This window comes from Bos javanicus, chromosome 29 (assembly GCF_032452875.1).
Source record: "Bos javanicus breed banteng chromosome 29, ARS-OSU_banteng_1.0, whole genome shotgun sequence".
Taxonomy (NCBI): domain Eukaryota; kingdom Metazoa; phylum Chordata; class Mammalia; order Artiodactyla; family Bovidae; genus Bos; species Bos javanicus.
In genome coordinates, this window is record NC_083896.1 from 44,841,946 (window position 1) to 44,963,841 (window position 121,896).

The 121,896-nt window shown below is 49.6% G+C and overlaps 5 protein-coding genes and 1 non-coding gene across 10 annotated transcripts; 5 read left to right on the forward strand and 1 right to left on the reverse strand.

The window, feature by feature from the left end:
• Positions 1 to 14,534: 14,534 nt before the first annotated feature.
• On the forward strand, positions 14,535 to 20,328 carry NPAS4 (neuronal PAS domain protein 4). Its single transcript, XM_061407056.1, has 8 exons — positions 14,535 to 15,022; positions 15,726 to 15,877; positions 16,058 to 16,160; positions 16,271 to 16,544; positions 16,729 to 16,838; positions 17,188 to 17,323; positions 17,439 to 18,856; positions 19,575 to 20,328. Exons 1-8 carry the CDS (start codon positions 14,848 to 14,850, stop codon positions 19,601 to 19,603), a joined length of 2,397 nt encoding a protein of 798 aa, XP_061263040.1. The 5' UTR covers positions 14,535 to 14,847; the 3' UTR covers positions 19,604 to 20,328.
• An 11,576-nt stretch (positions 20,329 to 31,904) lies between these two features.
• Positions 31,905 to 35,262, reverse strand: MRPL11 (mitochondrial ribosomal protein L11). Its single transcript, XM_061407057.1, has 5 exons — positions 35,051 to 35,262; positions 34,579 to 34,674; positions 33,791 to 33,884; positions 33,546 to 33,705; positions 31,905 to 32,175 (listed from the first exon to the last, which is right to left on the reverse strand). The coding sequence occupies exons 1-5, from the start codon at positions 35,171 to 35,173 to the stop codon at positions 32,070 to 32,072; spliced, it is 579 nt and encodes a 192-aa protein (XP_061263041.1). The 5' UTR covers positions 35,174 to 35,262; the 3' UTR covers positions 31,905 to 32,069.
• Positions 35,263 to 54,728: 19,466 nt separating this feature from the next.
• On the forward strand, positions 54,729 to 54,801 carry TRNAE-CUC (transfer RNA glutamic acid (anticodon CUC)). The gene has a single exon. It is a non-coding gene; the product is annotated as a tRNA-Glu (tRNA).
• Positions 54,802 to 58,351: 3,550 nt separating this feature from the next.
• PELI3 (pellino E3 ubiquitin protein ligase family member 3) lies at positions 58,352 to 69,290 on the forward strand. Of its 3 annotated transcripts, none has more exons than XM_061407064.1 (8): positions 58,352 to 58,434; positions 59,575 to 59,727; positions 60,264 to 60,335; positions 62,719 to 62,848; positions 63,680 to 63,781; positions 64,748 to 64,942; positions 65,261 to 65,449; positions 67,080 to 69,290. In XM_061407064.1, exons 2-8 carry the CDS (start codon positions 59,576 to 59,578, stop codon positions 67,647 to 67,649), a joined length of 1,410 nt encoding a protein of 469 aa, XP_061263048.1. In that variant the 5' UTR covers positions 58,352 to 58,434; position 59,575; the 3' UTR covers positions 67,650 to 69,290. The 3 variants fall into 3 exon arrangements, with proteins under 3 accessions (XP_061263048.1, XP_061263049.1, XP_061263050.1); XM_061407065.1 differs by having other exon boundaries at positions 67,107 to 69,290; XM_061407066.1 differs by lacking the exon at positions 60,264 to 60,335.
• A 2,331-nt stretch (positions 69,291 to 71,621) lies between these two features.
• Positions 71,622 to 103,564, forward strand: DPP3 (dipeptidyl peptidase 3). Its single transcript, XM_061407061.1, has 18 exons — positions 71,622 to 71,729; positions 73,140 to 73,414; positions 81,732 to 81,821; positions 82,421 to 82,558; positions 83,153 to 83,227; positions 84,078 to 84,171; positions 88,027 to 88,157; positions 88,269 to 88,399; positions 88,478 to 88,536; positions 90,800 to 90,994; positions 91,237 to 91,349; positions 91,698 to 91,790; positions 93,413 to 93,475; positions 93,574 to 93,698; positions 93,826 to 93,946; positions 95,328 to 95,507; positions 100,141 to 100,303; positions 103,030 to 103,564. The coding sequence occupies exons 1-18, from the start codon at positions 71,678 to 71,680 to the stop codon at positions 103,179 to 103,181; spliced, it is 2,250 nt and encodes a 749-aa protein (XP_061263045.1). The 5' UTR covers positions 71,622 to 71,677; the 3' UTR covers positions 103,182 to 103,564.
• A 389-nt stretch (positions 103,565 to 103,953) lies between these two features.
• Positions 103,954 to 121,466, forward strand: BBS1 (Bardet-Biedl syndrome 1). Of its 3 annotated transcripts, XR_009734609.1 has the most exons (18): positions 103,954 to 105,409; positions 105,748 to 105,824; positions 105,941 to 105,975; positions 109,081 to 109,353; positions 109,468 to 109,514; positions 109,661 to 109,699; positions 109,825 to 109,897; positions 111,464 to 111,595; positions 112,305 to 112,411; positions 113,959 to 114,079; positions 114,244 to 114,402; positions 115,537 to 115,606; positions 116,178 to 116,336; positions 117,213 to 117,346; positions 118,273 to 118,407; positions 119,177 to 119,263; positions 119,482 to 119,655; positions 121,346 to 121,466. XR_009734609.1 is itself a non-coding variant. In XM_061407062.1 (17 exons), the coding sequence occupies exons 1-17, from the start codon at positions 105,138 to 105,140 to the stop codon at positions 119,566 to 119,568; spliced, it is 2,007 nt and encodes a 668-aa protein (XP_061263046.1). In that variant the 5' UTR covers positions 103,954 to 105,137; the 3' UTR covers positions 119,569 to 121,466. The 3 variants fall into 3 exon arrangements, 2 of the variants coding, with proteins under 2 accessions (XP_061263046.1, XP_061263047.1); XM_061407062.1 differs by having other exon boundaries at positions 119,482 to 121,466; XM_061407063.1 differs by having other exon boundaries at positions 103,955 to 105,409; positions 105,751 to 105,824; positions 119,482 to 121,466.
• The last annotated feature ends 430 nt before the right edge of the window (positions 121,467 to 121,896 follow it).

The window sequence follows — 121,896 nt, forward strand, 5'->3', positions numbered from 1 at the left end:
GATTCAAATACCCATTTGAATGGGTATATCTTTCCTTTTCTCCTTTGCCTTTCGCATCTCTTCTTTTCTTGGCTATTTGTAAGGCCTTCTCAGACAACCATTTTGCCTTTTTTGCATTTCTTTTTCTTGGAGATGGTCTTGATCACTGCCTCCTGTACAATGTCACAAACCTCCCTCCATAGCTCTTCAGGCACTCTGTCTATCAGATCTAATCCCTTGAATCTATTTGTCACTTCCACTGTATAATCATAAGGGATTTGATTTAGGTCATACCTGAATGGTCTAGTGGTTTCCCCTACTTTCTTCAATTTAGGTTCGAATTTCACAATTAGGAGTTCATGATCTGAGCCACAGTCAGCTCCTAGTCTTGTTTTTGCTGACTGTATAGAGCTTCTCCATCTTTGGCTGCAAAGAATGCAATCAATCTGATTTCGGTATTGACCATCTGGTGCTGTTCATGTGTAGAGTCTTCTCTTGTGTTGTTGGAAGACGGTGTTTGCTATGACCAGTGCATTCTCTTGGCAAAATTCTGTTAGCTTTTGCCCTGCTTCATTTTGTACTCCCAAGCCAAACTTGCCTGTTACTCCAGGTATCTCTTGACTTCCTACTTTTGCATTCCAGTCCCCTATAATGAAAAGGACATCTTTTTTGGGTGTTAGTTCTAAAAGGTCTTGTAGGTCTTCGTAGAACCATTCAACTTCAGCTTCTTCAGCATTAGTGGTCGGGGCATAGACTTGGATTACTGTTATATTGAATGGTTTGCCTTGGAAACGAACAGAGATCATTCTGATCATTTTTGAGACTGCATCCAAATACTGCATTTCGGACTCTTTTGTTGACTATTAGGGCTACTCAATTTATTCTAAGGGATTCTTGCCCACAGTAGTAGATATAATGGTCATATGAGTTTAATTCACCCATTCCAGTCCATTTTAGTTTGTTGAATCCTAAAATGTAGATGTTCACTCTTGCCATCTCCTGTTTGAGCACTTCCAATTTGCCTTGATTCATGGACCTAACATTCCAGGTTCCTATGCAATATTGCTCTTTACAGCATCAGACTTTACTTCCATCACCAGTCACATTCACACCTGGACATTGTTTTTGCTTTGACTCTATCTCTTCATTCTTTCTGGAGTTATTTCTCCACTCTTCTCCGGTAGCATATTGGGCACCTACTGACCTGGGGAGTTCATCTTTCAGTGTCCTATCTTTTTGCCTTTTCATACTGTTCATGGGGTTCTCAAGGCAAGAATACTGAAGTGGTTGGCCATTCCCTTCTCCAGTGGATCCTATTTTGTCAGAACTCTCCATCATGACCCGCCCATCTTGGGTGGCCCTACATGGCATGGCTCATAGTTTCATTGAGTTAGACAAGGCTGTGGTCCATGTGATCAGATTGGTTAGTTTTCTGTGATAGTGGTTTCCAGTCTGTCTGCCCTCTGATGGAGAAGGATAAGAGGCTTAAGGAAGCTTCCTGATGGGAGACATTGACTGTGGGGGAAACTGGGTCTTGTTCTGATGGGCGAGGCCATGCTCAGTAACTCTTTAATCCAATTTTCTGTTGATGGGCGGAGCTGTGTTCACTTCCTGTTGTTTGACCTAAGATCAAACTCTGGTGGGGGTGATGAAGATAATGATGAACTCCATTGTTCACTGCGGTCTTATTTTGGGGGGTGTTGAATCTGAGCTTTTATTTCCTTCTGGCTCATCACTCTACCATGCTTTCTTCCATTGTTAATTATTTTTTAATTTATTTTTAACTGGAGGATAATTGCTTTACAGTGTTGTGTTGGTTTCTGCCATCAGCATGAATCGGCCATAGGTATACACATATCCCCACCCTCTTGAACCTCCCTCTCACCTCCCACCTCTCCAGGTTGTCGCAAAGCATGGGTTGAGCTCTCTGTGTCATACTGCGAATTCCCACTGGCTATCCATTTTTGGGCTTCCCTTATGGGCTTTCTGGTAGCTCAGTAAGTAAAGAATCTGCCTGCAGTGTAGGAGACATGGGTCGGTAAGATCCCCTGGAGAAGGAAATGGCTACCCACTCCAGTATCCTTGCCTGGGAAATCCCATGGACAGAGGAGCTTGGTGGGCTGCAATCCACGGGGTCACAAAGAGTCAGGCACGACGGAGCGACTAACACTTCCGCTTTCTTGTGGCTCAGCTGGTAAAGAATCCACCTGCAATGCGGGAGACCTGGGTTCAATCCTGGGTTTGGAAGATCCCCTGGAGAAGCGAAAGGCTACCCACTCCAGTATTATGGCCTGGAGAATCCCATGGGCTATATAGTCCATAGGGTCACAAAGAGTTGGACATGACTGAGTGCCTTTCACTTCACTTCATTTGTTTTACATATAGTATGTTTCAGTGGTACTCTGTCCCACTCTCTCCCTCCCTGGCTGTGTCCATAAGTCTGTTCTCTATGTATGAGTCTCTATTCCTGCCCTGCAAATACGTTCATCAGTACCATTTTTCTAGATTCCACATATATGTGTTAATATACAATATCTATTTTTCTCTTCTGACCTACTTCACTCTGTATAATAGGCTCTAGCTTCATCCACCTCGCTAGAACTGACTCGAATTCATTGCTTTTATGAGCAATATTCCCTCGCATATATGTACTACAACTTCTTTATCCATTCATCCGTTGATGGACATCTAGATCGCTTCCGCGTTCTGGCTATTGTAAATAATGCTGCAATGAACATTGGAATGCATGTGTCTTTCAGAATTGCGATTCTCAGGGTATAGCTCAGTAGTGAGATTTCTGGGTCAGATGGTCATTTTATTCCTAGTTTTTAAAGAAGTTTCCATACTATTCTCCATAGTTACTCCATGCTGTTCTCTGTAGTGGCTTCACTGGGGTCTTGAAGACTGAGATCTTTTATGCTCTTCCCTCTCACAAACGGCAGAGGGCGACATAGACGGCGAGACCCCAGCCACAGCACGCCAGACGCAGCGACATTGCCCGCCACGCGGTGGCGCTAAGCCACACGATGTCCGATTTTCCGCAGAGTTTGGGGCGCAGAAGAGAGGTGACGGGTGAGAGGGTAGATGAGGGTAAAGGGGAACCCTGGGAGCCTAGGGCGTCTGAACAAAAGGATCAGGGGTCCCTGAATGGACTGAGTAGCGCCCGCGTTCCCAAGACATAGTAGAATCAGGAGGGAATGAATGGGTCTTGGAGTCATTTGAATACGAGGGCGCCCCCTTCCTCCCCGCGCCGGGTCTGCAACCCCTTTCCTGGCGCAGTTTCTCCGCCTGGACGCCTGAGAGACCGAGCGCGCGCGCTCCTCCCTTCTTCACTGTAGCTCATTCATCTGCGGCCGCGGCACGCCGTTGCTATGGAGACCTGATGCAGGCGGTGGGGAGGGAGGCCCCGGGTGACGTCTGCGATGCTCGCAGCTCATCTCTCGCGGCCTCCCAGTTCTTGCCTATTTTGGAAGAGAGCCGCAGCCCTTCTGCTGATGCGCGCGCGCTGGCGCCTTTTAAAGGCAACCGGCGGAGTGGCGGCTCAGCCAGAGCCCGAGAGCTGCCCCCGCCCCCGAGCCGCGAGCCCCGGGGCCTGGGCCCGGGAAGCCTCCGGGGCCGTGCCCCACCCCCTCCCCAATCTTAGCGCCCTCAACCCACTTTGGGGACATTCCAACCTTGGAGAAAGGAGGGCCTGCCGTTGCCTCCTCCCTCCAGCCCCGCCCCCCCACTCTCCATCTCCCTCCAACAGGCAGACTCTCCTTCCATAGGAGCCTTGGAAGGAAACAAAACGCCAGGCCTAGAGCGTTTGAAGATCCTCTCTGGACAAGGCCACTGAGTGAAAATGCCAGGTGAGGACTTCGCTGCTGGCTGGGCCACCCTGGGTCTCTGAAGACCCATGCTGCCTCCAGCTGCCTGCCTTAGTCTTTTTCTCCTTGGGGACAGCCTGAGGTCAGGTTAGGATCCTAGCTGGAAGGACCCTCAGCAGTTCCTCCAACCCTCTCACTAGACTGAAAGAGAAATAGGCCCAGAGAAGTGTAGGGACTTGCCCAAGGTCACATGGCGTGTTCCTGGATGACATGGGCCAGAGCCCAGGGATGCTGACTTCCTAGCCAAAGTCGTTCCCCCTGGGGCTTAATGTGGAAAACAGCTGGCACGGTGTGCCAATCTCCAGTTCCTGCCCTGTACCCAGCCGAGGGGACAGACAACTCTCACGGCAGTAGCACCAGCTGCTTTGTTTTCCCAGCAGAGCCCAGGCCTAGGTAGACTTTCTGGATGGATGATTACTTCAGACAGGCTTCTGGATCCTGTGGACTCCATGACCAAACAACCAGGTGGCTGCTTACAAACATCTGCTGCCATCAGAAACTTCTGGCAACCCACCAGCTCTTTGGAACTTTCTGGAGCCAGACCTTCTCCATACTGCTTACAGCTGGCTTCTGGATGGAGGCGTGGCCTGCAAGCTCTGGCTGGGGTCGCCAGAGCCCTGTGGACCCAGCTCTTTGAACTCCTCCCACCCAACGCTGATGATGCCTACATTCTCTCTGCAACACCTGCAGGGGGTGTTTGACCAGGACGCACTGAAGACAGCTGTGAAGTACTTGCCCATGCCCAAGTACGCATGGGACTGCGCAGGTTCCAGACATCTCTGGGTCCCTACTCTGGACCAGGGCTGGGGACCCAAAGGTGGCTATGATCCAGCCCAATGGTGAGCACCAAGTCTGGCAAAGGAGAGAGGTTCATGTTCTGGAGAAGTTAGCCCTGGACTTAAATGGTTATTTGAAGGGGGCATCCATTGTCAGGGCCACACCTTCAATGCACAGAAGGGGAAACTGAGGCAGCCCTCCAAGAGATGTTATTTGCCAAGGTCACACAGCAAGTCAGTGTGCTATTGAGACTAAGACCCAGAACCCTGCCTCCTGGCCCAGGCTCTCTCTCTCCACCTTGATCTGAGAGACCAGCCTTTGAGAGGTGCTCGGAAGGTCATTGTGCTGTGACTCAGGTTCCTGGTTCAGGCTTCCCCTCTACTAAGGATGGGCCGTGTTGCTCCACCTGAGTTGCTCCAGGTGGATGATCTCTGAGGGGCCCCAACTTAAGTTGTGAGTCTGGGATCCTCTGAGCAGGGTCCCTTGCCAGGCTGTGGATGCTTTCTGTGATGGTCTGCAGGACATTTCTAGGGGGACTTTCTTCCTCCCACCAGACTGAAGCTAAACAATACCGGAAGTAGTAGTTACTTCAACCACAGGCTGTGCTGACCACCCAAGGATGACCTGGGGTCTGTTTTATACCCCTTGGAACCTATCGGATCCCCCAACGGTGAGTCCCCTAGTGCTCTTAGCACAGACCTGTGAGAATGGCCCCTGGTGGATTGAGTTTGAAGAAGGAAAACCATACCAGTACTTGGCTCCACCTCCCTTGCCCCCCTATATCCACAGGGGCCAGGTTTGCAGGGCCCAGCATGACCCTGATCATCCAAGGCCAAGGACTCGGTCCTTTGGGAGACATCAGGTCCACCCAGACCCTGGCCCTGGGCACACGGGCTCATCCCCACCTGAAGCTGGGTCTCGGCAGCAGCATTGGACTTGCAAAGCCAGAGAGGCACTGGCCAGCTGGGCCCTGGGCCCAGAGATGCTCCGAGTGCCAGAGATGGGAAGGCCCTTCCAAGCCAAGGGGTTCAACCCACTCACCTGTCATTTTGCAAATAGGGGAACTAATGGGGCTTATATAACACCCCAGTAGGCTGGTGGCGGAGCTAGGACCAGAACCCATGTCTCCAGACCCTCCTGTCCAGGACTCTTTCCCCTGCATCAAACATGATCCACTGACATCTACACTGAGCCCACCTCCAAGTCATCCCAGACCTTCGAATCCTTGGAGAAGGCTCCTCCAGCCCACCCTTGTCTGCACTGGATGAGTCAGGAGCCTTCTCCTCAACAAGGTGGTCCTTTCTCCTAAAGCTTCCTGGTGTCCCCTCCCCATTCATCTAGGGCTCATCTTTTCCTGGTTCCAGAAGCTTCTCTGTCAATAGACCATAACTGCTGCTACCCACTTCTTGCCATGGTTTGACCAACTCCCTGCAGTTCCAGGTTCCCAGGGGGTGGGGGTCATCATTCTTTCTGCTTTGGGGTGGTCTATGGGTTGCTCCTAGGGCTTCTCTTCTGTCACTGGCCTGGGCCCAGACCTACTGCTCTTCCATGGTCACCCCTGCCTTGAATCCCATCAGTCTCTCCTGAGACTTCATGGGACACTTCCTACAGACTTTCTCTCTGCTGAGCCCAGGTTCCAGTGGAAATAACAATAGCCTGGGTGTCACTGGGCCCCTGTGAAGTGTGTGAATGAGCTAATGCATGATTAGGTATATAAGGCATAGGTAAGTGTCGCATCCATAAACTCTCATGTTACAAGATGCATGAGATGATAACAAGGAAACCCTTGAACCTGGAGCCTACAGTGGCCTAGGCATCTGTGGGGAGAAGCAGTGCGAGGCCCAGGAGGACCTTTAGTAACAGGGAGAGATGGCAGCCATGAGGACCTTAAGCTGGGGAAGAACACGGTCAGGTTGACTTCCAGGAAAGTGGCAGGGAGAGCTTGGTCACTGAGCACAGCCAGGGCCTCTGTCCTTGAACTTGCTGAGCTGTTCAGGGGCCAGCCCAGGGAAGGAGTGCACTGGGACCAGCCGGAGCCCCAGGAGGACTTTGTGCGCCTCCCTAGGCTTCTCCAGGCCTCTAGCTGTCATCTCCTCTGCTTGTCTTTGAAGCTGTTGCAGCCCCCAGCCTGCCCCACCCCAGCTGGTGCTCTCAGACCCAGCTGAGCCAAGGCTGTGAAAATCCGGTGGATGTCCAGGCCCTGTCCCCACGCTTGCACTGCCAGGGCATGTGCTACCTCCAGAACCGGCCCTGCTCTCTCTCCAGAACCTTGTTCAAAATCTTATTTTCATGAAGCTAACAGTGACTGAGATTCCATCCTTCAATATTGATTGTGCCCTTTTGTATGCCAGGCATGATTCCAAGTGCTTTAAGGATTTAACTCATTTAATTTTCCCATCATTCTTTGAGGTAGATGCTACTGTTCTCCTTACATCCCCATTTGACAGATAGGTAAACTGAGGCACAAGAGGTTGATTCACTTGCCCAAAGTGGAGGAGCCAGGACTCTGAGTGGGTGTCTCACCCAAGAGCCTGCCTCCTGGCCTCCACCCTCTCCTGCCTCTCTGAGCTTCAGGCTCCCTCCCACTCACCTGCGTTTCCACAGCAAATTTATTGGCCTTTTGCCCACAGACCCCTCTGCTCAAGACTGAGCCATTTCATCTCAGTCCTGCCCTGGGAGTCAAACTTCCTGGTCAAAGTGGGGATCAGCTGCCCTTAACAGCAGCTGGCCCACGGCACCTTCACGCTGTGCATACGCACACATGGCCCCAGGCTTGGGTGGCTTCTTGTTTGGCTTCCTTTGTGGCTCGAGTGGCTGAACGCCACTTGTCCCTCTAAGCGTCCTGTGATGCTGCAGTCTGCCCACCCTACCCACTCAGCACAGCGGAACCTGGTCAGCCAGTCACCCGAGACCTGGCAACTCAGCCTAATCACATCTCCTCTGGGAAGCCACCCCGGGCTCCCAAGCTCAGTCATCCCTCATTTTGCTCTTCCCAAACACCCGGCATGCCTCCTTCACAGCAGTCTCTCCACCTAAATGGCTTGATCGAGTTCTCACTTTCTCACCAGTCTGGATGCTCCATGAGTGAAGACCAAGATTGTGTTTCTAAACCATTGCATCACCAGTGCCTAGAACAGAGCTTAGGCACAAACTCAGCCCTCAGATGTGTGTGCATGAATGACATACCTGAGGCGCTGCTGTGGGCAGGACCCTGTGCTGGATGCTGAGAATACGGAGACCAGGAACAGAGGCTGGTGGGGAAGAGGGTCGTGAGGGGCATTGAGGAGGGGTCCTGTATCCAATCAAAGGACAAGAGGACAAGGAGTTCGCCAGCTGGAGAGTGGTGATGGAGAAGGTCCTGAAACTGGGCTGAACTAATGCATGAATGTGTGGAGGCTCTGTCTTCTCCCCCACAGCTCTAGCTCCATGAGAGCAAGGCAGACATCCTGCACTCCTGTCTCCTCCTTGGTGCTTGGGGGAGCGTTGGGTCCCTTCTCTGCATCCAAAGAGTAGTTCTAGTTGATGGATCTTCCTTCTCAACGTGAACATGGCTGGTCTGCCATGCTCCTCACTGCATTGCTTGTGCTCTCTTTGCTCGGCTCTGCTTTTAGGCCCTTGCCTGGGACAGCTGCATCTTTTCCCACCTGAGCTACACCCTCTGCTTCCCACCCACTCCACGGTTCCCCGCCCCTCACCTTCTCTGCTCAGCCCACTCACCTGGCTCTGACCATCTCAGTGGGTGGGTGCCAGCATGTACCCTCTTCCCATGAGATTTGTTGATTTCATAACCATAAATAGACGAAATGTTCTGAATGCTTCCCTAGGCAAGTAGAATTGGGGGAGTGATAACATAATAAAAGGACCTTAAGAGAAAGAAAACAGCCTGCTAAGAGGCAGCCTTTGCACAAACCAGCCTATACGAGGATTGTTTTCACTGCAGACGGGTGGACTCTAGACCCAGGATGAGGGAGTGGTACTTGGGAAGCTGTTCATCTTCACATGGTTTCAAACTCATGGATTCAAAAGAACAACCTAGTTGAAAGTGGAAATAAGTAGAAATCAGGAAATTTGGGTTTGAATTCTGGATTTATCTCATTCTGTTTCATAGCTGTCTGACTCTGCACAAGTTACTAAATCTCTCTGAGAAAGTGTATAGAGATTCTTCCCCTGGGTTAGGCTGGAGGCTCTACGAGGCCTGAGACTCCACAGGCCTGTCATTTTCCTCCCACCAGCACATCCTGTCTTCCCGTTAATACCTTAATTGCCACCCAAAATGAGGCCCTGAAGCTGTGGTTGGGTTAGGATGAAATGGGTGTCCTGACTCTCCATTGCTAACTCCAACTCATGTTGTCATGGGGATAGGATGTGGAACATCACTCCTGCATGGGAAGGCTACATGTACACAGCTACGGAGGGACTAGAAGCTACTAAGGACCTAGCCCATAGGGCTTCCCAGTCTCTTCACTCTTAAGGAGTATAGGGACGCTACTGCTCTGTAGCATTTAAAAGACTGAAAGGAGATGAAATGACATTTTAGTATGGCCTGGGCCCAGAGAGCTTCTAGGTGAGAGAGAGAGAGAGGCAAGCAAAAATATTCCTAGTATGAATTCATCCTCTACTCCAAAAGAAAGTCTTTTTTCTGTTAAGGGTCAGTTGGTAAATATTTTAGGTTTTCAGGCCATATGGTCTCTGTTGCAACTGTTCAACTCTGCCATTGTAGGGTGAAAACAGCCAAAGACAGTATGTAAACAAGGGATTGAATGTTAATAAAACTTTATTTGCAAAATCACTCAGTGAGTTAGATTTGGCATGCAGGTCAGATAGACCTCAACTCTACCCCAAGGTGTGAGAGAGAGCCTGGACTTGGGGACGAGAGCTGGGGTTAAGACCCAGCTTCCCCAATAACTTGCTGTGTGACTTGAGTAAATCATTGTCTCTGAGGCTCAGTTTCACTATCTATGAAGTAAGTATAGTAATACCAACTGGATTTGTCCTGAGAACAGGTTTAACAGGTCAGAGCAAATCCAAGCAAATCTTTTCATTTCTTTGTTTCACCACGTCAAGTAGAGCTAACCCCCTCCTCAGGCCATGCCCTTGCCTGTTGAGGATGGCGGCAGCTGGCTGGAAGGGAGGAGGTGTTTCTCTCTAGAATCAGATTCTTGGTCTGGCTTTCCAGCCTCCAGCCCCAAGTGACCCCATTTATGCAGCAAGCCAAGGAAGAAGCAAGCACAGGAAGAAGCGAGGAATCCCTTTCCACCATCCAGTCATTTGGCAGGAGGCTACAGTTCACTCAAGACAGTGATGTGGCTGCAGTGGCTGGTGGCCAGGCTTTAGAGGATGCATTTGAGACTCAGGCTGGGACTAGACTTTGAAAAGATGAGCTTCAGTTCTCCCCTATGTTGTTCAGCTATGTCCCAAATTGCCCTGGGGTCCAAGTCAAGTAGGCACACCTGTGGTCTGGTGGTGAGTCGCGGCACCGCCATTTGCCATAATAGATCTCTTTTGAGGCATCTTGTCTACCTGTCTGGCCTGACCACCATTGATAGCTCGTATCTTTTGGCACTTTGTCATCTGTCCTGAAGACCCATCCAGTGACTCATTCATTCACTCATTCATGCATTCATATATTCTCTCTCTCCCCCTGTCTCTCTTTATCCTTCTCTTAGACACATTTGTCCACAGCCAGACAGGATACATTTTGACAGTCCTCTGTCAAGATCCTTGCCCCAAGGCTCCAGAAGAGCAGCTTTAACCGGGAGCCTCCATGCTGTTTTAAAGAAACAGACTCCTCACTCACCCTCCAACTCCCTCCCAGGAGGTCATCCTCCTTGGTATCTCTGGAAAAGCTATACCTTCTCCTCTCTGATAGAGGCTGAGGGGTGATGTCCCCCCACCCAGGTCCCCAATAAAGCCATATAAGACATGGGCAAGGGATCTCACGGCCTGTTCTTGCTATAAAAAGCCCTTTTTCAGAAAAAATAATAAAGAAAAAAATCAACCAATCCCTCCTCGATGCCATCACCTCTTCTTGGTGATTTTTCGGGGAAGGAGTGGGCGGGGTTGCCATGGCAACAGATGCGAGCTTGTCTCAGTAAAGAAGGGACCTTGATATTTTTTTTCTCTCTCATTCTCTCTTTCAGTTGTGTATGTGTGTGCATGCTGCGCATGCCTGTGCCCACACCAGAAATTTTTTTTTTAGAACTAAAGAAAGCCCTTCTCTTCCCTCAGTTCCCCAAATATGGAGTGATGGAAAACCACTTACTCCTGCAGGCCAGGGACGATTCAGGATGGTTCAAGAGAAAAGGGAGAGGTCATATGGGGCTCCTTTCCTCTACCTTTTAGCTAGAGATTGTATGCAACAGAGACCTTCACAAGTGGTTGGGGTCCCAAGGGCTGGAAAGAAGGGAAGGTGCTAGGTGAAGAGAGGTGGTTAAGGCATAAATGGTTCAAGAGCCCAACAAGTGACATCTGAGCAACAGAAGGGGCACTGAGGCTAGGGATGCATGTAAATCCACACACATCATCAGATGCTGAGAGAGAAAGGCATAGCGCCAACTCAGAGGTGGCCACAAACATGGACAAAGAGGCACACAGAAAGCTGCAAACATATAAATACATATAGGCACAAACATAGAACTGCATAGAACCCAGGAAGTCATAGACATTCTTAATAAAGACAGACAAAGATGCAGGCATAAGCAAATGCACAGATTAAAAGGTCTACAGAAACACAGCTACAAAGACACATGCAAACAGGCACACAGAAACCTACAAACACAGTCACAATCAAAAGGACAGACAGACACACATGCACATTCTCACAACCTGGCTCCCTCCCTTCAATTGCCCAAGCATCACTAAGCAGCCGTGCATAGCTGGAAATGTTGCAGGCTCACATAGAGGGTTCAGGTGGGTGGCTCCTGCTCCTTTTATTTCTTCTACAAACTCACCCCAAAGCCCCCTCTCAATTCACTTCCTTGCCCACTTTCCTATAGTCAATGGGCTCTGATACCTCCCCCATCTCAGACTTCCAATTCTTAGCCTGTTCTGTTGCTGCTGCCTGCTGCTTGGGGAGGGAGTGGGGTGACTCAGCCAGGCCAGGATGACTCACACTGCCAGTATTTTTAGCAGCAGCCAGGAGCTCTCTAGCGTGCCAGCCGCCCCCCTCCTCCTGCTTGCTATTTTGGAACCATCACTGGTGATATAAATAGCTCCTCTCCCACGGCCTGAAGCTGCTGCCAAGCTATTTTTGGTTCTTCACAGTTAAAAATAGTTTTACGGAGGTGGGAGGCAAAGGGAGTGGGAGTTGGCCTGGGGAGAGAAGACATTCGGGCATACAGAGCTTCTCAACTTGACTCAGAGTGGGCGAACTAGGATGAGCCCCCTCCCTTGTCCCTTTCTAGGCTCTTCTCTTTCAGAGTTCCTCCCCTGACCCCATCTCCAGTCCATTCTGGAAAAATCCAAGAGCTCTTTTCGAGTTCAGTTCCCTCCCCACTTACTTCATTCCTACAATTCAGAAATCTGCCCCTGCCACCGCCCCACACACAGTCCACTCCCTTATTCATTCTCAGTAGAGACGGAGACAGCCAGTTGGGGCCTCATTGTGAAGTCTGTATGGACTCAAGCTCTAACGTCCCAGACAGACCCATCCATGGTCCATATGACATAGCCGGTGATGATTCAGAACCATGGACAGCGGTGAGTGCGCCATTCTTTCACCGCGGGGCTGCTCTGCTTGTGGAGACCAGCAGCACCAAACAACAGATACCTCTCGGCATGGAGAGGAACAATAAGAATGTCTCTCAGTCAAGGATAGAGGACCAGTGAGTGGAGGAAAACAGGAACCCTGTCCGGGATTCTCATACAAGAACGGGGTCCAAAGATAAATGGTGGTGTGTGTACTCAGTCGGGTCCCACTCTTTGTGACCCCATGGACTGTAGCCCATCAGGCTCCTCTATCCATGGGATTTTCTAGGCAAAAATACTGAGTGGGTTGCCATTTCCTACTTCAGGAGATCTTTAAGGGCTTTTCCAAATAGAAGCTTGATCGAGGGGTATGTGAGTACATCTGGGGTCAGACAGATGGAAGTGGAAGAGACATACTTTCTGAAGGAACCTTTTTTCTGTCACCCAGATAAATAGGGTTAGAGATAGTAGCAGATAGACAGACAGTCATACCCCTTCCCTCCATCTCATTTGTGCCACTGAATACAGGATGGTTGATGTGGATGGCCCCCACCTCTGCCAAAATACACAAGAGGTCAGGATGGGGGCCCCAGAGACCTGCTTCTATGACAGCCTTCTCCTCACCTGGGTCTCCTCCTTCTACTCTACCTCTCATGCCACCACTCTTTTCCATGAAGAGTGAAGACCCCTTGTGTCAAAGTTTATCTCCATGCTTCCTCTGGGACTTTCTACAATCAGGCCAATCCCTTCCCCCAAAATTTTAAGTGGCCTCATCCCCAGCCCCTCAAGTGATTTCGCATACACTCCTATCCCATAGAACTCAATTTCAGATAAAGCGTCCCCTGGCTTATTTCCTTCTCCTTTGGTTGGGGAAACAAAGGCACCCTTCAAACCCCATGCATGCTGAAAAGAGAGAGAGAGGGCAAAAGCAACAGGATGCGGGATACGAAGGCGACAAAGAAGAGAGACTGGAGAGAGCAGAAGGGGAACGTTTGAGGAGTAGAGGGCACACAAAGCCAAGATAGACCACCAAGCAGGCAGTGAGATAAAGAAACTATCTGGAGCGGAGCGAGGGGGTGGAATGTTGAAGGAGAAACAGCGAGGAATCCTACCGCCGATGACTGAGCAGGGGTTGGAGGGGAATGTGGACAGCCTGCCCGAGTTAAGGGGTCTCTGGTATGTGCATGGATCGCGCAGAGGGTCTGGCACGGTCCCTTTGCGTCTCTGCTGCTTCCCCATCCTCCCCGCTGAAGGCAGGGGGGAGCCCTCGGGAGCTGTGCGGAGGCAGTCAGGCCCCGCCCGCCGCCGCCGCCGCGGCTGCCGCCGGAGGATTCCTGTCCTAATATGGAGCTGGGATTCCCCCGGTCCCGCCCCCGCCCCCGGCCCGCGGGGAGACTGAGGATTGCAATCGGGGCGGGGAGAGGGGAGCCGCTGGCTCTGGGGGCTGGCAATGGGGGAAGGGATAAACCCAGATCTTCACCAGGCCCTGGGACCCTGCCTCAGTTTCTCCCATCAGTGGCTGAGGTTAATTAGTTGACAGAGAAACGGAGAGTCACTGCAGACCGCTGCGTTGGTGTAGGTGTTCCTATTCTTGACTGTGGGAAAATAGAACCAAGGCCAAATTCAGCTGGTTCCTACCCCTCAGGACCTTAGGACCCTTTCCCCATCCATTCTAGAGACTTAGACCCCCATGAGACCCGCCTCCCCCCGCCCCCCGTGCGAAATCACCAAGCCTCGGGTTTGGAAAGGAGGGGGAGGAGATTCGCTCTTTGAAAGTGACTAAGGGAATCCCAGACTGAGTCATCCCTAGAGAGAAACCCTGGCTGTGGCCTATCCTACAGAGGCCAAGAAAGATCCTTCCCCGCCCCCACCCCTGCCCCAGACGAACTCGACCTTTGGCAAATAGGAGGGGGAATTTGCGTACCGCTCAGCTCTTCTCCATTCCCTTACCTCCTTAGAAAAATCGTTGTCACACCAGCACACTCCCTCCCAGCCCCCCTGCCCTCTTCAGACTCTCCTGCCAGGGTCTTCAGATAGCCTCAACCCTGGCCCTGACCCTTCAGCAGAATACACTTGGACACCTGGGTCCCTGCACCCCCTTTCAGGCCTTCCTAAAGCAGCGCCTGTCTCTGGGCTGAGCTGCTGCCAGCCGTGGCCCCCCTCCGCAGCCTCCGTTTCCCCCTCCCCCCCCCGGCACCCCTCCCGCTCTCGCTCTACGTCACGGGATGACGTCGGAAGCCTGGGAGGGAGGAGGAGCGCGCTCCCCCCTACCTCAGCCAGCCGCTCCCGCTGCAGCTTGCTTAGCCCAGCCTCCAGCCCCCCCTTTCTCTAAAGCGAGCCCCCCACGCCTGACGGGAGCTATATAAGGCGGAACCAGGCAGGCGAAAGGGGCAGCGCAACCGAGCGGAGCCCAGGAGAGGAGACAGAGAGAGAAAGAGCCTGAGCGAGAGACGGGAAAGCAAGGAGGAAGCCACCGGTGCGTCGGGACAGAAACGCAGGTGTTCGGAGCGCCCGAGCTGGAGCTCCGCAGCCGCTAGTCATGTACCGCTCCACCAAGGGCGCCTCCAAGGCGCGCCGCGACCAGATCAACGCTGAGATCCGGAACCTCAAGGAGCTGCTGCCGCTGGCCGAAGCAGACAAGGTCCGGCTGTCCTACCTGCACATTATGAGTCTTGCCTGCATCTACACTCGCAAGGGAGTCTTCTTCGCTGGAGGTGAGCAAACCGGGGCTGAGACTCAAGCTGGGAAGTCTCAGGGAGAAGGAAGCTGAGGGAACCCGCTGGGACTGCCGCAGGTCTAGGGAAGCGTGTCTGCGAGCTGAGGGTGAGAAGGAACTTGGAGAACTCAAGACTTCCTACTTTGCCTCCTGAGTTCTGTCCAAACCTCACCTTAGTACTGAATAAATGTTAGAGAGCGTGGATAGTGTCCCTAGAGTCAGACTTACGGGAGCAGGAGAGCCAGGACAGAATGGTCCCAGTCCTCACCGGCGCGGAAGCGCTCTGGGAGCCAGGGGAGGGGAGCTTGGGAAGTTGCAGGGACGGAGCCAAAGCCTGGGGAAGCACAGCCGCTGTTCGCTATCGTGGAAGGGCTCATCTGCAGCCGGTGAAGCGCTGTCCACGGTGCTGACAGCATCACCGGGTTGCAAGGCTCTGCCCGCGGTGCTGAACGTTCGGTTGGCATTAGAGCGCTGTCCGTGGTCCTGAAACTCAGATTCTCCAACCCTCAGCCCCGACTTAGAAGTCGAAGGGCTCGCTAGCTGGAGAGATCCAGCAACAGGTTCCCCGGGCAAGAGCTGTGGGCAGTAGGTCAACAGGTGTGTGCAGAAGCAGGTCCATGAGAAACTCGATCCCAAAGTCTCTCACTTCTGTTTTGCTTCCTAGTCTTACTCCTGATTCACTCTATCTTCTCACTCTTCAGGCACTCCTCTGGCGGGCTCCACAGGGCTTCTCTCAGCTCAAGAGCTTGAAGACATAGTGGCGGCACTACCTGGATTTCTGCTTGTGTTCACAGCAGAGGGGAAGCTGCTATATCTGTCTGAGAGTGTGAGCGAGCATCTGGGCCACTCCATGGTGAGTGCTGAGGATCCTTTCAGCTTGGACTGCAGTGCAGATGGGGACACGATGAGTTTCCCCCTTTTGAGAGTCTGAGAATTACTGGGGAGGGGGGGTTATACCCTACAAGATGCTGTATGCCAAAGATTGGCTTTTGTTGCCTTCACCAATGGTCATCTCTCCTTTACCTTTCTCTAGGTGGACCTGGTAGCCCAGGGTGACAGTATCTATGACATCATTGATCCAGCTGACCACCTAACTGTGCGCCAGCAACTCGCCCTGCCCTCTGCCCTGGATACTGGTGAGAACACCCTTCTTTCTCAATTCAATATCCGTCCTGCTGCCTTGCTCCTTCCCATTTTTGTCTCTCAGCCATTCACCTTCTCACTAGCTTTTCTTTCACTCACCCAGATCGCCTCTTCCGCTGTCGCTTCAACACCTCAAAGTCCCTCAGGCGCCAGAGTGCAGGCAACAAACTGGTGCTTATTCGAGGTCGATTCCACGCTCACCCACCTGGGGCCTACTGGGCAGGAAATCCTGTGTTCACAGCTTTCTGCGCTCCACTGGAGACAAGACCCCGCCCCGGCCCTGGCCCTGGCCCTGGTCCTGGCCCAGCCTCACTCTTCCTCGCCATGTTCCAGAGTCGTCATGCTAAGGACCTGGCCCTTCTGGATATCTCAGAGAGGTAAGTCCAGAGTATTCAGACCCCAGAAGAAAAGCAGGTCAGAATGAGGGGACCCTAGCTTCTGGAGTCAGGGGCAGGGAGAATGAAATCTAAGGGTGTAGAAGACCTGGGGGTGGGGGAGGGAGATAACTGGGTATCAAGCAGGGAAAACAGAAAGCTGATCTCATCCTTTTCACCTTCCCAGTGTCCTAATCTACCTGGGCTTTGAGCGCAGTGAGCTGCTCTGTAAATCATGGTATGGATTGCTACACCCTGAGGACCTGGGCCACGCTTCTGCTCAACACTACCGCTTGTGTGAGTGTCCAGAGAGGCTGAGAAAAAGACAGGGAGTGGGGAAGGGCATGGGAAATCTGACCAAGAAGAGCTGTGACCAAGATTGAAGTTGGGGGGATATCAGAGGCTCACAGTTTTGAATTCCATAGGGTGAGCACTAAGATAAGGAGTCAAGGTGAGAATAGAATCAGAACTAGGGGATTCTGCATGGTGAGGTCAAAATAGGGAGTTGAATGGTGCAGGTGAGGGCAGTCAGAAAAGAAGGTGTCATGGATACCCTAATTCAGTGGAGAGGTCAGTTAGCAAGCGGGGAGTCTGGGTGGTGCTGTGTGATGGTTGTTCTAACTCTGCATCTCTTCTTTCCCCTCAGTGGCTGAAAGTGGAGATATTCAGGCAGAGATGGTGGTGAGACTGCTGGCTAAGCCTGGAGGCTGGGCATGGATTTACTGCCTTTTATATTCAGAAGGTCCAGAGGGCCCCATTACTGCCAATAACTACCCAATCAGGTGAGCTGCAAGGCAGGGGCCCGGGAGGCAGCTGAGGTGGAGAAAGAGATACAAACCAGAGAACTCTGGGAATGGACGCCAAACCCTTACCAGCTGCCTCTTCTTTCCCCTCCAGCGACATGGAAGCCTGGAGCCTCCGCCAGCAGTTGAACTCTGAAGAAACCCAGGCAGCCTATGTCCTGGGCACCCCGACCATGTTGCCCTCATTCCCGGAGAACATCCTCTCCCAGGAGCAGTGCTCCAGCCCTAATCCACTCTTCACCATGGGGCCTCCCAGAAGCACCAGTTTCCCCAGTGCTCCTGAGCTAGGTGCTGTCCCAACATCAGAAGAGCTTCCCCAAGCACCCAAGGACCTTGGCTTCAGTTACCTGACATTCCCATCAGGCCCTCAGCCTTCTCTTCAAGCAGACCTGAGCAAGGACCTTGTGTGCACGCCACCCTACACACCCCACCAGCCAGGAGGCTGTGCCTTCCTCTTCAGCCTCCATGAGCCCTTCCAGACCCACATGCCTGCTCCATCCAGCTCTCTACAAGAACAGCTGACTCCAAGCGCCGTGACCTTCTCTGATCAATTGACGCCCAACAGTGCAACTTTCCCAGATCCACTGACTAGCCCACTACAAGGACAACTGACTGAAACCTCAGCCAGAAGCTATGAAGATCCTTGCACCTCCACCTTCCCAGACCAGCTGCTTCCCAGCGCTGCCACCTTCCCAGAGCCTCTGAGCAGCCCTGCCCAGGAGCAGCTAACTTCTCCCAGCACATCATTCCAAGCACACCTGAACAGCCCCAGGCAAACTTTCCCAGAACAACTGAGCCCCAATTCCAGCAAGACTTACTTCGCCCAGGAGGGATGCAGTTTTCTCTATGAGAAGTTGCCCCCAAGTCCTAGCAGCCCTGGTAATGGGGATTGCACACTCTTGGCCCTAGCCCAGCTCCGGGGTCCCCTCTCTGTGGATGTCCCCCTGGTGCCTGAAGGCCTTCTTACACCTGAGGCCTCGCCAGTCAAGCAGAGTTTTTTCCACTATTCTGACAAGGAGCAGAGTGAGATAGACCGTCTCATTCAGCAGATCAGCCAGTTGGCTCAGGGCATGGACCGACCCTTCTCGGCTGAGGCTGGCACCGGTGGGCTGGAACCACTTGGGGGGCTGGAGCCCCTGGACTCTAACCTTTCCCTGTCGGGGGCTGGTCCCCCTGTGCTCAGCCTGGAACTGAAACCCTGGAAATGCCAGGATCTGGATTTCCTGACTGACCCTGATCTGTTCCTGGAAGAGACGCCCGTGGAAGACATCTTCATGGATCTCTCTACCCCAGACCCCAATGGGGAATGGGAGTCTGAGGATCCCGAGGCAGCGGTCCCAGGAGGGGCCCCATCGCCTTGCAACAACCTGTCCCCAGAAGACCGCAGCTTCCTGGAGGACCTGGCCACATATGAAACCGCCTTTGAGACAGGTGTCTCAGCATTCCCCTACGATGGGTTTACTGATGAGTTGCATCAACTCCAGAGCCAAGTTCAAGACAGCTTCCATAAAGGTGAGTCCAGCCAGAATGTTCAAGAACTCAAGTTCCTGTCTTGCCAGCAAGGCGCTGGGTGGAGCTAGACAAGTAAATTCCCCTCTCTGTACCTCAGTTTTATTAGTGAGATATTTATTATTCTAGTTGTTAGGATAACTTCACTTGCGGTGTAGAGCAAGTACTAATGGAAAATAATATGGAGGTTCTGGATAAGTAGGCCTTGAGGGCAGAGGTTAGGGTGTGGGATAAAATACAAAAGAATCTTGAATAATAGTTGGTGCTTCCTAACTCTATGAGGGACCTAGGTCTGCTATCCCAACCCATTTTATAAATGAAGTTAATCAAGGGTCCCAGAGTTAAAGAAACTTGCTTAGGGTTACACAACAAGTTGATGGAAGAAGGATTAGTGCCAGTATTCTTTGTCCCCTAAAGGGAATACAGAGTGAGATTTGACAGGAGTTTGATAAAGACAGTGGGACTCAGCCCTTGGCCCCATGAGAGAGTCCTTGCTATGGCTCCATCCTTTCCAAAACCACAGCCATAGTTTCACTCCATTCATCCAAACTGCTCCTTTATCTGCTGAGCCTCTGGTGATCAGTCATGGGACCAAGATATTTGAAGCCCATCCCATGTGCCAATGGTACATCACACCCTCAGCCTATCTCTCCTAATAAGCCTAACTGACTGTATGTCTCTCTCTCTCTCTCTCTCTCTCTCTCTCTCTATCTCTCTGCAGATGGAAGTGGAGGGGAACCAACGTTTTGAATAAGTCTGTGACTTAACGTCGTCAAGTATGGCATATTGTCATCAAGACGTGGAGCCGTTCTCCACCCCCCCGGGGTTGTTGGGGGGATTCTGGGGGCCAGAGGGGGATAGATCTGATTCCCCAGGCCCTTCAGGATTTGGGGGGGGGGGAGGTGGGAGGACAAGGGAGGGGAGCTTCTTTTTAAAATTTAGAGACATCAAACGATCCCAGTTTCCATTTCAATCTGTATTCACTCGTAGTGAGTTTCCTTGAATGGGATTTCAAGCGGAGAATGGGGGAGTCTCACTTCCCCCACCCCGCGCTGCCCCATGGGCCTGGGCCAGTTCTCCACTCCTGGGGGCCAAGTCACCCCTGGGTCTTGGTGGGGGAAAGGCAGTGCCCATCTGGGCCAGCCTGTGCCCTGAGGGGCTCTTGACACCCACGTAGAATTCTCTACACACCAGTAACGGGATTTCAATTCCGATGGACTCTGCCGCCCTGGCGGCTCTTCTTGTGACTTTTGCGCCCCGCGCCTGGGGTGGGGGGCGCGAAGAGACGCTACGTTCCTTTCCGATGGAGGAAGGCAGACCTGCCGCCGTCACACGTGTGCTTGCACGAGTGCGTGTACCTGGTGCGGGACTCACCCGGCTGCCCGACTGCCTGGGCCTGCCCAGGTGGCCACCTCGTGGTGCTGCGGTGACTTTGTAGCCAACTTTATAATAAAGTCCAGTTTGCCTTTTTGGTACTCCTGGTGTCGAGCTCTTCTGTGAAAAGGGTAGAGTGGGGATTCAAGAAGGTTGAGAGGCCCCGACAGGAGCCTGGGGGTTGGGAGGGAAACTTGAGATGCACTGACAGCCCTGGCATTTCTTTGTTCACTCATGTACTCACTCATTCATTTACTCATTCATTCATTAACGCAACACCTAAGTGTTCTACACGTGGTCCACCCTGTGCTAAGAGCTGGGAGCTGAAACAGATGCTACGTCTTAACTTTAAGATGCTTTGGCGTCCAGTGCTAGAGGGCATTGGAGTCTTGTCTCTGGTCCAGACTTCCAGTCCTCCCAGTGTGGAAGGGGGCAGAAAGGTCTGGGGTGGGTAGGGGATCCAGCTAGGCATTTTCCTGGATGTGAGTGTGAAGTTTCAGGACATGAGTTTCTTTCTTCAGCCTGGCCCTATAGGCAAGCAAATTCCCTGGATTTAAGGCCCCAGATCTTCTCATTGGAGATGGCAACCTCCGCACCTCTCCACAAGCCCTGCATGTAGCTTGCAGCTGACACTTTTATATCACTTATTCAATGCAATAAAGCCTCTGGACAGGTGTATTTCATTGATGGAGAAATTGAGGATCAGAGGTAAAAGGGGATTTGCCCCCACAGGTAGTGAGAGGCACAGGTGGGCGACATCCCCACATCATCTGTGTCCAAGCCCTGGCCTGTCCCCTCTTCCCCGAGAGCCCATGAATCATCATCTCAAATCATCCATCCCAGATTCCCTGAGAAGGGCAGGCTTAGGCGGGAGCAGGGGCCTCTTCCCCTCCAGGTCTGGGAGCTAGAGCAGACCCTGAACTCCTGAGCAGAATATAACTTAGTCAAGAGAAAAGGTTTCCAAAAACACTGTCTTCATCCAAGCTTGAGGGTCAACAACCACAGAGTATGGTGGGGGCAGGAATGAAAATTAGGAGACAGAAAGACCTGGATTCAAATCCCACCTGCACCAACTATTTGCCGAGTGTGACCTGAGCCTCAGCTTCTTTGCAGATGAAATGGAGTTAAAGGAAACATCCCTGACCTCCCAAAGATGGGGCCTCCTATAAGGTGAGGAGCACAGAAAGGTCTAAGTTATTAAAGTGAATCAGAAGTCAATGGTGACTGAAAAGGCTCACAAGTTACTTTCTCAAAGTGGGGAAGGCCCCCACCCCAATCCAGCGAATACACAGGCTGGATTCCAGGAACTGAGAGCTCAACACTGAGAATTCTGCAAACCTCCTCTTACTCCAAACCCTCCAGCTCTGAAGCCATGCACTTCAGAGGTCCTATGGGAAGGAAGACATTCCAGGGATGGTTTTTCCAGTAGTCACATATGGATGTGAGAGTTGGGCTCTAAAGAAAGCTGAGCGCCAAAGAATTGATGCTTTTGAACTGTGGTGTTGGAGAAGACTCTTGAGAGTTCCTTGGACTGCAAGGAGATCCAACCAGTTCATCCTAAAGGAAATCAGTCCTGAATATTCATTGGAAGGACTTATGCTGAAGCTGAAACTCCAATACTTTGGCCACCTGATGCAAAGAACTGACTCATTTGAAAAGACCCTGATGTTGGGAAAGATTGAAGGCAGGAGGAGAAGGGGACGTAGAGGATGAGATGGTTGAATGGCATCACCAACTTAATGGACGTGAGTTTGAGTAAACCCTGGCGATGGACAGGAAGGCCTGGCGTACTGCAGTCCATGGGGTCACAAAGAGTCAGACACGACTGAGCGACTGAACTGAACTGATGACTTTTTTCCACCTTGAACACACCCTTGGGTGAAACAGGAAGGTGCAGTCTTGCCCTTAACTTTCCTGTGCATCTGTTCTCCAAGTTAAAAGAACTGGCCTATAGGCACTTCCCTGGTGGTCCAGTGGTTAAGACTCTGGGCTTCCACTGCAAGGGACACAGGTTCAATCTCTGGCTGGGGGACTAAGACCCCACATGCCGGGCATCACGGCCCAAAGGGGAAAAAGCTCACTCCTGTGAGCCCTAAGAGGACTCTGTGCCTGCTCCGCCCCCAACCAAGTACAGGGTCAGACACATGGCAGACATACTAGAAATATTTTATCGAGAGGACCACTTCTGAAGATCAGCCCAACGATTTGGGTAGAAAGTCAGCAATTTCTACCACAAAATTTTGTTCCTAAGTTATGCAGAGGCCTGAGAGTTGTATCTTTCACCTTGGAATCTTCAGTGATCATAAACTCAAGACTTATACTAGAGTTCCATCTAAAAACCTCTCTGGTTTGTTAACTAAACCTATTGTGGCAATCATTTTGAAATCGGTTCATTTCAGTTCAGTTGCTCAGTTGACTGAACCCTATAAACCTCCCTGGTTGTCCTCAAAATCAAGGGTGAGCAAAATCAGTTCAAGTTTGACAAGTTGCAACAGTCAAGAAGAGCCTAAGGAAACATGAAGACAAAATAAAATATATTCTAGATAGGATCTTGGAACAGCAAAAAGGACATAGGTTAAAAACTAAGGGGCTTCCCTGGCAGTCTAGTGGTTAAGACCCTGGGCTTCCCATGCAGGGGACATGGTTCAATCCCTGATCGGGAAACCAAGGTCTCATATGCCGAATGGCATGGCAAAAAAAAAAAAAAAAAAACCCCACAAAAACTAAGGAAACCTGAATAAAGTGTGGATTTTAGTTAATAATAATGTATTGATGTTTGATCATTAATTGTGATAAATGTACCACATAAGTGTACAGTGTTAATAATACAGTAAATAATAAGTATGGAGTAGATGGAAACTACTATTTTCACGTATCTGTACATCTGAATCTATTCTGAAATTTAAAGTTTCCTTAAAAGGCAAAACTAAATAAAGGGACATTGTAAAAATTAAAAATACGTGAGAATAGAGAAACACCTCTCTGGTGTTTGGTGGTGGTGGCAGTAGGTGATAGCAGAGTGTGTGTTTTGATCTGAAGGCTTCTCAGCATTCATTGAATATGAGAGCCCAGCCACCAAGTCCAGAAGAGCCAATGGCTCCACCTGCTGGACAGAGAAGGATCTGCTTCTGTTTCTCTCCCTGGTGAGGTCCCTGTGACTGAGACCATCAGAGCTTAGAACACATGGATAAACTGAGGCTGGAGAGGAAAGAACGTGCCCAGATGGTACTCCCAGAATTGCTGAAGAAGCCAGATCAAACCCTCGGCCAGTTTCCTTCCCACCAATACCAAACTCTGTCCTGGGAGCAGAATGTAAGAGAAAAGGTTCAAGTTTGGGGGCATAGAGACTGACCTCAAGGGCTGGCTCTGCATCCTTATTTTTTTAATGTGGTAAATATTTACAAAATCTACAGGTGCCAGGGACTGTTCTGGGTGCTTAGGGAAACATCAGTGAACAGACAAAGTGGGGATTCTCTGCTGGTCCAGTGGTTAAGACTCTGCCTTGCAATGCAGGGGACATGGGTTCCATCCCTGGCCCGGGAACTAAGATCCCACACGCCATGGAGCAAGTGAGCCCACATGCCACAACAAGAGGGTCTGTGACCTGCAACAAAAGATCCCACATGCAGCAATGAAGATCCTGCATGCTGCAACTGACCCAAGGCAGCCAAAAGAAAAAAAAAAGGTAAAGATCCCTGGGCCCACAGAGCTTACATTCTAGCTGTGGGTTGTTACTGTTGTTCAGTAGCTAAGTTGGGTCCTGCTCTTTGCAACCCCATGGACTGCAGCACACCAGGCTTCCCTGTCCTTCACTATCTCCCGGAGTTTGCTCAAACTCATGTCCATTGTGCCAATGATGCCATCCAACCATCTCATCCTCTGTCGCTCCCTTCTCCTCCTGCCCTCAATATTTCCCAGCATTAGGGTCTTTTCCAATAAGCTGGCTCTTCACATCAGGTGGCCAAAGTAGTGGAGCTTCAGCTTCAGCATCAAGACTTCTAATGAATATTCAGGGTTGATTTCCTTTAGGATTGACTGGTTTGATCTCCCTGCTGTCCAAGGGACTCTCAAGAATCTTCTCCACCACCACAATTTAACAAGCATCAATTCTTCAGTGCTGTCTTCTTTATGGTCCGACTCTCACATCTGTGCATGACTACTGGAAAAACCATAGCTTTGACTATACAGACTTTTGTCAGCAAAGTGATGTCTCTGCTTTTTAATATGCTCTCTAGGTTGGTCATAGCTTTCCTTCCAAAAAGCAAGTGTCTTTTAATTTCATGGCTGCAGTCACCACCCACAGTGATTTTGGAGCCCAAGAAAACAAAATCTGTCACTGCTTTCACTTTCCCCCATCTATTTGCCATGAGTGACTATAATGGGAATTCCTAATAACGTACTTTCACAACCTTGAGAAATTTCACAGAAATAGCACCTGGAAAAACAGCATATATTAAGAAATTATGTAAATGATTATCTTTCACATTCTCCTTAAGAATAATCTCCTTGTTACAACCCCCAAGGCCAGACCCAGAAGGGAGTATGACTGGGATCATGAAAGCATGGACCTTGGAACACCGAGTCAGCGCCAGGCATGAAGGCTGCTTATGCACTTACTAACTGTTCCTGAGACTAGCCCAGAAGGGGATGACCTAGGGTAAACACAGGAGATCTGGACTGTGTCAGTGTAGTCCACGACACTTAGGAGCAGGTGATTAACACGGCATGTGTCTTGAGAAAGATGAGATCTGAGAAAGTCTTGTAGTCTGCAGTTAGGAATAAAAGCCAGACTCAGAGTGGACTGTGCACCTCAGTCCAGTAGAGGCTGCAGGTCCCCTGACCATTGCACCAGGTTTCGTGTTCTGTCTTCATTCTCATCACTCGCTCCCGGTGAGTTATTAGGGCAACAAGTGATGGGACCAGATGTCGTGATCTTAGTTTTTTGAATGTGAAGTTTTAAGTCAGCTTTTTCACTCTCCTCTTGCACATTCATCAAGAAGCTCTTTAAATTCTCTTCGCTTTCTGACATAAGGGTGGTATCATCTGCATATCTGAGGTTGTTGATATTTCTCCCAGCAATCTTGATTCCAGCTTGTGCTTCATCCAGCCTGGCATTTCGTGTGGTGTACTCTCCATATAAATTAAATAAGCAGGGTGACAATATACAGCCTTGACATACTCCTTTCCCAGTTTCGAACCAATCCTTTTGTTTCATGTCCAGTTCTAACTGTTGCTTCTTGGCCTGCATACAGGTTTCTCAAGAGGCAGGTAAGGTGGAATGATGTTCCCATCTCTTGAAGAATTTTCCAGTTTGTTGTGATCCACAAAGTCAAAGGATTTAGTGTAGTCAATGAAGCAGAAATAGATGTTTTTCTGGAATTCCCCTGCTTTCTCTATGATCTAATGGATGTTAGCAATTTGATCTCTTGCTCCTCTGCCTTTTCTAAATCCAGCTTGTACATCTGGAAGTTCTTGGTTCACATACTGTTGAGAATTTTGAACATTGCTAGCATGTGAAATGAGCACAGTCATATGGTAGTTTGAGCATTCTTTGGCATTGCCCTTCTTTGGAAATGGGATGAAAACTGACCTTTTCCAGTCCTGTGGTCACTGCTGAGTTTTCAAAATTTGCTGACATATTGACTGCAGCACTTTAGCAGCAGCATCTTTTAAGATTTAAATAGCTCAGCTGGAATTCCATCACCTCCACTAGCTTTGCTTGTAGTAATGCTTCCTAAGGTGCACTTGACTTCACACATCAAGATGTCTGGCTCTAGATGAACAACCACACCATCGTGATTATCCAGGTCATTAAGATCTTTTTTTGCATAGTTCTTCTGTGAATTCTTGCCACCTCTTCTTAATATCTTCTGCTTCTGTTAGGTCCATGCTGTTTCTATCCTTTATTGTGCCCATCTTTGCATGAAATGTTCTCTTGGTATCTTCAATTTTCCTGAAGAGATCTTTTTCTTTCTATTGAGAATAGAAAAGAGATCTTCTGTCTGTCTATTCTATTGTTTTCTTCTATTTCTTTGCACTGTTCAGTTCAGAGGCTTTCTTATCTCTCCTTGCGCTTTGTTGGAACTCTGCATTCAGATGGGTATATCTTTCTCTTTCTCCTTGGCCTTTCATTTGCATTCTTCTCTCTGCTCTTTGTAAGGCCTCCTCAGACAACCATTTTGCCTTTCTTGCATTTCTTTTCTTTGGGACGGGTTTGGTCACCACCTCCTGTACAGTGTTACGAACCTCCAGCCATATTCTTCAGGCACTGTATCAGGTCTAATCCCCTGAATCTATTTCTCACTTCCACTGTATAATCATAAGGGATTTGATTTAGGTCATACCTGAATGGTCTAGTGGTTTTCCCTACTTTCTTCAATTTAAGTTTGAATTTTGCAATAAGGAGTTCATGATCTGAGTCACAGTCAGCTCCTGGCCTTGTTTTTGCTGACTGTATAGAGCTTCTCCATCTTCAGCTGCAAAGAATGTTATCAATATGATTTTGATACTGACCATCTGGTGATGTCCATATGCAGAGTCACCTCTTGTGTTGTTGGAAGATGGTCTTTGCTATGACCAGTATGTTCTCTTGACAAAACTCTTAGCCTTTGTCCTGCTTCATTTTGTACTCCAAGACCAAACTTGCCTGTTACTCCAGGTATCTCTTGACTTCCTACTTTTACATTCCAATCTCCTATGCTGAAAAGGACATCTTTTTTGATGTTAGTTTAGAAGGTCCTGTAGGTCTTCATAGAACCATTCAACACCAGCTTCTTCAGCTGAAGAGGCTGAAGCAGCCGTGGGAAGATGCAACAAAAGTGAATAAAATCTCAAAGGCGCATACAGTACATGCAGTCAGGGACAGAGCCGCTGCTTTGGTAGAGAACCACAGCTGCGGTCAGAGTCCTGACTTAGAGTGCGGTGACGGGAAGCCTTTTCCTAGGAGGCAACATTGAGTTAAGACCTCAAAGATGAGAAACAGGAGTAAGAATGTTCCAGGCCAAAGGAAAGCAAGAGGAGATGGGAAAGGCTTTCACCTGCTTAAGGACTAGCAAGGACATCAGTGTGGCTGGATCCAGGCCAGCCAGAGGAAGAGACGTTGGAGAGGAGGGGAAAGATTACTCAGGGCCTAAAACCGTGACAGGAAACAGATTTTATCTCCACATGCAGTAGGGATCCATTGAGGAGATCTAAGCAGGAGAATGACATGATTTGATTCACAGATTAAAGCCAACCCCCTGACAATGTGTGGAGAAAGGATTGGAGGAAGCAAGAGTGGAAGCCGAGAGGCCAGGTAGGCTCCTGCAGTGGTGCAGGCAGGAGGAAATGAGAGCTTTCACCAGGTATGAACGGAAGTAAAGGACTGGATTTGGGCTACTTCGGAGATGTGTGTGTGTGTGTGTTTGTGTGTATGTATGTGTTAGTCATTCAGTCGTATCTGACTCTTTGCAACCCCATGGATTGCACCCCGCTCCTCTGTCCATGGAATTCTCCAGGCAAGAATATTGGAGTGGGTTGCCATTCCCTTCTCCATGGGACCTTCCTGACCCAGGGGTTGAAGCCAGGCCTCCTGCATTATGGGCAGATTCTCTGCCATCTTGGCCACCAGGGAAGCCCACTTTGGACACAGAACTAACATGATTTGCTAAGGCATTTAAAGTGGGGATGAGGAAATGAGAGGCGCCTTGTATCTCTGACTTTAGCAACTGGATGAAGAGTTGATGTTTATTTAGACTGGGATGAGATGAGCATCAGGACTTTTGTAGTATCGTCTGGTGCTGGCAGGACTAATTCCCAACCTCTCTGGATGAGGGCATATCCATCTTAAGCCTCAAGGAGCTCCCAGAAATAATGTGTCACAGGCATTGAGCAGGACACAATCAAAGATAACCAGACACACAAGGAAGCAAGACAATATGAACAAGAATTTGCAGAGCAAACATACACAGTAACATATATTGGAGTAGTCAGTCACGAATTTAAAACAACTATATTTTTTCATGTTTAAAGAAGTAAATTACAAAGTCAAGAACGTCTATGGGGAACATGAAATGGTAACAGTGATAAAGCAGACTTGAAAAAGAGCCAGTAGAACCTCTAACAATAAAATAGATGAAAACTAAAATTAAAAAACAATTGGAGGGCTTCCTTGGTGACTCAGTGGTAAAGAATCCACCTGCCAATGCAGGAGACATGGGTTCAATCCCGGATCCAGAAAGGTCCCACAGGCCTTGGAGCATCTAAACTCGAGTGCCACAATTACTGAACCTGTGCTCTAGAGCCTGGGAGCCGCAACTGCTGAGCCCATGAGCCATAACTACTGAAGCCTGCCCATCCTAAAGCCTGTGCTCCACAATAACAGAAGTCACTGCGATGAGATGCCCGTGCAGCACAACTGGAGGGTGGCCCCTGTTCACTGAAACTAGAGAGAAGCCAACACGGCAGCAAGACCTAGCACAGCCACGGAAAAATAGTGGAAAACTGGAAGAGCCAAAAAGTCGTAGTGCCATATGAAGATGTTTTTTTGTTTGTTTTGGCAAAAAAATTATAAAACAATGTGCTGAGTGGCCCATTTGTACATTTTCTGAAAACGAATTGCCTATGATCTGGGCCTCTTAATGTACCACAGGCTACTATAATCCAGGGCAAGTTTCAGTGAAAGTACACAATCCAAAATATTATTTTCTATTTCAGTTATTTGAACTAAAGGAAATAAAATGACACTATTTATATAATGAACACATGTAATTAAAAATCATTATTTTAAGAAAAAATTAGTGGCATATACTGGGGTTCCCAGATGGCACTGGTGGTAAAGAATCCATCTGCCAAGGCAGGAGACCCACGTTTGGTCCCTGGGTCGGAAAGATCCCCTGGAGAAGGAAATGGCAATCTACTCTAGTATTCTTGCCTGGAAAATCCCATGGACAGAGAAGCCAGGCAGGCCGCAGTCCTTGGGGTCACAAAGAGTGGGACACAGCACACACACACACACACCTTGCCATATACCGCATATAGAGTATAAGTCTGTCATATACAGCGCCAGTTACTTAAGTGTGATAGTTTATTACCCAGTGTTCCATTCTGATAACTAGAAAAGCATTAATAGATTGTAAAACTCTTATTTTACTAGACTGAGGGCCTCAGTTTCTTGCTGGTTGTCAGTCAGAGGCCACCCTCAGTTCCATTCTCCCTAATAAAACTCATGTTGCCAAAGACATCATAGAGCTGTAGAAAAAACAAGAACTAGATGAACTAAAAGTCCAGAGAGGAAAGAGCCCTTCATGTGTGAGCTGATAATCACCAGATGTCTTTCTCCCTGGAGATACCTTCCCATTTTAGGTGCAAGCTGATTGGGTTTAGTCCAGGCAGAGGGAACCCACTGGGAGTAAGCTTTGGGTGGTCTCTCATAAAGATAGAAAAAGGTGGAGAGAATGTTAAAAAAAAAAGATCAGGCTGACTCTAAGCCAATAGAGATTGTTGTAGGTGTATTTAATAATAGACACAAGACTGAGACAAAGAACACTTTAAGCACAGAGTGAATGGGAGATGAAAAGCATAGACAGTCTGTTTAGACGATTCTTTATAAAGTGTTACGGTGAAAAAAAACAGAAATGCAGCAGTGGCTAAAGGAGATGTGCAGGGAGATAATCGCTTGTTCTTGAATAATACTAGAGTTTATGTGTATGCTCAATTTTTTTTTTTTTTGCTATTGAGTCATGGAGTTCTTTATATACTTTGGATATTATCTCATCAGATATATGATTTAAACACTTTTTCTTCCTATTCTGTAGGTTGCATTTTCCCTTTGTTGATGACTTCCTTCGCTGTGCAGAAGTTTTTTAATTTGATATGCCGTTTGTTTATTTTTGCTTTTGTCGCCTTTGCTTTTGAGATTAAATCAAAAAGCTCATTGCCAAATCATTGCCAAAACCAATGTTTTCTTCTAGATTTACGGTTTCAGGTCTTATGCTCAAGTCTTATATTTATTTGACTATGCCAGGTCTTAGTTGCAGCACAGATCTTTGTTGCAGCCTGCAGGACCTTGGATGCAGCATGTGGGATCTTGTTTCCTGACCAGGAATCGAATCTCCGCTCCCTACACTGGAAGTGCAGTCTTAATCACTGGACACCAGGGAAGTTCCTGAATTAATTTCTCAAGTTTCATTCTTTGGCATGTGGTTGTTCACCTTCCCCAGGACCGTTTATTGAAGACCTTTCCCCACTGAATATTCTTGGCTCCTTTGTCATAAATTAATTGACCGTATATGGAGTTATTCCTGCAACCTTTTGAGATAGGCACTATCTTCCCTATCGTATAGATGAGGATCTAAGTCACAGAGTAGATAAGTAACTTGCCTAAGACTATACAGCTTGGCAGAATAGAACCGAGGGTGGCCCCTGACTTGACAACCAGCAAGAAACCGTGGCCCTCAGTCCAGCAGTTCAGAAAGAACTAAATGCTGCCAACAACCCCGTGAGTTTGAAAGCGGATCCTTCCCCAGTCAAGCCTCAGATGAGACCACAGCCTCAGCTGACTCAACTGATTGCAGTTTTAGGAGATCCTGAAGCAGAGGACCAAACGATGTTCATCACAGGGCTGTGGGTTTGTTTGTTGGTTTTTTTATGCAAACAAAAAACTAACCAACAGTTGAGGCCTTGGTAACTAAACAATAGTCTATTCATAAAACACGATGTAGCTATTAAAAACTGTTTTAAGGAAATAATGAAAAAATATTCTAAATAATTGCCAAGCTACAAGTAGAATACAACAGTATATAGAATATGACCCAAATTTGTTTTTCTTAAAGCATTACATATAAAGAAAAACCAAAGTAGAAAAGATAAATGGCAATATATTGGCAGGAGTCTCATCTGGGTGGGAGGGGATTACTCGAGGCTTTTCTTTTCCTGTAGGGTTTTTTCTAAGCTTTCCAAGTCTTCTTGGTGTAAAACCACATGCCTGGGCACATAACAGGTGCTTGGTAAATGTGAATCCCATTTCTCCCCGGACTCCTCCTCTCTTCTCTGTGAGGACAGGAGTCCATTATATTATGACTAACGGAAAAACAAACGGCCAGGTTCCAAGAACTTCTCCCACTGTGGGCAGGAACCTACTGATGCTTTGCTTCTTCTGCAGGTCTGTAGCCATAAACCCCACAGTATTCACATTTTGGTATCACCTGACTCTGAGTCAGGGTCAGTTTAATGGACAGGTCTGAGGCAGCCCTTGGGATCCAGGGTACTCTGTGTAGCAACTCTGCTTGGGGCTGTGATCTGAAGTCTTCAAAAGGGTCTGTTTCTGTGGAGGCTGCGAGTCCACCAGAGACAGGAGGCCTTTCTGATGGAAGCAAGCCCAACATCCACAGCCCCTGCCCACCCTGTCCGTTCTCTCACCCCTGCTGCTGCTGCTAAGTTGCTTCAGTCGTGTCCAACTCTTAGCGACCCATGGACTGCAGCCTACCAGGCTTCTCCGTCCATGGGATTTTCCTCTCTCACCCCTAGGAAGGCAGAAAAGACAAGATTTTCTCCTTCCTCTGTCTGGTCAGACCTTGGGCAAGTTGCTCTACCTGGCTGAACCTCAGACTACACATCTGAGAAACTCCTACTTCCCAGGGCAGCTGATGTCTGTCCATGGTGGCTACTGTCAGCACCGTCCCAAAGCAGAAACTGCAAGTGGATGACAAAACATGTTTACTCAGGCTTGACGCTCTAATATACAGAATTTAAAAATAATAAAGTCAGAAAAATATAATCAGCTTGATGTGACCTCCCTTCCTCCCCTTGGGCACAGCTTTCTCAACTGGCCCCCTTCAAAATCCCAGAGGCTGGGGGACAGGAATCACTTCTTGGCAGCTTCTGCCTGGGCTGCCAAATCTGCCTCTTTCTGAGCAGCCAGGAACAGGGCTCGCTCCTTCTGGAAAGCTGCCAGCTCTTCTGAACTGAGGCTGCAAGTACAGAGAAACACAGTGAGTGAGGGGCCGGTCACGGGTGGGAGCTCACAGCAGCCACGTCACTGTCTCAGAGCCCCTCTCCGCTCCTGGACGTCCCAGCCCCATAGGTGTGTGTTAGTCGCTTAGTCATGTCTGACTCTTTGTGACCCCATGGACTGGAGCCCACCAGGCTTCTCTGTCCATGGGATTCTGCAGGCAAGAATACTGGAGTGGGTTGCCACTGCCTTCTCCAGGGGATCTTCCAAACCCAGGTCTCCTGAATTGCAGGCAGATTCTTTACTGTCTGAGCTATAGGGAAAGACCCTCCCAGCCCCCACACGTTTGCTCATCTCTCTTCTCTGCCAGGAGTGCCACTCTGCCATCACCTCTACCTTTTACTATTTTCTTAAATCCCTCCTTATCCTTGGAGGATTAGAACAGCTAAACCCCAATCCAGATTAACCTGCCCGCTCTCTGAGCCCAAAACCATTTTGTACAAAGAAGTCATCAGGTGGTACATGGACGTCTCTCAGAGCAGGGATCAGATTCGCTCACTGCTGTATTCCCAGAACAAGTAAAGATCGGAGCAAAGTAAATCCCACCCCTGCTCCATGCTTACCCCCGCTCCTCTTGGGAAATAACCAACCATCAGCCTTCGCATGGGATGTGACACCAGCAGCAAGAGGCCAGGGAAGGGCTGAGTGCTACCCCGCTGTCATCTGGGCCACACGCTCTCCCACTCAACATCTCACCTTCCTGAGGTCTCCGAAGCCCCATGAGGAGCCCTCTGTTGGCCTCAGGATCAGGTCTGGATTTGAGAACCAACTAGACCCTTTTGCCTCACCTCCTACTATGTCCCACTCTGTCTCTAGTATGATGCACCCAGATCACACTGAACTTCTCTGGTTCACTCTTCACCTGACATTCTTCACAGGGATTTTTCCACTTCTTGGAATGCTTGTCCCTAGTCCCTGACCTCCTTTCCCAGGGCTTTGTTTGGATGTCAACTGCTCTGCAAAGCCTTCATTGACACACAGGCAAATTCAGGAACCTTACTCCCTGTTCTCAAGACATTTGTGGTTTCTTTGATCAGGGCTGACCATCCGGCAGTATAATGCTCCAATATGGATCTGCCTCCATCTCTGGACTGGGAGCTCCTTAAAAGCAAGGCCAAGCATGGCTACCTCCTTCCGGACTGTATCCAGTGTCCAGGACAGTCTAATACACATTGGGTGCATAACAATTATATTCCAAATGAATGAATGAGAATCTAAGATCCTTTAACACAGACGCTGACTCTCCCACTCAGTGGGACCTCAGCTTTGTCCCAGAGTCAAGAACATTCCAGGCCCTTCTCTCACACTGAGCTTCCCCCAGATACTCACTCCTTCACCACACGAATACCCAGGGAACGGGCAGAGCCAATGATGGAGCGGACAACAGAGGACAGGGGCACATCTTGGAGGGCAAAGGCGTCATCCTGAGCTTTGACGCGGGCGATCTCATACACGTGCTTCAGTGTCACCAGGCCGGCCACCTCTTTCCCTGGGACAAAGCACAAGCAGCCCTTCAGGAGTCACTGCTTCCTTCCAGAGCCCCCAGAAGCCCAGATGCCCACCATGCCCCTTACCTGTGTTCCGGGCCCCCTTCTCAATCCCAGCGGCGGCCTTCAGGAAGTAGGAAACAGTGGGTTGGCCAATTTTTATTTCAAATGTTCTGTCAGGCTGAAGGGAAAAAAAGAGTTATGAGAATCCTCCTACCTGTCCCAAGCCCTGCTGCCCCAGCCCAAGGAGCTACTAACTTCCTGCCCACCTCTGCTCACCTTCCTAGGGTGCTCCTTTAACTGACCATAAAGCCACAGGAAAAATAAACTTCTAACAAATGTCCCTGTCACCTCTATTCCAGCTCCAACTCTGCTCTGGAAGCCCTGGAAAGTTGGAGGGACAAAAAAAAAATCTGCAACACGGTAGGGCGCGCTCAGGAAAGATATGGTCTAGTCTCCACTGTGTAAAAGGGGAAAGGGTGGCCCGGCATCGAGAAGAGATTCTGGACTTCCTTGGTGGTGTCCAGTGCTTAAGAATCTGCCTGTCAATGCAGGGGACACGGGTTCGATCCCTGGTCAGGGAAGATCCCACATGCCAACCTAAGCTTGTGCACCACAACTACAGAGCCTGTGCTCCACAACAGCAGAAACCCGAGCACCGCAACTGGAGACAGCCTGCAGGCAGCAACCAAGACCCAGCACAGCCAAAAATGGCCTCAACTACGACCCGGTGCAGCCAAGTAAACAAAAATAAAATATTTTTTTTTTAAAAAAGAGATTTGCCCCAAGCGGGGAGCCAAGTAGCAACCCCAGGTGACCAGCTCCAGGCCTTGGGGAGAATAAGGAAATTGGGGATCAGAGTCCCGACTCCGCACCTTCACAAAAATCTTGGTAGGCAGAGGAATGCCTTCTTTGATGTCCTTGGTCTTCTCGTTGAACTCCTTACAAAACTGGTTGATGGAGACGCCTCGCTATGAGGGAGGCAAAGAGGTAAGCGTGGGGAGGAAGGGCCGGGTTCCTTCCACCCAGGAAGCTCTATCCCTTCTCTCCTCCGTCTTCACGTCTCTAAGGATACCCATCCTTTTCTCTCTACCCACATTCAACTACCATTTTATGTGCCAGATGATTCGTGTGCTCCATACCTCTCTGTCCTTTCAACAGCCCGCTGACGAAGGACGGAGGAGGCTGAGCCTCCAAGAGGTTGTATAACTAACCCAAGGCCATAAAGTGTTCGGGCAGCAGCCCCGGTTTGAAACGAGGCCGCCCTGGCCCAGTCCGCACCCCTCACCCGCGTACTAGATCCAACCCTCCCGCCCCTCCCACGCCTGGTTTCTGCCGCGGCTGCACCTGACCCAGGATGGGGCCTAGAGGGGGCCCGGGCATGGCCTGGCCTGCCCGCAAGATGGTCCGGATCACGCCTTCGGCCTCGGGCTTCCTGAGAGCCCGAGTGGCCCGGCTTAGCTTCGACATGATTCGGAGCTCCCGGGGTTAGTTAACCTCAGATCTACACCAAGAGCGGGGCTCTGGGCGCCGCCATATTGGGTTAAAGGTCAAGGGTCCTCACGTTAGGGTAAGACAAATAAAGCTGACAAATAGCAGCATTGACTCAATCCTTCCGCCCTCCAACTGGTAAGACAAGGATGAGATGAAGCGGAAAAAAACTTTTAACGTGCTATCTTAAGACTGGGGAAGGACTCGAATAGCTCAGATACACATATTCCTCCTGGAGAGCACACAGGCAAGACCTCAGACGGCCAAGCTGGGAAGGGGACTTTAATGCCCGCACTGCATTGTGGGTATGGTAGTTTTGACCTGGGATGCCAATCCCACAGATTGCGGTGTTTTGGGGCGCCCTCTGCTGGATTTGGTAGTAATCCCTGGGTTTTAAAATAGCCTGGAGTCCTCCTTAGGAAATCTCTTCACTTTCTGAGCCTGTTTTCCTCACTTGTTGCTGAAAGGGAATATGGTTAAGAGCACGGACCTTGGAAACAAATCGCCTGCTTGCTTCTCTTGCTGGCTATGAACTTGATCAAGTTATTTAACGTATGTTCAGTATCCCCCTCTGTACGATGGGGATTATAATATGTAGCACCTACACCTGGGATTGTTGTGAAGTACACCTAGTCAGCAGGTGCACTTCACTGTACAATAAGGACAAAACCTTCAGAGAGCTGTTGTGAGGCTTAAGAGGCCCAGAACACATTTGATACATCACCTGTGTCCAGTAAAATAAGCCATCACATCATCTTATTCTTTTTCTTTCTTTCTTTTTTTTTTTTTTTTTAGCATTTGCCATGTGCCAGGCATGGTGTTAACTGCTTTAGGTCACTACTTACTACGTCCTCAGTCGTGTCTGACTCTTTGCAACCCCATGGACCATAGCCCATGGGGTTCCTCTGTCCAGGGTATTTTCCAGCCAAGAATACTGGAGTGGGTTGCCATTTCCTCCTCCAGGGGATCTTCCCCACCCAGGGCTCGAACCTGTATCTTCTGTAGCTCCTACATTGGCAGGCAGATTTTTTACCCCTGAGATACCTGGAAAGCCTGTTAACTGCTTTAAGGGTATTATTATCTTATTTAATCCTCACAATGGCATGAGACATTGTTTTATTATACTCTACAAATGGGGACTTCCCTGGTGTCTCAGATGGTAAAAATCTTTACAAATGAGAAATTGAGGCACTAAAAGAGGTCCCAGAACATATAACTTGTATGTGACAAGGCTGGGAAACAAGTATCAGGATTATCTGATTCTAGACCTTGTGCTGTTCACCACAGCTCTGTACTGCCTCCTCTACTGAAATAAGATAATCCATGTAAAACCACATGGTAAACTGTGAGACATATCTATTTTAAATTCTGAATTCATGTTGGACTCCCTCTAACTAAGTGTGATTGTTCCTGCCTCTGATGTCTGTCAAGTTCTTTATAACACTCGGCCTCATTAGCCTTATCAAGACTCTGGACCCAAGAAGGCTCTTTTGATTTACTTGCCATAAAACGGGGAGCACAGTAATTAACTTCCCTGTGCTTCCTGTCTTTAGGAGTAACATGGGGCTAAATATAGTACCTCCCTCACAGGAAATTAGTTAATTCAGGTAAAGCACATCGAAGAGGGCCTGGTCTGCACTTCATGCCTTCGGCCTAGAATACCCTGATGAGAAAAAAGAAGAGGAAACAGGCTATATCTACAAAACAGGCTCTCATCTCTGCTGCTCCTTATTTTCACTTGTCTAACACTGGCTTGTATTTATCACAGTTTCTGTTGAATAGCTTTCTAAGTATTTGAGGAGTTTATCTTGCCATCCTCTCCCTCCTGGCTTTCTGCACCCACTTATTCCACTGCGGTTCCTTCTGTTCTGTGACTTTAAGAGAAATGGGGGCGGGGCCTCGGATTTTGTTTGCTTGTTTGTTATTTTCTCCTTAGCAATCGTTGTTTAGACCCTCAGTCCTGTCCGACTATTTGTGATCCCATGGACTGTAGCCTCCAGGCTCTTCTGTCCAGGAGATTCTCCAGACCTGAATACTAGAGTGGGTTGCCATTTCCTTCTCCAGGGGATCTTCCCTACCCAGGGATCAAACCTGCATCTCCTGCTGAGAGAGTCAATTCCTAGGCAGGTTGATAAAAAGTCCGGGGTCCCAAAGGAGTAGAAAGGGGTCTGGGGCTCTCAAGGAGGAGTTGCTGCTGCTGCTGCTGCTAAGTCGCTTCAGTCGTGTCCGACTCTGTGCGACCCCATAGACGGCAGCCCACCAGGCTCCCCCGTCCCTGGGATTCTCCAGGCAAGAACACTGGAGTGGGTTGCCATTTCCTTCTCCAATGCATGAAAGTGAAAAGTGAAAGTGAAGTCGTTCAGTCGTGTACGACTCTTTTTGACCCCATGGACTGCAGCCTACCAGGCTCCTCTGTCCATGGGATTTTCCAGGCAGGAGTACTGGGGCAGGGTGCCATTGCCTTCTCCACAAGGAGGAGTTAGGGGTCTGGAATTCTCAAGGAGAAAGAAAGGGCAAAGGTTTTTTTCTACATTACTTAGTAAGGATTATATAACAATAATGTATCCTGCTTGAGGACATGTTTCTCCTTCCTGAAAACCTTCTGACTAATTCTGTTATCTTAAAATGTATATTACGGGAGAGGGTCTAGTAAGATCTTTACAACCTTGAGACATTCTCTTGATTTATTGTAATAACCAATTAAAAAGTATATAATTCCCCCTCTAAGACTAGGGATGGGGGCACTCTCCGTCCCCCTTCTGATGTCTGTGTCAGAAGATTTCTCTGTCCTTTTCATACTTTAATAAAACTCTGCTACACAAAGCTCTTGAGTGCTCAAGCCTGGTCCCTGGTCCCGAAGCTAAATCTTTTTCGGAGATCACGAATGCGACACTGTTCACTGTAAGCTATCACTGCATTGCAGGTGGATTCTTTACCACTGAGCCACCAGGGAAGCCCATAAGACTTGATGTATTCAGTTATGGAAGAACTAAAAGATAAATAAACTGGGGGGGAAAAAAGACAGCCTTTCCCAGAGCAAGCCAAGCTAGGTAGCCTTTATCTCTGGATGCTTCACATCAGCCAGTTGATATTCACAAATTCATTTACAAATAAAGAAGTAAACCTTCCTGAATGAAGGAATCAGGAAGCAAATGGGCATGGTAGGTCCTTAGGAAACCAAGAATGTGGCCTGGCACAAACTGGGTACCAGTGGGTGAAATTTCCACTTCTTGTCAATGAAAGGACAGTTGTGATCATTCCACCTCTTACAGATGATAAGGAAACAACTTCCTAGTCTACCTTTGCATATACAGCTGCCCAGAGTGTTCAGTGGCCAAGGTGAGCCTGCACAGGTGAGTGGGGACCAGATGTCCTGGACCTTGTCAGCCTACTAAGGAGGGCAGCCTTGCAGTGGGGAGCCACTGAAGCTGCTGCTGCTATTGTGTAGTCGCTACATTTTCGACCCCACAGTAGCCTGCCAGGCTCCTCAGTCCGTGGGATGTCCCAGGCAAGAATACTGGATTGGGTTGCCATTTCTTCTCTAGGGGATCTTCCTGACCCAGGGATCAAACCCATGCCTCCTGCTTGGCAGGCGATTCTTTCCCACTGAGCCACCAGGGAAACCCGAGGAAGCCATTGAAGTGCTAAGTATTGGGTTGGCCAAAAATTTCATTCAGATTTTCCACAAGATCTTATGGGGAAACACGAATAAACTTTTTGACCAACCCAATATTTGCATTATAGTCACATTTTGAAAAGGTGACCCTGGTTTGGGTGTGCAGATGGATTGGAGGATGGCAGGGATTGGATGGAGCAAGACCCATTAGGTCAGGACAGTATGATGGTAGAGAGATAATGGTGGATCATTTTAAGAGATATCTAGAAGATAGAGTTTACCTTAGTCAACAAATACTTGTGTAGTATGAACTGCGTCTGTCTTTATAAAGAGTATCTCATTTAAATCTCATTGCAGTCCTATGAGGTATGTATGCATGCGTACTAAGTCACTTCAGTCCTGTCCTACTCTTTGTGACCCCATGGACTATAGCCCATCAGGCTCCTCTGTCCTTGGGATTCTCCAGGCAAGAACACTGGAGCGGGTTGCTATGCCCTCCTCCAGGGAGTCTTCCTGACACAGGGATTGAACCTGTGCCGCTACGTCTCCTGCATTGGCAGGCAGGTTCTTTACCACTAGCGCCACCTGGGTAGCCCCCTATGAGGTATAGGTGCTGTTATTATGCCCACTTCGTACATGAGGAAACTGAAACACGGAGAGGTTGAGTCACTAGGCTAGAATGTGGCAGAGTCACTAGGCTGAGCCATTGGCATGCAGGATGTTAGTGCCCCGACCAGGGATTGAACACATGCCCTCTGCACTGGGAGCGTGTAGTCTTAACCACTGGACTACCAGGGGAGTCCCCAAACTTTCTGGAATTAAAAAATAATGAATGAATGAATGAATGGCTGTGCTAGGTGTTCATTGCTGTGTGGACTTTTCTCTAGTTACAGCAAGTGGGCGCTACTTCTGGTTTCAGTGTCCAGACTTCCCATGGCAGGGGCTTCTCTCACTTCAGAGTATGGGCTCTAGGGCATGCAGGCTTCAGTACTTGCGGTGCTTGGGCTCAGTAGTTGCGCCTCTCGGGGCTCTAGAGCACAGGCTCAATAGTTGTGGAGCACGGGCTTAGTTGCTCTGTGACAACTAAGGGGATCTTAGTTGTGGATCTTTCCAGATCAGCGATTGAATCTGTGTCTCCTGCATTGGCAGGCAGAGTCTTTACAACTGAGCCACCAGGGAAGCTTCTGGAATTAAAAAAATATATATTTTCAACTCCAGATTGGTTGATTCTGTGGATATGGAATCTAGGTTGGTCTTTTGTCCCTGTCTCTGGCACAGAGCTCCTAAAACCCTTGGAATTTCCTAAGTGACAAGAGCCAAAAAGGTGAAAGGAGACTTTTCTGTTATTCATAACAAGCCCCTTTCAACTACTGGAGACTTTATGTTAATGAAGCGTTGTTCCTAAAAGCCTGTGGGTTCTGGTTGCCAGGGAAATCAACCACATAACTAGAGGACTGGAACTTTCAGACCATCCCCCTGACCTCTGACCTCTGGGGAGGAGAAATGGGATAAAGTGTTGACTGAGTCACTGACAGTCAATGATTTCATCAATCATGCCTACTTACTGCTCATTTTCGTGCTCATTTTCTCAGTCATGTCCAACTCTTTGTTCTGCCATGAACTGTAGCCCACCAGGCTCCTCTGTCCATGGGATTTTTCAGGCAAGAATACTGGAGTGGGTTGCCATTTCCTCCTCCAGGGAATCTTCCTGACTCAGGGATCTAACCTGTGTCTCCTGCATTTCCTCAATCAGCAGGAGGATCGGATACTTAGCCACCTGGGAAGCCCCACCTATTTAATGAGGCCTCCATAAAATCCCAAAGGCCAGGGTTCTGAGAATTTCCTGGTTGGTGAACATATGAAGCTGCTGGGAGGGTCTTGTGCCTGGAAACTCCTTGCCGCATCCTCATGCCTAGCCCTGTACAACCTCTTCCTCTGGCTGTTCATTTGTACCCTTTGAAGTAGTCTTTGTAATAAGCTGGCAATCATATAAGTAAACTGTTTTCCTGAGTTCTGTGAGCCATTTTTGCAAATGATGAAATGCAAGGAGTGGGTCATGGGAACTTCCAACTTATCACTGGTTGCTTGGTTGGTCAGAAGCACAGGTGAAAACCTGGCATCTAAATTGGGGGCAGGGGCTTCCCTGGTGGCTCAGTGGGAAAGAATTCATCTGCCAATGCAGGAGTTTGATCCCTGATCCGGGAAGATCACACATGCCTTGGAGCAACGAAGCCTGTGTGCCGCAACTACTAAGCTTGTGCTCTGGAGCCTGGAAGCCACAACTCCTGAGCCCTACTGAAGCCTGTGTGCCCTAGAGTCTGTGCTCTGAAACAAGAGAATCCTACTCCACAACGAAGACCCAGCATAAACAAAAATAAATACATAAAATTATTTAAAAAAAAATAAATAAAAGTATTTTAAAAATAAATAAAATTATTTTTTAAAATAAATAAATAAAATTATTTAAAAAAATAAATAAATTGGGGGCAATCTTGGGACTTCCCTGGTGGTCCAGTGGTTAAAAATCCACCTTCCAATGCAAGGGACAATCCTTGGTCTGGGAACTAAGATTCCCACATGCCATGCAGCAACTAAGCCCAATGCAGCACCTAGAGAGCCTGCTTGCCACAACAAAGACCCAGTCCTGTGGGAACAGGAACCTAAACTTGTGGGGTCTCACTATCTTAAGGTAGATAGAATGGAGTTAAATTGTGGGATACCCAACTTAACTAAATTTAACACCCAATTAAATTAAATTAAATTTGTTTCTGCCAGGGGGTTAGAATGGACTGAGTGTGAGCAAAGAAGAAATGCCCCTTCATAGATAGATCACAGCCTTGTCGTGATGAAGGGGCTTGCGTAACTCAGTGAAGCTATGAGCCATACCGTGCATGGGCACCTGGGATGGATGGGTTACAGTGGAGAGTTCTGACAAGATGTGGTTCACTGGGGGAAGGAATGGCAAACCACTCCAGTATTCTGGCCACGAGAACCCCATAAACAGTATGAATGGACGAAAAGATATGACACCAGAACATGAGCTTCCCAGGTTGGAAGGTGTCCAGTATGCTATTGGGGAAGAGGAGAGAAATCCTCCAGAAAGAATGAAGTGGCTGGACCAAAGAGGAAAAAATGCTCAGTTGTGGATGTGTCTGGTGGTGAAAGAAAAGTCTGATGCTGTAAAGAACAATATTGCATAGGAACCTGGAATGTTAGGTCCATGAATCAAGGTAAATTGGAAGTGGTCAAACAGGAGATGGCAAGAGTGAACATCAACATTTTAGGAATCAGCGAACTAAAATGGACAGGCATGGGCTAATTTAAGTCAGACGACCATCATATCTACTACTGTGGGCAAGAATCCCTTAGAAAAAATGGAGTAGTCCTCACAGTCAACAAGAGTCCAAAATGCAGTACTTGGGTGCAGTCTCAAAAACAACAGAATGATCTTGGTTAATTTCCAAAACAAACCATTCAACATCACAGTAATGCAAGTCTATGCCCAAATCACTGATGTTGAAGAAGCTGAAGTTGACCGGCTCTATGAAGACCTACGAGATGTTCGAGAGCTAACACCAAAACCAAGATGGTTTAAAAAAAAAAGAAAGAAAGAAAATCCTTTTCCTCAGGGGACTGGAATGCAAAAGTAGGAAGTCAAAGGACACCTGGAGCAACTGAAAAATTTGGCCTTGGAGTACAAAATAAAGTGGGGCAAAGGCTAAGAGTTTTGTCAAGAGAACACACTGGTCAGAGCAAACACCCTCTTCCAACAACACAAGAGACCACTTTACATGTGGACATCACAACATGGTCACTACTGAAGTCAGATTGACTATATTCTTTGCAGCTGAAGATAGAGACATTTCATACAGTCAGCAAGAACAAGACCTGACCTGACTATGGCTCAGATCTTGAACTCCTTATTGCAAAATTCAGGCTTAGATTGAAGTAGGGAAAACCACTAGGCCATTCAGGTATGACCTAAATCAAATCCCTTATGATTTGATTGGAAAAGTGGAGTTGATGAATAGATTCCACGGATTAGATCTGGTAGACAGAGTGCCTATAGAACTGTGGGCAGAGGTTTGTAACATTGCACAGGATTCAGTGACCAAACCCATCCCAAAGAAAAAGAAATGCAAGAAGTCCAAGTGTTTGTCTGAGGAGGCTTTACAAACAGCTGAGAAAAGAAGAGAAGCAAAAAGCAAGGGAGAAAGGGAAAGATACACCCAACCGAACGCAGAGTTCCAAAGAATAGCAAGGAGATATAAGAAAGCCTTCTTATGAGAACAATGCAAATAGAGAAAAGCAATAGAATGGAAAAGACTAGCGATCACTTCAAGAAAACTGGAGATATCAAAGAAATATTTCATGCAAAGTGCAAAGTGAAAGTCACTCAGTTGTGTCCGACTCTTTGTGACCCCATGGACTATACAGTCCGTGGAATTCTCCAGGCCAGAATACTGGAGTGGGTAGCCTTTCCCTTCTCCAGGGGATATTCCCAACCCAGGGATCGAACCCAGGTCTCCCACATTGCGGGCGGATTCTTTACCAGCTGAGCCACAAGGGAAAGGGCAGAAATGGTAAGGACCTAACAGAAGCAGAAAAGATTAAGAAGAATCTGCAAGAATACACATAAGAACTATACCAAAAAAGTCCTAATGACCTGGATAACCATGATGGTGTGATCACTCACCTGCAGCCAGACATGAGAGTGTGAAGTCACGTAGGGTTTAGGAAGCATTACTGAAAACAAAGCTACTGCAGGTGATGGAATTCTAGCTGAGCTATTTAAAATGCTAAAAGATGATGCTGTTAAAGTGCACTCAATATGTCAGCAAATTTTGAAAACTCAGCATTGGCCACAGGACTGGAAAAGGTCAGTTTTCATACCAATCCTAAAGAAGGGCAGTGCCAAAGAATGTTCAGACTACTGAACAACTGCACTCTTAGCTAGTAAGGTTATGTTAAAAATCCTCCAAGCTAGACTTCAGTAGTACATGAACTTTCAGATGTAGAAGCTGGATTTAGTAAAGGCGGAGGAACAAGAGATCCATTGGATCATAGAAAAAGCAAGAGAATTTCAGAGAAACATCTACTTCTGCTTCACTGACTACACTAAAGCCTTTGACTGTATGGATCACAACAAACTGGAAAATTCCTAAAAAGAAAGGAATACCAGACCACTTCACCTCCTCCTGTGAAACCTGTATGCAGTCAAGAAGCAACAGTTAGAACCAGACATGGAACTATGGACTGGTTCAAAAACGAGAAAGGAGTATGTCAAGGCTGTATACTGTCACCCTGGTTATTTAACTTCTGTGCAGAAAGTGTGCTAAGTCACTTCAGTCATGTCCAACTCTTTCCAACCCTATGGACTGTAGCCTGCTGGGCTCCTTTGTCCATGGGATTCTCCAGGCAAGAGTACTGGAGTGGGTTGCTCTGCCCTCCTCCAGGAGATCTTCCTGACCCAGGAATCGAATCCACATCTCTTAACATCTCTTGTATTGGTAGATGGGTTCTTTACCACTAGTGACACCTGAGAAGCCCTCTATGCAGAGTACATCATGTGAAATGCCAGGCTGGATGCATCACAAACTGGAATCAAGATTGCAGGGAGAAATATCAACAACCTCAGATATGCAGAAAATACCACTCTAATGGCAGAAGGTGAAGAGGAACTAAAGAGCCTCTTGATGAGGGTGAAAAGAGGAGTGAAAAGCTGGCTTAAAATTCAACATTGAAAAGACTAAGATCATGTCATCCAGTCCCATCACTTCGTGGCAAATAGAAGGGGGGAAAGTAGGAGCGTGACAGATTTTACTTTCTTTGGCTCCAAAATCACTGCGGACAGTGACTACAGCCATGAAACTAAAAGACACTTGCTCCTTGGAAGGAAAGCTATGACAAACCTAGACAGTGTATTAAAAAACAAAGGCAACACTTTGCTGACCAAGATCCGTATAGTCGAAGCTATGGTTTTTCCAGCAGTCATGTACGGATGTGCGAGTTGGACCATAAAGAAGGCTGTGTGCTGTGTGCTTAGTCACTTAGTCATGTTTGACTGTTGGTGACCCCATGGACTGTAGCCTACCAGCCTCCTTTGCCCATGGGGATTCTCCAGGCCAGAATACTGGAAGGGGTTGCCATGCCCTCCTCCAGAGGATTTTCCCAACCTAGGATTCTCCAGGCAAGAATAGGGCAATGCCATGCCCCTCTCCAGGGGATCTTTCCAACCTATAGGTCTCCCTACAGGTCGAACCCAGGTCTCCTGCATTGCAGGCAGATTCTTTACCATCTGAACCACCAGGGAAGCCCAAAGAAGGCTGAACACCGAAGAACTGATGCTTTCAAACTGGGTGCTAGAGAAGACTCTTGAGAGTCCCTTGGATTGCAAGGAGATCAAACCAGTCAATCCTAAAGGAAATCAGCCCTGAATATTTGTTGGAAGGACTGATGCTAAAGCTGAAACTCCAATATTTTGGCCACCTGATACAAAGAGCCTGCTCACTGGAAAAGACCTTGATGATGGGAAAGATTGAGGGCAGGAGGAGAAGAGGATGACAGAGGATGAGATGGATAGATAGTGTCCTTGACTCAATGGACATGAGTTTGAGAAAACTCTGGGAGATGGAGAAGGACAGGGAAGCCTGGCGTGCTGCAGTCCATGGAGTCACAAAGAGTCAGACACGACCAATCAACTAAACAACAACAGCCAAGAAGAAACTCAGGAAGAAATTTACTTTATACTCATCCTCAAACTCACCAAGCCTACTCCTGGCTCAGGGCTTCACACACACTATTCCTTCTCCTTGGAAGGCTTTTCCCCAGACTGGCTTTTTTATCCTTCTGACCTCAACTCCAATGCTACCTCCTCAAAGAGGCCATCCCTAACTCTCCTAGCCATTAAAATACTATTGAGGAGGAATATTTAAGTACATGGAAATACACATGATATAATGTTAATTACTCAAAGCAAATGCCATATTGTGCATATAGGGTGTAATTACGATTGTGCTTGTATGTTTATGCATGTGTGTACACTTAGAAGACAGAGTGGAAGGGAAATACACCCAAACAGAAACAGTGGTTGTGGCTAGTACATTTGAGGATGATTTTTTTTTTCTTATTTCAATTTTTCTGTACATAAAAATGTCCTGCCTCAGATGTGTAACACTTCCATCATCAGAAGCCTCTCAGTAGCTCCCCATCACCCAGAAGGTAAAATTCTAATTTTTCAGTTTTGCTTCCTAAGGGTTGATAGACCTTAAGCTGAAACCACCCTCCTGGCCCTTTGTCCCTCCCCTCACCACTTCACCACACCCAACTGCTGTCTGTAGTGCACACATTTAGGTCCAATCCATTATCTGAAAATGCACCCCTGCCCCAATGCATGTGAAACCATTCACCTCAAAGCTGGGACTTGAATGCACGTGCTAAGACTCAAACCCAACCAAAACCCACTTTGGGACTAACGCACGTGGCCAGGACTTGAACCCAGCTAAAACCCACTGTCTTCCAACTAAGGTCACACATCTGGTTTCAGGACCTCCTGAAACTTGGATTCTTGTAGTCTCACCTCAGAAAGAACTCAGTAAGATGACAAAGTGATAGGTAAGAAGCAGATTTATTTAGCGAGAAACACACTCCACAGATAGACTGTGGGCCATCAAGAGGCTGAGTGCAGCCTTGAAATGTGGCATGGTTAGTTTTTATCAGCCGGGGACAGGGAAGCCAGGTGTGCTGAGGTCCGTGGGGTCACAAAGAGTCGGACACGACTTAGTGAATGAACAACAACAATTTCATAGGCTAATGAGTGGGAGGATTATTCCAACTATTTTGGGGAAGGGGCAGAAGTTTCCAGGAATTGGGCTACCGCCCACTTTTTGGTCTTTGATGGTTGGCCTTGGAACTGTCGTGGCACCTGTGGGTGTCTCATTTAGCTGGCTGGTGTGCTGTTGCTGCTGCTATTGTGTTACAATGAGCATATTCTGAGGATCAAGGTCTAGTTAGAGTTGACTTGTCTGCCATCTTGGACCCGTTTGATTCTGATCAGTTTATGTTATGTCCTTGGGCTATGTCATTCTTTCAAATATTGTGCCCTGCCCCTTCCGTTTCCGTTTCACATGGGGTTGGAGCCACCTATCGCAGGAAAAAGGTGGGGCATGAGAGGATGGTCACATCCCAGGTCTCAGACAAGTCCTTGAGATGGGCCACCAAATGTGGGCTCTTGGCTTTGCATGGGAAAGAACTCAAGAATGAGTCTTAGCAAAGTGACAGCAGGTTTATTTAGAGACATATACATTCCATACACAGAATATGGCCCATCTCAGAAAGTGAGAGCAGTCCTGGAAAAAATACAGAGTGTGGGGCCATCTCAGAAGGCCAAATACCCTGAAATATGGGAGTGGTTAGACCTTGGTTATCAAGCCCATCTTTGCATGAAATGTCCCCTTGGTATCTCTAATTTTCTTGAAGAGATCTCTAGTCTTTCCCATTCTGTTGTTTTCCTCTATTTCTTTGCATTGATCACTGAGGAAGGCTTTCTTATCTCTCCTTGATATTCTTTGGAACTCTGCATTCAGATGCTTATATCTTTCCTTTTCTCTTTGCTTTTCACTTCTCTTCCTTTCACAGCTATTTGTAAGGCCTCCCCAGACAGCCATTTTGCTTTTTTGCATTTCTTTTCCATGGGGATGGTCTTGATCCCTGTCTCCTGTACAATGTCACGAACCTCCGTCCATAGTTCATCAGGCACTCTATCAGATCTAGTCCCTTAAATCTATTTCTCACTTCCACTGTATATTCATAAGGGATTTGATTTAGGTCATACCTGAATGGTTTAGTGGTTTTCCCTATTTTCTTCAATTTAAGTCTGAATTTGCCAATAAGGAGTTCATGATCTGAGCCACAGTCAGCTCCCAGTCTTGTTTTTGTGGACTGTATAGAGCTTCTCCATCTTTGGCTGCAAAGAATATAATCAATCTGATTTCAGTGTTGACCATCTGGTGATGTCCATGTGTAGAGTCTTCTCTTGTGTTGTTGGAAGAGGGTGTTTGCTATGACCAGTGCATTCTCTTGGCAAAACTCTATTAGCCTTTGCCCTGCTTCATTCCGTATTCCAAGGCCAAATTTGCCTGTTACTCCAGGTGTTTCTCGGAGAAGGCAATGGCACCCCACTCCAGCACTCTTGCCTGGAAAATCCCATGGATGGAGGAGCCTGGTGGGCCCCAGTCCATGGGGTCGATAAGAGTCAGACAAGACTCAGCGACTTCGCTTTCACTTTTCACTTTCATGCATTGGAGAAGGAAATGGCAACCCACTCCAGTGTTCTTGCCTGGAGAATTCCAGGGACAGGGGAGCCTCGTGGGCTGCCGTCTATGGGGTCGCACAGAGTCGGACACGACTGAAGCGACTTAGCAGCAGCAGCAGCAGCAGCAGCCAGGTGTTTCTTGACTTCCTACTTTTGCATTCCAGTCCCCTATAATGAAAAGGACATCTCTTTTGGGTGTTAGTTCTAAAAGGTCTTGTAGGTCTTCATAGAACCATTCAAGTTCAGCTTCTTCAGCGTTACTGGTTGCGGCATAGACTTGGATTACTGTGATATTGAATGGTTTGCCTTGAAATGAACAGAGATCATTCTGTCGTTTTTGAGATTGCATCCAAGTACTGCATTTCGGACTATTTTGTTGACTATGATGGCTACTCCATTTCTTCTAAGGGATTCCTGCCCGCAGTAGTAGATGGCTCGATAAAGGACAGAGATGGTATGGACCTAACAGAAGCAGAAGATATTAAGAAGAGGTGGCAAGAATACACAGGAGAACTATACAAAAAAGAGCTTCATGACCAAGATAATCATGATGGTGTGATCACTGACCTAGAGCCAGACATCCTGGAATGTGAAGTCAAGTGGGCCTTAGAAAGCATCACTATGAACAAAGCTAGTGATGGAATTCCAGTTGAGCTATTTCAAATCCTGAAAGATGATGCTGTGAAAATGCTGCACTCAATATGCCAGCCAATTTGGAAAACTCAGCCGTGGCCACAGGGCTGGAAAAGGTCAGTGTTCATTCCAATCCCAAAGAAAGGCAATGCCAAAGAATGCTCAAACTACTGCACAATTGCACTCATCTCACACGCTAGTAAAGTAATGCTCAAAATTCTCCAAGCCAGGCTTCAGCAATACGTGAACCATGAACTTCCAGATGTTCAAGCTGGTTTTAGAAAAGGCAGAGGAACCAGAGATCAAATTGCCAACATCCGCTGGATCATGGAAAAAGCAAGAGAGTTCCAGAAAAGCATCTATTTCTGCTTTATTGACTATGCCAAAGCCTTTGACTGTGTGGATCACAAAAAACTGTGGGAAATTCTGAAAGAGATGGGAATACCTGACCACCTGACCTGCCTCTTGAGAAACCTATATGCAGATCAGGAAGCAACAGTTAGAACTGGACATGGAATATCAGACTGGTTTCAAATAGGAAATGGAGTACGTCAAGGCTGTATATTGTCACCCTGCTTATTTAACTTATATGCAGAGTACATCATGAGAAATGCTGGGCTGGAAGAAGCACAAGCTGGAATCAAGATTGCCAGAAGAAATATCAATAACCTCAGATATGCAGATGATATCACCCTTATGGCAGAAAGTGAAGAGGAACTAAAAAGCCTCTTGATAAAAGTGAAAGAGGAAAGTGAAAAAGTTGGCTTAAAGCTCAACATTCAGAAAACGAAGATCATGGCATCTGGTCCCATCACTTCATGGGAAATAGATGGGGAACCAGCGGAAACAGTGTCAGACTTTATTTTTTTGGGCTCCAAAATCACTGCAGATGGTGACTGCAACCATGAAATTAAAAGACGCTTACTCCTTGGAAGGAAAGTTATGTCCAACCTAGATAGCATATTCAAAAGCAGAGACATTACTTTGCCAACAAAGGTCCGTCTAGTCAAGGCTATGGTTTTTCCAGTGATCATGTATGGATGTGAGAGTTGGACTGTGAAGAAGGCTGAGCGCCAAAGAATTGATGCTTTTGAACTATGGTGTTGGAGAAGGCTCTTGAGAGTCCCTTGGACTGCAAGGAGATCCAACCAGTCCATTCTAAAGGAGATCAGCCCTGGGATTTCTTTGGAAGGAATGATGCTAAAGCTGAAACTCCAGTACTTTGGCCACCTCATGCGAAGAGTTGACTCATTGGAAAAGACTCTGATGCTGGGAGGGATGGGGGCAGGAGGAGAAGGGGATGACAGAGGATGAGATGGCTGGATGGCATCACCGACTCGATGGACATGGGTTTGGGTGAACTCTGGGAGTTGGTGATGGACAGGGAGGCCTGGTGTGCTGCGATTCATGGGGTCACAAAGAGTCGGACACGACTGAGTGACTGAACTGAACTGAACTGAGACCTTGGTTCGATCCCTGAGTCAAGGAGACCCCTTGGAGAAGGGAATGGCATCCCTTCTCCAAGTATTCTTGCCTAGAGAATTCCATGGACAGACCATGGGGTCACAAAGAGTTGGACACAACTGAGCGACTAACACACTTTAGATTTTATGGGCTGGGTGATTTCATAGGCTAATGAGGGGGAGGATTATTCCAACTTTTCTGGAGAAGGGGCAGAGTTCTAGGAATTGGGTCACCACCCACTTTTTGTCCTTTTATGGTCAACCTTGGGACTGTCGTGGCACCTGAGGGCGTGTCATTTAGTATTCTCATGTGTTACAATGAGACTCTACAGATACTCAAGGTCTAGTGGAAGTCAACTCATCTGCCATCTTGGACCTAGTTGGTTCTAACCAGTTTATGCTGTGTCCTCAGTGGTTGTCATTCTTTTAACTGTTGTGCTCTGCCCGCTTCCTGTCTCACAGCAACCATTTTTATATGACACGATCCTGCCTATTTGTACTTGATTGGCTAGGTGCAAGCATCTCCCCCAAGCTGGGTCAAAGTCTCTCCCCCTGTAATCTTTTATTAAAAGTTAGAAATCCTGGGGAATTCCCTGGCAGTCCAGTAGTTAGAACTCCATGCTTTTACTGACAGGGACAGGGGTTCAATCCCTAATCAGGGAACTAAGATCTTGCATGTTGTAGCCAAAAAAAAGAAAAAGAAATTCCATTCCCAGTCTGGACTGGCTTCTTGACAGGAGAGGATATCAAAACTTGGGAGATGCAGCGTAGCCACTTCCTACCTCAGGCCACATATGTTGGTCTGCAGGGAGGAGTGATGTCAACATACAGAGAGGTAAAGAGACAAGAAATGGGGAGAGATAATTCCCTCTGGGCTACTCAGGAAGGACTGCATTCAGGTTTCTAGTGATGTAGGTCAGAGTTCTTTTTTTTCTTATTTATATATTTTAAAAAATTTATTTACTTTTTAAAATTAGAGGATAATTGCTTTACAATATTTTGTCAGTTTCTGCTATACAACGATGTGAATCAGCTATATACATACATATATCCCCTCCCTCTAGAGCCTCCCTCCCACACAAACCCCGACCACACACACCCAGGGTTCTTAATTTCAAGCACAGAAGCCAATTCTAGATACTCTAAGCAGAAAAAAAAAAAAAAAAAAAACAACTTATGAAGGATACTGAGTAACTCACAGTCTCCAGGCTGTGCAGGGAACTAGGCACTGTAGCCAGGCAAGTAGGAGCACACGGAAAATCATGCCACAGAACTGTCCTGAAAAGACTGAACTGCCCCCATTGTGCACAGCCTCTTCACCACTGGCGCCACGGACACAGGGCTGCAGACTCTGCAGTTGGAGCTACTTCTGAAACTGGACCTAGCCACTGTCTCCACCACATCCGCCTCTTTAGGAAATAGCATCTGATTCAGTCAGAAGCAGGTATTTCTGACCAGAAGAATCTGAAACATGTGTCTGCACCCATGGAGTCACAGAGTTGGACATAACCGAGTGACCAAGCACATACACACATGTAAGTAAATTTTCACAACCTAGGGTGGAAGAGGCAGTTCTTATATCCAGTGGCAATGCTGTTACCAATTACCTAGCAGTGTTTCTTGAGACTTGGGTAACTGCCTACTGAGGGTGAAGCTTTGGCATAGCAAAACCAGTTTTCCGTGATTCTTCAACTCTACAACAGACAAAGGCTTTCTCTGAATCTCTGCTCCAAATTCCCAACAGACAAGATGGGATTGGCACAGCCTGGCTCAGGTTGGCACCCTCATTCCCTTTAGCTGTGGCAGGGAATGATGTCACAGACACGAAAATGATGGCTGGTGATGCACCCCTGGGGATTAGGGAGAAGCAGCTTCATTGGTGTGACCGAAAGCAAGTACTTAATAACACTGTTGATCAGTGGGTAAATGATTAAATCAAGCTATCAAGGCTTGAAGTCCTAGGGGCCCTTCTTAGCCCCTCTCCTGGTTTTTGCTTCTCTCTGTGCACTCGCTCTCACTGGCTTTCTCAGCTCCCTGGGCTCCTCTTCACTGATTCTGGCCACAGCCTCACCAGTCTCCTCCACATCCTGACCTTTCAGCTAGAACTACTCCTGACCCATTCACATTGCAGAGTGTGGAGGTTTGATCAAGCCAGCTCATCTTATTTGAAATGCTTTTATTGTAAAATATGATAAACACACCAAAAGTTCATTCAATATAAACGTACAGCTTAATAAGCATTATAAAGCAAGCACTTGGGTGAGTGCTACTCAGTCAAGAAATCAAACAGCACCCTGGACAGCGCCCCAGAGCACCTGCTATGGTCCTTCCAGGTTAAAACCTCTGCCTAATTTTCATGTCCTTAACTTCCTCACCTTTCTTTAGTTTTGCCACCAAAATAAGCATCCTGAACTGATATGGCTTGGTTTGAACTACTGTTAAGATTTACATCAATACAATTATACAGTATGAATTCTGATACTTAGTTTCTTTTGCTCAATGTCATATTTGTTTGTTTTGTTCTAGCTGGTTCTTTTTAAGGAAAAGTTGTATTGAGATATGGGGCATCCCCAGTGGCTCAGTGGTAAAGAATCTGCCTGCCAATACCTGAGATGCAGGAGATGCAGGTTCAATTCCTGGGTCAGGAAGATCCCCTGGAGGAGGAAATGGCAACCTGCTCCAGTATTCTTGCCTGAAAAATCCCATGGATGGAGGAGTCTGGCAGGCTACAGTCCAGTGGTCAAAAAGAGTCAGATATGGCTGAGCACAAAGCATATATTGAGATATAATAATTCACATATCATAAATTCACCCATTACAACGTGCAGTTAGTGGTTTTGGTATATTCACAGATATATGTAACCATCACCACAGCAATTTTGGAACATTTTCATTACCTCAGAGAGAAACTCATGCACTTTAGCTATCACTATTCTGCCATCCCTCCCTAGCTAAGTAACCACAAATCCACTTTCTGCCTCTACATATTCTTCTATTCGGATATTTCTTATAAATGAAATCATACAAGATGTGGTCATTTGTGACTGACTTCTTTCACTTAGCATATGATTTTCAAGGTTGTAGCATATATCTGTACTCTGTTCCTTTTTATGGCTGAATAATATTCCACTGTGTAGATAAAAATTTTGTTTATCCATTCAACAATTGAACATTTGAGTTGTCCACATTTTGGCTATTATAAATAATGCTGCCGTAGACATTTGTGTAGATCTGTGTTTTCGTTTCTCTTGGGTCTTTCCCTAGGAGTGGAATTGCAGGGTCACATGGCAGCAACCTTTAACTGTTGGAAGCAGCGCTGGACTGTTTTCCTAGGGGCTGAGGCGATGGCACCCACTCCAGTCCTCTTGCCTGGAGAATCCCATGGACGGAGGAGCCTGGTAGGCTGCAGTCCATGGGGTTGCCTGGAGTCAGACACTACGGAGCGACTTCACTTTCACTTTTCACTTTCATGCATTGGAGAAGGAAATGGCAACCCACTCCAGTGTTCTTGCCTGGAGAATCCCAGGGACGGGGGAGCCTGGTGGGCTGCCGTCTCTGGGGTCGCACAGAGTCGGACACGACTGAAGTGACTTATCGGTACACCATTTTACCCTCCTACTGTCAGTGTGCGAGGTGTCAATTTCCCCACATCCTGACAATATCTCCCTGTTTTTTTTTCCTTGTCTGTGTCATCCATTCCTGTTTCTTTGCATGATTTACAATTTCTTGATGGAAACTGAAGATTCTAAATGTTACATTGTGGCAACTTGGCACTTGCCCCACCCCAACGGCTTGCTATTGTTATTTGCTTGCTTGGTGACTGAGTGGATTATTTTTTAAAATACTTATTTATTTGGCTGTACCAGGTCTTAGTTGTGGCTTAGATGTGGGATCTAGTTCCCTGACCAGGGATCAGACCCGGCCCCTTGCATTAGGAGTGTGGAGTCCTAGCCACTGGACTACCAGGGAAGTCCCTGTGTGGATTACTTTGGTGAATCTTTCCCCTCTTCCCTCTGCCTGAGTTTAAAGCCTCTGTCCTTGGTTCTCAGGGAGTGCAGCCTCCACCTACAGTCACCTGGGAATACAGTGATTTGGGTTAGGCTCTCCTGGACTGACACCTTCCCTGACCACAGCCACCTATTAAACTCCACTCATTGACAGCTAGTTCTCTACTGTTTTCAACAATGTCCTAGAACATAAATTGTTCCACAAACTGATCCAATCAAACTTGGACTGTGAAGGAATAGGGTTTGGATGCCTAAGTCTATCTGAGGGGTCTATCTTTTTCTAGCACCCTCTCTTACCTACAATGAGACCTCGGAGGCGAAGCCCAGCATCTTAGCTCTTCCTTACCCTCTTCTCTCCAAATCTTTCAGGCCAGAGTTTGTTGTTGGTTGGCTTGTTTATTTGTTTTCAACATGCTTTCTTCACTAGATGCACAAATATTCTTCAAAACTATGCCTGTCTCTGGGCACTTGAACCCAAGAGTTGGAAGAAATACAGAGGACTTCCCTGATGGTTTGGTGGCTAAAACTCTGTGCTCTCAATGCAGGGGTCCCAGGTTCAATCCCTGGTTAGGGAACTAGATCCCTTAAGCCATTTTAGTTGCCTGCTAAAACTAAGACCTGGCGAGCCAAACAAAACTTTTTTTTTTTAAAGAAAAAATACAGGCTGTATTTTTCTCCTTTCTTTGTCCCCTTTAAAAAAAGCAGTAGGGTCAAGATCTAGATTGAAGAGAGAAGGGAGGGGCTGGAAAGATTTTCAAAACAATACTGTCAATTTTTATCCCCCTTCAGGTAGGTACTATGTTTATTTCCATTTTATAAATACAGGAAGTGAGGCATAGAGAGATTAAGAAGCTGGAGTTCTTAGTCCCAGAGCCTGGGACATAGAGCCAGAAGCCAAGGCTGGGACTGGAGACTATGTCTGTTGGTGGTGTTCCAACTCACCCTTCCTCTCCCCATCCTGGAAAATGCAATGCTGCATTCAGGCCCATCCCATGATTCCAGAGGTCCCTGCTGGTCTGGCTGTGCCCACCATACAACTCCCAGCCCAGTGCTCGACCACAGGAGAAATCTCTGCCTCTTGGAACAAAGCCTTTGAACCTCTCTTAGCCCTTCCCGCCATCTGGTGTCAGGTGGTAGCACTGGAGCTCTGGTCAAACCTCAGTTCCACACCTGTCTGGCTCTGTGACCTGGCTGTATCATAATTCAGTATATGTTCACAGAGGGCCTGCTTTGGCAGGCAATGTCCTGGAAGCTGGGAGTGCAAAGAGGAGTAAGACTGTCCCAGTGTCCCCATGGCCTATTGCAGATATGCATAGTGGTATGCAGGTAGGGAAGCAGGGATGGGAGCAATCCTGTGGTGCAGGATTTGTACGACCTGCTGCCAGGAGCCCAGCGGTCCAGCCTGCTCAGGGACTTTCTCTTCGATTAGTGGGTGCTTTTGTCCTCAAAGGGTGTGCTGTCGGCTGCTTTCTCGTTTCATCTGGCTGCTGGAGCCCGAGAACAGTTGGCAAAGCAGTTGGTATCTTGGACTATTTTTAGATGGAGGAGTTAGTGGGGTGTGTGGATGTGGTAAGACCCAGGAGGAGTCTTGAAGATTGGCAGCTTCATAAACAACAAGTTGCGAGAGGGAGAGGAAGTGTGCTCTTCCACAGTGTGTGGGCCAACTTTCACTTGTTTTTCTCGATGTGGGGGTCAAAGAATGCCTCCTCTGTGCAGCTTTCCTTGATTTCTTCAATAAAACATGCACTCTAAAGATGCAAATTAAAGGTCCACCCTCTGGGCTTCCCCTAACTCTTGGTTATTGTTTTGCCCAAAGTTTTACTTTAGTTTTAGGTTTGAGGGATTTTTTTTTTTTTTCACAAAAGAAACCACTTATTACACACTAATAAACAATTTCAATATTTAACAGAGGATTATTTTACTTAATTTCAATATACAGTCATTAAAAGAAATAGAAACAATGAAGAGAAGCAATAGTATATACATCACCAAACTGCGCCAACAACCTACACCCAGACTTCAATAGCACTGGGAAGTTGCTTGTTAACAGTAATCTGGAGTCCCAGTTAAGAAAGGATCCAGGGCGGTGTGTCCACTCCACAGGTGAGACTTCAAACTGCAGTTTGGAGGCTCCTGCTTATCATCCCAGGCCACAAAGTAACATCATCATCAGTTTGCACACAGAAATGAAGCTCTGGTTTCACTTTAACAAGGCTGTTTGTTCCACCAATCACAGGATTTCATTAGACCCTGAGGGGTGTTGGCCAGACCTCCAGGGGCTTTAAAAATTCCAAGACCCATTCCCTTTCTTATCTAAAGCTCACTTGACTTCCAGTGTTTGCAGGCAGGCACAGAATCTAGGCAGCGTCTAAGCAGGTAAGAAGCAGGTCATGATGCTGAAAGTTCAGCTTCTGTGAACACCAGTGCAGAATCAAATCTCAGAAAGAGAGTTTTGGGTGAACTAGAAAAGGGTAGCTTTATTGCTTTGCCAGGCAAAGGGGGACAGAACAGGCTTCGTCCTCCAAGCCAAGTGACAAGTTTTACAGTAAAAGAGGGTGTGATCAGCTCATGGACATTCTTCTGATGGGTTGGTGGTGATGTAAAGTAGGCATCAACTTTATTAACCTTCAGGTTTAAATGGTCTATGGTCTACTCGTTTGTAGGGAGCATACCATAACTTCTCGGAGAGGGTTTCAGTATCTGCAGAATAGCTCAAAGATATTGTTGTTCATATCCTTTGATGGGGAAACCTGCCCCAAGGCTGATATTGATTGCTTGTTTCTCCTTGGTCTCACATCCCCTCCCTTCCCTAACCAACAATTGCTTGAATCTGCCATTGGAACTCAGGAAAGTTCACAGAGGCTGAATAAATGCTGTTCCCTATAATCAAAGAAATGGGAGGCACAAAGGCCTTGTGCCCAGAAGCCCCTAAGGCCCTGCATGGTATCAGTCAGAGGCCTGCTCTCCTACTTCTGAAGCCTGAGCAAGACTTCCTCCATTTTAATTTCCCTAACAGTTACAGTTCTAAACAGGCCAAGAGATAATAAGCTGTAGAGATCTTACCTGATGCATTTCTGGGTCTCTCCTGCTCTGTACCTCTGAGTGCCCTCTTGCCATCCTGTGGTCCCGAGTCATAGCAACAAGGTATATAGAAGCCATGAGTCCAGACTGGAGTCACACAGCGGAAATCCACTTTTGATCCCTTTCAGGGAAAATAACCATGACCAAATCAGATTCCCAAATCTCTGTTTTCTCATCTGCAAAATGGGTGGTTAATAGTGTCTGTCTCCCAAGAATCAAAGGGTTTATTTTGTTCAAAGCACAGCCCATAGCACCTGCCACAGACTAATAGATGAGATCTCTTGCAAGCCCAGGCCCGGAGGGGTCTACATCCCGTTTGCGGCACCTCCGGCGGTGTGCGCAAGCTGGCGGGCGGGAGGGAGGCATTCCTGGACACCGGAGGGAGCCCAGAGCCAGAGAGCAGTCGCCCAGAAAGTAGTCCAGCTGGGCCGGAAGACAGATCAAACGCAGCGGCTTTCCTTTGCCTCCCCACTGATGCACACCCGTACCTCTGTCTCCTCTAGTATTTCCATTCTCTCTCTCCTTCCCGCCCCTGCCTCTCTCCTCTAATTCCGCAGTTTCCCCATCTGGAAGGCGGGAGGTGCAGAGTCCCTGGCCTAAGCTGCGGTAAAGGTCCAGCCCAGGGAGGCAAGGTGCTAGACTGCGATGAGGGAGGGGGCGCCAGGGTCTCAAGGAGAACCCGGGAGTCTCCAGAAACAAGGGCGGGGTCTGGGGAACCCGAACTGGAGAAGGGGGTCTCAAAGACTTACCTGAGAGTCCCAGCTGACGCGAAGTTGGGAGAGAGCGTTCCTAAAGCAGAGTGGTGGGCGTGGCTTCCAAGGGACCAGCCGGCGGGGCTCGATAAGGGGCGTGGTCTCCTGAGAAAGGGCGGGGCTCCGCCGACTGGGGCAGAGCTTCGCCGCAAGAGGCGGAGTCTCGAGGGGCGGGGCTTCCGTGGGGCGGGGCATAGGCACAGGGGGCGGAGCGTGACTGTTTGCGCTCGTACCCCTCCCCGGCCCCGGGTGTCCCCGTGACAAGGCAGCGCGGAGCCGCCGCCGGCCGGGCCCATCCCGCCGCAGCGGCCCCTGGGCCGAGCAGGGGCGAGGAGCAGAGGGAGCAGCGCCAAGCGGGGGCCAGAGCGCGGCCAGGTGAGCCCGCCGAGGCGGAGGGGGCGGGGGCTTCGCCGGGCGGGCCCCAACAGACGCTGGGGGCGTGTTTGAGTGTCAGGGTGGCGGGGGATACTCGGTCCGAGGGCGGGCGCCTGTGGCTGTTTGCGCGATCGCGCCTGCTGTCGCGGGTCTAGGGTGGGCTCTGTGCCCGTCCGGGCACCGCTCGCGGGGCTCCGGTTGTGCGGGACTGTGTGCGTGCGCGCGCGTGTTTGTGTGGAGGGGCCGCCGGCTGTGTCTGCGTATGTCGCTGGGCTGTCATTGTGCCCGCCCCGGGCGCGGGGCGCCGGCCTGCCCCGGCGCAGTCCCTCCTGCGCGGGGATGTTTTCCAAACAGGCTTCCTGCGGAGACGGGCTCTGCTGCAGCCCAAGCGGGAGGGGGAGCGCCGCCCCCACAGGCCTCCAGAGACCTGAGCGGCCCGGGGACTGCAGACTGACACCTGAGGGAGGGAGAGGGGCGCACCCGGGAGGGGTCCAGAGCCCTGTCCGCAGGGTGAGGACAAGATGGGGAGACTGAGGCAGGTGAATGGAGAGGTAGAGGTGGCCAGACAGGCGGAGGTGGGGAGGAGGGTGGGTAGAGAGGTGGCGAAAAGGACAGCGGCGGGGACAGAGAGTCATTGAGAAAACAGACAGATAGAGGCCTAGACCAGCAAAGGGGCAGAAAGATTAAGATGGATAGGTAGATTCCAAAAACCTGACAGAAGGGTTCCTCAGAGGCCCTGGGGCTGAGAGCCAAACCCAGGAACTGAATGTAAGATGAGCAGTAGGGGCCCCCAACTCCTGGGTGCTTTTCTTCCAAGCACATCCCAGACAGAGGTCCTGCCAAAAAGAAGCTTCTGGCCACCCCAAGTTGAGCCATCCCTCTGGCTCTGCCAAATATTCTGACCCTCTGATTGGGCAGCTCCTCCCTCTTGGTTCCACCCCATCCATCTCCCTTCCCTGGTATCCCAGCAACGCTGACAGTTTAGGGGAGGCAGAGGTGAAGTGGTTGCCATAGCAACAGAGTGGGTGAAAGGTCACTCTGGTCTTAGCCTAGGTGGCCTGCAGCAGGCTGGAACTGGCATTGAGGGGGGTTGGGGTGGGAGGCTGCAAAGCTCTTTTTCTCTTCTCCCACTCTGCCCAGAATGGTGCTGGAAGGAAACCCTGAAGTGGGGTCTCCCCGAACCTCAGACCTCCAGCACCCGGGGAACCAGGGCTCTTGCGTGCTCTCTTCTCCCAGTGAAGATGCACAGCCAGGGGAGGAGCCCATCAAGTATGGCGAACTCATCGTTCTGGGGTGAGCCTCCCTAGTCCGAGGGGGCGGGGCACCAGGCACCCCACAGGACAGCCAGACCAAGGGTCCCAGCTCTCCCCATTTACAGCCTTCTGCTGCTCGTCCCTCCTCACCTTCCCAGCTGAGAGACAAAGTTGACCAAGCCCACCTCAATTCACAATTGTTATTTTATCTTCCCATTTTTCATAAATTATGGAGACAACCCTGCGCATCTAAGTTTCTGAACGGAAGAAAGTAGCACCAGCTGCCTTTTATAAAACACCTCATGTGTGTAGTCTGGGATGAACTCTGGTCCTCCAGCAAAAGTGCTTGGTTCAAATCCTGGCTTTGTAAGTTGCTTAACTTCCCTGTGCCTCCATTTCCCCACTTACCAGTAGAGACGATGATAATAATAATACCTCAGAGGGCTGTTGGAAGGAACGACTGAGGTGATTTCTGTAAAGCACGTAGCACAGTGCCTGGCCTGCACCAAGTATTCTGGGAGGCAGGCGTGTGCCAAGCCCTTTCATGGACATTATTTCATTTCAATCTTCACAAAGATGCTGTGAGGAAGGAGGTGAGGAAACCAAGGCTCAGAGAGGGGAAGTGGCTGGCCCAAGGGCACACAGCTGGTAAGTGGCAGGGCTGGGATTTGGACCCAGGTCTTTCTTACTCTAGGTTTAATGCACTTCCACTAAGTGACAGCTGACCCTCGTGCTACAGATGAGGAAACTGAGGCCAGGAGAGAGGAAGCAACGTGAGCTGGTAGCTGAGTAGACCTTATCCGTTCCTGGTCTTCGCCTGACCAGGATGCTTGCCCCATGCACAGATCCCTCTCCTTCCTCCCTTCTGTACCTCCTTTTGGCCTCTCTCTGTGCCCTGAAGAGAGTATCTGATAAACTATGTTATCACTGTGATGACTATTTAGAAATAATAATGGCTACTGTTTGTTGACATGTACATGCCATGTGCTTTTATTTTTTGGTAATAGTAGTCATAGATAACATTTATCAAGGGCTTGTTAAATATATGCCAAACTGTGCCAAGCATCTTAAAATGCTTTATCTCATTTAGCTCTCATAATGAACCTGTGAGGTAGATCCTGAGAAAATTAGCCCCATTTTACAGAGGTTATAGGGCTTCCCAGGTGGCACTAGTGGTAAAGAACCAGCCTGCCAACGTGGGAGACACTAAGAGATGCGGGTTTGATTCCTGGGTCAGGAAGATCCCCTGGAGGAGGGCATGGCAACCCACTCAGTATTCTTGCCTGGAGAATCCCAGGGACAGAGGCACCTAGCAAGCTGCAGTCCACAGGGTCACACAGAGTCGAACATGACTGAAGTGACTTAGCATGCACAGAGGTTATCTGATAAGCAGAAGTGCCCAGATTTAAGTCAGGTCCATCTGAACCCTCAGGCGTGTCCTGAACTGCCCTACCCCCCATATGTGGGGAGAGCTTACAAGCGCAAAAGTGATGCCCCTCTCAGGGGTGCTTGCATTAGAAAAGCAGCCACTTAGGAAGTCCCTGGCGGTCCAGTGGTTAGGACTCCACGATTTCACTGCCGAGGACCCAGGGTTTGATCCCTGGTTGGAGAACTAAGATCGTACAAGTCACGTGGCACTGCCCGCTCCCCCCGCCCCCAAAGAAAGCAACTGCTTCATGTCCCAAAGGAAGAGCTGGAATCACAGCTGGGAATGAGGCCACTGATGAGGGAGAGCTCAGACCTAAGGCGACAGGCCCTCTTGAGAGCCATCTGTTCTCCACGGAGCAGTGAAGCCCCACGCCGGCTGGACATCAGAGCCACCCGGAGAGCACATTGAAAAATTACCCACTGACAAGCTCATCCCAAATCTACAGAATCAGAATCTCCCTCTGTGGGTCCAGAGAAGATTCTGATTCAAGTGGTCCTTGGCTGTATTTGGCAGCTATTCATCCTTTTCACTTCCTGCTGCCAAACCTGCTGTGGCTCCCCAGTGCTTATGGACTAAAGTTCAGAATGCTCTTCCTGGAGTTCAGGGCCCTCTCACCAAGTTCATTTTCCCCCACTGCACTCTCCCACCCAAGTCATCGCTCAAACCCTGCCTGCCACAGGGCCTTTGCTCAGGGTAAGCCCTCCTTACCGAGAATCTTCTGCAAAAGAGCCTGGAGTCAGACAGATGAGAGGTCAAATCTAGACTTTTCCCACTTCCTAGCCTGGGACCTCAGGCAAGTCATTTTACCTCCCTGAGCCTCAATTTGCCTCATTCATAAAATGAAAAGAAAGATAGAAAGACACTTGCCTGGCAGGACATTACACAGATTCCATTAGGTAATTAATAATGTGAAGTACCAGGAACACAGGAGGCTCCAGTTCATGGCAGCGATCAAGGTTATGACTCACCCCATCTTTGCCTTCTACAATCTGGACAAGGCTGGAAAGGAAGAAATTTGATGTGTATGAATGTGTAGAGATAGTGGCTTTGTGGGTCTACTTTTTTTTTTCTTCCTTTCTGGTTTCCAAGTAGTACTTGTGATCTAATAAATGACAGTTTGCTAAAGGTGACTCCTTTCTAGTTCTTCAAGGCCCGGTATAGGTGTCCCATCTCTTCGAAACCTGCTCCTGGGATCAGAATTCCTTTCTCCTGTCTCTAGGCCTGGGACACACTTGGCTTGTGTCTGGATCAGGGCAGGTGGCATCCAGGTTCCTCAAACAACTTAGGGCACAGAACTGGCCTGTGGTATGTCATCTGTACCACCCCAGCACCGAGTGCCTGACCAGGCATGGTCCAGGAGTCCAGAAAACACTGGTTAATTGAATGAAAACTCTTTTGAAGATCTTTTGACCACCCCCACCCCCCACTTCACTTCTCCAAGGCACCAATTTGATAGAGTAGGGTCTTCTATCTGGTAGTTCTAGGGCTTGTTTATTAAGGCAGGATCTGCCCAGAAGTTGGTGGTTCCTCCTAGTCTCTCAGGGACTCATCTGCTGTCACTCTCTGCCTGCAACCTTTTCTTCTTAACCCCCTCATCCACAGCTACAATGGGTGTCTGGCAAGTGGGGACAAGGGCCGCCGCCGAAGCCGCCTGGCGCTGAGTCGCCGGCCACACGCCAACGGAGTGAAGCCAGATGTCATTCACCACATCTCAACGCCGCTCGTCTCCAAGGCAAGCAGCTTGTCCTAGCAGACCCGGTGCCAGTCTTCCCAGTCCTACCTGCCTACAGGCCCGCCAGAGCAGGGGAACCCACGTGTCTTCACTCACGACCCTGGGAAACCAGAGCATGGGGCTGGTGGGAGACTCCTCGCAGTATGTCGTAGCTTGCAAAGTATTTCCTGGACCACTAGATCCCATCCCTTGGGAGGGAAGTGGTCAACATCATTTGAGGCGGCCAAGGCTCCGGGAGGGGACATGACAATCACACCGCAATGACAAAGGCAAAGCCTTTGGCTTCGGAGGTTTGGGGTTGTAATTTGGGCTCTGCTGTTTCCAGTCATTTGACATCTGACCGGTTTCCTTCTCTTCTCTGAGATGCAGTTCCTTCAACAGTAAAATGGGAATGATAACCATGCCTCCTTTGGGAAGCTGTAGGGATAAATAGGGGCTTTTCCAATGGCTCAGTGGTAAAGAATCTTCCAGCAATGCAGGAGACACAGAAGAGGCAGGTTCCATCCCTGGGTTGGGAAGATCCCCTGGAGAAGGAAATGGCAACCTACTCCAGCATTCTTGCCTGGGAAATCCCATGAACAGAGGAGCCTGGTGGTCTACGGTTCATGGGGTCACGAAGAGTAGGACATGACTGAGCGATGACCGTGCACACGGGGATCAAATAAGATAACCTGTGTAAAGGGCTGGCTGCAGAGTTTGCCCTCTGTAAGAGGTGGAACCACCCCTTCCCTGGGAATGGCTGCTGGATGTCAGGCTCCAGCTTCTGTCACAGAAGCGCACACTTCTCCTGGCTATATCCCCAGAGAAATGACTTTTCCTTTCTGTCCCCAGGCACTGAGCAACCGTGGCCAGCACAGCATCTCCTACACACTGTCCCGGAGCCACTCGGTCATAGTCGAGTACACACACGACGGTGACACAGATATGTTCCAGGTAGGCTCAGGTGCCCCCACAAGCCTCCTGGCCACTGGCCACCAGGCCTGGATGCTCAGCTCTGCAGGTGTCCCAGGGGGAGGCTGGCGGACCAAAGGCTGGGGGGCAGGTGCTTTGGAATCCTCAGTGCAGCGGACCACTCTTCAGACGAGGAAGCAGGATACCTGAGGGAGGGCTGTTGACTTCCCACTCACACAGCAAGTCAGTGGCTGGATCAAGGTTCACACCCAAGCCTGGACTCCCAGGCTATGGGAGACATACAGTTTAGGGGTTCAGAGTGTGGTGTGAGAGTCCTGCTGCTTGGCCTCTGCTCCCAGTTCTGTCACTTAGTAGCTGGACGACTTTGGGCAAGAGTCCCTTAACCTCTCTGGGCCTTGGTTTCCTCATCTGTAAAGTGGGGCTAATTTACAGTCCCACCTTCATTGGGAAGATTAACTGAGATCTGCACACGAACTGCTTAACATGATATATAGTAAATATTTACTCCAAATTCACTGTTTTCTACTACTATTTGAGCCTTCCCAGACTATGGGTGTCAGTTACCCTTTCACTGTTCTATCTGCAAATCAACTAGTTTTTTTTTTTGGTTAATTATTTATTTGGATGTGCCAGGTCTTAGTTGCAGCATGAGGGATCAAATTCCCTGACCAGGGATCAAACCCAGGCCTCTTGCACTGGGGAGCATGGAGGACTGGACCACTTAGCCACTGGACCACCAGGGAAGTCCTGCAGATCAGCTAGTTTTTAATTGAGTGGGGCAGTTCCCAGAACTGTGGGGGAGACAGAGAAAGAGAAACCCAAACAGCAGTGATTGGATGTGGACATCTGGGGAACTGGGGTGGCGTTATCTCCCTGTCGTTTGGTCACCCTGCCCACAGAACAGCTTCCGGGAGCCCTGGGGTGGGAAGCCCTTGGCACTGACCTTTGCACACACCATTCCTGTGCTTGCCCTCCCCTCCCTCACAGATTGGCCGCTCCACGGAGAACATGATTGACTTCGTGGTGACAGACACGTCCCCTGGGGGAGGGGCTGCCGAGGGCCCCTCTGCCCAGAGCACCATCTCCCGCTACGCCTGCCGCATCCTCTGTGACCGCCGGCCACCCTATACTGCCCGAATCTATGCCGCTGGCTTCGATGCCTCCAGCAACATCTTCCTTGGAGTGAGTGAGCCCCCCCAGGCAGGGAGCAGTGTTGCATCTGAGAGTGAGCCCAGGGGTAGGCTGGGGAGGGGCAGCCTCCAGGGGTGATGGACCAGCCTGCAGTAATCATAACCACAACCTATGCGGGGATTAGCACCCCCACTTAACAGATGAGCAAAGTGAGGCTCAGAGAGGTCAGGTGATGCCCAAGGTCATACAGTGCCAATTCCAGTCCTCTCTGGGCCACCTCTGGGCTCCACCGTACAGGGGCAGCACTCCCGGCTCGAGGCCTGCTGGGGGCCGCTCAGGGATGTGATCTGATCCCACGTGTGGTCCCAGGAGCGGGCAGCCAAATGGCGGACCCCCGACGGGCTGATGGACGGCTTAACCACCAACGGGGTCCTGGTGATGCACCCAGCAGGCGGCTTCTCTGAGGACTCAGCCCCGGGTGTCTGGCGGGAGATCTCGGTCTGTGGGAATGTGTATACTCTGAGGGACAGCCGCTCGGCACAGCAGCGGGGGAAGCTGGTAGGTGGCCTGTCCACCCTCCTCCCCATCCCCTCGTCCTTCCTGGGGCCCTCCCGATCTGCCCTGCCCCCTGCCCAAGCCAGGAGGTGATCTCTAGTCCTGCTGCACAGGGCAGCCCCCAACAGGCTCCATGTAGGGGTACATGCCATTTGCCCCACAGAGGGGACCAGACCAGCATCTCCAGGTGTAGCCCACATGCTGCCAGAGGCCCACGGGGTGATGTGAAGCAGCACGCACAGAACGTGGTACAGCCCCACGCGCTTCTGAGGATGTCAGCAGCTGAAACTCACAGCCTCTTACGAGGGTGACACTTGGCCTGTGTGTGAGCAGTTTATAGCCTGAAGTGTTGGTGGTTTTTAACGTGTCTGTCACATTCAGGCAAGATTAGCTTTATTCTTTCCCAGCAGGAAAGGGCCTTGGAGTAGTGCTAACACAGGTGATGGGGAACCTAATGTTGGGAGCTGGGAGAGTCCTAGAGAGAGATGGGGCTTGCCCAATGTCACATGGCCACGATCCTCAAAGGGGCCACATAGAGGTTTTCCTAGGTGTGAACATATGGGGCAAGGAGATGCCGAGCCTCGAGGAAAAGCATGGCTTATCTTCCCAGGGCCTCAGTTCCACTGGGAGATCTGGGGAAACGTTATTTTGTAAAATTAGGCTTGTGAGTCTCACTGGTACCCGCTACTGAGCACCTACTATGTCCCAGGCACTGTTCCAAGTTCTCACACTGATTCATGAGAACCACTTGCTACACAGGGAAGTAAAACCCATCTTGAGGACAAGGAAATTAAGACACGGAGGGGATAAGTTACTTGACCAGAGACACAGAGTTAGTAAACACTGAGGCCAGAATTCATGCCCAGACTATCTAGCGCTAGAGTCCTTGCTTTTAACCTCAGCCCTTAGGCTTTGGGCTAAGCTGGTGTTTTAACACAGGAGATTCTGCCATCAGGGAAGATGAGCTTGAGAAAATGTTTTAGAAAACTTCCATTTTGGTCCAGGCCTTGTTTTTGGCCAGTATGTGGCATGTGGGATCTTAGTTCCCCGATCAGGGCTTGAACACTCTTCAGGGGAAGCACAGAGTCTTAATCACTGCACCACCAGGGAAGACCCAGTCCAGAGTCCCGTCTTTGTGATTTGACAGATGAAGTGACCAAGGCGCAGGTTTCAATGAGAGTAAGGCATGGTGCCTGCCTGGGATTATTATTATTATATATATATTTTTTTGGCCTTGCTGCCTGGCTTGCAAGATAAGATCAAATCTTAGAAGACTTAGAAGAATCAGGGATTGAACCTACACCTGCAGCAGTGGAAGTGCAGAGCCCTAACCACTGAAAGTCCCTGCTAGTTTTTTGGGTTTTGGTTTTTGGGGGATGGTGCTTACCCAGGACCACTTTTCCTGCTGGCCCATGGGGCTTCTCAGTCTTCTCTGGTCCTCTGCCCCAGCCCTTACCCCTCTTCTGCCCCAGCCCACCCCCTCTTCTGACCCAGCTAGCCCCACGGGGTCCAGGGTGCACCCTCCAGGGAGGTTCAGGGGAATGGATGGGTGGCTTGACTGGGGTGATGGCGGCCGGATGGCTGGGGGTTCAGGAGCCCCTTGGGCACGAAGGCCCCTCTGCTGCCCCTGCAGGTGGAAAACGAGTCCAACGTGTTGCAGGACGGCTCCCTCATCGACCTGTGCGGGGCCACGCTGCTGTGGCGCACGCCGGCCGGGCTGCTGCGGGCGCCCACGCTGAAGCAGCTGGAGGCCCAGCGGCAGGAGGCGAACGCGGCGCGGCCCCAGTGTCCCGTGGGCCTCAGCACCCTGGCCTTCCCCAGCCCGGCGCGCGGCCGCACGGCACCCGACAAGCAGCAGCCCTGGGTGTACGTCCGCTGCGGCCATGTCCACGGCTACCACGGCTGGGGCTGCCGGCGAGAGCGGGGCCCCCAGGAGCGCGAATGTCCCCTCTGCCGCCTCGTGGGGCCCTACGTACCCCTGTGGCTCGGCCAGGAGGCCGGCCTCTGCCTGGACCCCGGGCCGCCCAGCCACGCCTTTGCACCCTGCGGCCACGTCTGCTCTGAGAAGACTGCCCGCTACTGGGCTCAGACGCCACTGCCCCATGGCACCCACGCGTTCCACGCCGCCTGCCCCTTTTGTGGGGCCTGGCTCACCGGCGAGCATGGCTGCGTCCGCCTCATTTTCCAGGGGCCGCTGGACTAGGCTCCCCGGGGCCCCTTGCTGCCGCGCCTGCCTGCCCGCCTGGGTCCCCCACCTCCAGGGAGCTCTGCATGTGAGACTCTACCTGCTGGCTCATCGCCACACCAGATGGACGCGTTGGGTGGGCGGTGCCTTTCCCCTCCTAACTTGGGCTCCAGAGGGGGTCCCTGGACCCCCACCCCAGACAGAATGATGAGGCTCTCAGCACCAGCTCTGTCCTGGGCTGATGGAGGGAGGCCCAGCCCTTTTGCCCCCGCTCTTATAGGGGCATCCCACATCATGCCGCCTACACTGTGCCGCTGGGGGAATGAAGGGGCCACAGGTCCCTGACCCCCAGCTTAGGCTGGCTGTGCCCTGAGCCTGCCAACCCAGTTCTAGATAATCACCCCGCCGCTGCTGCCCTGGGTTCCCCTATAAACCTGCTGCTCAGCTGCCCTCACGAATCTGCGTGTCCCGCATGCGTGCAGTGCCTCCAGCCCCGAGTGAGTGCCGGGTGGGCGGCAGGCTGGGACCGACATCTGCGGATACCCACTGGGGACTGGACTCCTTGCCAAGTGTTATCTGGGGACACAGACTTGGTTCCCTGCCTGATAGAGTTCCCAGTAACTGAACGACAGACCAATTACTGAATGACAGCATGGCTTCCTGTGTGCTAGGATCAGAGAGTCATCAGGAGTTGTGAAGCTGGTCTCACAGGTGGCTAGAAAAGTGAGACAGGCTTCACTGGAGGGGCTTAAGGGCTCTGCTTTGGTGGCCTGCTGGGAATCCCTACAGTAAAGGGGGTGCTCTAGGCAGAAAGGGGGCTCAGGGCAGGCTCAGGTGTAGGTATGCAGGGAACTGGGTGAGGGGTTCAGAGTGGCTGAAGCATGGGCTGCAGGGGGCAGAAAGAGGCTGGGACAAGAGGCTGGGGCCGTGCTGACAGGGAAGATGCTGGATGGAGGTTTGCATCCTCATTTCTGGACAGTCAGGGGTTGAGGAGAGGGAGAGGACTCGTGGTCCAGAGCGTTGGCTGTGACACAAGGGCTACTATCAACCAAATGCCCACTGCGTGCCCTGCACTGCGCTAATGGTAATAATAACTACGTTCATTAAGCACTCCCCAGTCACCAGGCTCTGCTTCTCAGAGGTTTTATTTAATTCTCACAGTAACCCAGGGAAGGAGGTGTTACCATTTCTGTTTACAGGGAGATTAAAGAACATGGTCCAAGTCACACAGTTTAGAAAGTGGTCAAGTCAGATTCTAATCCACAGCTGCCTGCCTGGCCTCAGAGCCTGCCCTCTCCTCCATGGCACTGGGCAGCTCTCCTTGGATGGGGTGGGAGGAGTTGGGAGGGCAGCCCAGGTAAGGGGAACAGCGTGGGCCAAGGTGTGGCAGGGAAAACGCTTGATGGCCAATGAGCTGGGTATGGAGGGAGCAGAAACGAATGAAGGGTGGGAATGTTGGGCTGGCATCTGGTGGGCCTTTGTTGCCATGGAGACCAAATCTGAACTGGATCCCTATTCATCCTGGCCCATTCTCACCTCCTCCTGAGAGCCCAGGCAAGCTCGGGGTGCTACTGGGGTTGCCCCAGACCTTTCCTGGGACAAGCAAGCTGGAAAGATTAGGTAGATGGAGGTTCTGGAAATATAAAATTCTGAAAAAGAGCCTCTGAGTACCAACTCGACCTGGACATAATCCCTAATAGAAGGCAGAGCCTTAGATATTCCAAGGGGAGGGACCTGCCCCCTTCCACACAGCTGGTTGGAGCCACAGATATCAGACCTGGGGCTGTTGAGAGGACAGAGGGTATTTGCTGGTGGTGAGATGAGGATGCGATCAGATTCTTGCTTCACACCGCCACAGCGGGGGAGCCCCAATAAGGATGCTGGGGTGGACATGGGAGCATTGCAACTCCTACACACACACACACACACAGCAGTAGGAATCCAACTCTTCCCAGCTCTCTGTTCTCTGTTGGGAACCAGACAGGGGAACACTTGCATGCCATTTCTATCAGGGAATCTCAGACTCTAGAAGGAGAGACAAGCAAAAGGCACAGGTGCCATAAGAGGGAGAACTCAGAGTGTTGGTGGAGGGGTCAGACGGCTCTGCCCCTTTCTAACTCTTGGAGCCTCAGTCTCTTTAACTGTTAAATGGAATAACTGTACCGCCATTACCAGGTGGTTGTGAATGTATGAAGGGCACTTGTAGCATAGGATGTACTTAATACTACTTCCTCACCTACCCCTTCTTTATCCCCATGGGAAAGAGCCAAGGCTAGGGGTGGCTATGACTCCAGTGAGTAGACTGTTGCATGTAATTCTGTGTGTGTGTGTGTGTGTGCGTGTGTGTGTGTGCATGTGCGCACATGCATGTGTTGAGCAGGTGGAGGGGACAATGTGGTGGAAGGCTGGACCCCGGTTCAGGGACACCAGAGGACTTCCTGGGTGGCCTTAGGGAAGTCAGTGAATCCATCAGCCTCTGTTTCCCCATATGTACTCTAGATTAAATTATATCCTAACTCAGGTTTTTTGCAGGAATTAAATAAGATCCTCCATGTCAAGCTGCTAGCATAGAACTTCAGGAAGTGCTCTTATTAGCTGTCTTGATGAAAATGCAGCTTGGCTGGGGGTTTCCCAGGAGTACTGGGATCTTTCCTTGGCCTGAGCTGCCCACTGGTGGCGATGGACGGCACTTCCTCCTTTATCCGTGTACATGTCAACCTCTCCCGAGTGTCAGGGAAGACTTTACACCTGTTTTAAAGACAATAAAAATTGGGGCACAGGGAAGAAGAGGGGCTATTTTCTAGGTACATAGACCAATTTATTGAGTTCCTCCCTGTCATGATCATCACCATCAGTGCCAACAGCACTGTTGTGCCAAACAGGGCCTGGGGCACCTTTTGTGAATGAGAAACTGGTGTGGGTGGTGGACACAGCTGCTCTGGGCCTAGACACAGGCGTGGCAAAAACTGGCAAGGAGGGTGTCTGGATTTCAGGGTAGACCCTCTCCTCCACACTTCTCTGCACTGCACCCGGGGGCGTCAACACTGTCAACACTTCCCTCAAGCTTACAACTTCCCTCCAGGAAAGACGGATTTTTAGCCCGGTTTTCTGACTGAGGAAGTCAAGACTCACAGAGGTAGAGAGACTCATCGAAGGACACACAGCTACCAGGCAGTGGAGGCCCGCCTCAACCTTAGATGGCCTGGCTCTGCTCCATTTCTGATATGGGACCCTCAAAATGTTCCCCACTTGGCCCAGGCCAGGTGCTAGGCACTTTCACATGCCATTCCCCCACCCATCCCATCCTCTTGTGAGTTTCTCCAGACATGCAGCCTCGGCTCTGCCCTGGGCAGCCTTTTGGGGTTGTGGTCGGCCTTCTCATCCATCCGGCACCTGACAAGCACCCCGAAACTGCCAGGCCCCTCGCCCCTTGTTCAGAAGAAACTGAGACGCGAAGATATTTAACTGCTGCCCTAGCCAGGTCCATGGCGAATCCGACAGGGTACAAGGCAGCACCTGCGGGCGTTTCTCCACGTCCCCCGCCTCCCCTCCCCCCCACCCCCGACCCGCACGGTGGGACCATCTCAGCCCCGGCTGGAGCCCGCTGGACTGTGGCCTCGACTCCCTAAACGGGAGTCTCGTCACTACCCATGGTCCTGGGTTCCTATACCCAAAACTGAAGTCGGGGGACTCAGAAATCTAACTCCAAAGGAGAGCGGGGGTCAGGACTGTGCGGGGGTTGTCGCCGGTGCTCGGTTCGTAACAGCCACGCTGCCCCGCCTGGTTTCGGGGTACCTTCTCTGCGCCGTCTGTTCGGACTAGGCCTGGGCCAGGCTGAACACGGAGGTTTCTGACCCCAGCGCGTGTACCGCCTGCGGACAAAAGGCCAAGGCCGCAGGGGCCATTCCGCTCTCCACCTCGTAGCGCCTGGGGGGCGGGGAGCCGGCTGGCCGGCTCAGAGCTTCTATTGGCTGGAGGCGATGCCCGTCCGGGCCCCGAGGCTCGGCAATTGGCTGGTGGAGGCGGAGTTGGCGGAGCCCCAATGAATGGGGGAGCCGGAAGCAGGAAGTGAGTGTGCGATCGGAGCAGCTGCTGCAGGTGAGGCGCGGCGACCGGGTTTTGGGGTCACCATGTGTTATCCTCGGGGGACAGGGCGCGTCTGGGCCGAGCTCAAGATCATTCCTTTTCTGCCCCCCATTCCAAATTAATCGCGGCCCCGAAGCCAAGGATCGCTCCGGACAGCAAAGGGTTAACGTCCCTTTCGGAACCCAGGGGCTTGTGCCATTTGGGAGCAGCTTCGGGAGTGGCGGGGGTGGTAGGAAACTCTTTCAGAGTAAGAGAGGGCGTTGTGAATACTCTGGGTTGGGAGACACCCAGGTCCTAACTAGGCAGCAAGACTATCGATAAGCTGCTTGGCGTCTCTAAGCCTCAGTCTCCCTATCTGTAAAATGAGTTTTCTCTCCGCTCTGAGCTTCTGCAGCTAGGGAGGGTCCCCTGGCTGAGCACAGGGAGAGGTCAGGGGGATAAGAGTGGGACTGATCCTGCCAGCAGTGAGAACTGAAGAGTACAGGGAAAATCTTGTACTGCTGTAGGTACCTTCTGCCGATCAGGCTGACCTTGTGACCTCATCTAATTTGCATAGCCACCCAGTGAGGTTGGGGTTATTATCAGAGGCTGTCTTCTAGAGGTAGAAAAGTAAAGCTGACTTGACATTTGGAGTCTGGGGTGAGCCAGTCTTGGAACCGGGGTCTTCCAGCTGGGACTCTGTCCTTGTGAACACAGTGGTGGGCAGAATCGAAGAACATGCAGGATAATTCTGAAGGGAAGGCTAGGAGATCAGAGAGGGAAGAGGGGTGACCACGGAGAGGGGCCTGGGAGCCCAGAGATGTGGAAGCTCGCTTTTGACCCCTCCCTTGTGTTATTAGGCAAAGCACCCCGCCTCCCTGGCCCTGGTCTCTCCATCTGTAATATTGCTGCTGCCGCCAAGTCGCTTCAGTCGTGTCCGACTCTCTGTGACCCCATAGACAGCAGCCCACCGGGCTCCCCGTCCCTGGGATTCTCCAGGCAAGAATACTGGAGTGGGTTGCCATGTCCTTCTCCAATGCATGAAAGTGAAAAGTGAAAGTGAAAAGTGAAAGTGAAGTCGCTTAGTCGTGTCCGACTCGTAGTGACCCCATGGACTTCAGCCCACCAGGCTCCTCCATCCATGGGATTCTCCTGGCAAGAGTACTGGAGTGGGGTGCCATTGCCTTCTCCAATCTGTAATACTAGGTAGTTGGATTCAGTCTTTAAGTTTGGGAGGCCACAGGCTGAATATTGCCTGCCAGAATATTGTGTAATCTTCTGGGGTGAGTCACCTAACCATCTCTGAGTCTCACTTGGCATATCTGGTGCATGGATGCAATGGGATTCCCTTCCTCATTCAGACCGTGAGCATGCAGACTCAGATGTACATGCCGTTGGTGTGGGATAAATGATGCCTGTGATCACGGTGATGGTTCTCAGCAGGGCCCATGGCGGACACCCAGTACATTCTCCCCAATGACATCGGCGTGTCAAGCCTGGACTGCCGAGAGGCCTTCCGCCTGCTGTCGTCCACAGAGCGTCTCTATGCCCACTACCTGTCACGGGCCGCCTGGTACGGAGGCCTGGCAGTGCTGCTGCAGACCTCCCCTGAGGCCCCCTACATCTATGCCCTGCTCAGCCGCCTCTTCCGTGCCCAGGATCCCGACCAGCTGCGCCAGCATGCCCTGGCCGAAGGCCTTACTGAGGAGGAATATCAGGTTAGTTCTCCCAGGCCAACTTGCATTCTGGGTGTGAGGGGCCGGGAAGCAGGGGTCCAATGGACTCTCTGTCTCTCTCTGAATTAGATCAAAGGTTTTAAACACAGGGACATCCCCTCCTGGAGTCTCAGTCTTCTCATCTACAAAGTATGCCTGAGGGTCGTCTGTACCTCTTAGGGTTGTGGCCCCCTGATGAGATAAATGATGGCTGTTATGATGATCACGAGAGCTGTGGAGTAGAGGAAACAGCTGTGGAGGTTCGGAGACGGTAGAGGAATGAGTCCAGTGTAGGAATCTGGAGGTCTGAAATCTGGACCAGATCTTCTTCTACCATGTTGCATGTCCCTGGGCAGAATGTTCTGCCTGTCATCTTGTTTTTATCTCATCTGTGGGTCTGTTGGCCAAGGAATACATGAATGCATTCTTAATGCTTTACAGCATTGCAGAAAGGCACAAGATAAAACACGAAGATCATTTTTTCTCAATGCCCAGCCCAGAGGTAACCACCAAAGATGGTGGGTATATAGCCTTTTCAGTCCTCTGTCTACACTGCATACCTGTACAAATAGAAATACACATGTGTTAGTTGCTTATTTTCTCTTTCACATATGAGATCACATTCTATAGATTCTTATGAGTTCTGCTTTTTTTCACTGAACACTATATCTTGGAGAACTTCCATGGGGTACATAGAAATCCACCTCGTTTTCTTTTATTGACTGTGAAGCATTCCATAGCTTTGTACGATGTAATCAGTTTAGTCCTTTGTATATTGATGGACATTTAGGTTGTTTGTCATTCTTACAAACAAGACAAATAAGCATCCTTAAGCATGTGTGTGACTAGGATCTATTTTTAGAAGCAGAATTGCTGGGTCAAAGGCTCTGTGCATTGACAGTTGACTAGTGTTGTTAAATCATTTTCTGAAAAAGCTTCTCCAAGAATGTATAAGGATACAGTTTCTCTATATGTAAAATAAAGGGATTAGATTGCTTATCTATGTGCTGAGGCCCAGGCTGTTTCTTCTATTTTTTGTTTGAACTTTGAGTAATCACATCCCATCTCTAGGACTTGATTTCCTCATTAAAAGAGAGAATAGCTGGGAAAGTTAATGGAAAAGTGCTACCCAAGTATTCACTGTTTACAGTGGGATTGTTTTGTTTGGAAGTAGCAGAAACCCACCTCAAATTGGCTTAAATGGGAGGGAAAAAAAATCATGACTCCCAGTTTCTGGTCTGGCATGTTGGGAGCTTAGATGTTGCCCATCTCTTCTAACAAGTAAAAAGCTGAAGAAATTGAAAAACCAACAACTCTTCTTAGATCCTTAAGAGAAGTGAGGTTCCAGAGCAAACTGCAGCCCCCAAAATTGGAGAAACAGACAGGCAGGTACAGAGAGTCACAACTTACCAGAGCAAAAACTCATGAACAGAAACCTCCATGGAACAGTGCTGGGGTAGGAAAATTGGAACTGTAATTGGTGAATTGCTAAAGGCTCAGTGTGGACAATTCTGAGAGTTGAAAACTCCAGGGGGAACTGGACATAAGGGGTCCCCACACTTTGGGGGGTTTTACCTTCAGGAGCTTCACCTGGTTCTCACAGTGAATTTCAGAGGAAAAAAATCCCTCTTGCTTCGGGCAGAGGGAGGTGAGAAGGAGCCATTTTCAAAATATGCTAGAGCATTCTGTTCTTCTTAACATGATCTGCCCTCAGGAGAAACTATTTAACCAGAACCAAACCTGTTAGGGATTTATTGGAGCCTAACTAATCTGGAAGAAGGGAAACACACAACTCTAGACAGCTCTGACCATCCGGTCCCATCTAAAAGGAGTGGGAATATGGGGCTGAGAAGAACATGTCAAGTTCAAAGTCCAGCAGGAAAGGCTCACTAAAATCATGGGACTCTAGAACACTTCCCCTGCCACCATTCCTTACCATCCCACTACTAAAGGCCTATTTAAGACAGTTCCTTTTACTCAGCACATCATGTCTGGCTATCAAGAACAAAATTGCAAAACATTCTTAAAGGCAGAAAACACAGCTTGAAGAGACAGAGCAAGTATCAGAACCAGACTCAGATACGGCAGGGATGTTGGACTCATCAGACCAGGAGTTAAAACAACTATGACTAATATTCTAAGGGCTCTAATGGATAAAGTAGACAGCATGTAGGAACAGATGGGCAGTTTGGGATTAACAAATATACAGTACTATATATAAAATAGGTAAATAACAAGGACATAGTATATAGCACAGGAAATGAGACTCAGTATCTTATAATATCCTATAATGGAAAAGAGTCTGAGAAGGAGTCTAAAAGAATGCTAGAGGTCAAAAAATATTACCAGAAAGGAAGGGCACTTTTGATGGGCTTATTAGTAGACGACACAGCAGAGGAAAGAATCTCTGAGCTTAAGGGTATCTCAATAGAAACCTCCAAAATTGAAAAGCAAAATGAAAAAAGACTGAAGAAAACAGAATAGGATATCCAAGAACCACGGGACAACTATAAGGAATATAACATATATATAGTGATAAAACCAGAAGAAGAAAAAAAAACAGAAGAAATATCTGAAATAGTAATGACAGAGAATTTCCCCAAAGTAATGTCAGATACCAAACCACAGATCCAGGAAGTTCAGAGAACACTGAATAGGATACTAAATGCAAAACAAAAAAGAAACAAACCTCCATAGAGGCATATCATGTTTAAACTACAGAAAATCAAAGAGAAAGAAAAAAATCAAAGAGAAAGAAAGAACCTAGATGGAAAAAAATATCTACAGAGGAACAAAGATAATAATTACATCTAATCTTTCAGAAATCTTGCAAGCAAGAAGAGTAGACTGAAATATTTATAGTGTCGAGATAAAAAGCCACCAATCTAGAATTGTATGCCCTGTGAAATTATCCTTTAAAGTGTAGTGGAAATAAAGACTTTCTCAGACAAACAAAAATTGAGGGAATGTGTTGCCAATAGACCTGTTTTGTAGGAAATGTTAAAAGAAGTTCTCTAGAGAGAAGGGAAATGATATAGGTCAGAAACTCAGATGTACATTAAAAAAGAAAGGAAAAGCTGTGGTGAAGTAATAAGTGAAGGTAAAATAAAAACTTTTATATTTCTTATTCTTAACTGATCTAAGAGATACATTTATCCAAAATAATAATACCAGCAATATATCCAACTATGTATGCTTATGTACAAGTGAAATGAATGACAGCAGTGATATGAGGGAGGGAAGGCAAGAATTAGGATTATTTTATTATAAATGGACCATGAAATGGACTTGGATTAGTTGTAAATGTATATTGCAAAGTCAACCACTAAAATGTCTATTGCAAAGTCAACCACTAAAAAAAGTAAAAAAAGAAGTGCAATTGATATGCTAAGAAAGAAGAGAAAATGAAATTGTATACAAGGCTAAGTTCCAACCACCAAGGTAGAATAAGAATGGACGACAGGTGCCAGCATGGTCGGGCTCTGGTGACACTCCTCTTCCGGGCTGCAGATTGCTACCTTCTCGCTGTGTTTTCACATGGTGGATCATATGAGCTAGCTATCTGGGGTCTACTTAGTAAACACATAAATCTCAGTGAGGAGGGCTATGCCGTCATTCATGATCTAATCTCCTCCCAAAGGCTCCCTCTCTTGATAGCCATCACCTTGGAGGTTAGGTTTCAGCATACTGGTTTTGGAGGGACACAAACATTCAGATCATAGCAATCAATAAACCTCTAGCTGCTGCTGCTAAGTCACTTCAGTCGTATCCGACTCTGTGCGACCCCATAGATGGCAGCCCACCGGGCTCCCCGTCCCTGGGATTCTCCAGGCAAGAACACTGGAATGGGTTGCCATTTTCTTCTCCAATGCATGAAAGTGAAAAGTGAAAGTGAAGTCGCTCAGTCCTGTTGGACTCCTAGCAACCCCATGGACTGCAGCCCACCAGGCTCCTCCATCCATGGGATTTTCCAGGCAAGAGTACTGGAGTGGGTTGCCATTGCCTTCTCCGAAACCTCTAGCTAGACTAAGATAAAAGGTGAGAGGTCACAAACTACTAGTATCAGGAATGAAAGAAGGAAAAAGAAAAAGAAATTAAAGAAGGGCTATCACTACAAATTCATGGGCAGTGAATATTCATGGGCAATATCCTTCCAATGATAATCAAAGAATACTCTAAAAAAGCTCATATGCACAAATTTGATAACCTATACGAAATGGACCAATTCCTTGAAAGACAATCTGCTAAAATACACAAGAAGAAATAGATAATCTGCAAAGCCTGTATCAAAGAAATAGAATCAATAATTAATAAACAACCTTCCAAAACAGAAAACATCAAGCCAAGATAAGTTCACTACTAGACATTTAAGGGTGACATTATACCAACTCTCTACAATCTTTCAGAAGAGAAAAGCAGAGGGAATACTTTCTAACTCATCTATGAGGCCAGTATTACCCTAACACCAAAATCAGACAAAGATTACAATGAAAGAAAACTACAGATTAATATGCCTCAAGACCATAGATGCAAAAGTCCTCAACAAAATAGTAAATTGAATCCAACAATGTATAAAAAGAATTATGCACCATGACCAAGTGGGGTTTATCCCAGCTGTGCCAATCTGGTTCAGCATTCAAAAATCAATAAATGTAAATCATCACATCAATAGACTAAAGAAGAAAAATCACACAATCATATCAATAGATGCAGAAGAAGAAGCATTTGGCATTTGACAAATTCTAAGATTGCGGGGAGAAATATCAATAACCTCAGATATGCAGATGATACCACCCTTATGGCAGAAAGTGAAGAGGAACTCAAAAGCCTCTTGATGAAAGTGAAAGTGGAGAGTGAAAAAGTTGGCTTAAAGCTCAGCATTCAGAAAACAAAGATCATGGCACCCGGTCCCACCACTTCATGGGAAATAGATGGGGAAACAGTGGAAACAGTGTCAGACTTTATTTTTCTGGGCTCCAAAATCACTACAGATGGTGACTGCAGCCATGAAATTAAAAGACGCTTACTCCTTGGAAGGAAAGTTATGACCAACCTAGATAGCATATTGAAAAGCAGAGACATTACTTTGCCAACAAAGGTTCGTCTAGTCAAGGCTATGGTTTTTCCTGTGGTCATGTACGGATGTGAGAGTTGGACTGTGAAGAAGGCTGAGCGCCGAAGAATTGATGCTTTTGAACTGTGGTGTTGGAGAAGACTCTTGAGAGTCCCTTGGACTGCAAGGAGATCCAACCAGTCCATTCTGAAGGAGATCAGCCCTGGGATTTCTTTGGAGGGAATGATGCTGAAGCTGAAACTCCAGTACTTTGGCCACCTCATGCGAAGAGTTGACTCATTGGAAAAGACTCTGATGCTGGGAGGGATTGGGGGCAGAAGGAGAAGGGGACGACAGAGGATGAGATAGCTGGATGGCATCACTGACTCGATGGACGTGAGTCTGAGTGAACTCTGGGAGTTGGTGATGGACAGGGAGGCCTGGCGTGCTGCGATTCATGGGGTCGCAAAGAGTCGGACACGACTGAGTGACTGATCTGATCTGATCTGAACACCCATTCATGATTAAAAAAAACAAATTGTAACTAGAAAACTTAGAGTTAATATCATATTTAATGGTGAAAAACTTCCCCACTAACATCAGGAATAAAGCAAGGATCTTCCTTCTCACCACTACTTTTCAATGTTGTACTGGAAATTCTACCTAAAGCAATAAGACAAGAAAAAGAAATTACAGGTATACATATTGTAAAGGAAGACATAATACTGTCTTTGTTCACAGATGACATGATTGTTTAAGTGGAAAATCTGAAAGAATCAACAAAAACTCCTAGAACACATAAGTGATTATAGCAAGGTTGCAGGATGCAAAGTTAGTACATGAAAGTCAATTGCTTTCCTGTATTCCAGCAATGAGAACATAGAATTTGAAATTAAGACACAATTCCATTTACAATAGCACCCAAAAAAGTTGAAATAGTGATAAATCTAACAATGTGTAGAAGACGTATATGCAGAAAACTATAAAACTCTGATGAAAAATATCAAAGAAGAACTAAATAAATGGAGAGAGACTCCATGTTCATGGATAGAAAGATTCAATATTGTCAAGATATCACTTCTTCCCAACTGTATCTATAAATTCAGTGCAATCCCAGTCGAAATCCCAGCAAGTTGTTTTGTGGATACCAACAAACTTATTCTAAACTTAATACGGAGAGGCAAAAGACTCAGAATAGTCAATACAATAATGAAGGAGAAGACCAAAGTTGAAGGACTAATGCTACTCTAGTTCAAGACTTACTATTAAAAAAAAAAAAGACTTACTATTAAGCTACAGTAATCAGGACAGTCTTCTGTTGGCAAAATAATAGACAATAGATCAGTGCAATAGAATAGAGAGTCTAGAAACAGACCCCCACAAATTTAGTACAAATCTTTGACAAAGAACAAAGGTAATGTAATGAAACAAATATAGTCTTTCCAATAGATGGTGCTAGAATAACTAGACATCCACATGGTAAAAAAAAAAAAAAAAATCTAGACACAGATCTTATATCCTTCACAAAAATTAACTCAAAATGAATCACAGTCTTAAATACAAAACTAAAACTCCCAGAAAATAACATAGGAGAAAATTTAGATGACCTTGGGTATGCAGTTGACTTTTTAGTTATAACACCAAGCATGATCCATGATAGAAATAATTGATAAGCTGAACTTATTAAAATTTAATTTTTCTTTTTCTTGGCCATGTTATGTGGCATGTGGGATCTTAGTTCCTCGACCAGGGATCGAACCCACGCCCTCTGCATTGGAAGCACAGAGTTTTAACCACTGGACCTCCAAAGATGTCCCTAAAATTAAAGTTTTCTGCTCTGTGTAATACACGGTCAAGAGAATGAAAAGATAAGTCATGAATGGGAGAAAATGTTTGCAAAAGATATATCTGATAAAGATGCCCTTCGGTAGCTGAGTCAATAAACAAACCGTGGTATATCAGACAATGGAACATTAGTGCTAAAAAGAAGTGAGCAATTAAGCCATGAAAAGACACGGAGAAAGTTAAATGGATATTACTGGGTGAAAGAAACCATCCCGAAAAGGGTACATACTGTATGATTCCAGCTATGTGGAAAAGGCAAAACTATGCAGCTAGTAAGAAGATGGGTAGTTGGCAGGCGCTGGGAGGGGATATAGAGCACAGAGGATTTTTCAGACACTGAAACTGCCCTGTATACTACAGAGTAGTGTATCATGTGTAATGGCAGATATGTGTCTTTATACATCTATCCAAACCCATAGAATATACAATGCCAAGAGTGGTCCCTAATGTAAACTATGATCTTTGGGTGATGAGCTGCCAAGGTACATTCCTCAATTGTAAGAAATGTACCAGACTCATGAAGAATATTAATGAGGTGGAGGCTGTGCCTGGCAGTGGGGTGGCAGGGTGTGGGGGGGAGCGCTTTGGGGTAATCTCTACTTTCCACTCAGTTTTGCTGTGAACCTAAAACTACTCTATAGAATAAAGTCTATTTTTAAAAAAGAGAATTATGGGCTCACATAATTGAAAAGTCCAGGGCTAGAGAGGCTTCAGTCATGGCTGGATTCAGAGACTCAGGGATACCATTGCGATGCAGTCTTCATCGCTCAGCTTTGCTTTCTTTTGTGACCTTAGTAGGGGAGCTCTAGGGGCTTTGGACTTGATGATTCATGGTATGAAACAGTAGCTCTTCAACCGCTGGGAAACTTCTTGGTCAGGCTCTGGCTGGCCAGCTTGAGTCTGTGCCTACCTGGAGTTGGGGAAGGGAGATTTTGCCCCATCCCAAAAGGAAGCTGAGGCCATATTATCAGAGGAAGGGAGAGTAGATTTGGAGCCTGCAAAAGCCATAGAGTCGTCAACCAAGGCCCCTCCATCCCTAACATTTTGATGCCTCTAGCGCCAGCTGCCTGTCAGATGGGGGCTAAGGACAGGCTTCCTACAGGAGGTGGTGTCTGCACTGTGCCTTCAAAGTCAGATGAGATGCAGGTGGCTGAGAGGGTGCTGATATGAAGGGAACAAAGTGGATGAGGGCTTGGGTGTATCAATATTTGGAAGCTGTTGAGGAGACCCATTTGGCTGGACCATGGGTGTATGAAGATTGGGCCATGAAAGCAGCCCAGACTGGCACCTCCTGGGATGTGGGTCCTGCCCCCTAGATCTCCCCACCTCACCCATACAGCTTCCTCTGGGGTGTTAACATCCCAGGAGGGCCCCTCCATGGGGTGGGGAGGCTGCGTTTCCTCTGACACTGCCTTCCTCCAGGCGTTCCTGGTCTATGCCGCGGGCGTCTACTCCAACATGGGCAACTACAAGTCCTTTGGCGACACCAAGTTTGTTCCCAACCTGCCCAAGGTGAGCTGAGGAGGGCTGGGGAAGGTGGGCAGTTTGGGGCTGGTGGGGTGGAGTGGGGAAAGCAGCAGATGGAGCCCCTGCAGGAGTCGGGCTTTGACCTTGTCACCACCATGCCGCACAGCCTTGGGTCAGCCACCCTCCCGGGTGCTGCAGCGACCTCCCGACCATGCTGACCATGGGACAAATGAAGGGAGGCTGTGGAAGAGTTCTGAGCACCGTTCAGTGCTGCAGAGATGGGGCTGTTGGTCACCCCTGGAGACAGTGGAGGAGAGTGGACGCAAGGAGTCCTTCTCTGGACCACAGGGCTCAGGCCCTTCTGGGGCAGACCCAGATCTTACACCAGGGCTTTCAGTCCCTACTCTGCACATGACTGGCCTGACGATCTTATTGAAATACAGCCTCTGACCCAGCCAGCTTGAGCAGGCAGGTGTGAGGTTCTGCTTTTCTCCGGCAAGGTCGATGCTGCCAGTCTGTTGACCACCCTCTGAGCCAGAAGGTCTTAGACTATGGGAGAAGAGCTTGGGGGTGGCTGGGGGGCTCCAGGAGGCAGGATGGGTGGTGCGGCCTTGGCCAGGCCAAGGACCTCCCTTCCCCTGCAGGAGAAGCTGGAACGTGTGATCCTGGGGAGTGAGGCCGCTCAGCAGCACCCGGAAGAAGTTAGGGGCCTCTGGCAGATCTGCGGGGAGCTCATGTTCTCACTGGAATCAAGGCTTCGACACCTCGGGCTGGGGAAAGAGGTGAGGCCCCAGCCACGCTAGGGGGTGGGGGGCATCGTTGAGGGGCACCTGGCCTGGAGGAAGGGCCAACGGATGGGGAGACAGCGGGCTGTCCATCATGCCTGAGGCCAAGCTTCTGTCCACGGCGGGTCACAGCGTTGTCCTCAGTAAGTGGGTTGGATGGAATGCTTTCTGAACGCCCTCCCAGTTCTGACATCCTGGGATGTTGTGTGCCAGGAGGAGGGAAGGAGAGATGAGCTGAGAGCTGAAGGGAGCTGGGGGCGGGGGGGGGGGGCGGTAGAAAGGAGGGGATCCAAGCTTCCCACATCTGGATGCTGCTTAGGAGTCGCTTGGGGTGAGGGACGCAGTGAACCTTAGGGTGGATCTGTGAGAGGCTGGCGCAGAGCTGTAGGAAGGCTGGGGATGGCCCTGTGTGTTGTTTGTGTTCCAATATTCTTCCCCTGGAAAGAGATGGAGAGGGACCTCGGAGGGTGTTAAGAGGAGGTGCAGGAAGTCTGAAGCTGGAGAGGGTGGCCAGAAAGGAATTTACCAGCTGACCCTGCAGCTCCAACCTCAGCAACAACTCCTATTTCCATTCTGCCCCTTCCCCGACAGGGCATCACCACCTATTTCTCTGGGAACTGTACCATGGAAGATGCCAAACTAGCCCAAGATTTTCTGGACTCACAGGTTTGGGGGATGGGCAGCTCGGGGTAGTGGCTTGTTGGGGTCCCCTTGGCACTGGTGGCCACTCCCTGGTCTCAGCTTGAGCCCAGAGGCACAGGCATTGGGGGTCCTTGAGGTGGAGAAGACTGAGGAACCCTTACCTAAGGGTCAGCATGAGTGCCCTGATGGAGCCACCCCCACCCCACCCCAGGCTGAAGGGCCTTGTGACAGCCTCAGGGAAGGAGGACACAGAATATCAGACCTGCTTCAACAGAGCTCTGGTATCCATGTGTCAGTTTCACCTCCCATCTCAGCCACTCAGTGATATCCCTTATCTGTGGCTTGAGGTCTGCCTCCTATAGCCCAAGTTAGCTGAGGTCATGAAGTGTCTGGCAGGTGTGATCGTATGTGCATATGTGCGTGCTCAGACAGGTCCAACTCTTTGTGACCTCGTGGACTATAGCCCGCCAGGCTCCTCTGTCCATGGAATTTTCCAGGCAAGAATACTGGAGTGGGTTGCCATTTCCTCCTCCAGGGGATCTTCCCAACCTAGAGGTCAAACCTGTGTCTCCTGTGTCTCTTGCGTTGGCAGGTAGATTCTTTACCCCCAAGCCACCTGGGAAGCTCACTGTCTGGCGCAGCACTTAGTAAAAGTGCTGTGTACTGAGTACTCAGTGTACTGAGCCGAGCAGAAGTCTGCCCTGGCCCGCCCACCCTGCTCCCTTCCCTCCCAGAAGACTCCGGCTGGTCCCCCTGAGGCCCAGCCCGCTTTGCCTCTGTGTCTTCTCCCCCGAGTGTGCCCACTCTCCCTCCCTCCCACCCCACCACCCACTCTGGATTTACTCTTCCCCAAACCCTGCCCTTTCTCTTCCAGAACCTCAGTGCCTACAACACACGGCTCTTCAAGGAGGTTGGCCAGGACGGGAAGCCGAGCTACGAGGTGCGGTTGGCTTCCGTGCTGGGCACAGGTGAGCTCACAACCCCCTTCTTTTCCCTCTTTAGTGTTCCTGGACCAGCGTGGATGGGGCAGGAACCCAGGACAGGGGTTAGCTGCCTGAATAGCCACAGGGAGTAACAACAGTCATTCTAGCTATGGTGGATGTTGATGGAGGCTTATTGGGTGCCGAGCCCTGTGCCATGCTCAGCATATGGTGAGCACCCCTAGCCCTGGAGCTGGTGGTGATGTAAAGCTAGGGGAGACCCGAGGGCAGAGGAAGGGCCCTATTTCACTGGTGAACATCACTGCAGCAAGCCTCTGATAGGAGCCGAGTGTTGGCTGTGGTCCCCATCCTCCAGGCAGTGGTGCAGAAGATAACAATTCATGTAAACAATGGAAATAGAGGCTGGACCATATGTCTCATGATGGCCTAGAGAGGAAATCCAAACTGCACGTCAGTGAAGGCTTAATGGAAAAAGTGTCCTGGAGGTTGGGGAGAATATAGAAAGGTGGGGCGGTGAACTTGCTGAAAGGTTTTTGCTGAGCCGTGAAAGATGCCGGGATTCTTGGCCTCCAGAGGAGAGGAATTCAATCTGGGGCCAGACACAAGGCTTGATCACTCAGAGCTTTTGTGTAATCAAGTTTTATTAAAGTATAAGAGAGATAGAGAAAGCCTCTACATAGACATTAGAAGCGGGCAGAAAGAGTGCCCCCCTGCTAATCTTTAGCCGGATGTTATATAGCTAATAGCAGTCTGCTAATTAGAGAAAGGAAATGTCTCAAAACTCAGAGACTGGCACCAGGCCCCTTACCTACAACATGCATTTTGAGATAACATTGGCTCAAGGTGAGTTGTCCTGGGCCATAACATGATTGACGTGAATCTTGAAGAAAGGCAGATTTCCAAGCAAATAGTTTCATTAACATAGATTAGGAGAACAATGTGTGAGTATAACATACTGGTTTGTCAAGTCAGTTCTGAGCCTTTAGGTGGAACCGACTTGAAGACAGAGTCTAGGGTAAATATATAGCACATTAACATAGCTTAAGACAAACATTTCCATAAGAAAAATGCATTGGTTAGCTCTAGGTTTGAGAAAAGTTAAGTTCAGGTGGAACCAGGTGTCCTTATGGTAACACAGAATTTTAAGAGAAACCTCTTTTTAAATCTGTACAGAGAAGGGGAAAAAAATCTAACCCTCATGGTTTGTTTCCTCCTGCAGCTTAAGAGAGAGAGAAAAAATGTCTGACACTTGCAGCTTATTTCCTCCATTTGGAGACCCCTGGCCTTCCTGCCTGTTACCCTCTCATTGCTAAACCCTGCTTCCTAAATATCTCTCAAAGTAGTACCTTCAGGGTAAAGCCGAGATTCACTTCTAAGGGCTCCATCATTCGGAATTTCTTGGTTATAAGTGAAGAAACCTATTTGCCTCAAGCAAAAGGGGACTTTATAGGCTTGAGTAATTAAGAAGCCCAGAATAGAAGGGCTTCAGGCACAGCTGGATCCAGTTGCTCAGATAGCATTCTCAGAAATTTTTCTGTCTCTTGGCTCAACTCCCTTCGACTTTATCCACAGCAGGCTGCTCCCACAGAGCCTGATAACCACTAGCCTGGCCGTTTCAGTAAAAAGAGGGCCCTTTTCTCCCAGAAGTAGTTTCTGAAGGTCTGGAAGTGGCTCAAGTTTCTCTGTTTTGGGTCTCCCATTTATATGAACCAATCCTTGTGGTTAAAGGACTGGTCTCTGATTGTCTAGACCTGGTTCCAAGCCTACCTCACAGTCAGGTGATAAGATCAGCTCCTCCCACTGCCTGGACTCGGGGTGGTTGTGGGCGGGTAGGTCCCAGAGGAAAACTGGAGTCTGTTACCAGGTGAGGGGGATATAGATGCAGTATTGAGACAAGAATCCAGGCCTCTATGAGGACCTATGTAATCTGGCCCTCCCTTCCCCAACAACCTCCCACCTCCTAGCCCCCAGCCTCCCACTTAGACTCTGGGCCACAGCCATGCTCAGCAACTTCCAATTTCCTGAAAACCCCATGTCTTACCTACCCACTCCAGGCCTTTGCACAGTCTGTTCCCTGTTCCCCCCAGAATGTCTCCTTCCCCTCCAGGTGTTCACCTGACGAGCACCCACTCGTCCTGGAGGCCAGGCTTGGACCTCACCTTCCCAGGACCCTTCCCTGTCTTCTCATAGCCTCTTTGCCCATCAGCATACCCAGTAATTTCCCGGTTATTTTCTGTTCACTGCAAGCTCCTTGAGAGGAGGACCTTTGTGTTTCATTCACCGGTGTCTCCCCAGCGGCCCGGCCTTGGTAGATCCTCAGATGCCAGGCAAATGAGGCCGGGTCGGGGACTGCACTCCTGGTGGAGGGAACAGCAAGAGCCAAAGCGAGTTGGTGGGGAAGTTTAGGGTTCAGCATGTATGTAGATTGACTTGACCAGGGCTGTCAACCGAAATGCCTCATGCGGCATCTTCATACTGTTCATGGCAGCTGTGCTCCAGAGTGAACATCCCAAGAGAGCCAGGCGGAAGCTCTGTTGCCTTCTACGACCTGGCCCTTGGCAGCCAGTGTCACTTCTGCTGTAGTCACAAGCCTGCCTGCCCTTCTTCAAGAAGAGGGAATAAAGCCCCCACATTCTCACGAGAGAAGTCACATTGGGAGATAGGAAATACTGTGGCCATATATGGCCATATATACATATATTTAAAAATACAATCTGGAAGCATATCTCACATCAGGAGATAGGAAATACCATGACCATATATATATAAATAAATATATATATTTTAAAATATAATGTAGAAGTGTGTTATATGGATCAAAGATAACAGGCAAGATACAACAGTATTAATATGCCATTGCTTCTCTAACAAATAGCCACAAAGGTAGCAGCATGAAAAACTCAAATTTAGGGACTTCCTTGGTGGTCCAGTGGTGAAGAATCCGCCTTCCAATGCAGGGGACATGGGTTTGATTCCTGCTCGGGGAACTAAGATCCCACATGCTGCAGGGCTACTAAGACTGCATTCTGCAATGAAGACGGAGTGCAGCCAAAATAAAAATAAAGTGAAAAATTAAAAAACCCCGCAGATTTATTCTCTTATAGTTCTGGAGGTCCAAACTGGAGTCTCTTCTGGGGAAATCTTCTTCCCTGCCTCTTTCAGCTTCTAGAAGCTGCCTGCATGCCTCGGCCCATGGCCTCTTCCTCACGTCTTGCCCCCTCCTTTCTTCTCTCATCACATCTCCTACTTCCCTTCACCCTCTTGTCTCCTTCTTAGAAGGACCCTTGTGATTATATCTAGGGTGGGGCTAACTTTTTAAATACAATTTGCCACCCTGGGTTTGAATCCAACTCTGCTACTTGCTGCTGTGTGACCTTCAAAACCTAACTTAACTTCTTGGTGCCTTAGTTTCCCCATCTGTAGAAAAGAGATGATAATTTCCCTCTCCCCACAGAGTTGATATGAGGTTTCATTGAGTTAACACATATAAATCACTTAAAACATATCATGTTACAGAACACATATATATTAATATTTATTTGATTGTGCGAGGTCTTATTTGTGGCACTCAGGATCTTTCATCTTCGTTGAGCATGTAAGATCTTTAGTTGTAGCATGCGAACCCTTAGTTGCGGCACATGGTGTCTAGTTCCCTGACCAGGAATCAAACCCTTGCCCCCCGTGTTGGGAGTGCAAAGTGTTAGCCACTGGACCATCAGGGAAGTCCCCCAAATATATATATTTTTGAAGATAAAAGTTTATATTTTCTGTGAGCAATGGGGAGCCATCGAGGATGTTAGAGTAAACGAATGTCACAGTGAGAAGCCTGCTGGGATGTCTCACACTCGCCTTTCCCCTGAGCGATGATCCTTCTTCCCTCAGAGCCTAACCTGGACTCTGAAATGACTTCCAAGCTGAAGAGCTACGAATTCCAGGGAAGCCATTTTCGGGTGACCCGCGGGGACTATGCCCCCATCCTCCAGAAGGTGGTGGAGCAGCTGGAGAAAGCCAAGGTAGGGGGTGCTCAGGGCTGAGGTGTGCCACTCCCTGCCCCTCTGGGCAGCAAAGGCGGGTACCAGGATAGGGGGGCGGCCTGAGGCTGACCAGCCCCTGCTCACCCCCAGGCGTATGCAGCCAACAGCCACCAGGAACAGATGCTGGCCCAGTACATAGAAAGCTTCACCCAGGGCTCCATCGAGGCCCACAAGAAGGGCTCTCGCTTCTGGATCCAGGACAAAGGCCCCATCGTGGAGAGGTGAGGCGCCAGCCTCCATTCCGCCCCGCCCTGCCTCCCTGCCCGCCCCTCCTCCATCTCAGCCCTTCTCTCCCCCAGTTACATCGGGTTCATCGAGAGCTACCGAGACCCCTTTGGTTCCCGTGGAGAGTTTGAAGGTAACTTCTGGGAGGTGGGAGGTCAAGATGAAACCCTTCCCCCTTCCGCCTGATGACTCTCCCGTAGTAGAGAGTCATAGCAACAGCCATCAGTGATTTGCCGTGGACTGGACACCTAGCTATCTTCACTCACTTTGATAACCATCGTCCTATGAGGATTTCCCTCCTCACTTCACAGAGGTGGGAACTGAGGCAGAGTTGGGGGGTTGACCCACCCCAGGCACCTCGGCTCTGAGCCACTTTGCCGTGCTGTCCCCTGTGTCTGGTCCAGGCCCAGGCTCCAGCTTTGTCACTTAACCCCACCTCTGAGCCTCCATCACTCCTTTTCAGGTGTCATGGAAAGTGAGGTATTACATGCAGACAGCTCAGCACAGTGCCAGGCATGTCAGTGGTGCTGGGTCTATGAGAGCAGAATTAACGCTGTGACTGTGAACTTGGCTGCTGTCATCCCAGGGCAGGTCGCAGGCTGCCTCGGCCCCTGTGCCCAAGCCCAAGTCGCAGCAGCCTCAGTCTCAGAGGTTCCCCCTTTGTACATAACTCATCATGATTATTAGAAAAGTAAGCCATGTTCATGGTCAAAAGTTATGAAAACACACACCAAAAATAATCAATTGTGACTGCACCCACCCCAAGATTAAAGTTTGGAATGTACTTTTTGTCTTTTGTTTTTATAGAGAGCAATGCTTAGAAATGTATGTGTATAATTTAAAAATCCACACTTGTAAGTAATTGGAAAAGTACAGTCGTGTGTAGGGTAAAATGTGAAATCCTTCTTTCACTACCTCTCCTATATCGCTCCCCTCCAAAGGTGACCAGAGTTCACAGTTGAGTACAGGTCCTTCTAGACCTTTATCTAAGCATTCACACACACACACATACACATACATGTTCCTTTTAAGTCATCTAGGTAAATGAGATTATATTCTGTATATTCTGTCACTTGCTTTTTTCACTTCGTCATGTATCTCGGATATCTTTTCCTATCAGTATATATAGACCTACCACATTCTTTTAAATAGGTGTACAGTGTTCATAATATATCATAAATAATTTCCCATGACATTTGATATTGTACTCCATGTCTGCCAACTGCAGGGTGTGCCATCACATAGCTGTCCCCTGATTTTTTAATAATCCCCAGTTGTTGGGCATTTAGGTTGCTTTTTGTGCTTTGCTATTTTAATCATCCTTTCTTCTTGCCCTGGTGTGGTGGTTTCATCAGACAGAGTGAATCCAGATAGGGAGCCTTTGCCAAGCCCATCCCTTAGCCAAGGTTGTCCCCTTCCTTAGTCTAGGTCAGGCTTTTCCAGGGTGTAGTCTATGCAGAGTTAGCAGGAATTATTCAGGGACTTCCCTGGTGGTCCGGTAGTTCAGACTGTATGCTTCCACTGCAGGGGACATGGGTTTGACCCCTAGTCAGGGAACTAAGATCCTGCATGCTACAGCCAAAAAAGAAGAAGAAAGATTCAGCATGGAGCAGCAGAGAGTCTCTGCTTGCAGGACTCCTCAGTACCTTTAATATGCGAATGTGCATTGAGAGCCTTTAAGAAGTTGGAGATAGAGTATATAGTGTTGCCCAAACTTCTTTGACCAGGGAGGTCTTTCTTTTTGAAGGCTCTCATAGAAAATGTGTTCTGTAGAGTGCAATTTTGAAAATACTGCTTTGAGCCAGGAACTCTTAACTGTATTAAATCTGAAAGGATCAGCCCCAGCCCTCCAGTGCAGCAGCCTCACTCACCACCACATAAGCCAGGCGCTCTAGCCATGCAGGACAGCTCACAGTTCCCCCAAAAAGAAGAGCATCTTTTTTCGCTCACATAGTCCCTTCCACTGGGCATCTGATCCTTGATCCTTTCCCCATCACCCACTAGGTACTCCCACATACACCTTTAAGATCCATCTCAGGGCACTCCCTGGCAATCCAGTGGGTTAGGACTCCATGCTTTCCCTGCTGTGGCCCCTGATCAGGGAACTAAGATCCTACAAGCCACCTGGCATTGCCAAAAAAATTTTTAAGAAGTTTAAAAAGATCCATCTCAGGTGTTACTCAGTGAAGCCTTTTCTCTGTACCCTACTCTCCCCAAAACAGGGGCCTCCATGAAGGCAAAGCACAGGCCCAGGTTCTCCCGAGTGGCCAGCACAGGCTCACTGCGCCCAGCAGGCAGTCAATGCCTGCATAATGGCTGGAGGGCTATTACAGGAGAGGAGGAGGGTGTGGGATCCCCCAACCCTGCCCACTCACAGCCCACTCTGTCCCCCACAGGCTTCGTGGCCATGGTGAACAAGGCCATGAGTGCCAAGTTTGAGTGGCTGGTGGCAAGTGCGGAGCAGCTGCTGAAGGAGCTGCCCTGGCCCCCAGCCTTCGAGAAGGACAAGTTCCTCACCCCCGACTTCACCTCCCTGGATGTTCTCACCTTCGCTGGCTCCGGCATTCCCGCCGGCATCAACATCCCCAACTGTGAGCTTCCCCGGAGGGTCCTGCCCGCCCCCTATCCCCACCTGAACAAGACAGGGCCTCCCCAAACCCCCTAGGAGACGCCACTGAGAGTCACCCCCTCCCCCTCCACACACTCGCCCTGGCCACATAGCACCCTGCTCCACTTACATTCCCAGCCTGTCCCTCTGGTTAGACTCCTTGCCTGTGACCCTTGACCTTTGCCCTTGCCCTTTTCTCCCTGGTCTCCTTCCCACCTTCTCCAGATGATGACCTGAGGCAGACAGAAGGCTTTAAGAACGTGTCCCTGGGGAATGTGCTGGCCGTGGCCTACGCCACGCAGCGGGAGAAACTCACCTTCCTGGAGGAGGAGGACAAGGTGGGCGCTGGCGCGAGGCCTGGCCTGACCTCAGCTGACGCGGGAGGGCGGAACAGGCCAGGCCAGGGAGAAGGACGGGGCTTCAGGCCCGGCTCTGCTGCTTCCCCGCGGTGTGACCTCGGGTCCTTGGAGCCTGTTTCCCCAGCCGGTGGTGGAGGAAGCCCCTTCCTCGTGGGTTGTTGCCAGGATGAGATGGGCTCTGCAGTGCCCAGAGTAGGACTGGCAGGTGGTAGACCTTTAGCAGATGTGTGCCTCACAATGGGCCCTCGGGCTGGCACGGGGGCTGTGGGCAGGCTGTGTGACCGTGGTGGGGCAGTGGGCAGCGTGGGTCTCTGCTTGTCTTGGCAGGACCTGTACATCCGCTGGAAGGGACCCTCCTTTGACGTGCAGGTGGGGCTGCACGAGCTGCTGGGCCATGGCAGCGGCAAGCTCTTCATGCAGGTAAGAACTCGAGACCAGGGGCTTCCCCAGCGGTCCAGTGGCTAAGACTCCACGCTCCCAGTACAGGGGCCTGGGTTCAATCCCTGGTCAGGGAACTAGATCCATGTGCCAAAACTGAGTTTACATGCCACAACTAAAGATCCTTCTTACTGCTAAGGATCCCACGACTAAAAGATCCTGCATGCCAAAACTAAGACCCAGCACAGCCAAATAAATAAATTAAAAAAAAAAAGAATAAAGGGCTAGTGCTGATACCAGTGGGACCCTCCTCAGTTCTAGGCCTATGGCTCCCCTTCCCCATAATCAGCCCCCCAGGGTGGGGAAGCTGGTCCAGTCTTGGCTCTCAGTGTCTCACCCTCCCCTAAGATGTCCCAGGATTGAGTGAGATCCGTAGGACAGGCCAGCGGAGGCCCCCACACAGAGTCTCCCACACAGAAGGACTTGCTTGGCTCAGGCCCAGGAAGCCTGCCCTGAGGGTATGACCCAGGCAGCTCCAAGGGCAGAAAAGCGGGGCAGGGGCGGTGTCTGGACGACCCCAGTCCTGAGGCTGCAGCACTGTCTTTGCATTGCTGTTCCCTGGACCCTGTACTTTTCTAGGTATTGTAGGGAGCTACCCCTTCCTGTGGGCCAGCCAGAGTGGCTGGAGCCCTCTCAACACCTACTCAGGGAACATGAGAAACATGTTAGCAGGCCAGGCGGAGCCCACTGTGGACTGTGCAGATGAGAGGACTGGAGGCAGGTGGGGTGGGGTCTGCTCCTCTTGGGGCCATGGCTGCCTCCCTGAATGGGGATCAGTTGGGCTTGGAAGTCAGAAAGATCCAGAGGGCAGCTGATGGGGGGAGCATCAGGCTTTGTCTTAGCTTCGAAGTCCCAGGGAAGCAGCAACAAACATAGCCCCTCTGTGGTCTTCTTCAGTCAGGTCCCCTCCCTGAGCCTCAGTTGGCCCATCTGTAAATGGGTTTCCTGACCCCTACCGTATGGCTCTTGTGAGGAATAAAGGTGAAGCCCTGGGATTTTCCTGGCATCCATAAGGCCCTCTGGAAATTGGTATTGTTGTTAAGAGACATTGTGCACAGATATTGTGTGCTCTAATTCTGCTCTGGGGTTCTTAGTCTCCGAGCCTTAGGTTCCTCCTTTGTGAAGCGGGATAATAATAGAACCTTCCTAGGAAGATGACTTAAAGGGTTAAAAGGCTGGCACCTGGAGAGGATGGTGAGGGTGAGAATCACGTGCTGTGGCTTCTCTGCAGCAGAGGGGCCACAAAGGTGAGGAGCCGCCAGGCCTCATGGCCAACGCACTGGGACATCTCCAGCTGGGTCTGGAGATACTGGGTCTGGGTCTTCACGTGACTTTCTGCACGTCCCTCTCCCTGATCCCCGGCCCACAGTGTCGCTCTCTGTGCAGCGGGGTAGGTGTCTCAGGTTCTTCCACCTCTGGGGGCTCTGAGAGGTGTCACAAAGCAGGTGTGGAGCCACCACGTGTCAGGCACCTGCTGCCCCTGCCATCTGCTCGCTGCTCCCTGGCTGCCTTTCTGAGCCCCTTGGATCCCGGGCTGAAGGCCTAACCTGGGCCCCGGGTACCCCACCCTCACCTGCCCCACGTTCGTGACCCTTCTCCTGCAGGACGAGAAAGGAGCATTCAATTTCGACCAGGAGACCGTGATCAACCCGGAGACGGGGGAGCAGGTGAGGGTGGCCTGGGTGGAGCTCCAGGGTACAGGGAGGGGGGCCTAGGTAAAGTGGCAGCCTTCCCTAAAGCCTGCTTCCTGGGCTCCCCCTCCCAGATCCAGAGCTGGTACCGGAGCGGGGAGACCTGGGACAGCAAGTTCAGCACCATCGCCTCCAGCTACGAAGAGTGCCGAGCGGAGAGCGTGGGCCTCTATCTCTGCCTCCACCCCCGAGTGCTGGAGTACGAGCCGCAGACCCGGGGTGGGGGGTGGGGGGTGCTCCTCTGTGGATGGGGGGCTGCTGGCAGGGAGGGCAGGGCCCAGGCAGCCTCTGACCCTGCTCCCCCACCTCTTCCCTCCCTCCCGCAGGATCTTTGGCTTTGAGGGGGCTGATGCAGAAGATGTGGTCTACGTAAACTGGCTCAACATGGTTCGGGCTGGGCTGCTTGCTCTGGAGTTCTACACCCCTGAGGCCTCCAGCTGGAGACAGGTAGGGGCTGGGGGACCCCTCAGAGGGAAGGGTCTGTCCTGGGGACCAAGACCAGGATGCTGGGTGTAGGGATGGGACAACTGTACCTACGAGGCACATGAACCGGGTTGATCCCAAACTCTACCACATGTGAGGGCAAGTCACATCACTGTTGTAAGCCTCAGTGTTCCTGCCTGTAGAATGGGAGTAATCGTCTTTTTGCCCACCTTTAAGGGAGAATCAGATGAGATGATGTTACTGTGACCACTAACAGGTGATACACAGGACTCCGTCTGTGCCGCTTGGTTCTAACCAGTTTATATGAACTGACCCCTTTGTCCCCAGTGTCAACCTAGGTGGTAGGTATGTTATCACCTTCGTTTTAGAGATGAGGAAATGGAGGCACAAAGAGATTAAGTAACTTGCTGGCAAGTAACAGAGTCAGAATTTGAATCCAAGCAAACTGGCTCCAGAGCTATTAGGCTACGCTGTTTGGCTATGAGATGTACTTTGGAAACAGGGTAGGCAGGGACTTCCCTGGTGTTCCAGTGGCTAAGACTCTGCACTTCCACTTCAGAGGGCCTGGGTTCAATACCTGGTTGGGGCACTAGATCCCACATGCCACGACTAAAGATTCTGCATGCCGCAATGAAGACCTGGTGCAGCCAAAGTAATTGATTAATTAATTTTTTTAAAAAAGAAATTCAAAGCAAAAATTAAAAAAAAAAAAAAAGAAACAGGGTAAGCAATAGAAATCTTTTAAAAAGTCACCTAAGTCTGTTTTGAGGAGGCGATATTGGGTCATCGAAAGAACACACGTTTTAGAATCAGGAAACTTGGGTTAGTCCTTGTTCTCTCTTACCAGCTGTGTGACCCTGAGCACTTCACCTCTCTGGGCCTCTGTCTTGTCATCTGTAAACTGGGGATTATGATGCCCTCTTGATCCCACAGAACTGACTGCAAACAGGATTGTGGAGGAGAAAGTGGCTCAGGGTGGCAAGGGACCCTCTGGGGTAACTGCTGTCATCAGGGCGGGGTGTGGAGCAGAAGAGGGCAGGGTGGGTGACGAGGGGGCGCAAGGCTCTGGGTCCTGCCTGGAAATGGCCTCCTCGTGCCCCAGGGCAGCCTGCCCTTCCTTGTGAGAGGAGAAGGGAAGCATTTGACGGGGGAGGAATTAAACACCAAAGGACCCACAGGGTGGGGGAGAATAAAACAACAATAAAAATTGACAGTTAGCAAGCACATATGATACATCAGGCCTTGGAATGAACTCTTGATACTGGGTTGGCTAAAAAGATCATTCCCGTAACATCTTAAGGAGAAACCTCAACGAGCTTTTTGGCCAACTCAACACTTCTTACCTTGGGCCTACAAATGATTCCTTTCTCTTTGGCCCTGGCAGGCCCACATGCAGGCCCGGTTTGTGATCCTGAGGGTCTTGCTGGAGGCTGGCGAGGGACTGGTTACCGTCACTCCTACCACAGGCTCCGATGGGCGCCCCGATGCCCGGGTCCGCCTTGACCGGGACAAGATCCGGACAGTGGGCAAACCCGCGCTGGAGAGGTTCCTGCGGAGACTCCAGGTAAGCAGGGGCCTCTTGCCTCGGAGGCCCCCTCCAACTCAGCCTGTCTGCACACTCTGTAACAGGGAAGGCTTCTTGGAGTAGGTTGTGTTTAAGCCAGAAATGGGAGTGCCAAGGAGGAAGCAACTGTGAAAAGATCTGAGTGAAGAAGAAACAGAGCATAAAGGCTGGTCTTGGGACTGGAAGGAGCTTAGTGGGTTGAGGGACAAGAAGGAGGAAGCCTGGAGCTTGGTGAGTGAAGGAGGGAAGGACGGTGTTCACTGCAGTCCTGGTTTCTCTCCCATGTTGGGATGTTTAGAGTCAGGAGACCTTTTGGGATTCTGGTGCCAGGACTAACCAGCTGTGTAATTGCCTTGCTGGCCTCCACTTTTCTCATCTGTTAAATACATCACCTGCCTCACTGGCAGGAATTCAATGAAGCAACATATATATGGAACTGAGCAATAAAATGGAGAAGGCGATGGCACCCTACTCCAGTACTCTTGCCTGGAAAATCCCATGGATGGAGGAGCCTGGTAGGCTGCAGTCCATGGGGTCACTAAGAGTCTGACACGACTGAGTGACTTCACTTTCACTTTTCATTTTCATGCATTGGAGAAGGAAATGGCAACCCACTCCCGTGTTCTTGCCTGGAGAATCCCAGGGACGGGGGAGCCTGGTGTGCTGCCATCTATGGGGTCACACAGAGTCGGACACGACTGAAGCGGCTTAGGAGCAGCACCAGCAAAGCAATAAAAATCATGTTATCCAACCCAGTGTGACACCAAGTGTGGTCCAGGGACTAGCAGCAGCAGCAGCACCCAGAACATGCAGATTCTCAGGCCCCACCCCAGACCCCCTGATTCAGAAACTCTGAGCGCGAGGCCCCAAAACCTGCATGCTTACTAACCTTCCAGGTGATCCTGACACTCAGCAAGGCTGGAGAACCCCTGTTGGTGACCCACTCCTTACTGGGTAGTGCCTTCCATCAGAACAGGGTCCTGCTGGCTTTGCCAACCTGAAAAAGGCCCAGCCTTCAATTCAGCAAATATCTCTCTACGATTATACTCCCACCTATTTCCAGAAGGGATTTAAGGCATTTTTCCTTAAAAGATATGTGTTTGACCATGAAAGTAAAATAAAATTAGAAATGAAAAAATATTAGATGCCCAAGGCAGTGCCATGTCCCAGATTAGATTCTGGAATAGAAAACAGACATTCATGGGAAAATGAGTGAACTCTCAATAAAGTCTAGAGTTTGGTTAAGAGTAACGTACACATTTTGCCCAATGTTGACAACAGATGAAACTGGGCCAGGAGCCCATGGGAACTCTCTGGGCTATCTTTGTGGCTTTTCTGTAAATCTAAAATTATTCCAAAACAGTTTATTAATAATAATAATAAGTCACTAGATAAAGGAATCAAATCCACCAAACCCTTGGCCAGTATTGAACTGTGACTTAGTGGTGACTGAACACAGGGCGTTCCGTCTTAGAGACTGAAGCAGGCGGATCTTTGTCCAGGATCATTCATTCAGCAGAATGGACAGTGCCACAGTGGTGGCTTTACAGAACATATGGAACATGGAACAGGAGATACAGAACATGGAGGCATTTTTTGGTGCGGCTGTTTCTTTCATTAGCCCCCTAGGAAAACCCAAGAGCACAGCAAAGACCTAGCCAGCAGGGAAGATGGAGTCTTTTCCACAGGGAAAGCCTTCAGCCACGGGATTACAAATAGTCATAGCTTTGGCTCACCCACATTGTAAAAACTGATGAGGTGAGATATAAATCTGTATTTCTGGCTTCTTGGAGGGCCTGCCATCAATAGACTTAATTCCCTGGAACCGAGCCGTGGCCACTGCGTTTGGCTATCTACACGTGCTCCACTCTCCAGTCCGCCAGGTCCACTTCCTGTTTCCTGTACCTGCCTTAGTCACTCACTCATGATACCACCTGGCTCCCGTGGATACCCCTGTCGCCAGCTCTCTGGTTGAAGCTCCTGGTGGCTAACATGTCTACTTCATGAATCTATGTTCCCATGCTGGGTGTTAAGTATTATGCAAAAGAGAGAAAGGTGAGACAGTCTCTCTAACCTTCCCCCAGGAGTTCCCAGTCAGTTTTAATTCCTGCAGAGCTAGGGAAAATCATTCTACCCCTGGGCCTAAGAGGAGGAGTCCTACTTTGCCAGTGGCAAATTGGCAGAATAAATAAGGATCAGAGCCACAGATGTCAGTTATTTGGAAGAGAGCCAACTAGATCTCTTAGTCCTAATCTTTATAATCACTGAAACTAAAAATAGGCAGCTTAAACAGATTTTAGATCCAGCTGAAGATAAGAGAAGTTACAGAGAGTGCATCGTGTGTGCTAAGGCACTTCAGTCGTGTCCAGCTCTGTGCGACCCCATGGACTGGAGCCCGCCAGGCTCCTCTGTCCATGGGATTCTCCAGGCAAGAATACTGGAGTAGGTAGACATGCCCTTCTCCAGGGGATCTTCCCGACCCAGGAATTGAACGTAGGTCTCCTTCATTGCAGGTGGATTCTTTACCATCTGAGCCACCAGGGATGCCCAGAGTATTTATATTTAGCACAGAGACACAAAGATAGAAAATTTGGAAGAAATTAAGAGACACGGAGGAGGGAGACTTCCCTGGGGGTCCAGTGGCTAAGACTCTGCACTCCCAATACTGGGGGCCTGGGTTTAATCCCTGGTTGGGGAACTAGATCTCACATGCCACAAATAAAGACCCCAAATGCCACAAGAAAGATAAAAGATCACAACTAAGACCCAGTGCATGAAATAAATAACATTAAAAAAAAAAGACACGGAGGACAGTGTGAAAAGATCTACTGTACATGAACTGAAGTTCCAAGAAGAAAGGAGAGAGAAAAGAAGGAATTTTAGAAGAGATAATGACTGAGCACTTCATAGAACTGATGAAAGACCCAACTCAGAAATCCAAAGAAGCTCAAGAAATTCCAAGAATGACAAGCAAAACATGTGTCTAGAAATATCATAGAATAGAAATTCCTTGGTGGCCCAGTGGATAGGACTCTGCACTTCCACCTCAGGGACACGGTTTCAATCCCTGGTCAGGGAACTAAGATTTCACAAGCTGCACCATGTGGATAAGTAATACTGATAATGATAACTTCATCAAAACTTACCATAAAGAAGGTAAGAAGATGCATCTTAAACTGGGATAGGGTATTTATCACATATGAGTTAACAAAAGGTTAGCAGCTAAATATATAAAGAACTTTCCAAAAAAAGTGAAGAAAAAACAGCCTAACAGAAAAATAGGCAAAACTCATGAACCGAGGAAGAAAATAAATAACCCACCAACTTGTGGGATGTTGTTCCATCTCATTAGTCATCAGGAAAACACAACCCACATGAGATTTCCACCCACCAGCTCAGCAACGTGAAAAACTGTCAACATCACCCTGGTGAGCCGAGCCGGATGGACCGCCACCCCCCTGCCTCTGGGAGTGAAAACAGGTGCAGCGAATCTGGAAAACAATGGGGGCATCATCCTTTAAGGATTATTATCCAGACCTCGATTCTCCTGGGAAAACCTGCCCCTGATCACCAGGAGACGTACAATATGTCCAGAACAGCCTCGGAGGGCAAAAATCACAGGTTATACAGCAACAGTGGAAGAGACAGGACTGTGGCATGTTTGTAAGTGTAAGTTTGTAAGTATAGCCACGGGACTATATACTGCACTCACAAACACGTGGATCTCAGACGTAGTTCGAGCAGAAAAAGCAAATCACAGGATGTGGGCAAAAGTGTAACATGAATTGAGAGTAAAACTCAGGGAAAACAAGAGGCTAATAAGCACAAAGTCAAGTGCTGATTCCTCAGGCGGGGGAGGCTACGAGGTGCAGTCAGGGAGGGATGATGTGAATAACTGTTAAGCTGGGTGGTGGTGGTGTGGGTGTCATTCTTTATAAGGTAGGTACTGTACGTTTTTTATTTGAAATGAAATGTTTTTTTATATGAAATGTTTTATTTTAAAAAGAGGGTGGGGACTTCCGTGGTTGACTCTGAGCTCCTACTGCAGGGAGTGAGAGTTCAATTTCTGGTCGGGGAAATAAAATCCCACATACCATGCAACCAAGAAAAAGTATTTATTGAACACTAAGAATATATTGGGCTTCCCTGGTGGCTCAGGTGGTAAAGAATCTGCTGGCAGCGCAGGAGACCTGGGTTCGATCCCTGGGTCGGGAAGATCCCCTGGAGAAAGGACTGGCTACCCACTCCAATATTCTTACCTGGAAAATTCCGTGGACAAAGGAGTCTGGTGGGCCATAGTCCACAGAGTTGTAAGAAGTTGGACACAACTGAGCGAATTTCACTCAAGAATATATTGTCTGAACATTTGTCATGGTAAAAATTTAAAAAAAAATGTTTTTAAAAAGAAGATAATGTTACTATCCTCTTTGTGTACAGTTCAAGTGAGATAATCAAAGGGAACCATTAGCTTCACTTTAATATGGACCCTGCTCAGTGCTAACACGTGATCTGCATGCCCTCGAGACAGTAGATGTGGTCCAGGGCAGGGTGCCGCTGGCCATGGCTCTTGGCAAAGCCCCGTGAATTCATGGAGGGCGTCCATCCAAAGGCACTGACTCCTGCCTTCCCACAGGTGCTGAAGTCCACGGGGGACGTGGCCGGAGGCCGGGCCCTGTATGAGGGGTATGCGGCGGTCACCGATGCGCCCCCCGAGTGCTTCCTCTCCCTCAGGGACACGGTGCTGCTCCGCAAGGAAGCCCGGAAGCTCATCGTTCAGCCCAACACTCGCCTCGAAGGTAATGGACTCCTGGGCCCCCTGTGATAGAGGGCCCTCGGGGAGCACAGAGGAGGCCTGGAACTGACCCCGGAGCTCGGGAAAGGCTACTCGAGGTGGCTCCTGTCTCCCCCCTCCCTCCCGGCCCAGTCCTCCCCATGCCAAACCTCAGGCCCACACCTTCACATCCACCACCACCATAGGCCACCCCCCAACACACACACACACACACACACACAGGGTCAGGCTGCTTGTGAGATGGCAACAGAAGGTTGAGGGCGGCCAGCAGAGCAGGGGCTAGTGAAACAGACACACCCCGGGCCTTGGAGGAGGCTGGGCATCATGCTGGAGAGTCAGGCCTGGTGGGGCCCAGGAGTGAGGTCAGGTGAGGCAGAGAGGAGGCACCCAGCAGGCTGAGAGCAGTCAAGTCAGAGCAGAGGTCAGCAGCCCCATGGTCCCTCTCCCCTCCTCAAGTGATGCTGCCGTTTCCAAAAGCCACGCACTTGTACCTTTTGTACTAAGAGCTTTTGCACCTCCATGGGTAAGTGTGAGAGTTAAATGCAATAATTACCTGCTCCTAGTGAGGAGAGAGCATTTCAGAGGTTTAGCCTAAACTCTACTCTGGGGAATTCCCTGGCATCCCAGCGGTTAAGACAGCGCTTTCATTCCCGGGGCCTGTGTTCAATCCTGGGGGTGCCAGCACCCTGCTGCATTCACTCTCTTCTCATCCCTTGCCTCACGTTTCCCGACACTGGCATGTGAGGCACTTGAGACGAGGTGGTGCCAGGCTGTGGTTAAAACATGAGCTTCAGAACTGCGCTGCATCCTTGGCCTATTCACTTAACCTTTCTGAGCTTGGGTGTCTTCATTCATAAAGCCCGTGTGGATTGTGCGCTGACTCTAGTGAACCTGAGTACTTCCTTCAAGTTCTAAGTGTATTCCAGGGATTAACCCTTTAAATACTCAATAATACCCAGTAAGGTATAGGTATTATTACAGGTAAGGAAACTGAGGCACAGAGAGTCAGTTACTCAAGGCTTACAGCTTTTTACTGGAGGAACCAAGAGTCAGATCAAGAGCATTTGCTCCTCACTATGCTAGGAAGTGGAACTTCATGGGAAGCTGTGAGGGTTAAATGAAATAATTACCTCCTCCTGGTGAGGAAAAAGCATGTAAAATGTTTATTCCAAATTCTAGAGAATTCTCTGGTGGCCCAGTGGTTGGGACTTAGTGCTTCCACTGCCGAGGCTTGGTTTCAATCCCCCATGCAGGCTGCATGGTGCAGCCAAAAAAATAAGAATAATTAAAATAAAAAACACTTTAGTTAAAAAACAATATAAACTCCACTCTGTGCTCCAGAGGTGTCATGGATTTGCCAGCCCTCTCCCCTGGCTCACCACCCTGCAGGCACACTCTCTGAGCTATCACCCAGCTTCCTCTTCTTCATGGTGGCTGTCACTCTGCCATTTTCCTGTCTGCTCCTCTCCATGGCAACAGGAACAGCATGTCCCCAGCACCTAGCACAGGGCCGGGAGCCACTCAGTGCCTGTCAGTGAGTGAGTGAGTGGATTATACCAGGCTCCCAGCAAGTGCTCATTACATGGACAAGATCATCATTGCTTTGACTGTCCAGCTCTGGGCAGGCACTGGGGATGGACTCCTCACCTCAAGTTGTTCTCAGCCCATTAGAAATAAGACAGAGAGAGAAATGGTCTTACAAGGGAAGTGTTCATGGGTGCCCAAAAGACACAAACAGTGGTCTGAACACTTAGAGAAGGGAAGATCATATCTACCTTTGAGAGAACTGGGGAAAGGTGGGTCTGGGGAGGAAGTAGGGGGTAAACTTTGAGGCCCAAAGAACAGGTTGAATTTTCAAAGGTGATGGTGATGGTGGTGGTGATTGTATTAATAGCTCACTTTTGAGGACTTCCATGGGCCAGAGTCTGGGTAAAAACTCTCCACGGATCAACTCCCAACAACTTAAATGAGGAAGTTTCCCCTTTTTCAGCTGGAAACTGAGACACAGAGGGGCCGTATATTTGAAGTCACACAGGGAGTGGCTGGCAGGATCAGGATTTGAACTCGGGCCATCCGAGCTCAGAGCCTGTGCCCTTAGCTGCATACATCCCATAAGGCCACAGAGTACAATGAGGCACTGTGAGCAGGTAGAGAAGTGGAGGGATGTTAGAAGGAAGTGCTTCCCATGAGTATTCAGGAACACCACATAGGTTAGATGGGTGCCCTTGGAACAGCCCCAGTTGACAGATGAGGAAGTAGGTTCAGAGATCGCGATGCTTATGATAGCTGGCACTTGGTGAGTGTGCCTTCCACCCGTTATATTATATTTAATCATCGCAGCTTCTTGAGAGATGTACTGTGCTTGCCCCCACTTTCCAGATGAGGAAACTAGGGCTTAGGTTAAGAAACTTGACCAGGGCCCCACAGTAGATGGAGATGAAGCAGTTCCTCCTGGAAGCCAAGGACTGTGTCTGTTTCACCTAACAATGCACTGTTGTAAATCTCTATTAAGTGAATGAATGAATGCAGCAATTCATTGAATACTCCCCCTTTAATGTTTCCTATCTCATAGGATTATGGAGTCAGTTAGATAATGAAATATTGAGCACAATTTTTGGCACATGGTAAAAACTCAGGAAGACAACTAGCTGCTTCTATGATTACGACTATGATTCTGTTTCCCTATTAAAACCTTTTCCTGCTGCTGTTTTTTCTCCATCTCCTCCCCAGGCTCAGAAGTACAACTTCTTGAGTATGAGGCCTCAGCTGCAGGCCTCATCCGATCCTTCTCTGAGCGCTTCCTAGAGGATGGGCCCGAGTTGGAGAAGATCCTCACCCAGCTGGCCACAGCTGATGCCCAGTGCTGGAAGGGGCCCCAGTGAAGCCCCATCTGGCCAGGCTTAAGGCACCTGTGAGGCCCTTCCCTGACTCGATCAAACCAAGGCTGTAAGTGGCCCCCTTTTTGTGGGCCCAGGAGAGGGGCAGGAGCCTGGACCTTGGTGCTACCTCAGCCAGGGGTGGTGACACTAAGCCCTTCCATTTGTCAGCACTTTCCAGCTTATCAGTGGTTCCCTTGTGTTATCTCATTTGATCTACACTGCCTTCTTCGGGGTGGGCAAGGCTCCTTGTCCGGATTCCCAGATGAGGAAATACAAGTTGTGAGAAAGTGACCTGTCTAAATCCTGCAGGATTCAAAACCTCTCCCAATCCAGTGCTCTTCATGTATTACTTTTATAACCAGAAAAATAAATATTGGAAACCACCACCATCTTCGCAATTTGTGTGGTTCTTTCTGGCCTTGGCCTCACGTCTCATTTGCTCCCAGCAGGGTGGTGGGATCAAGTCCTAGGGAGGGGGAAGGAGGGTCATTTTTAGGCTCCTATCTGCAACAGGATTTTGCCATCACCTCTAAATCTGGATATGCAGAGAGTCACATGGGTGAACATAATATGATTTTTGCCATCCTCCCTCATGGCTTTTCTTCTATTTTAAAGAAGAACCTAAAAACTGGAACTAAGATCATGACTGTAGCCATGAAATTAAAAGATGTTTGCTCCTTGAAAGAAAAGATATGACAAACCTAGATAGCATATTAAAAAGCAGAGACATCACTTTGCCAACAAAAGTCTGTATAGTCAAAGCTATGGTTTTTCTGGAGAAGGCAATGGCACCCCACTCCAGTACTCTTGCCTGGAAAATCCCATGGATGGAGGAGCCTGGAAGGCTGCAGTCCATGGGGTCTCGGAGAGTCGGACACGGTTGAGCAACTTCACTTTCACTTTTCACTTTCACGCATTGGAGAAGGAAATGGCAACCCACTCCAGTGTTCTTGCCTGGAGAATCCCAGGGACGGGGGAGCCTGTTGGGCTGCTGTCTATGGGGTCGCACAGAGTCGGACATGACTGAAGTGACTTCACTTACGGTTTTTCCAGTAGTCATGTATGGATGTGAGAGTTGGACCATAAAGAAGGCTAAGAGCTGAAAAACCAATGCTTTCTGATAGTGGTGTTGGAGAAGACTCTTGAGAATTCCTTGGACAGCAAGGAGATCAAACCAGTCATTCCGTAAGGAAATCAATCCCGAATATTCATTGAAAGGACTGGTGCTGAAGCTGAAGCTCCATTACTTCGGCCACCTGATGTGAAATGCCGACTCATTAGAAAAGACTCTGATGCTGGGAAAGATTGAAAGCAGGAGGAAGAGGGGGCAACAGAGGATGAGATAGTTGGATGGCATCACTGATTCAATGGACATGAGTTTGAGCAAACTCCAGCAGATAGTGAAGGACAGGGAAGCCTGGCTTACTGTAGTCTGTGGGGTCGCAAAGAGTTGGACAGAACTGAGTGACTGAACAGCAACAACAAAAAAAATTGGAACACCTCAATCCTAGAATTTAATCTGTCTTTTTTCCTTTTAATTTATTTTTGGCTGCTGGAGTACAGGCTCTAGGACTGGGGCTTCAATACTTGCCACAGAGGGGCAGAGTCAGAAGTTGTGGCCGACACAGTTGCTCTGTGGCATGTGGGATCTTCCCAGACCAGATCTTTTTCTAAATGGAACAGGTGTTTCCTTCATTGGCAGACAGATGGCTTCTTTACCACTGAGCCACCAGGGAAGCCCAGGAGTTAATCCCTTAAACTTTGGGTTTTGTTTCTCTATCCTAGACCTCGAGAGTAAGCAGGGAAGAAAGGACGCGGCCCCTTTTCCACCCAGGTAACCGTGAGGATGAGCGGACGAGTTAGTTTTGCTGTTGATAAACCGGAGAAGGGCACCTCTCCAGGCCTCAAAGCTCAAGGGGCCCGTGGCTGAGCCAGAGGTGCAGGGCCTAGAAGCTCCTGATGGGAAGAATCAGAGATAAATTATATAAGTCGGAACGAGGGATTGCATCTCAGCTGGTAGAAACCCCGGCAAGGACCAGCGCAACTTGCTCAGGAGCCTCTCTGTCCCGGGCCGGAAAGTTGAGCGCCCGGAACCTTGACACGCGAGCTTCCCCCCAACCCGGAAGCTTTTGGGCACTGCGCGGCGGCTGGCCACAGCCGGTTGCCAGGGTGACGCCTGGAAAGATGGCTGCTACGTCTTCGTCGGATTCAGACGGCGGCAAAGGCGAGAGGTGAAGGCTGCGATCCTTGAGACCCCTTTTCCTACATATGTAAAGAAGGTGCCCCGGTCCCTGGGATCTGGGCTCCTGCGAGTCTCAGCAGCGCTGGCAGTCCTTTAAAGATCACATAGGGAAACTGAGACCCAGGGAGTGAATGGGTGTGTGTGGGTGACTCGTGTGCTGCGATGGGGGAGCCGGAACTTGGACCCAGACTCTATACCCCTAGTTCAGAGCTCCCTACATACCTCATTCCCAGAAACAAGTTCCCGCAAAATGTTCTTCCTTCCCTTGGAATTCATCATCTGCCCCGCCCTCGCCCCCGTCCCCCAACTCTGTCCCTCTTCTCCCAGCAGTGAGGCCAATTCGAAATGGCTGGACTCACTCAGCGATTCCATGGCGAACATCCACACCTTTTCCGCCTGCCTGGGTGAGTCTCTGGGACCAGGAACCCTGGTTCTGGGGAGACCGGGGTGTCAGATGGTCCTAGAGTTAAGCTTCTAGGATGCTGAGACCCTGGTTTATGGCCCTTTTTATGTTTTCCAGCGCTGGCCGATTTTCACGGGGACGGGGAGTACAAGGTAAGCCTGTCACCCCAGAAGTGAGGTTTCCTGATAGTTCCAAAGAAGCTCAACGTAATCTGGAATTCATGTGCACTTTGAAAAAGCACGTTTAGTGTTACACTTTATTTTTAACGTGGAAGTGGAGAGAACCTGTTGATTTCATATGACAGACTGCAGAAAGTACAGCTAAACAAAATGCTGCTGGAGATTATACTAAGACAAAGCCTTTTCATTTTGTTGACGTTAATTCTTGGCTGGAAGGGTGCATCCCATGGTTGGGGGTGGGGCGTTAGAATCTGGAGGGAATTTAGACAGGGAGGAGACTGAGAGTTTTATGTTTATCAAAAGGGTATGCATTTTAAGGTTAGCCATGAGCTGATCATCTTGAAGCTGGATGATGGCTATTTGGGGGTTTGTTATATGAGTCTCTAGTTTTGTATATGACTGAAATTTTTCATAATAAAAAGATTAAAATTAAGATAAAAATATAAAGATAAGTAAAGAAATAAAAAATTTTAAAGGCACAGATTTTTTTAAAGGTTGAGAAATTATTGATCTAAAAGAAAGGAAGTTAACATATATTGAGTAATCATTTCTGGACTAGACCCTCTTTGAGGCATTTTCACATACATAGATACTGTTTATCTCCATTTTGTTAGTGGGAAAATAGATTCCAAAAGGCTGAGTTTACCGAGTTTGTAAAAGGTGGCAGACCTGGGCCTGTCAAATTCCCCATCACATGTTCCATTACAGCTCAGCCCTCACCAAGGGCAGTGAACCTACAATGGATATGTTATGATGGCAGCTAGAAAGGAGTCATATCCTGCTTGGACAGTGCAGTAAGATTCGTGGCTTTGGCCCCCAAATCTCTGTCCATAGAGCATTCAACAATTAGCAAGCATACAGTGAACCCCTTGGTTAAGGGAATGGCAGTCCACTCCAGTATTCTTGCCTGGAGAATCCCATGGCCAGAGAAGCCTGACGGGGTACAGTCCATGGGGTTGCAAAGAGTCGGACACAACTGAGCTACTAACACACACAGTGAACCTCTCCTGTGTGTAAGTTGTTGTGCAGACACTAAACTGAGAAATGAATCAGTCCATAGTCAGAAGGAAATACGGATACTGTCCTTGATTCATCCACAGTGTCGACTGAACACCTGGTGTATCCTTGGTGCTGGGTTGACGGCAGTGACGGGTAGAGAAATCACAGACCGCATGTGCTTAGTTGCTCAGTTGTGTCCTACTCTTTGCAGCCCCACGGGCTGCAGCCTGCCAGGCTCCTCTGCCCTAAACTGGAGGCAGGAGGAGGCAGTGCTACATGAACTGTGCTGAAGGATGAATGAAGTGTGTCAAGAAGGCACGGAAGAGGGGAGGGCATCAGGCAGAGGGAACTGCACAGACAGAGGCAGAGACGCTTGCAAACTCACAGTGTATTTGTAGAGAGGAAATTGCTTTCGAACTGTGGTGTTGGAGAAGACTCTTGAGAGTCCCTTGGACTGCAAGGAGATCCAACCAGTCCACCCTAAGGAGATCAGTCCTGGGTGTTCATTAGAAGGACTGATGTTGAAGCTGAGACTCCAGTACTTTGGCCACCTCATGCGAAGAGCTGACTCATTGGAAAAGACTCTGATGCTGGGAAAGATTGAGGGCAGGAGGAGAAGGGGACGGCAGAGGATGAGATGGTTAGATGGCATCACCAACTCAATGGACAGGGGTTTGGGTGTACTCCAGGAGTTGGTGATGGACAGGGAGGCCTGGCGTGCTGCGGTTCATGGGGTCGCAAAGAGTCGGACACGACTGAGCGACTGAACTGAACTCAAATTGAACATTAGAAAGTTGAGGCCAATATAAAATAGTAGTTAAAACCACTGGCTTTGTTTTTTTTAACTTTTGGCTGTACCCTGCAGCATGTGGGACCCTAGTTCCCCAACCAGGAATCAAACCCATGCCCCCTGCATTGGAAGGCAGAGTCTTAAACACTGGACTTCCAGGGAAGTCCCAAGACCACTGGCTTTGGATTCAGACAGACCTAGGTTCAAGACCTAACTGTACCACCTACTAGCTGTGTGACTTTGACCTAACATCTCTAAGCCTTATAGTTTCCTCATTTGTGAATTGGGGCTAATAATTTTATCTACCTCACAGGTTGTTGCTCAGATTAAATAAAAGAGTACATGAAGTTACTGGTGTGGCTTCTGGCACACTGAGCATGCTCAGAATCCAGGCATTCTGTGGCAGCCTGCATTCTGGCTGGAGCATAGCATGGATGGGGAAGTGATAGAAAACCTGTTGGGATCCAGATCAGAGGGGCCTTGCAGGCTTCACTCAGGAGAATGGGCTTGCGTGGCAGCTGCAGTGGCTTGGCGGGTAGAAATACAAGAGCTCGTTTCTCCTTTGTGGGTTGCATGTCCCACTCTGTGCACTTGGTTCTGCTCCTTTGCCGTTGGAAAGCCAGGCCTCAGAGCCCACATGTGAGTTTCAGGCCCCCCAGTGACCTCAGTCATTGTCCCAGTGTGTAGAACAGTGTCTGGCATGGAGCAAGCCCTGAAGAAACACTTACTGAACAAATACTGAAAGTATCAGCTGCCCCCTGTTCCTCACTAGGCTCTGTGGTTCGCTGTCTCCTTTGACTTGCACTACAAGTGTCCTGCAGTGTGCACGGGTGCGTGTTAAGTTGCTATAGTTGTGTCCAACTCTGTGCGACCCCATGGACTAGCCTGTCAGGGTCCTCTGTCCATGGAATTCTCCAGGCATGAATACTGGAGTGGGTTGCCATGCCCTCCTCCAGGGGATCTTCCTGACCCAGCAGGGATTGAGCCTGAGTCTTTTTGGTCTCCTGCATTGGCGGGCAGGTTTTTTGTTATTTTTTTTTAACCACTAGCACGACTTGGGAAGCCCTGTCATGTGGTAGGTATTCCCATTTTGCAGGTGGGAAAACTGGCTCAGGAAGTCATTTTTCCCAAGGTCACACAGCTTGCAAAGCCTTTGCCCTCCTCCCACCCACCTGTGGTACACTCTGAGTATATATGGATGTGCACCAGCAAAAAGCTAAGCCCAAGAAGAGGGGCAGTAGGGGTGTCTTTAGCCCCTAAGCCTGGAATCAGCCAGCCTCTCTCTGCAGCTGGCCATGGGAGACCTTGGCCCAGATGGGCGGCAGCCCCGCCTGAAGGTGCTTAAAGGACACACACTGGTGAGCCAGAAACCGCTACCCGACCTGCCAGCCGCTGCTGTCACCTTCCTCATGGCGTCACACGAGCCCCGGACTCCAGCACTGGCAATCGCATCAGGCCCTTGTGTGTATGTGTATAAGAATCTCAAGCCCTACTTCAAGTTCAGCCTGCCCTCGCTGCCTACAAACCCCCTGGAACAAGACCTTTGGAATCAGGCCAAAGAGGTAAGTGGCACGGGGGATGAGAGCAAGAAGGCAGAGGTGGCTGCTGCAGGTGGGCCTCATTCCCTGCCTGGCTCTGGAGCTCACAGGCTCTACCTTCTTCCCATGGTGGCACAGGACCAGATTGACCCCTTGACCCTGAAGGAGATGCTGGAGGGCATCAGGTGAGAGCCCACTGTCCCCTTCATGTGCCTCCCTCACCCCCCAGTTCCTACTCCTTCATCCCAGAGCCCACTGTCTGACACCCCTCTCCCCCAACACTGGGCCTTTTTCTCAACTCAACCTGCTGGGATGGTCCCTCTCCTTACAGGGAGAAGGCAGAGGTGCCTTTGTCTGTACAGTCACTCAGGTAAGGGCCCTCTGGACGGCCAGGGCTCCAGAAGCTCCCTGGGAGGGCAGGGGGAGAGGCTGTGGAGTGGCCTTGGAGGGCAGGCAGGCCCCGGGCGCACAGATGCCCCTACTCTGTGTGTCCAGGTTTCTGCCACTGGAGCTGAGTGAAATGGAGGCGTTTGTGAACCAGCACAAATCCAAGTCCATCAGGCGGCAGGTACTGCCCCCTCTCATTTCCCTGTAAAAAATACAGTTTTTTAAACAGACCATATAAAGCCAAACCTGACGAGTTTTACTTTGCAGTTTTCCTTCCAGCCTGTGCTGCCTATGTAGTCTGCAGGGCTTCTCCATTTCAGTTAGCAGTGACAGCTTTGAGTTGATAGATACAGTTATGTAACTTACATAACTTTTATCATCTTGGTAGTAAAGGTAAAATATTTTCATTAGGGAAAATTTTGAAAATAGAAATACAAAGGAGAAATACAAGTGACTATACTCTTACTACTCAGAGTACTCTTATCATTTTGATACATTTCGTTCATAAATAGGCTTTTATATCCTGCTTCCCTTGAGCACATAACATTGTATCTTGAGCATTAGTCTTGAAGAACTCCATTTTTAGTGGCCCCTTGATCATTTCATTGATGATTCATTATTCATTCATAATTTAACTATTCGGTACAGATCATTGGTCAAGAAGTGTCTCCTTTTTATTCACTTCATATTTTTCTTAGTTAGGATTTTAATGACTTTATTGATAGACCTACTCATTGATGAGCTCCAGTGGTTCCTGACCTTGGGGGCTGAGCCTTGTCCAGGGATGGGCTTTCAGAGCTGTCCCTGCATTTCAGAGCCACATAGGAACCACCCACTTGCTATAGAGGACATTTGAGCTGAACACGTTGACCAACGCATGCCTCCATGTTTGGCTAGCTGTAGATCATTCCCTGAGAAACGTTGTTCTCTCCTGCTGATCAGCAGCTCAGATCCACAATTGTCACTATCTCTGAGTACTTTTAAAATGAGGAAGTGAGTTAAGTATTGCTTAAAAGATGCAGTGTGGGGGATGCCATCTTCCCAGGTATGCATCGTGGCTACCTGGTTGGGAGCCACTAGCATCCACATTTCTGTAACTTTTCTCCTTCCACTAGGCTTTGAGGATTCTTCTTTTTTTTATCTTAAAGGTAGTCATTCAGTGAACAGCTTTATCCAGAGAAACATCTTAGTCCTGCTAAATTATTTCCATGGGAGAAATTCCTAAAAAGGGAATCATCTCCTCTCTTGTTTTCTCTCCAATCACAATTAGAAGAACATATGCCCACTGTAGAAACTGCAGAAAAGCTCAATGAAGAAATTAAACCCTGCCTGTGATGTCATTGTCCAGAGATAACCAGTGTTTGTATTTAAAGGTTTAGCTTTCCACGGTTCTTTTTATTCATATATATGTTTTTTAAACTGTGATAATACTAATGTAACTTTTAATCTGTATTTTCTCTTAATACATTAGAAACATTCTCTCTGTCATTGAATCTTCTTTTAAAATCTGATTTTGGTAAATGACTGTGTGGTTTTTGATCATACAGTTTATAATTGACTTAGAGAATCCTGTTTTGTTAGGAAATTAGGTTTGCTGCAATCAACACTTTTGTAGATAAATCTTCGGTCACAACTCTAAGACTCTTCTTCCTCCTTTGCCCTCTTTCTTTCTGGGGCGTCCTGGGAGGAGCTGGGGTGGGAGATGGTGTGAGGGGATCTCCTGGGTGACCCTGGAGTCCTTCTGCAGACAGTCATCACCACCATGACCACCTTAAAGAAGAACCTGGCTGACGAGGACGCTGTGTCCTGCCTGGTGCTGGGCACTGAGAACAAGGAGCTCCTGGTGCTAGACCCGGAGGCCTTCACCATCCTGGCCAAGGTCAGTGTGGGGGTTCTGGCCCTGTGCACACCCAAGGCCCAGGCTCCATGCCCTCCCCTCCCCCAAATCTCTTGCCCCAGTTAGTTAGTTCTTGGTGATACCTGTTCATTGTAGACAGTTGTAAAATGTAGACGGGCATAAAGAAGACAGACAACCCCAAATCCTACAACTCACGCATGTCTTCTGTGAAAGTTTTGGCACAAGTCCTTGTAGACATTTTCATATTTAGACACAGGTATATAACTTTCAATATTTTTTTCTTTTTTTTACAAAAACAGCCCATGCTGTAGGATCCTGAAACCTGCTATTTTCAAGCAGCAGTAGCTCATCAGTATCTTTCCATGTCCATATTAAACCACGTCAGCCTTTGCAGAGGCCGCTTAACATCGATTATATAAATATTCTGCAATTTCTTTACCCTGTTGCCAATTGTATGTTTAAGTTACTTTCAGTTTCTTGCTATCATTAACCGCCACCACAGCAGGCTTCCTTGCCAAACATCTTTGTGTGCTTATCTAAATACCTCCTTACATGCATTCCTAAAGTAGACTTAAAAGTTTTGCTACCTGTTCCCCTCCAGAGAAACTGTTTGTTTTAAACTGTGCCCAGGAGGGTGTGAGTGAGGAGAGGGGCACTTAGAGGAGTGGTGTCAGGTCAGGGAGGGGGGCCGGGGCTCCAGAGAAACCGGGGTGTTTGAGTCTCTCTGCAGATGAGCCTCCCCAGCGTTCCTGTCTTCCTGGAGGCTTCTGGCCAGTTTGATGTGGAGTTCCGTCTTGCCGCTGCCTGCCGCAACGGGAGCATCTATATACTGAGAAGGTAGCCACATCCGAGCTCTCTAGGGTCAGAAGGAACATCTCAGAAACCTAGTGGTTTCAAGGGCTGGCAAGATGAGCAGGGCTTTGGAGCAAGAATGTGGGATTGGAAAGAGCCCAGAACTTCATAGGAGGCAGAGCCCTTGAGCGTAAGGGATGTCTGGAGGCTTGTCCCGTGGGGCCTGGCAAAGTGAGAGACTAGGCTGGGTGGCTGTGACACTAGCAGTGCAGTCAGATATTAGATAAAAATGGTCTTTCCTATTTGTTCTATTGCTTTTATAGTTACGGGAAATTTCCTTATGCATTAGTTTGATGTTTCTTAACAGTCATTCTTTTAATTCAAGAAATGTTTTTGAGTACCTGCTATGAATTAAGCATTGCATGAGGTATTGGGGATATATTGATGAACAAAATACGTAGTCCCTACCCTTGTGGGAAGACATATTAAGACCAAGATTATATTACAAACTGGGTACGTGCTATGGAGGAAAAGTACTGGCTCAGTGAGGGATAAAAGGGGGTCAGGGTGATCAGCAAATGCCTGTCTGAAGAGATTACTTGAAGGTTAAGAAGGATCCAGTTCAAAAAAGTGGAGCAAGAGTTACAGGCAGAGAGCACGTAAGCGAATTTGGTGGGAAAGGCATTGGCATGTGCCACTTGAGCTTGGTGGCAAGAGATGACATAGCGATCAGGTCGACTCACGCAGGACCTAGTAGGACATGGTGAAGATTCTGGGTTTCGTCTGCAGGGGAATGGAAAACCACTATGGGGTTTGACTCAGAAGATGCGATGAATGACGTGATCCACGTCCATTTCGGAGGGTAGATTGGGATTAGGCCCAGAGACCAATGGAAACCTCTTCAGATGAGTCTTCAGATGGGCGATGTCTCTGGCTTAGACTTAAGAAAGGTGGGCCAGAGTCTTTCTGGATAAGAGAAATAAGATTCAGATGCCAGGAAACTGAAAACTCTGCATCCACACAGAGCAAACTCCTCTTGCTTTTCTGATAAATTACTAAACTATTATATTAAATGGAATCTCAGTCCATTACTTCGTCTCACCTGAGGTACACTCACTGTAAACTGGTTAATGCCAAGTTATCACACAGATCACCATCGTGAAGTTGGGAGGAAGACCAGGAGGGAAAATACACATTCTGTTATCCAAGGTCATGCAGCTACTAAGTCCTAGAGGTGGAAATCGTTCCTGGGTCCTCTGCTTGTGGGCCAAGGCTGCTCCCAGGATCATCTGTGGGGCCTGGAAAGAGGAGGGTCAGCCAGGGCAGGAGAGAAGGTTTGTGGGCTGGGAGTGAGTGAGTGAGTGAGCGTTAGTCACTCAGTTACTCTGCGATCCCATGGACTGTAGCTTTCCAGGCTCCTCTGTCCATGGGGATTCTCCAGGCAAGAGTACTGGAGTGGGTTGCAATGCCCTCCTCCTGGGGATCTTCCCAACCCAGGGATAGAACCTGAGTCTCCTGCATTGCAAGCAGGTTTTTTACCATATGAGCCACCAGGGAAGCCCTGGGGCTGGGAGTGTGTCTTCATTCCACAGAGACTCCAAGCGTCCCAAGTACTGCATCGAGCTGGGCGCCCAGCCTGTGGGGCTTGTCGGTGTACACAAAGTCCTGGTGGTGGGCAGCAACCAAGACAGCCTGCACGGCTTCACCTACAAGGTGTGATCGCACGGCAAGCACCCCCAAAGCCTTCCACCTGCGTCTCCTCAGTCCCCCTCAGCAGGCGAGCCCTTCTGGCATTCCCTTCCCAGCAACTCCAACCACCCCTTCTTTCCCCTTCTCAGCACTGAGCCCCCAGCAGACACTTAGCTGTTCCCTCCCAGGGTAAGAGGCTGTGGACAGTGCAGATGCCTGCAGCCATCCTGGCCATGAACCTCCTGGAGCAGCGCTCCCGGGGCCTGCAGGCCGTCATGGCTGCGCTGGCCAACGAAGAGGTCCGCATTTACCATGACAAGGTCCTACTCAACGTCATCCGCACGCCGGTGAGCTGCTGACTCCTCCCTGCCCCGCTCCCACCTTTGGGGCTCACTCACTGCCTCTCTGATCCCACTCCCCTGCCACCCTTAACTTTTGATGTATTTTGAAAACGTTTATGCACAACTCACTATATTGAAAGGATAAAACAATGACCGAATCCTTATTGTCGAGGGACTTGTAGTCTAAGGTGCGAGCCAGCCAGAAACACAGCTGATTCAAATACAAGACAGACTAAAGCAGACCAAAGCCCAGAAAAAGCACAGAGACAGACTATAGTGACTGGGGACGGGGGATGGCGGGGTGGGGTGGTGAGAGATACATAGGGATGGAACTCAGGAGCCATTTCACAGAGCAAGTGACAATTCAGCTGGTCCTCGAAGCAGTTTGCTTTGAGAAATGGAGTGGATAAATGAAGGTGCAATATTCCAGACTGGAGATAACATGAACAGCGGCTGAGAGGCATGAGTGTTCTTGATAAAGGAATCCAGGTAGTTTGATGAATTTGGACCAGAGTTTTTCAAACAGAGTTTTGAGTCATCAGATCGATTTAATGAACCAGTATCAGAACCAGAAAAAAGTTCAGAGTGTATCACATGTGAAACTTTTGTGTATACGTATGTGTAAAGTATCATATGTCGCAATATAAAATTTGAAAGCAGCTGGTTTGGACCACAGGCTCTCGGGAGGGCAGGCGGTGTGGTGTACAGGTTGGGGAAAGGACAAAGAGAAAAGGCAGGTTGGAGTCAAATATGGAAGGCCTTGAATGTAAACGAGGAGGGCAAAAACCATTGGAGGTTTTTCAGCCAAGAATAGACATGGTCATATTTGTATTTTGAAAGGCAACGGAAGCAGCTGTTTGAAGGACAGACTGGGGAGAAAGATGGCTGGGAGATGTGTTAGAAAGCTGAACTCAGAGGCCAGTGATGTTCAGTCTGGAACTATGGCCATGACTGAGCAGGGGGCGGGGTGGGGGATTAGAAATACAGGAAATATTTCAGAGGCAGCATAGCCCCCGGCCTCACCTCACATTTCACCTCGTACATCATATGTGGGGTCTCCCACCTTTGTCCCCCCTCCTCCCAGTCCTGTTCTCTTCACTGAGATCTTTTCCCAGCTGAACTCTGGTGTTTCCACCATAGGAGGCAGTGACCAGCCTTTGCTTTGGCCGCTATGGGCGGGAGGATAACACCCTTATCATGACTACACTAGGTAAGGGGGTCAGGCCTGGTGAGGGTTTTAGAGGTGGGAGTCTGCGGGACAGGCCAGACCCTGGGAAGGAAGAGGTGCACGTGAACACGGGCGGGCCTGGGTTTGGGAAGCAAGGCCTGCCTACAGACACCATCCCGTCTGGGGCTGGGCCTTCACTGGGGACAGCTCATTAGCAGTTTGATATCACTACCTGGGGCCAGGCCCTGGCTGTGTCTCCAGTTCACCCCAGTATCTGCCACAATGCCAGGAACATCAAAATAGTCAGTAAATAACTGCTAGGAACTCTCCTGGCGGTCCAGTGGTTAGAACTCCATGCTTCCACTGCGGGCGACCCAGGTTTGATCCCTGGTCAGGGAACTAAGATCCCGCAAGCCAAGTGGCTTTCCCAAGCAACTAAATAACTGCTAAATGAATGAATGCATTACTGGCAGGACACACTTCATTCCTTTCAGAGACCCACAGTCTCAACGAGAAGACAGAAGAAGATCAACACGAGGCAGACTGGGGAGAAAGAACGGGACTGTCGGGTGGGCCTGGGGAGGACACATATGCCGTCTGCCCTCTTGCCTAGGTGGTGGCCTGATCATCAAGATCCTCAAGCGCACAGCGGTGTTTGCCGAGGGGGGCGGTGAGGCCGGCCCCCCACCAAGCCAGGCCATAAAACTCAACGTGCCCCGGAAGACCCGGCTGTACGTGGACCAGACACTGCGAGAGCGGGAAGCCGGCACCGGTGAGGCTCAGGCCGAGTCCCTCCCCTCCTCCTCCTCAATTGGTCCAAAGTGGCAGCAACTGGCTGAATGCCACCCGGGTGCCCTGAGCAGCAGGAGGAGACCTGGGCGAACCAGGCAGGTCTCATGCCTATAGAGTCCCAGAGACAGCCTAGGAGGTACACCCTGCCAACAAAGAACTAGAGCTCAAGGTAGAGGGTGCTGCGGCTGCCCTTCGAGTTCAGAGGAGGAGCAGCCGCTTCTAGGTGCAGAAATTCTCGTAAGAGCAGTAGAATTTGATCAAGGTTCTTCCTTTTCCTGTTTGATCTTTCATGCTCCTTTGTTCGTTCAGTACCTATGATTATGCCAGGCCTTGTGCCAGGTGCCTTGGATTAGGCCAGTCCCTACCTAAAGAGCTCAGTAGACCTTGCTAACTTCACATTGCATGACAGGTGCGGAAGTCTCTGCGGAGTGCTTTTGAGGCGCACGAGAGAATGTGTTTGCCTGGGAGCCTAGCAAAGGCTTTAGAGAGAGATGACATTGGATTTGACTCTAAAAGATGATTACAAGTCCACGAGCCAGACAGGGACAGGGAAGGGCGATTTTGGCAGAGGCCTGGGTAAAGGCACAGGGCCCTGCCTGGGTTCAACCAGGAGCCAACAAAGGAGGCCAAGACTGCGCGGGCGGCCGGGTGGTGGGAGAAGCCGGGCAGAGGGGCAGGGAGCGGTCCGCAGCATCCAGAGGCTGGCTGTGGGACCTCGGCCTCCTGTTGCACGCTCCCAGCCTCTGCTCACCGTGCCTTCCTCTCACCCTCTCCCCACGGCACCCCGAGCGGGAGCCTCCTCCCCGCGCTGCCCCCCTCCCGCCTCACCGTCAGCCCCTCGTGTCCCTCCCCTCAGCCATGCACCGGACCTTCCAGGCGGACCTCTACCTGCTGCGCCTCCGGGCGGCCCGTGCCTACGTGCAGGCCCTTGAGTCCAGCCTGAGCCCCGTGTCTCTGACGGCCCGGGAGCCGCTCAAGCTGCACGCTGTGGTGAGCTCTCGGGTTGGGGGTGGTGGGCCACCTCAGGGCCAGAGGGGCAGAAGTCAGGGGTGGGCGGGAACCCCTCAGGCCAGAGCCGGTTCCAAGGCAACTAGGCCCCATGCCCCTTGTCACCTGCCCACAGACTCAGGGACCAAGACCTCCTCCGTGGGCGCTCTCGCCTTCTCTCACCTGTGCCGCCTCTTCCGCTCAGGTGGCTGCAGAGCAGGCACACTCTCCAGCCCCCTCATTCCACGTGGGACCTCAGACGAGCCCCCAGACATGGGACCTGGCCCCCAGGTCGTCACACTGGGACGTTTCTTCCCAGGAGCCTGGAGGGACTCTTCAGGAGTCTGTTCACTTCAGTAACTGCCGGCAGCCCGAGGAGGTCGGACTGCCTGGTGCAGGGATGGGGCGCCCGGGACTTCCACAGGCACGAGGAGGGCGAGGAGCCCTAGACACGCTGACCTCAAGGTCCTCAGGCCTCCAGCCAGCTCTCAGTGGCTCCCTGAGGTGTGCGGTCTGATCCAGTTGGGGTTCTAGTCTCTCTTTGTCTGAAGACAGTGGAGAGCTCCAGAGAGGAAGAGGCTACAGAGCACAGGGGGGAAGAGGGAGAAAGTGAAATCACCGCAGCCCCCAGAGGACGTGCGGTCGAGGCGGGCAGGGCCGCAGGGCGGCACAGGCAGGGGCCAGGCCTGTTTGCCCAGGCCAGCTCTGCCTCCCGCTCGCCTTCTCCTCCTGAGGCTGCCACTCAACTCTGTACCCACGGAGCCAAGCTTCTGAGCTCTGGGCCTTCTGATGGACAATGCTTTAGAGCACTTGGAGGAGGGTGACTTGATGCGGATGAGGAAGCAGGCAGGCAGGGCCGGGGTCGACCTTCTCAGCACCCAAGCCCACGAGGTCCTAAGGGCTTTCTCCCCTCCCCACCCTCTCCACAGGTCCAGGGCCTGGGCCCCACCTTCAAGCTCACCCTTCACCTGCAGAACACATCAACAGCCCGCCCCATCCTGGGGCTAGTGGTCTGCTTCCTGTACAACGAGGTGCTCTATGCTCTGCCCCGGGCCTTCTTCAAGGTACTGGTGTGACAAAGGGTGGGGTGGGGCCTGATCAGATGCCCACAGGTCAGAGGTGAGGGGGCTGGCAAGTGGCTGCAGCTACAGGGCAGGCTAGGGCGCAGCAGGGGCCCTGAGGAGAGCCCCCAAGTTTGCCTGCCCCAGCTGCTTTTCTCCCCGCCTGCGTGGGTCTGAGGGTGGCACTTGGAAGGTGCCGGGACAACAGTAAGAGTCTGGGCCCCACCTGTGCCTCCCTCAGAAGCCTGTTGGTGCTGGGGGTCCCAGAGCCGCCCTGCTGCCCAGCCCTCCCACAACAAGAATGGGGACCCAAAAGAGAACCTTCCAGAGTGAAGCACCTGGTGTTCCCCAGGTCCACATTTGAGCCTTAGTTGAAAGGACCAAAAACCGAGAAGGACTTTGGTATGTGGAAGAAATAGCCCTAGACTTGGTTGGAGGTCAAGAGGTTTAGGGACTTGCCTGGCAGCCCAGTGATTGAGACTCCACACTTCCCCTGCAGGGTTTGATCCCTGGCCAGGGAACTAAAACCCAGCATGCTGTGCCTCACAGCTAAAAAGAAAAAAAGTTTACCTTTAATTATGGACACGCATGCAGCCTTGGGGCGTTCACTCCCCCGCTGAGCCGTGTGCCCCTCGAACGGGCCTGTCACCCCTGCCCGCTCTGCCAGGCAGTGACGTTCAGCTGGGACAGCAGGGTGACAGAGCTTTGAAATCTACCCAACACTGGCTGGGTGTGAGGGCTGACTTCCTCACCTCTTTGTCCCCAAACTTAGGTCCCATTGCTGGTGCCAGGGCTCAACTACCCCCTGGAGACCTTTGTGAAGAGTCTTAGTGACAAGGGCATCTCAGACATCATCAAGGTAGGTTGCCAGTTGGTACTAGTGCAGGGGAGAGTGTGAGTGAGTGTGGACAAGGCCCCAGGTGGCTGCCAAGAAGGGCTGGGTATCTGCACAGCAGAGGCTCCCCTCTCCTTGGACTGAGCCCTGCACTGGGGCTGGTACAGACCAGGCTGTGCTGGCCTCAGGGAGTAGGGGGGGAGGCAGAATGCCCCCTACTGCCATGGCCACCTTCTCCGTAGGTGCTGGTGCTTCGAGAAGGCCAGAGCACACCCCTGCTGAGTGCCCACATCAACATGCCCATGAGTGAGGGGCTGGCAGCTGACTGACCCCACGCTGGGGTTAAAGCCCCAGTGGAACCAGAACCAGGAGGATCCAGCCGCCTCCACTGCGCTGGGCAGAGTCCATAGTCCCAGGTTCGCTCCTGTGTGGCACCACGCCGGGCCGCCACCTCCCTCTCCTCTCCTAGCGCCCCTCCCTCACTACCCCGACCACCGGGTGACCTGCAGCACAGGTCAGTGAGCTCCTTCCTCTTCAGGAAAACCCAGGCGCTGGCCCTGTGGGCTCCTGCCACTCTGGTCTTGTCCCCACTTTCCTCCAGAAAGAACCCCCAGGTCCCAAGGAAGAGTTCTGCAGCAGTTACGCTGAGATGAGGGCATAGGCCCCACCTTCTCCTCTGCCACTCTCCTTGAGCACGTCTCTTTGCTGTTGCTGCAGAGTTGGCAGGGGCCTGGCCCCAGACAGTCAGAGGCTTTTCTCGGTGAGACTGAGCCCCCTGTTGCTCCCTGGGGTGCCAGAGGCTTGGCTGTTGCCAGCTCAGCTTGCAGGCAAAGCACATGCTCTGATCTCCCTCTCTTTCTATTCAGGGGCCCCGGGAATAGCTGCCTTCCCACATGGGGCCTTTCTGAAGTGTTGGGCTCAGCCAAGGTCTCAGGCCTGTGATGCTCCATGAAGATTGCCAAGGAAGAGGCTGGCGCAGGAGGCAGAGAGTGCCTGGGCAGGGAGCTAGCGGCCCGAGGAGAGGAAGGCTCAGCTTGACACAGCAGAGATGGGGTCAGGGCACACAGGAGGGGCATCTCTGGGGTCCTGGGGAGGGGGCTTGGGAGGCAGAAGCCTAGAACTGCCAAACAAAATGCTCCTCTATGCCCTGGAGCCCAGATCAGTCAGGTGAGTGGCAAGTTCACTGGGCAGTGGCCATTATGTGTGACATTTGCTGGAAAAGCATAGCCCTTAGGTGTTGAATCAGGCATCGAATGAAGGTGCATGTTAAGATCTTAGGGGTCAGAGACGCACAGTCTGGGCCCTTGGTGCCTCCTGGAGTCCCCTAGCTAGTCTGCCTGGCTGACCTGCCAGCTGTCTTTCGGGTCAGTGCTACCCACGGCTGCCCTGAGCCATTTGTAAGCCAGGAGTCCTGTTCGCTGAGGAAGGGCCTATGCCTTCTGACCAGGTACAGCCTAGCACGTGGCAGACAGCTCAGGCTTGTGGGAAGTAACTAAGTTTCTGGTGTTTCCATTTCCCCAAGTGTAAAAGGAGGCGGTTTGACTAGATTCTGCTCTAATATCTAGCGTTTGGCAGCCCCTGTAAAGAAACCAGGAGTCAGCTCCAGAAAGGGGATACTTGGCAGGAATAAGCACAGAACTTTTGCTCTTGAGACCAAGGGCCCCACGTTGATGGATTCTGCTGGACAACAGCCTCTGTGCTGGAAATGGTGAGGGACAGCCCATAGCCACGCTCTCCGCAGGGAATGCATTTGGGGTGAGGTTAAGAGAATTAAGGGGTCTGGACCAAAGCAAGAGCCCATCCCCCTCCTGTCTGCACGGTCCAGCCACTCGCAAACATAGACCAGTTAGGTCGGGGTGGCCTGGGGTTCCTCAATCAAGCTGACTGAGGCTCGGGGGAATGAGGAGCAAGTTCAGTATGGAAATGGAAAGACAGGTAGAGGGATCGTCACTGTCAGTCAGATTTCAACCAAACCTGAAGGGTTTTCCAAGAGAGCTCATCAGAGATGGAAGGCCCTGCCCCAGAAGGTATCAAGCCCCTTGTCACTGGAGCTGTGTCACTGTGGTGAGGCCAGATGACCTCACAGTCCCTTTCACCCCCGTGAAGTGATGAACTGTGTGAACTCGGAACGAAGAAGTCTCAACCGGGGTCTCATAGTTATCCATGATGATGCAAGTGGAGAAACGATCCCGAGGCCCAACCGCTAATATGAATTTACATGATGTGATACTGTGTCGTTGTTCAGTCACTCAGTCGTGTCCGCCTCTGCAGCCCCATGGACTGCAACACGTCAGGCTTCCCTGTCCTTCACCATCTCCCAGAGCTTGCTCAAACTCAGGTCCATTGAGTCGGTGATGCCATCCAACCATCTCGTCCTCTGTCATCCCCTTCTCCTCCTGCCTTCAGTCTTTCCTGGCATCAGGGTCTTTTCCAATGAGTCAGTTCTTCACACCAGGTGGTCAAGGTATTGGAGCTTCAGCTTCAGCATCAGTCCTTCCAGTGAATAGTCACGACCGATATCCTTTAGGATTGACTGGTTTGATCTCTTTGCTGTCCAAGGGACTCTCAAGAGTCTTCTCCAGCACCACAGTTCAAAAGCATCAATTCTTTGCCGCTCAGCCTTCTTTATGGTCCAGCTCTCACATCCATACATGACT

Excerpts from the sequence above, each read along its gene's own strand:
- NPAS4 (XM_061407056.1), top strand. The coding sequence starts at position 14,848 with ATGTACCGCTCCACCAAGGGCGCCTCCAAGGCGCGCCGCGACCAGATC. Across the intron at positions 15,023-15,725 it reads GGGAGTCTTCTTCGCTGGAG|GCACTCCTCTGGCGGGCTCC; the intron begins GTGAGCAAACCG and ends CTCACTCTTCAG. Across the intron at positions 18,857-19,574 it reads TCAAGACAGCTTCCATAAAG|ATGGAAGTGGAGGGGAACCA; the intron begins GTGAGTCCAGCC and ends ATCTCTCTGCAG.
- BBS1 (XM_061407062.1), top strand. The coding sequence starts at position 105,138 with ATGGGAAGAATCAGAGATAAATTATATAAGTCGGAACGAGGGATTGCA. Across the intron at positions 109,515-109,660 it reads GAGATGCTGGAGGGCATCAG|GGAGAAGGCAGAGGTGCCTT; the intron begins GTGAGAGCCCAC and ends CTCTCCTTACAG. Across the intron at positions 109,898-111,463 it reads CCAAGTCCATCAGGCGGCAG|ACAGTCATCACCACCATGAC; the intron begins GTACTGCCCCCT and ends GTCCTTCTGCAG.
- PELI3 (XM_061407064.1), top strand. The coding sequence starts at position 59,576 with ATGGTGCTGGAAGGAAACCCTGAAGTGGGGTCTCCCCGAACCTCAGAC. Across the intron at positions 59,728-60,263 it reads GGCGAACTCATCGTTCTGGG|ATGCTGTGAGGAAGGAGGTG; the intron begins GTGAGCCTCCCT and ends ATCTTCACAAAG. Across the intron at positions 60,336-62,718 it reads GGCCCAAGGGCACACAGCTG|CTACAATGGGTGTCTGGCAA; the intron begins GTAAGTGGCAGG and ends CCTCATCCACAG.
- MRPL11 (XM_061407057.1), bottom strand. The coding sequence starts at position 35,173 with ATGTCGAAGCTAAGCCGGGCCACTCGGGCTCTCAGGAAGCCCGAGGCC. Across the intron at positions 34,675-35,050 it reads TAGGCCCCATCCTGGGTCAG|CGAGGCGTCTCCATCAACCA; the intron begins GTGCAGCCGCGG and ends CCTCCCTCATAG. Across the intron at positions 33,706-33,790 it reads GAAGGGGGCCCGGAACACAG|GGAAAGAGGTGGCCGGCCTG; the intron begins GTAAGGGGCATG and ends GCTTTGTCCCAG.
- DPP3 (XM_061407061.1), top strand. The coding sequence starts at position 71,678 with ATGGGGGAGCCGGAAGCAGGAAGTGAGTGTGCGATCGGAGCAGCTGCT. Across the intron at positions 71,730-73,139 it reads GATCGGAGCAGCTGCTGCAG|GGCCCATGGCGGACACCCAG; the intron begins GTGAGGCGCGGC and ends GGTTCTCAGCAG. Across the intron at positions 100,304-103,029 it reads GCCCAACACTCGCCTCGAAG|GCTCAGAAGTACAACTTCTT; the intron begins GTAATGGACTCC and ends TCTCCTCCCCAG.